At 42.7% G+C, this 126,641-nt stretch overlaps 4 protein-coding genes across 7 annotated transcripts in view; 1 reads left to right on the top strand and 3 right to left on the bottom strand.

The window, feature by feature from the left end:
- Positions 1-6,199: 6,199 nt before the first annotated feature.
- TAX1BP3 (Tax1 binding protein 3) lies at positions 6,200-50,469 on the bottom strand. 2 transcript variants are annotated; one of them, XM_085869225.1, is made up of 4 exons: positions 50,175-50,469; positions 48,172-48,291; positions 44,169-44,246; positions 6,200-11,213 (listed from the first exon to the last, which is right to left on the bottom strand). In XM_085869225.1, the coding sequence occupies exons 1-4, from the start codon at positions 50,214-50,216 to the stop codon at positions 11,076-11,078; spliced, it is 378 nt and encodes a 125-aa protein (XP_085725351.1). In that variant the 5' UTR covers positions 50,217-50,469; the 3' UTR covers positions 6,200-11,075. The 2 variants fall into 2 exon arrangements, with proteins under 2 accessions (XP_085725351.1, XP_085725350.1); XM_085869224.1 differs by lacking the exon at positions 50,175-50,469 and adding an exon at positions 50,087-50,171.
- A 242-nt stretch (positions 50,470-50,711) lies between these two features.
- Positions 50,712-70,606, top strand: SARAF (store-operated calcium entry associated regulatory factor). 2 transcript variants are annotated; one of them, XM_085869223.1, is made up of 6 exons: positions 50,712-50,983; positions 53,210-53,391; positions 53,521-53,977; positions 54,122-54,260; positions 54,355-54,491; positions 70,092-70,606. In XM_085869223.1, exons 1-6 carry the CDS (start codon positions 50,755-50,757, stop codon positions 70,115-70,117), a joined length of 1,170 nt encoding a protein of 389 aa, XP_085725349.1. In that variant the 5' UTR covers positions 50,712-50,754; the 3' UTR covers positions 70,118-70,606. The 2 variants fall into 2 exon arrangements, with proteins under 2 accessions (XP_085725349.1, XP_085725348.1); XM_085869222.1 differs by having other exon boundaries at positions 50,713-50,983; positions 54,349-54,491.
- A 12,881-nt stretch (positions 70,607-83,487) lies between these two features.
- LOC147031963 (uncharacterized) overlaps positions 83,488-126,641 on the bottom strand; it is a 230,344-nt gene continuing 187,190 nt past the window's right edge. The window contains exons 14-21 of the mRNA XM_085850276.1: positions 126,241-126,641; positions 115,890-115,966; positions 107,329-107,754; positions 105,823-106,150; positions 105,605-105,709; positions 96,891-97,016; positions 87,817-87,909; positions 83,488-86,928 (exon numbers count right to left, since the gene is read on the bottom strand). The exon at positions 126,241-126,641 is cut by the window's right edge and continues 2,322 nt beyond it. Coding sequence (XP_085706402.1) covers positions 86,441-86,928; positions 87,817-87,909; positions 96,891-97,016; positions 105,605-105,709; positions 105,823-106,150; positions 107,329-107,754; positions 115,890-115,966; positions 126,241-126,641 — 2,044 coding nt within the window. The 3' untranslated portion in view covers positions 83,488-86,440. The remainder of the gene's footprint in view (positions 86,929-87,816; positions 87,910-96,890; positions 97,017-105,604; positions 105,710-105,822; positions 106,151-107,328; positions 107,755-115,889; positions 115,967-126,240) is intronic.
- On the bottom strand, positions 117,540-126,377 carry LOC147031966 (uncharacterized). 2 transcript variants are annotated; one of them, XM_085869219.1, is made up of 3 exons: positions 125,229-126,377; positions 122,145-123,581; positions 117,540-118,787 (listed from the first exon to the last, which is right to left on the bottom strand). In XM_085869219.1, the coding sequence occupies exons 2-3, from the start codon at positions 122,875-122,877 to the stop codon at positions 117,850-117,852; spliced, it is 1,671 nt and encodes a 556-aa protein (XP_085725345.1). In that variant the 5' UTR covers positions 122,878-123,581; positions 125,229-126,377; the 3' UTR covers positions 117,540-117,849. The 2 variants fall into 2 exon arrangements, with proteins under 2 accessions (XP_085725345.1, XP_085725346.1); XM_085869220.1 differs by having other exon boundaries at positions 122,145-122,888.

Here is a 126,641-nt window from a genome sequence, read left to right as displayed (position 1 = left end):
GCACCGCTTGCGCACGCCCTCCTCAGCGCGTTCTGACCCCACGCAATGTCGACGGCACAAGACCTTCAGATCGATGGTGGGTTTCAGCTGGTTTCTCACAAGGTCCAGTACACAAGTCCAGGCCTGGCCTGTTCACCAGACCAGGCCAAATTGAGGTGTTGGGCTCCAGCAGGCAGATCGGCAAATGTGTCGAGCCGTGCCGTGAGTCGGGACAGAGGCTCCGTGGTTAGACGCAGGTTGAACCTGTCAATGACCTCCTCATAAAGTCGATTGCAGACTCCCACAGCAGTCAGTTCCTCTCGACGCAGATTGCAGCCTCCCACTCGTCGTTTCTATACAGCAGAATCCTCACTCAACCTCAGGTTCAGTTACTCCCTCGGCAGATTCGACCCTCAGGTTCAGTTCCTCCTAATGCCGATCGCACACTCGACCTCAGGCAGATCCTCTCCCAGCCGATGGCCGACAGACCTCATTCAGTCCCTACTTTGCCTTTCTTTCGGCTCGCTCTTTACGAAAAACCGATCGCAAAAACCCTCATGCAGTTTTTCCTACTGCCAATGGCAGACTCAACCTCAGCGCTCTCGTCGCAGAGCCACACTGCCTTTCCTTCGTTCGCTCGCCTCGAAGCCCACTGGCTCCTCCCTCAAGTTTCACTTCTTTCTCCAGGCCACACCCTCTCAGCCGACTGGGCGGGGCTTCGTCCGGAGAGGGGAAGGAAGAAAAGAAGCTCTCGGTACACCACCACCGCACAAACAATAAACAGCCTCTTACATCTCCCGACACACATGTAACGTCCATTTACCGAACAATCGTGGCAAAACATGCATTTAATGGGGGATTTGGGGTAATCCTATATTTAATAACATACTGAGTGCCATTTCCGCAACTATATATATATATATATATATATATATATATATATATATATATATATATATATATATATATCATGTCTCTGCTAGCTGAGTCAGAGGTCAATATACGTCTGGGTCGGGCCTGGGGAGTCATGGATTAACTGGATCATGGGGTGTGGCACTGCCGATACCTGTGCAGGAGAAGAAAAGTCCATGTCTTCAGGTCCTTGGTGCTTCCAGTCTTGCTCTATGGATGTGAGACTTGGATTCTGACCAGGGATCTGAGACAGAGACTTGATTCCTTTGGTTCCAGGTCTCTTCGGAGAATCCTTGGCTGTCGCTAGTCAGACTTTGTGTCCAACAAGTCGTTGCTGAGAGAGACTCAAATGAGATTTGTTACCTGCATAGTCCGTGAGCGTCAGCTGCAGCTGTATGGACATGTGGCTCGTTTTCCTGATGCTGATCCTGCTCACCAGATTCTCTCAGCGAGGGAGTCTCGTGAGTGGAGGAGGCCAATGTGCTGACCACGTGCCTCATGGTTGCAGCAGGTTGATCGGCATCTCAAGGAGATGGTGATGGGCCAGGCATCTGCCTGGGGGATGGCCAGACGGAGGCCCCTGGAGTACCGGCAGAAAATGGATGCAGCTACGCACTGCTCTGGCGCATGCTCCCATACCTGACGTGATTTCTGCCCAGGCTTCACACAAAAGGTTTAGCAATTCTGTCCATGATGATGGATTCCTGGACTTTTTCCACACAGTTCGATCCAATATGGCCGAGGTGTTCAATGGGATTCATGTTAGGAGACTGACTTGTCCATGGAAGTCACTTGATCCTATTTCTGTCCTGCCATCCTTGGGTCTTTTTTGCAGTGTGGAATGGAGCTCCATCTTCCATGAACAGTGTTGTTTTTGACCATCGAACCCAGCGTTTCTCAACCTTTTTACCCTTGTGGAACCCTTGAAATAGTTTTCATGTCTCAGTGAACCCCTGCATAAAAAATTATTATATACCATTATTAATATCTCGCTCTTTTATATTTTTATCGTAGTTCATGTGGTAAATATAATATATTTTTTCGGATACCTGGTTTAAGGAAAAAATGCCCCCCTTTTTGTCAAATTTATTGGCAATGAAAAAAAAAAACATACTGCTCGTTTATGAGACCTCACACCGAGGTTTCAATTCACACAAAAAAAAAAAAAAAAACACACCTCATGTAACTTGATCAACAAAACTTAAACAAATAAAGCTGAAGCATTAAAAGTAAACAGAAGAACTAAGAGAGAGAGAGAGAGAGAGAGAGAGAGAGAGAGAGAGAGAGAGAGAGAGAGAGAGAGAGAGAGAGAGAGAGAGAGAGAGAGAGACAGACAGACAGACAGACAGACAGACAGACAGACATCACGTGAGGAAGCACAGAGAAGATAGATGGACACCGTGCATGCGTCCCGTACTTCAGTCACTCAATGATACACGAATCCGCCGCGTACAGGACGTCCACTAACCAGTGAGGGCGGTTTCACACTGGCGCCATATAGACATCGTTAAATACATTCCCTATGGTTGTTATAATTATAAATAATATGAGGTTGAAGCCTCTATTATAATAACCAAGGAGTTTTCAACAATATGCCGTACGTGTATAGTAAAATTACGAATATTAAATCAAACAAAAACTACTCAAAAATACATTAGCATATTTATTACTGTTTCTCGCGGAACCCCTTGCGGAACCCTGGTTGAGAAACACTGATCTAACCAGTGGAGAAGACAGAGACGTCCATCCTCAAGGATAGAAGTGTGTATCATAGATTTGATGTTGCGAACACACTCCATAAGCTCTGACTGACCAGTGCTCCAGATTGCCCCCACACCATCACTGAAAAACCGCCATGTTTGACAGTTGGCTGCAATCGGTTCAAAGAAAACTCTTGACTGGGAAGTCTCCAGACCCATACGTGTCCACTGTCTGTAATTTTTTCAGATGAGTCCCAATTTGCTTAAATTTCTGTTTGCTAAAACTCTAAGGGTCTGGTGGCCATCTCTTCAGCCCACTTTTCTCCTTTGAATGATGGCTGGTCTAAGAGGAAGTTTTCTCCGAGCAACTCTCCCAGAGTAGCCCAGTTGATGAAGGAACCGCACGGCAGTTCTTGAGCCAACTTGGACCTCCTCTGTAACATCTGCTGCCTTGCAACGGGGAGTTTTCTCAATGGACCGCTTGACAGCTCGAAGACACCTTTCTGAAGGTCCAGGTTGACCAGAACGGGAAGCTGTGGATTCCTTGCCTTCGCTGGTGAATTGGACAATCACCCGATTGACCAAAGAAAGCGGAATGCCATGGTTGTGAGCTATCTGACGCTCGCTGACTCCACCTTCCGATTGGCCAACAATTCGTCCTCTTTGAAAATCGTAAAGGTCGTGTGTTCCCTGGGTTCGAGGCATAGTTAATTGTCATTCACAACCCAGGAATTCGTTTCTGCAAAGAAATAGTTGAATATTAGTACAAATCACTGAGTAAAACTGAATAGTTGAATATTTGTACAAATGACTGAGTAAAACTTGCTTCATACAGATGAAATGAATAATTTTATGCTGTCTATTTACTTCTGCCATGTTTCTGTGGAGTGGTGGGCTTGGGATCCTATGGTCCCGAGTTCAAATCCCACTTGGCTGTTGAATTAATACCAGGTGGGGTTGACTCAGCCTGTCATCCTTCCGAGGAAAGCAAAATGAGTGCCTGTGTCGGAGTGGCGACCCATCCAGGATAGTGCCCAATAGCCAAGGAGACTGCTTCGGCAGCATCAATGCTCTGCACAGAGTATGGTCCCAATGGATGGACGAATGGTCGATGATTGACAATGAAAAGCAGGTGATGTTTCTCAGTAATCGTAGATCCAGAAATGCAAGACATAACTTTCCACAGAAATTGCTGAGAATTTCAGATGTATGTGCTGCAGACTGATGATTTTTGTGGATTCAAGGAAGAGGACTTCAGCCCAAAAAGATCAGTCAAAACCAGGTTGTTGGTGTTAGCTTTGTAAATTACCTACTAGCCTTTAATTGATGTTTAGTGATATTGTTCATAAATGTCTAATTTTGCTTTTATATACCCATTTCCCTTTTTGCCATCTCGTTTTAATTTCCCTCACTGTTTTACTCCTTTTAGTCATTTTCCATGGAATTTCAGGCCATATCTATTTGTATTATTTTCACTGTTTACCTTGTGCTGTTGCTCATTTTGAAGTCACATAAATTGGGGGAATAGGGCTGAATCTCTGCTGATTTGCCTTGTACAAGAATAAAGATTCAAATCTTACATCGGAGTTGTCTTATTATGAAATATATTCTTCCAATGAATAGTTTGAATGGATGTATTGGTTTGCATTTCTGCTGAGGCACTGAATGATGGTGAAGCTCAGGTTTTCTCTGAGAGAGTGAGACAGCCTAATCCATTTTATCTTGATGCTGATGTATTTCTAGACAAACTAAATAATAGGGGTTACGAGTCGACATTGTCGACTCCCCATACTGAATGAACTGTTATATGGCCCTTTTCAGGCTTCAAACAGCACTTGAATGTCAATGGTAAATCACACACTGCACCACTTTCATGGAACAGAAGGTCGCTATAGTTGTAAGGTCCCAGGTTAGTTGACACTTTATCAAATATTTCTGCAATGTATGTGTTGATGCAATGGGCCAATTTTCCCCAATCAACATACAGAAATCTAGCTAAGTAACAGACCAAACTCGTTTAATATATCTGCTTCAGGACTGTTTCTGATGAAGTTTAAGATACATCTATACTAATAAAAGTGTGTGTGTGTGTGTGTGTGTGTGTGTGTGTGTGTGTGTGTGTGTGTGTGTGTGTGTGTGTGTGTGTGTGTGTGTGTGTGTGTGTGTGTGTGTGTGTGTGTGTGTGTGTGTGTGTGTGTGTGTGTCCGTGTCCTCCATAACTCCGAAACTATAAAATCTTGCAGCCTGAAACTTTGCATGCACACTATGAAAACTTCAAGGAAGTGCAAGAGTGAAAATTGGGTGTTTGGGTTCATTAAAACACCCCTTTTGAAGATAATGTTAAATAATTTACAACTCTTCTTCATCAATAAAAACGAAAAGCATGGTCCGTGAAGACTATATGCCAAATCACATCCTGTTTGAACGTTAATTCCCCAAGACCTTTAAGACCCCTTAAGGACAAAAGAGCCCGAGGACCCCAAGGTCCCAAAAGACCCTGAAGACTTTAACACCCTTCAGACAGATTAGACAGCTTAGAACCTTGACCATTTAGACTACTTGGACCTTATTAAATCACAAATGAAATTTCAAATAAATATAATATCACCAATATAACAAATCAATTTGTAGAAAAGAAATGTTTGGATTATGATTAATGTAAATCATGCCAACACAGCAAATCTGTACTGTCAATCTCTGCAACAACGTTTGGAAAGGTGAGCTTAGCGAGCCGATCCACACCAGTACATAAAAAAACAAGAGCTCAAGTGAGCACAATATATGCCCGGACAAGAAGGTATATGCAGAATTGTGCTACTACATGGAAAACAGCATCCTGGTTGCCATGGCAACCACTTTAGATGACAAACGTATGTCGCGACACACCGTCTCCACAGTCTGTACCTATGTATCAAATATGAAACGTGAAAGTTGAAAACTTTGGGAGTTCGAGTGCGGACAGGGACGGACGGACGGACGACTGGTATCACATAATATGCCCCGATATATATATCGGGCGTATAAAAATACACCATGAACCCCACCATTCAAACAACATGGATTCACTGCTGGGATCATGAAAGACGACAAACCGAGAAACAAGCTACACTTTAGGATTTTCAAAATCAGTGATGTACCGCTGCACAACTTCAAATGGTCTTTGAAAGAATCTCAAGCTGCATGGCAAACAGGCTTATTATCAATCGCAGTTTACTTCATCAACAATCATATTTGTTACAAAGATTCCCCCCTGCTCCCCCCCCCACCCCCACCAAAAAAAGGCTGAATTCTCATACAGTCTGAATTCAAATACTTGAGTTAACAACAACAACAAATACAATGTTTAAATTGACTTTCCATGTGAATGACGTGTTGACACAAGGCACACACATTATTGAGAAATTAAAAGGGCCTTGTTCTTGGCAAAGAATCTTTACATCAAGTTTGTCATCCTGCAAACAAGTCGCCATCATTATGGATCCTAAGTTGTCAAGGTTTCGCCTTCAAGTTGTGGAGAAATAAAACAGCACGACTCTTGCTGACAGCTGTGTACACATTGAGAAGACTAAGGAATCTGCAAACTTATTGTCACGAGTTTTTTGTGTGTGTGTGTGTGTGTGTGCGTGCGTGTCACAAAATTATTGCCAAAGCAGTACCTTTGTCCAATATACTCTACACGCTCAGTGAAATTAAGGCATGGATAGGGCTCAATTACGTGGTGTCAATAAATAAAGTGAATTTTAATGTCACTAATAGTGCAGGTGTTATACAATTGTATTATGTGCGACATCGCAGGGGCAAGTGCACGTCATTTGTTGATTGATGGACTGATAGCAAGGACAGTAGGGTGTACCAAAAAAATTAAAGTTTTAAAATCACATCTAAAAGTTTCTCTTCACTAAAATATCCTCATACACAAAATTCTGGCTCATTTGGAAAAGATTTACAGGTCCCCCAAAGTATTTGACGATGTGCACATAACATACTGTTGTAGCGGCAAACTTGATTTTACAAAAATAGGACCACTGGACCTGTTGCTCATCTGGACCTTGGTCTAATGTTGTAACCCAAATTTAGTAGAATTACAAGTCTGAAGACGACAATGGTTCACGAGCGGTATTTGACGATGTAGATTGTTTCAGAAGTCAAGGATGAGACAATGTGATAATTTTTGACCAAGTTATAAAAATGATCATGATGTGGTACGAGTGACAGGTTATGAGCTGCAAAATGTCAAAAACCCGGTTTCGTTCAACAACTTTCAAAACTTGACCTTTGCATAACCTTTAAAGGTCACAAAACAATGTTGTGAACATTAAAATAAGGAAACAGGAAACGTGCTATGGCTTATTGGAGTTAGTTCGTCGAAGAAGGTCAAAAACCCGGTTTGATTCCCACAACCTTGAAAATTTGACCTTTGTGAACTTTAAAGGTCAAAGGTCAAGGATTATGACCTTTGGTGCTAAACTTCCTCTGGAACATTCCAGGAACAACATAACGTCATATAGGCTATATGGCATTTCACTCATCGGATATATCCATACTTTGATGAAATCAGCGTAAAAACAAACTTGAAGGGGGTGCCACGGGCAAGGTGTTTAAGATAGAGCAAAATGGTTTCAAGACTTGAGGTGGGGAATGACCTCAAGATGATGCATAAAAAATATTGTCATCCTAGCTCTCAAAGTTTGGGCGGTCGTATGATTTTTATGTCAAAATTCGCAATTTTCTCAGTTCGTGACCTTGACCTTGGGACGAAAATGAAAAACCGAGCTCCGTGGGGCTATGCAGGTGCCATTGGGCTAACCAAATACCAAAACCCCTGCCAGATTCGACAAACCCCCTCGGAGAAGATGTAACTTGAAATCGGCTACCCCCTAAAAACACATGTTTTTGGGCGTGGCTCCACCCATTCTCAGGAAAACACAACTCAATCATGATATAAACCTCCCACCCAAATTTTATCAGGATCGGATCAAAACCCACGGAGCTATGCTCGGGACAGACAGACCCACACCCATAACGAATATAATGGTCACTTACTGAGTCACTTACTGACTCGTGAACCAATAACTGGTGGGTCTGTTGAGGAAGATTTTTGAAGGAATTTGCCATTTTCCAAAAAAATTATGAAGTCCACCATTTTGACAATTCTGGACATGTGATGGGCATGACCTCTGCAATTTAACATCATGACCCTGTCCTAATGTTGAAACTCAAATTCGGTAGCATTCTGACGGGTGTCAAAATGGCCGACTCAATCAATTTTTGTGAAAAATTGCATACATTCCTTCAAAAAGCTTCTCCTGACTCACCAGTTATAATCCTACCAAATTTGGGTTACAACATTAGGACACGGTCCTAATTTTAAATTGCGGAGACCATGCTGATCACGGTACTGGATGTGTGTCAAAATGGCACATACAAATTTCTTCCAAAATCTTCTTCTCTTGCCCCACCTGTCAGAATGCTAACAAATTTGGGTTGCAACTTTATGGTCGGGTAGGAATGTTAAATTGCGGAGGTCATACTGATCACATGACGAAGTGTGTCAAAATGGCAGACTGTAAAATTTTTGGAAAATCACTAATTCCTTCAGAAATCTTCCTCTCCAGACCCACCAGTCAGAATTCTTCCAAATTTGGGTTACAACATTAGGCTGGGGCCCAAATAAACTACAGGTTCAGTGTTTCTATTTTTTAAAATCATTTGAAATGAATTGGCATGACCGATATCGAACAGCTTATCAAGCATTTCAGTATATTTTGCTTGGTTTAACTTGTCCTTCTGCTCATTTATTTTATCATGTTTCATCAAACGGACATACTGTCAGACATTTTAAATCTTATTCACAATGTGGTGCTTGTGTCGTATTGGCAGTATTGATTTGATCCAAAATAGCACAAGGTGATCATAAACACGATTTTCCCTTTCAGTATTTGTGAATTTTTGTGGTTGACAAAACAAAATTCCTCATCAGATCTCGACCAGATGACAGTCGGACATCTGACATCGTTTCACTTGGATGACCAATTAAATATACGAGCAGAGTACCCACCCTTCAGGCTATCTTGTTCCAAGCATGCAACACGTTCTTCTGATGCATACCATTATTTGGGTGGTGTATAAGCAACTGACAGCTCTGTACAGGAAAAAACAAATAACCCAGATTACGTGCATGAAGCAAAAACACACTGACAGCTTATAATTCAAAATACCTCACTGTACTGGAAAACGTGGGGAGAGGAATACTGTACTGTAAATGGTGGAGATTGTAATACCCTCTCCCACCTGGAGGCGGTGCTACACGATACACATTTACATAGAGAATTTGCATCTCTCCCCCCCCCCCAAAGACCACTGGCAAAGATGAAAATGTTGATCTCTGCAGCAAGTATGGATGTAATTGGACCAAAACTGTAGGAGGAGTTGTGCAACAAACAATCACACAGATACCGGTAAATGTCATCCTGAAAAGAAATAAAACCATGAGCCAAACAAAAATGCAAGATGATGAAAGCCAAACATTAGTCAAGAAGAATAAGAAAATAACTTACTATACAAAATAGGTGTGTAAGGTAATATATGATTCTTACTTAAGTCAGTTAACCTAGTAAAAGTAGAACATATAGTCATAGTGTAAGGGACTACTAACATTTAAAAAGACTTGGTGCCATATGTCGAAATGTCAATATACATTTTATATAAAACCAAGTTTGCTGTGACAAACTTATGTGCAAATTGTGCATATCTTCAAAGACCTTGGGGGGCCTCTAACTCTTTTCTCAATGGGCTAATTTCTGGCATGCAAAGGAATTTTAGTATGGAGAAACTTTTTAGATGGTGAAATTTTGGTTTAAAAACTTTCATTTTTGGACACCCTGGAGGGCAGGTGTGCATACAAATGCTTCCATTCACTTTCCATATCAGGAATATTTTTGTGTGCTGTGGGCCATGAGTAGATGACAACTACCATCATGGATATCTCATGGTGCAGTACACGTTGTAATCCACACAAGACTGGGTTTCTGCAATGTGAGCTCTCAGAGGGTGATGTAAATGCTTACTGACTTGGTTGCGAATATGGAAGAGTCTTCTTCAGCAATACGAAGCAGAGAGCGATGCATTTTTGGCCAGTGGCATCATCACAGGCAAAATATTTGATCATTTTTAAGTCAAAAGTAAATGGGCATCCATGCAATGGAAAATCCCATCATCACAAATACCAAAAAAACGTTTGTCATGGACAAGTGTCAGGAAAGTGATGATGACAATATATTAGGACTAAAAGGGTGTTCTTGGTACCCACTTCAATGTGTACCATGAAGCCTAGCAAATACAGGAATACTCTGCAGTTCTGCAGACAAATTTTAAGTCAGTAATACACACAAAGCATCAAGGGGCAATTCATCACCTGTGTCATTCTGCTACATGACAATGCATGCCCACACAATGATAGGCAGTGCAGTGAGTGCATTGAGCAACTGGGTTTTGAATTGTTACCCCACCAACTTTCTGGACCGGTTCTTGCACCGTTGTATTTTCATCAGTTTGGCCCAATGAAGAAAGCTCCCTGAGGTTAGAACTTCAGTGATGATGACAAGATCCAAGTGACAGTGCAGGAATGGAGTAGGGACCAAATACCGTCATGTTATTACAATGGCATCCATAACCTCCCGAAGCGGTGACAAAATTGTGCGACGATGTTGATGAAGCCAGAATCGCCATCGCCAGAAGACGATGTTGAAAAAGGAAAGTGTCCCAACCGATGAAGCATAATTGGGAGATAATTAATTCTCACATTAAATTTACTGAGACTTATCGTGTTGCATAAGCAAAAGGAATTGAATAATTGACCTCACCACACCCTCACTTGTATAATAAATGAAACACCAACTTGATGAACTCTTCCACTTGATTTTACTTATTCATTCTAATGCTTAATTGTAAATGTGCACCACAGACTGCCTTTCAACAAAACCCAATAAGTCACGCCATTCACACACAACTTCACATGAATCTGTCAATCACTCTGCCACACCATCAAGGATGTATTCACGTTCACAGGTCCAGTGGTGTGCGCCATGCATGTGTGCACGCAAATGCTTCCATTCACTTTCCATATTAGAAAATTGTTGTGTGCTGCGGGCTATCGAACATCTTGTGTTATATTCAGACTTGTGGAACCGCATCCTTATTTCGGTGTGGCTTACCTAGAAAGCTTCATTTAAAAAAATTTTTAAAAAAATCAAACTTGAAAAGCACACGAACAAACACAAGTCATTCAAAGAAATGGTTAAAAAAATTAATAACCTAATACTTTGTTTGATGAGAAAACACTGTGAGCAAGATTGATAGATGAAAACTGCAAAAAATAAATCTCAAAGGAAAAGGATGGACAAAGCAAACAAACAACAAGCATTACATTATAAAAGTATTACTAAAAATTCCAGCCCTTTTCAAAGACCCGACGGTGACCGCAAATCAATGCATTTGACCACGAAAGATAGCCTGCTGCAAAGAATTGCGGGTGACGAGTAGTCGTACAACATCTTCATTCTTCCTGGTGAGTTTTCTTCGTGCCTGGTCATGCGTCACCATAGTCATATCCCAGCCATTCACCTAAATTCAAGAGTCAGGGGTTGGGATATGGAGGAAGAAGGTAGCATTTGAATTGGTAGCACTTGAATTCTGCCTCATAATGAAAACAAGTGGTTTTGTTTTGTTTGTTTTTCCAAAAAGTAGGACACCATGGACACCAAGACGAAAAACACTTACTGTCTCCCTCCGGGAACCATAATAACAACTTGTAGGACAGTTATCCAATCCAATGTAACATACGAGGTCCGTCTGAAAAGTAACGGGACTGAGCCTGCTGTATGCTCCACTTACACAACTTGAATGAACGGGTTGCGTCACAGTCTTTCGCAACATTCCAGCAATATATATGATTGGTGATGGTTGACTGCGCTCATTGTGTGATTTTTTACAGGTCGTGCTTTACACGTTGTCTAGTCTGAGTCATCGCGCTATGAGTCGTGAGCAGAGAGCCAATCTGAAGTTTCTTGCCAAGCTTGGCAAAACACCTTCCGAATCCTTCACAATGCTGCAGCAAGTCTACGGAGAAGAAACGATGTCACGTACACGTGCATTTGAATGGCACAAGAGGTTCAAAGAGGGACGGGTGGAGGTTGAAGACAATCCACGGTGTGGAAGACCTTCAATGAGCAGAATGACTGACAACATCGAGCGTGTGAAGCAGATGGTGCGCTCAGATCGTCGACTCCTCACGTTGCGGATGATTGCTGAGGAACTTGCCATCAATAAGGACACTGTCTGGAGCATCATCAATGAAAATTTCGAAATGCGCAAGGTGTGCGCAAAGATGGTCCCCAAGCTGTTGTCCGAGGACCAGAAACAGCAAAGAGTCACTATCAAGAAATTATCGAGCACCTCGAGGACGATCCAGACCTGCTTGGGAGAGTCATTACTGGCGATGAATCGTGGATATTCGAATACGATCCCGAGACCAAACGGCAGAGTCGTCAGTGGAAAAGTCCGGCATCACCAAGACCAAAGAAAGCAAGGATGTCGAAGTCGAAGGTCAAGGTGATGCTCATCGCATTTTTTGACATCAAGGGCATCGTCCACTTCGAGTTTCTTCCACAGGGTCAAACAGTGAATCAATACTTGTATAAGGAGATCCTCCAGCCTCATGAGATCAGTCCAGGACAAGAGGAGAGATCTGTGGGAAAACAACGCCTGGGTGCTCCACCATGACAACGCCCCTGCTCACAGTGCTCTGAGCATCCGACAGTTTCTGTCAGAGAGGAACGTGCCAACTCTGGAGCAACCCCCGCATTCGCCAGACTTGGCCTCTTGTGGATTTTTCCCATTCCCCAAGCTCAAGGGAACCCAATTTCCTGATGTGAAGGCCATCAAAAGGGCCGTGACGACGGAGCTCTGGAGGATTCCAGAAGAAGCCTTCCAGGGGTGCATCGAAGCGTGGAAGAAGAGGATGGACAAGTGTGTGAGACTGGAGAGAAACTATTTTGAAGGGGACAAGCTGCGATTTCAATATATTTTTTGGAATAAAATTTCTGTGAAGTCAGTCCCGTTACTTTTTAGACGGACTGCGCTCATTGTGTGATTACTCTGTCGCAGAACGGTGGTTCTGCCAAAGCAGTTTATTAGCCTTGGGTCGTGCTGGTTGGTTTGCCATTCCTCTCCCAGCAGTAGTTCAGGCAGGAATTTGTAATTTGCTCATGTTGTCAATGATAGCTCGCCTACTCTTCATGAAGGACACCATGAAATCTTTAACATCCACCAACTAATGCCGGCATACAGGATGCCAGTTTAACATCCATCCCAAGGACGGCACACACATTGATGCATAACCCTGCCAGTCGATGATTAATGGGGTTTCTAAGGCAGTCATTCTAATGAATGGGGGAAAAGGGAAAAACTCTCTGAATCAAGCCCCAAAAAGCCCAAAATAGGAGACTGATTTCTTCCCCCTCCCATACAAATGAATGGGGAAACCTTTCTGACTCAAAGCCCAAAAGCCCAAAATAGGAGACTGATCTCTGCCCAATTGAGCAAATGTTAAACTGAGACTTACTGATTAAAGCACTTCTTTCCTTTCATATTTTTCATTCCATTCAAAGAGTGATCCAATGAATATTTGCCCATGTTCTACTTTCGGTAATAAATTAATTTTCCTTTTACATTCATCACCATCGAGTATATTCACAAAGATTATTTTGGAACTTGGTTCTTGGTTTAAATGTATTTGTTGAGCAGAAATTAAATGATAAACTTCTCTTAATGCTCTTTAAAATTAAACTCAAACATGAATACATTTCGCACATTCTGTCAGCTGTCTGAGTGCAGCTGAAAACAGGAAGCTTGGGAAAAATTTCCAGAATTACTGAGCTGTTGAAAAACAGGAAATAGAACAATGAGGCAACTCCAGGCAAAGATCCAACTAACTTCCTCCAACATGGTTTATAAGCCAGGCATTTCTTTTCTGTTTTGCAGTTTTTCATTTTTCTCATCTTGACCCAATCATAAATGACTGAGACATGAACTATCTTTCATCTGACTAAGAAGATAACCCATCACAATATTGGTAAGTGTGTGTGTGTGTGTGTGTGTGTGTGTGTGTGTGTGTGTGTGTGTGTGTGTGTGTGTGTGTGTGTGTGTGTGTGTGTGTGTGTGTGTGTTGTAAAGTCTGGCTTGCTCTTGGAATGATGGTGAAGCAATTGATTATTAATTAAATCATAATACTGTTACGGATCTGGCAGCCTTTTGCACACAAACAGACAGCAGTCCCTCAGCTTAGTTATTTCGATAAGTATGTGTTTATAGTTAGAATCCATTCCCAATGTCTAATGGGAATTTCGTGTGTGCGCTGTGAGTTATTTTATAGTCAGGTTTTATACATTGACAACAACAATGGCACCGCCCCTCACTCAACCCGGTCTCCATTGCACACATGTTGTTGGCTGAAGGCGTGGCCTCCATCGCCTCAGATCGAGGCTCCGCTCCGAGGAAGGGCATGGGACGTTTCCTCGAGCCAATGAGCGAAGGGTGAGCATCGCACGCGTGCCCAGCCAATGGGAGGCCAGCGTGATGAAAACTACTACAGAGCCTCTTCGGGGGGGGCGGGCCTCTGAGATTCCTCAACACCCCCCCCCCCCGAGATGCCTCGTCCAATCAGGAGGCTGACCACCTCAGGGGCGGCCCCGCCCAGCCAGCTGGGATGTTCCCCGGTAATTTGACGACAAGGATACTTAGGTATATTGAAATTTGGCTATTGACCCTACCCCACGCCATCAGAAAATTGGCGATCACGGTCCTTTAAGTGGCCCGCCGACTCCGGAGTTATCCAGGGTGACGACCTTTTAATTCAGGGTGTTCGGTGGGAGAGGGCTCGACTGCTCCACCTAGTGGTCGTTTATCACCATCGAACCCCGGCCCACAACAATACGACTAATAATTATTGTTTTTTAGCAGCGTCTCGCGTAGCGAACGCTGCTCAAAGAACGCTCGGCGTTGTTGTTGTTCTTCTTCTTGTGAAGACAAAACCTTTATATTAGGACTCGGCTCTTTAACAAGGACAAATGTGTCCAAGAGCAGCATCCTAAAAGTTTTGTCGGCTTACAAAAAAAAAACAAAAAAACTTCCGATATTTCCTCACGTGCCTTGATTAAGCCAATAGCGAGACCCGTCATAGTGTATTTACGTATTTATGAAATGTAGTGTATTTACGAAATAAATAATGTATTTATGAATTTACAATACATTAAATGGAATAACCTTTAAATAGTAACGTGAACTTTTCGAAAGTTTAAAGCAAATGTCCAAATATATTTAAAAGTTCATGAGAGACGCTCTCAAAAGGCACCCTCAATGCGAGGATGTGTACAAGTGCTTAGTATTTTAGGAAATCAGGATCGTGTATATAAAGGAGCAGAGTCCGAATATAAAGGTTTTGTCTTCACAAGAAGAAGAAGAAGAACAACAACAACAACAACAACAACAACAACAACAATGCCGAGCGTTCTTCGAGCAGCGTTCGCTACGTGAGACGCTGCTAATAACACGATCTGGATCTCCTTAAATACTAAGCACCTGTACACATCCTCGCATTGAGGGTGCCTTTTGAGAGCATCTATCATGAACTTTTAAATATATTCGGACATTTGCTTTAAAGTTTCGAAAAGTTCACGTTACTATTTAAAGATTATTCCATTTAATGTATTGTAAATTCGTAAATACATTATTTATTTCGTAAATACACTATATTTCGTAAATACGTAAATACACTATGACTGGTCTCGCTATTGGCTTAATGAAGGCACTTGACGAAATATCGGAAGTTGTTGTTGTTTTTTTTTAGCCGACAAAACCTTTAAGACGCTGCTCTTGGACACATTTGTCCTTGTTTTCTAACAGGTTGTCCCCAATAAGAACATCATTGATAACTGATATTGAAAATGAGTTATCTGAATTACACGATGAGTGGATAAAAATGATCGACTTTTTGAAGACATTTATTTGTTTCGGAAAGATTTGAATGGTATTTTTCTTGGATGGCAAGAAATTCTCTCACGTCCTTTGATCTTGAATGACCCGATTCCAAGGTGAGGAATTATTACTGTGTGTGTGTGTGTGTGTGTGTGTGTGTGTGTGTGTGTGTGTGTGTGTGTGTGTGTGTGTGTGTGTGTGTGTGTGTGTGTGTGTGTGTGTGTGTGTGTGTGTGCGCGTGTGCATGTGCGTGTGCGTTTCTGTCTCTGTCTCTATCTATCTCTCTGTTTTTCTCTGTCTCTATCTGTATGTCTTTGTCTGTCTGTTTGTCTCTGTCTCTCTCTCTCCCTCTGTCTCCATGTCTCTGTCTATATCTCTCTTGAGTGTTGACTCATTATTATTATTATTTTTTTCTTCAGTTTAAACACCTGTCCGGATGAACCAAACACACAACTTAATCTTCTGGAGGAATCTGACATGACACTTAAGACATCTGAAGCAGATTGCTGGGAAAGATCATCCATTCTTGCAACTGAATATTTACCCAAAGAAGAATGTTTAATATTTTCAATCTTGATGAATTATATTTGCTTTGCTTTCAATTATTTAATTCTTAATTATAAAAAAAGAATAAAGGAAGTGCAAAGGAGGGGGGTGGTGGGTCAAAGGTGGGGGCGCACAGGAGGAGAGGGGATGAGGGTGGTGGGTGGGATTTATGTGGGTGGGCTTGTGTGGGTGGGTGGAGCTTGTGTGCATGGGGTTTGTGTGGGTGGAGCAATTTTTTTAAAATTAAATTAAAATGTGTGTGTGTGTGAGAAACAAATTAACTAATCACCAATTCTGTGAATATGATGGATGTGGATGGCGTTTGTGTGGGTGGGGCTTGTGTGGGTGGGGCTTTTCGTGGATGGGGTTTGCGTGGGCGGAGTCAAAAGGGGCAGAGTTTAAAAGGGGGTGGAGTCAAAAAAAATTGAATTTATCTTTGTCTTTTGCAATTCCTGTGAATAAAATGAACCTAAAATCTCTTCCCCTTCTAAGTCATATTGCTGATAGGTCCAAGGAACTGTATCTAATACATGAACGATTTAAAAAAGTTCATTTGTCTATCGCTTAATATAACCTTTTTCAAAATGAGATTTCCACCTGTATATTATTGGGTAGTCGATCGAGTCGAAAAAAAGAAATTTCGAAAAAAAATTTATGTTGATTAAAAAAAAAATTTTTGATCTACCCTTATTTGTTGGTCGTGGTGTCGGTCTGTCCGTGTGTGTGTTTGTCGGGGGTTTTTAACCCCCTTGCAGTTGTTCGATTTTGATGAAATCTGGGTGGTAGGACCAGTTTATGACCTCGTTGTGCCGTGTAGGTACTGGTTGCTAACGCCCCTTTGGTTGCCTAGCAACGGGGACTTTGAAATATTTTTGAAATCATAAAAAAATTATTTTTTCGAAAATCAAAAATCGGGCCACGACCGATTGTGGGCAGTACATTCAGCCATATTGTCAAAAATTTCCAGCCGGATCCTATGAAAACTGTCATAGAAGATAGACTTTGAATGAACCCTGGTCGAAAACAATAAAAAAACGAAGTTCGTTATATCTCAGAGACTACGAGTCAGATATACATGAAACTGGTATGGTAGGTTCATGGTATGTCCTAGTTATGTGTGAGAAAGAACCATTGCTATGGACCCCTCAGTTGCCTAGCAACGGCCGAAAAACCTCTAAATGTGGGGGTATTTTAACGAAAAAACAATCTGCAGCATTAACCCTTGAAGCTAGAATCATGAATTTTCTTGTGCTTAATCCTCAGGTCATTCCCCATCGAAAGGGCCCATCGCGTCAGGTTCTATTGGGTAGTCGACTACCCATGTCCACCTACCGGCTTGTTACTATATCACCAACTTTGAACTTAGGCTTTCTGACATTAATCTCTTTATCATATTCTAATTTTGAAAATGTTTCTGATGGTTTGGTATTCGTTGAGGTGTGAATCGTATCATTATACTTATCTTCAATATCCTGAATTAAAGATACCCATTTTTGAGAACCAAGTTGAGTGAATTTTTAATATAGTCTCTCTTTTAAAGTGCGATTGAAGCGCTCAATAACAACTGCTTTTCCTTCATTAAAGGTACTGTATAATGTAATGCTGTTATTTTAAAGAAAATTCATAAATGTCTTGTTGTAGAACTCTGTACCCTCATCAGTCTACATTTTTTTTCAGTTTTCTCTTGCTTTTATTGAATATCTGTTGGAAGGCTAACATAAGAGTATTACCTGTTTTGTTTTTCAAAGGGATGACCCACACATATCTACTCCTCAATTCAATAACGGTTAAAGCATACTTGTACCCCTTATCATTACTGAGTTCAATCAAATCAGCGGACCAGATATAATCAACTTCCTTGGAATAAACCTTCCTTCTATGAAACTTTATGATTATTGGTTCATGTAATTAATCAGCTAATTGCTCTTCAATCTTAATGACATCATTAGAGCCTATAAGTTTTTTGAATTTCCAAGCCCAAGTTTCAATTTAGCACTGATCATCTTCTTCACGATGAACCTATCAACTTTTTCTCTCAAGGTTGGATTTTGTATCAGAGACAAATTATACAACATTTCTCTATCGCTTCATGCTTTTCTTCCAACATTGTGGTATTCCCATAATCAATATCATGCCTCATGCACACTTCATCAACCCTATTGATGGGTTTTCTCCATGGTTTAGGATTGTCTGCCTCATCTAATCTTTTATCCAAGTTTGTTCCTGGACCACAGAAAGAATACCCTGGTAGATGTAATTCCCCTGGTATTCCAGTAGTTGTAAATTCACTTCCTGATAAAAACTTTTGTATATCTCCTCCATGTTTGTGTTTGGAGATAAATTGACTCTTTTTTGAGCCACACACCGAACATGTACCTTTTTGTATAACCCTATTATTTTTACTTTTAAAATATGAGATTTTTTAGTATTTGTTTGCTTTTTACATTTGAGACAATAACTCATTTATTTATGAGAAAAATTCCAACAGAGTACGAAAACCTTTTTCGTTTCCAACATGCACATTTGAATCTTAATTTTTAAAATATAAAGAATCCTCAAAAATGTCTTCACTCTCTCCTCCATTTATTTAAGAAAAAAAAATTAGAAAACTTTAATTAAAGGCAATCATACCAACACCATCAATAATAGAATCTTTTCCTTCTTTCTCTTCTTCATCTCCACTTTCTCATTTATATCTTCTCCCTGAAACCGATGTTAATAGTCTTGACGCAAATATTTCTTTGAGACTCGTCAATTCTTTGTTTTCCTCCTTGGTGTGGTGAGATTTATTTATTCTCTCTCTTTCCTCCCTCTCCCTATCCTTCTCTCTCTTCTCCCTTGCCTCCTTCTCTCTCTTCTCCCTCGCCTCCTTCTCTCTTGCCTCCTTCTCTCTCTTCTCCCTCTTCTCCTTTTCCTCCTTCTCTCTCTCTTCTCCCTCTTCTCCTTCTCCTCCTCCTCTCTCTTCTCCCTCGCCTCCTTCTCTCTCTTCTCCCTCTCCTCCTTCTCTCTCTTCTCCTTTTCCTCCTTTTACTCCTTTTACTCCTTCTCTCTTCTCCTTCTTCTCTCTCTTCTCCCTCTCCCCTTCTCCTCCTTCGTCTCAGTTTCTTAAACTCCTTCCTCGTCCCTTGCTATCCTTGAATCACTTACACCCCATAGAATATCATACATATATTCATCAGGTTGTCGTGTTATTCCTGTATCCAAAATAAATTTTTTTACAACAGGAAACCAATAAAATTTCTTCTGAATTTCTAAAAGAGCCTTGCGTTTTCTTAACTTTATAATTTTTTTTTCATTATTTAACATTTTAATTAAATCCAAAGTTGTTGGTTTATTAACATCAGTATAAAGCCAATCTTTTATTGAAAATACCTCATTCATATGTATTAGAACATATTTATTAAAATACCGAATATCCTTTTCTTGAATGCTTGGACACAGAAATGATAATTTTCCTGAAGCCTTCTTGCTGTCATTTATGTGTTAGAAATATATGACATTAATATAATGACAGGAAATACCCCCCCATCTTCCCATAGTTAAATCATTTAGTATTTACTTACTTATTATATATAATCCTAGCCTGGTGTTGGCTTAGTGGTTAGGGTGGTGGCTTGGGATCCCAGGGTCCTGAGTTCAAGCCCCGTTCGCTGCTGAATTAACACCAGGGGGTTGACTCAGCCTGTCATCCTTGCAAGGTCGGAGAAATGAGTACCAGTGTACTGGTCCCGGTGTATGCCCCAGTTTGAATAGGTGTACCATATCCCTGTGTGTCGTAAGAGGCGACCAGGGTTGGCGTCAGGAAGGGCATCCGGCCATAAAACATTGCCTCAAGAAAAAGCCAACCCCTGCACAGCAGGGAAAAATGGCTGTAAAAACGGTCATTTTAATTTTTTTATTATATATATAATCCTGTTCTTTGTGTTTTCATGATATAAACTATGGTAAACCATTATTAACTTTACCCTTATTAAATTCTTTGATTTGTTGTTTGCTAATCGTGCTTCCACAAAACTCATTCTCGGCACCAAGTGGATAATATTCTTCCTTACGAGACTGATTTAATTGTTCCAGGTCTTCTAGGTCAATTTTAAATGACCAATTATACCCTAAATCATTCATATCATATCCCCATTGTTCTATTCTCATACAAATGATACACCCTTCTTTATAAAATTTTATTTTAATTGGAACTGTGAATTCTGTATGACCTGGAGATAAAATCAACACTGCTGTATCTTTGGAATACACAGCCGTTTTATTTAAGGATATATATATATATATATATATATATATATATATATATATATATATATATATATATATATATATATATATATATATTGTGATAAATCACTTAATCTGGTGAGCCTGGTGTTGGCTCAGTGGTGAGGGTGGTGGCTTGGGATTCTAGGGTCCTGAGTTTAAGCCCCGTTGGCCGCTGAATTAATACACCAGGGGGTTGACTCAGCCTGTCATCCTTCCGAGGTCGGCAAAATGAGTACCAGTTCCAGTGAGTGTACTGGTAGAGGGGCACTGCATCAGCAACACAGTCGCGCTTCAAGAAATGATAGCTACCTTGGCAGCTAAGCTGCCATACGACCACACACACACACATAAGCTCACCAAGTCATTTGCGTCAGTTGGGCTTGGATAATTTATTTATTTATAAGCATTTTTCATATTAATATTTTTTGCTATACTATATTTCTGTCGTTCAGCCTATGCCTTTGTGTAATAATTTGATAAATTAATATCCAGTTCTTGGGATACCATCTTAACCAACATGTCATTTATATTAGATTAAAAATAGTCATTAAAAAATTTATTTTTGTTGAGTTGAAAAAACACATACAGACATAATTGACCACAACACTTGGAATTTAATTATTGGACTCGAAATGTTTGATAAACACCATTCTGTAAGAATTTTATTACTTCAACAGGTGGTGGAAGACCAAAACTATAAAAATAATATTTGTCTTGACTATTAAAAATACAAAAATACAAACCCAAATAATTACCGTTCCCATTATTATCTTCTAAGTTCATAATAATATTATTTGTATGTTTAGACACGTTTGTTAATTAATCTCTCATACAAATAACCACATTATGAATTTTTAATTTCTTACAATATTTGATAAGTTCTAAATCTGATGTTGTATTCTTTCCAAATTCTTTAAACCACTCATCAATGCTCATTTATTTATTAGAAAGATATAATCCATTACTCCTTTCAGTTAATTTTACACCTGCTTGTGCGATAGAAGAAAGCATATCTCCAACTAACAATCTCGCTTTATCAGGCAGACTTTCAAGTTTTTCAGCAAAATCTACAATAACACCACTTCCACTAATTTGTTTCTCCAACTCTTTGTTATGTCTTTCCAATTCTTTTTGAGCCCAGAGTTGAGCCTTCCTTTTGTTGGCAGTTTTCACCGCTGCTGAAAGACCACCCGTCAATGCTCCAGCTGCACTTAAACCAGCAAATAAAGGAATTATAAATGGGAGAAATTCTCCACTCGTCTTTCTTATTGAATATTTCCTCAACATTGGTTTTGTCATTTTCATTTTAAGCGAGCCAGTATCGTTCAAGCTTTTCACCTGTTCTCTTGTGAGCAAAACATAAATTCTTACTGCTCCTTTTCTCTGAATTGTATTCACGTTAATCGTACAAGGCTTTTGATTTTGAATACAAGATTATAGTTTATGAAGATTGATTTGATTAACATATACCCCAGTTGGCACTTTCCTACTCATTTATTTATCAAAAAAAATTATGTGAGACAAATCATAACACCATTATCTGTATTAATCTGTAATTCTGTTTCTTCCAAAAGCAAACAATATGTATCAACTTCTTCACTCTCTCCTCTTTCAATGTATAGGGAAGTATGCACTTGATTCGACTTTATAGTTTCCTTTTGAGCACTCAGGTCAATCGCATAGATTGCATCCAGACTTTTAAATGCTGTCATCTCCAAAATGGGTTCTTTATTTCCATTGCTTTCACACACCTTTTGGTAAGACTTGTATGCTTCAGCATAATCATTTTTTTCCCAATTAATTTCCAATCTATCTCGTGGATAAAATGTTCCATCTCGAGAAACGCGAAGTCGTTTCACCTTCGCATTACCACAAAATGCAATATACTTATCAGTAGCAGTATCACCATCTGGTTTTTTTAAATGAGCCACAGATATCGTGGCTTTCCTTCCAGAACACCCAAATTCCACGTGTAAGTGGTTTGGTTCAGTTTAACGTGTTGGCATCTTCTTTTAAGGTATGATACATTGAGTGGCTTCTTTGAGTTAAGTCTTCTATTCAACATCTCTTCTGGTTTAAGATTCAGAGTATATTCACTAATATACCAACGAATTTCATCAATAACAAATTTATTCTGATCAGCAAAAGCATTAGCCACACCAAAAAGCAATCTATTTTCATTATCATTCCTTTGCAGTTGAAATCTAATTTTAAGACCATACAGAACTTTATCATGATCACAAAATCCAAATATACCTTTAAGAGGAACTGCCACTGTAAAACTATTACCTGCTTTTGCATCATCATTATACATTCTTTTCCTTTGACTATATCCAGGGTCTGTGTTTGTTTCCATTGACATATCGGGAATAAAACCGTCGACAGCCCCCTTCCCCATTCTATCAGCAAATGAATATAGTGTAAATTTCATCATTTCAGATGTTGCAGAGACATAATCAACCGCTTCAACTTCTTGTGTTCCAATGTACAAACGAACACTATCAAACATTTTCCAGAAGAAATAATTTACGAGTGTAGCGTTTGTGTTAGTCGCAGCCTTAGTGAATGTAAATTTACACAACAAGAAACTTTCGGCTTGATTCAAATAAGTTTGTTGATTATTTATTTCAAAACTTTTGTTCCATTTGCATTCCAGTCTGTTCCAGTTATTGCATTGACCTTGAAGTAGTCTTCCTTTTTAGTAGAGTTTGAGATGACAATGGTATCATCCAAATCATAGATAGTATCATTGCTTCCATACTTGTATTTATTTAGGAAAAAAGATGTTAAACCTTTTGAAACCCTGACCCAACAAGTATTTGAATTATTTTCTGTCCTTCTTGGGGAGACAACTGAGTTTTGCCTTTCTTAATTTCTTTTATTGCTTGTAATTTATGAGATTCCTTTTGGGCATCTTTTATACTCTTTACCGCACCCGCTACATTTCACACAGCAGAAGCAGTTGAACCAATTAGGTCTTTATGTTTAAGAATAGTTGAACCTATACCCATTAGAGTATCAATTATCCCATCTCCTTTTTTTCAAAATTGATGTCAAACACCTCTTTTTCCCTTAGGTTTATAGTATCCTCAACCAAGATACATACATTCACCCTTGTAGTATGGGGAAAGGAACATCCCACATCCCATCCCCTGTAATTATTTTATATTTTCCCAACTCGTGTTTCCTCACAATAACTATCGTATTTGTTTATTGGAAAACTTCACGAAGGTAGATTCTGATGGATATAATTTCTCCATTCAAAGAAACGATGCCATCATATTGGTCGGTTATCCTAAAATTTACTCTGTATATGGTTTTTCCTGACACAGGTAGAGAAACCAAATTTTTGGGTTCCAGATTTAATTTATAACCAATTAGGGTTGAGTATGCGCTGAATGAAAATATTGTATTTGTTCTTATTCCATCATTATAAGCGCCATTAATCAAATCACAGTGAATAAATACCGAATTTATGCCTGAGGATATTTGAATGACATTATCACTGGAAAACGTCCCATTAGTTTCAATCGTTTTTGAGGAGAAACCCAATAACTCTCTAAATGAATTATCAATTGTGAAATCAACCTTGTAGTTATTTTTAAGTTTAATCATTGATTTTGAAGTATGTTTTTGAATATCTATAACAATATTTTTTGGTTCATCGCCCTGTTTTTTCATAAGACGAGCAATTTCTCAAATCTCCTCTTCTTCTTCTTCATTGGGCTGCTCCCGTTAGGGGTCGCCACAGCGGATCATCCGTATGATCCGCATTGTGATTTGGCACAGGTTTTATGCCGGATGCCCTTCCTGACGCAACCCTGGTCGCCTCTTACGACACAGGGATATGGTACACCTATTTTAACCGGGGTATACACCGGCCCAGTATACTGGTACTCACTTTGCCGACCTCGGAAGGATGACAGGCTGAGTCACCAGGGGGTTGACATATGGCAGTGTTTTTCAGCGGCTCTTAACGTATACACAACTTACCCATACCGTATTCGATGTGTGCCAGTGTTTAAGACACATTTTTCATCGGTCGGCATACGCTGGCTAAATCGTCAAGGTGTGACTGCATGGTTGACACTTCCAATTCTCAGGTGGTTATGATTTAAATCGGCGTGCAGCAGGGTTTTTAACAGGCTACGCCACGAGTTCGTCGGCGATACGTGCAGCGTGCTATGCCTAAGTTAAACTATCGTTGAGCATAGGTTGTGAACGCCGCCAACAGGCAAAGCATTCGTTGGTACAAGTTATCTATAAGACAACGAAACGTTCTGTGCCCGTTACTAATATGTTATGCATACGACCAACACGTTATGAATACGACCAAAACTTTTTTTTAAAAACATCAAAATTTCAGCGTACGCCAACGTTTTACATACATTTTTATACGTTGCCATTGCTGGCTAAATCGTCAAGGTGTGACATCGCCTTTAGGAAAGGTGTGTTATCACCCTAACACTTTACATTCATTTCTCTAATCAATCTTGTAAAGTAATTCATTTTTGGTGTAAATGTAAAAGAATTATATTCCTTTTTATATTTTTGTTATCATTAATTAGAAGATAATCACAGAGTATACATTGTTTATAGGCTTTTGACTCTGTTTACGCCCTCTCTATCACATGCAGGACAATTCTCAAATTTGTCATATGGAGAATCAGGGAATTCAAGAGGCTCAAAATCTAGTAAACTATTCATATTTATAAAGTAAAACTTTACTTAAACTAAAATTAATCTTCGGTATCATCTTCGGTACTTTCACAATCATCTATAAAACTACTTTCATAACTATCGTTTGAACACAAACTCTCGGTATCATAACTGTCTTCTGTTCCAACAGCGATACTATCATCACTCTCATAATCTTCAAAATCTTCAGTTGAATAATGACTCGTATTTAATTCGTAGAAAAAAACATTACCATCTATATACTTTTTTTCATCAACAGATTCAACTACTACATTTTTTATATTAAAAGGTAATTTTAAAATGATCCTGAACTACGATTGAACGAAATGTCATTTCACCTGATGTATTAACATCCTGTATTTCATCAGGATTTACATCTTTAGAGTTGTTGAAAAAAATACAAATTTCTCCTTGCAAAATACAGATGGTCTTATCTTTTCTTTCTAAAGCTTCATCCATAAGGTTTTTCTTTTTTGATACTTTTTCTTGTTTCGTTGCTTTTTCTAGTTTTGAATATATTGCCAGAAGGAGAGGAGAAACTTTTGTTAGAGTTACTTTAATTGATGTTCTTCCAGATTTACTAAAAGGCCTTCCACTGAAGGAAATTGAAGAACTCGTATTATTCACCATAATTGTTTTTATCCAATCGTTGTTATATTTATCTTTATTCAATTTTACATCCTCGACATATTTCTCAGTATCTTTTACAAATGAAGAGTTTGATTGAAACTTGTCTTTTGTGTCTTGATATATTGTATTTATTAAGTGAAAAAAGTTGGAGGATAAAATGGTTTTAAGCACAGATTCACCTATATATTAAACGAAATTTTCATGAAGAAAACTTTATTTTAAGCAAAGTTTTATTGTATAAATATGGTGAATACAACGTACTGCGATGTTTGTAATCATGACTATAGATGTTATAAAAAAAAAAACACCTTCAAACCAACAAACACACATTCAATCTTTTCAGACAAATATCTCCACTTGAACAAGAAACAAAACATTGTGATAGATGTGATAATGATATTCTTTTAAAAAATTATAATAAACACCTTCAATCACACAAACACAAGAACAATGAAGAAAGGGAAGGTGCCACTAAATTCTCCATTGAAAACACTGTTGGGGCATTTAAAGGGCATATAAAAATAAGATTGTTTCGCTTTCAAGACCCTGTACCATCTACAATCATGGAAGCTGTTGATATGGTTAAACAAAGTATTGAAACTATAATTAAAAACACATTAAGTGAAATGAAAACTTTTAAGTTTTATATGGGAGTAAAATTGAATATGGTAAGAGAAGGTGATGAAACTACTCCCTATATGAGGACAAACCCTCACTTTATCTCATCATTTCAAGATTTTGTAAGATGTGATGTTTACGATGAACTCCAGAGACAAGAACAAGATGTTGATAACACTGTAGTAGGTAGTGGATTTACTGTTAGAAAAATAATCTTTTTAGATATACACATCTTAAAATCAGATCCTCTTCAAGCTTCTTCTTATATTGATTTACCAAAAGAGATAAAACTTAAGAAAGTGGCTGTTATTCAAAACAAAGATAAGAAATATTTTCTATGGTCTATTCTTGCTCACTTACATCCTCCACAATGGAATCCTGAAAGGGATTCTCGTATTTCTTATAAAAAAAAAACATTCTAAGAAATACGAGAATACATTAAATGTTAAAGATTTAAAGTTTCCAATGCCATTGAGAGATATTCCTAAATTTGAGAAAATGAATAATCTATCTGTTAATGTATATGGATTAACGGATACAAACAAAGTTCAGATATTAAAAATTTCAAACAACTACAAAAATGATGAAACACATTGACCATCTCTACTTCACTTCAAAGGAAAAAAAAATCACATTATGCTTTCATCAAAAATTTATCAAGATTAACCAAATCACAACTATACAAGAGAAAATGTAAAACGTATCCTTGTAAGAGATGTCTCAACTCCTTTCACACAAAAGAACGATTAAATCAACATTCACAATATTGTAGTAATCATAAATCAACTGTAATCAATTTACCAAAAGCAGGTTCAAACATATCATTCAAAGGTTTTAACAAATCTATAAAACATCAGTTTGTGATTTACCGGTATGCTGATTTTGAAAGTATCCTTGAAAAGATAGATACTCTTTCTCCAAATCCAAATAAATCATATACAAATAAATATCAAAAACATACTCCTTGTGGTTTCTGTTATTATATCAAAACATCTGTTGGTGATGAATACAACAAGTTAGAACTTTATAGAGGACAAGATGCCTCAGAGGAGTTTGTAAGACAATTGGAAAAAGATTGTATAAGACTAAGAGAAATAATGGTGAAAACCTATAAACCAATGTCACGAGCGATACCCGTGCACATGCATGGGATAGCAGTACAACTTAGCTGGTAGCAGACGACAGACCATACACGGGGAATGACAAAAATACGCATTGTGCAAAATGCAAGTGGTACTATGGAACGCCAAGACATCCCAAACATTGTCGGCATGTCCACTAAGTGCCACAGCAATTTCATAGGGATCGTGTGACGGCGAGCCGAGTTTTTAGTGTGCAAGCTTGGTATTATAAACCAACGAGCAATACCCGTGCACATGCACGGGATAGCAGTACAACATAGCTGGTAGCAGATGACAGACCGTACACGGGGAATGACAAAAATACGCATTGTGCAAAATGCAAGTGGTACTATGGAACGCCAAGACTTCCCAAACATTGGCGCAATGTCCGCTAAGTGCCACAGCAATTTCATAGGGATCGTGTGACGGCGAGCCGAGTTTTTAGTGTGCAAGCTTGGTATTATAATAGAGATGTCATTAACAAAGGAAGAGAAAAAGGAATTTAGAAAGAACAGTATCTGTCATATTTGTGAGGAGAAAATTGAGGGAGAGGCCAAGGTTAGGGATCACTGTCATCTTACTGGTAAATATAGAGGTCCAGCTCATTCCCGTTGTAATCTTAATTACAAGTCTCCAAACTTTATTCCTGTCTTTCTTCACAACAACGCTCACTATGACACACATCTATTTATAAATGAACTTTCAAAGACATCTGGAAATATTTCTGCCATTCCTAACAAAGATCAAAAATACATCCCCCATAACCCATATCAGATTTCTTGACACATATAAGTTTATGGCAAGTCCATTATCTAGCTTAGCATCAAATATTAACAAGCTCAAATGAGCTAAGATCCTCTTCCTCTTAATGATGACGTCATAAAAACGAATATGACGTCATGGTGATGCATCAGGTTTGCGATAAATTATCTGTGCTAATGCCTGGCTTGATTCCCGCAAACAAAATTCAAACAGCTTGCCGAGTTTCGGAGATAATGGTATAGGCGATTTCCATGAGCGGCGATATTATGATGTCAACTTTTTTCAAGGAAGAATTTCCAAAATCGGAGATGGTTACTGCCTGCGCTTGGGCTTTCTGCATATACATGGCAAGTTTCACAAATATCCGATGAAAACTCTGGGTTGTGAAACAAAAAAAGTCAAAAATAGGAATGACGTCATAAAAATTGATGTGACGTCATAGTGATGTATCATATGTACGGTAATTCATCTCTGCTAATGCCCTGTTCGATTCCCGCAAACATATTTCAAAAAGCTTGCCTAGTTTCAGAGATAATTTTTTTGTGCGATTACCATTAGTGGAGATATTTTGACGTCATAACTTTTTTTCTAGGAGGAATTTTCAAAATCGGAGATGGTTACTGTCTGCGCAGGGTATTTTTACATATACAGTCATGCGCCACTTAACGACGTTCCGGGCAACGACGGATCGCATATACGACGGATCTGCCAGATCTGAAAAAAAAAAATGAAAAAAAAAATGTAGCTGAAAAATTCCTATCGCCGAGTGATGCAGCCGACGTAGCGCTGCCAGTCGTATAAAAATAGCACATACAATTATGAACACTGTACAGTACATAATACCTCATAATGATAATAAAACGACAGTGTGGCCCTGTTATAATGCGATCGTTGAGGTCCATAAAATGTCATGGCGAAAAAAGCAGGGTCGTGCTAAATCGGGATTCAAGGAAATCGGCTTTCAAACTGAACCAATGTTTCCACGTTTACCTTCTCGCAAGTAAATTACCTTTGAATTGAAGAATTCCGCGAATAAATCGTTGTTGTTAGTCGAAATTAAAACACCGATTTGTTTTAGTGAAGCTTTTTATGTTGTTCAAAAAAAAAATCGCACTGTTCCGAAAATATATATCACAATTGACAAGTGCTCGTTTCTTCCTTTGTAAATTATAACATCGATGCAATGATTACGTATTTATAAAATCCAAACGCTATTTATTCATCTTTCTATAATCAATGCGAGAGGAGATTGTAAGCTTCTGCTAACAACACCGATGGCCGTCATGAACAGCACAAAGGTAAAACTAACGTGTCTTCCGTCTCTCTTGGATGTGTGTTACAATTGCCGACAGTATTCAGTACAGTAACATGCTGCACAGGTTTGTATCCGAGGAGCAATAGGCTACACCATATAGCCGAGGTGTCTAGTTTTGTGAAAGTACAATGTTTGAAAAAAAAAAAAAAAGATGTTCGCACGACGACGATGTCGCTTCACGACGCGTTTCTCAGAACGTAACCCCGTCATTAATTGGCGCATGACTGTATATGCTAAGTTTCGATGAAAACTGTAGGCTGTGAAACAAAAAAGTCCACAAGAAGAAGATGAAGAACAACAACGGAAGTAAGACTTAGAGATCCTCCATAAGGATCTAAAAACTTACCGAATCTTAAATCACATTTCTCAAATCAAGAAGAGATTGATCTCTCATCACAAAAGGGAATATATCCGTACGAGTATATGGATTCATTTGAGAAGTTTAAAGAAATACAACTTCCTTCAAGGGAAAGTTTCTATGGCAAGTTGAATAAAACTCATATTTCCGAGAGAGATTATACACAAGCTAAAAAAGGTTTGGGAGATGTTTAATATAAAGAATCTTGGAGAATATCATGATTTGTATCTTAAAACTGATGTATTGTTTTTGGCTGATGTGTTTGAAACTTTTAGAACAGTCTGTCATAATAAAAATTCTAATGGATTAGACCCCGTTCGCTATTACACAGCCCGGGTTTGGCTTGGAGTACTATGTTAAAAATGACAAAACTAAATTTGGAATTAATCAGTGATAAAGATATGCTTTTAATGATAGAGAATGCTAAAAGAGGAGGAATATCTCAAGTATGTTCCAAGAGATATGCTAAAGCAAATAACAAATATCTTCCTGTTATAATAAGAATGAGGACAACTCTTACCTGATGTGTTATGATGCTAACAATTTGTATGTGTGGGCTATGTCTCAATCTTTACCTTATGGAAAACTTAATTGGGTTAAAGAAAAACATTATGAAAAAGTTTTACAAGACATTGTTGTCTCCTCTCAAAAAGAATTGGATGAAACTGAAGTTGGATATTATTTTGAGGTTGATTTGAAATATCCAGAAGAACTCCATAACAAACAAGGACCTACACTATGCTCCTGATAAAGAAAGTCCAAGAAAAGAATGGTTAAGTGATTACCAACAGTCATTTAATATAAAAGGTAAATCTACAGAAAAACTACTGACTACATTAAATGATAATAGTGGGGCAGATAACAGCAATTTTTGAGAGGAATCATGCAAATGATGATACAAGCATCAAATTTGGCACATTTGTTCTCCAGGGGATTCTAATCAAATCTGCCTGATTGGCCATTTGAAAATCCAAATTTTGAAAAATTTGAAAGAAAAAAAAAACTTCAAAAAAGTCAAGATCACGAATCAATGTGGGATGCTGGCTGAGATTGGTGAATGTTTCAGAAACATCATGAAAGACGTTCCAAGTCTGCCATGCAGTTTTCTTCCCTTTACCGCGGAAGGCAGACATGACATCACATCCAGTGAACGCATGGAAGTATGGGATCCCTCTAGCTTTCTCAGGCCCTATTGCAGAAACTACCTCATGGACTGGAATCCATCACGCATTGGCTCCTTGGCCAAAGGCAATCCACATGTTCTCAAGATGTAGTTCCTGTAAGGATGGCAGTACCGATATTGCTATGACTAGTACGTCTGTATCATTAGCCTTAATGATAATGGACTTGCTACCATCTGCCGTTGCATCCCTGGCTTGTATAAATATTCGAGTGTCAGCTTCTTCATGACAACATGGAGACACAGCATCCAGTGACTTCCTTGTGTTGCTAATGGCATCTTCTCCTTTTGTGACAATGACTGTGCTCATCATCTGTGCTTCACACATCTTTTCTGCAAGGAAGTGAAACAGCTCAGTCTTGTTGCTGTCATCTCGAAGAAAGCTTCTCCAGTTACTTGGGGTCTTACTGGTTCCTGTCATTCTTCTTCTGATTCCTTTCCCCCTTTTCGACCTTGCCTGGGACTTCAGACTTGACTTCTTGTACACATCAAACACTACGTCCACCCTCTCGTACCTGGCACCATAGGATTCCACCTTTGGGATGATGTCTACTTTAGCAGTCATCAAATATCTTTGAAGTGCGTGGAGGTAGGGCATTTATAAGTGCTGAGCCATCAATGATGACTGCATCTCCCCTTGGTTCTCTGTCTGGGATGTTCACTTGCGCTTCAAGAATTTCAGCCAGCTGTGACTTCAAATTTTTTTGAAGTTTTTTTTTTTCTTCAAATTTTTCAAAATTTGGATTTTCAAATGGCCAATCGGGCAGATTTTGATCAGAAAGCCCTGCGGAACAGAAATGCCAAATTTGATGCTTGTATCATAATTTGCAAGATTTTTCTACTATCAACTACACTATAAAGAAAGTTGTTTTGCATCAAAGGAACTTGAGACAATATTTATCTGCTGGGTTGAGTGAGAAAAATTCATCGAATTTTGAAATGTAAACAGTCATTGGTGAAAGAAGTATATTGATTTTAATACAAAAATGAGAACAAAAGCAAAAACAGATTTTGAGAAGGACTTTTATAAATTAATGAATAATGCTGTATTTGGAAAGACGATGGAAAATGTTCGGAATCGACAAAACACAAGACTTGCTACATCTTGGAAACAGGCTTCAAAGTTAATTAATAGACCAAGTTTTGAGCGTACGGAGGTGTTTTCAGAGAACTTTTGTGCTATTCATTTGAAAAAAAGAGAGTATTGAAATGGATAAACCTATTTATATAGGAACATCAATTCTTGACTTGTCAAAGTCGTTAATGAATGACTATTACTATAATAATTTAAAATCAAAGTACAAGGATAATGTGTCATTGTTATATACTAGTGCAGGACTGTAGGTGCGTGCCCGTAGGTGCAGCTTCGTTCCTTCGCTCTCGTAAACGACGACTGGATTGGGGCATTGTTTCAATTAGTTCGGACCAACCGTATCATAAATGTCCATAACTTGGGAAACACCTGGAAAACAGCTGAAACGGATGAAGAAGAATATCAAACGTTGAAAAGGCACATACTCAGGTCCCCAGTGTCAATTGTGACGTCATATCAAACGAAGAAGAAGAAGAAGAATTGTGACGTCCATCGTGCAAAAAAAGAGGATTTGTGATGTCATAGCACCGTGTCCTGTCATTGGCTGGCAAATAAATGGCCGTAACTTGGGAACCACTTGTCCGATTAATATCAAACCTTGAAAAGGCACATACTCAGGTCCTCAGCGTCAATTGTGACGTCATATCAAATGAAGAAGAATTGTGACGCCTCCTCTCTCGCCCCCCCCTCTCTCCCCCTCTCTTGAATTGTGACGCCCCCCTCTCTCGCCCCCCCTTCTCTGTAAATGTATTCAGAAATGTCGACCAAGTACAACAATGAATTCAAACCTTGGGAAAAAACAACTTTCAAACCCTTGGGAAACAGCTGTTTCCCTTGGGAAAATTCAAACCTTGGGATTAATTAAGAATTTGAAAAATTAATTCTAACCTTGGGAAAAAACAGCTTTCAAACCTTGGGAAATACGTGAAACAGCTGAAACGGATGAAGAAGAAAGACATCAAACATTGAAAAGGCACATACTCAGGTCCCCAGCGTCAATTGTGATGTCATATCAAACGAAGAAGAAGAATTGTGACGTCAATCGTGCAAAAAAAAAACCAATTGTGACGTCATTCGTGATGTCATAACACCGTGTCCTGTCATTGGTTGGCAGATAAATGGCCGTAACTTGGGAAGTGCTTGTCTGATTAACATCAATCCATGAAAAGGCACATCCGTGGGGCCCCAGCAATATTCCTGGCAAGTTTCAATTAGATCGGACCAGTGGTTGTCGAGAAACGGCGGTAGCAGACAGACACACACACAGAGATTGCTGGAATTATAGATAGATGGATACAGATAGTTTTATCTTCGAAATCAAGACAAGTGATGTATATGAGGATATGATTGATTATGTATGTATGTATGTATGTATGTATGTATGTATGTATGTATGTATGTATGTATGTATGTATGTATGTATGTATGTATGTATGTATGTATGTATGTATGTATGTATGTATGTATGTATGTATGTATGTATATATATATATATATATATATATATATATATATATATATATATATATATATCTTCTTCTTCTTTCGGCTGCTCCCGTTAGGGGTCGCCACAGCGGATCATCCGTATGATCCGCATCGTGATTTGGCACATGTTTTACGCCGGATGCCCTTCCTGACGCAACCCTGGTCGCCTCTTACGACACAGGGATATGGTACACCAATTTTAACCAGGGTATACACCGGCCCAGTATACTGGTGCTCATTTCGCCGACCTCGGAGGGATGACAGGCTGAGTCAACCCCCTGGTGTATTAATTCAGTGGCCCAACGGGGCTTGAACTCAGGACCATGGGCAAGATATGGTCCACGTGCACCCCCCCCCCCCCACAACCCTTCGACCCCATGTTTTTATGAAGCCTTAGGGTCCCCTGAGCATGAATTCAACTGGTAACAGTGAATAAACTGGGACTCACTATCCATTTTCCAACCATATCTGACGGTACCCCCAAAATGACAACTATTCCTCAGTTTCGCACATAAAAAAGCCCCTGACTGATAAGATCTCTGCAGTTTCCCAATAAGTATTAATATTAACAAATTATATATCAAATGAAAGATTATCTCATGCAGATTTTCAAAATAGAGTCATCTGTCAAATTTAATAGCGTTATGTTTGTCCCAAGAAGTGATGAAGAGGAGTACCTCGCTTTTCCTTTTGACAACTCAGATATCTGAAATAATAACGTATATTCATGCTCATTTTACCTGACACAAACAAATAAATATTTCTATGATATCACAAATTTTACTACGTTTCCATTGATACCAAAATTGTCCCACACCAACTAAAGATGTACCAGGTATTACGTCTTAAACATAAGTACATCACTGTTGCAACACCCAACATGTAGTCACCAGTAAGACGCAAGACTGAGAAAATATTCCTTACTTCACATAAAGAATATAAATTATAAGTTTATTTCAGAAAAACAATTGAAACTTATTATGTTATGTCCACAAAATATCATTGTGCATGGATTACGCATAATATTCATTATCGCTATCGTCATCACTCTCCAATGCCTGCTCTATATTATCAAATGCATCCATATCTGAATCCTCATCTGAGTCAGTGTCGTCAGGTCTGACTTCAGCAATGTCAGCCAGTTGCCGTGGGAGGACATCTCCTTCATACTGTTACGAATTCGCGCCCGCCGGCATGCGAACGGCCACGTAACTCGAATCGCTGCACGTCGCCCACCGGACGGACAATTCAGTCGTGACCCTCCGGGAACTATCGCCCGGAGCCAGTCACGGGTGGGCCTTTCGAGCTCACCACAATCGTGCCAATCGGCCACCCGCGTAGGATAGGGTTGTTCACCAAACTCGACCTACCTAAGTACCCACTCAGAGGTAAACCGGGCGATCGTACCTCGCCGCAGGTCGACTCCGGACACGAGCCGCTTGGGTGGCCTGTTCCGTACTATCGGGATAACCGAGCGGTGTTATCGTCGACCTCGATGGTTCAGATTATTTACTAGGCGTTTTGCACCCACTACGAACCCTTTACGTGAAGCAGGATGGAGATTCAATTCGAGAAAAGACGAAGCGAAACGGGAAAACAGTTCACACAATGCACATTTATTTCCCGGCACACGGAAAGCACGTATATACAGCCATAGTCAAAATGCACGTAAAGCAACCGAAACAATAAAAGCAACAACGACGCAGAGTTAATACCGACTACGCGCACACACGGCAACACTTACACAGTTCTACTTCACAGACGGCGCCAACACACATTTACACAAAAGCAAAGGAAAGAAGCCACCCTCATAGACAAGGAGGCAGACAGGCCTGTAGGCCAAATGTGCGTGGGACCTAGAGGAGCGGCCAGGTCCGTGAGACCGGGGGGGGGGGGGTCCTACCCGCATCCTCGTGATGCGTTGGCGGGCGAGTCGCAAATGTGGCCGCGCAGCTGTGCCCCGACTCCGTGCTCCTTGGCGGGTTTCGTTGGCACCACTTGTGGTGGAGGGGGTGGGAATGGGGCCCCTTTTGCACTATCTCAGCATGGGGGAAAGGGAGATTGTTGATGCCCTGGGGGAGTGGAGTGGCTGGCTGGCTTGGGTCCCGCGACGAGACGAGCGATCCCCCACACCGTAACATCGTCGCCGACCGCCGTCCTTCTCGCCTCGGACCCGAGCCCCCTTGTCTGCAGTTCCACCGCGTGCACTCGCCTCAACTTCACCATTGAAAAGGCTACATTACCCTGTTGCTTGCACTGTATGACCTTATTCTTGGTTGTCTTCATCTTAGATACCTTGTTCATGTCACTCAGAGTTTTGAGGTTCAGTCTCTTCACAGGCTAAAATAAATCTTTACTATTCTTCAGTCGAGCTTCAATAAATTCATCCCGTGCTTTTTCACCAATAGCTTCACTGCTTCAGCCTTTAGAACATCGTCTGAAACAACATCAGATGCAGCACTTCCTGATGAGAGTATCAACAATTGATCATATGTCTCTATATTGAAAGGATTAAGAAAACTTCCGATGGCATCTTTGGCCCTTTTCACCAACTTCTCTCCTTTTGTGACCTCTGTCGGGACATGTATCACGATGCTTTGTTCCCTCTCCACTGTCCAACATGTGAGCCATTCCAAGTGTAGCATCAACATGAAGAGACCTTGCATGTGTTGTCCTAACGACCTAACCCATCTCTGCTAGGCCTGGTAGTTGGTGAGTAATCCAGATGTACCTGCTGCACTGGTTCCAGCACCACCATGTGACTTAGCGTGCCTCATGAAGGTCTCCTCCATGGTTTTATCCACTGCACAACGATTGCCAGGGATAAAAGAGCATGCGACACTGATAGCTCCTCTCTTGATCAGTGATACTGCCCCTGGGTGTGAGTTGTCTATTATTAGCTATGAACACACAGAAATATGTCAGATACCTTGCATAGTTCTGTCCACCGAAACTGAAGAGAGACGTCATGCGAATGATGGATGCAGCATGTAAAAGAAAGTTGTTTGTCTTTACGGCTTCAAGGTGTGATAGAATTAAACAGACATGGTCCATGTATGACAACCATAGCTGGGCAGTCTTCCCCAAACGTCCATTTGCAACTCCTTTTTGAATTCTACATACTGCTCTATGAATTGGACAATGGAATTGTCCATCAAGACAGCATTCAAAGTATCTTGGCTGCAGGAATATACTTGGGCACGTAGCTTATCTGATGATTCATCAGAGAAAGATGAGAACAGATCAACAGTGCTTTTATCTTTGAGGTACTCCTCTATGAGCAATCTTTCAAGACATTCCAACATAATCTTGTGACAATGTAGGGCTCTGTCGTAGTGCCTCCCCGACATCACACCACCCAAAGATCCTCCACTGATTAGTCCTGCTTCTAGGAGACCATCTGCTCACCCAGACCCAGCCATCTTTTTGGCAATCATCTTCATATAAGCACATACGAGGTGGAATGTACCAATTCGAATTATGTGGCTCTCATACTTGTCTGGTGAGTTCCACACTAATGGGTAGGCCTTCATGCAAACTCCCAAGTCAAATGCAGTAATGACATAAGGCTGTCCAACTTCTCTGGTGGCCTCTTCAGCAGCACGCAAGCATTCTTGTACAGTTTTGTACTCTGTTATGGGATGGTCAATGACTGGAATGTGGATATGGCTAACTTACCACCTTGTAAGTGAGCTCTTACCCAGCACATTCGGAGAGTAAACCACCAAGTACGGATTTGGAAGACCGCGCAAATTCCACAACCACAGATTCCGAAGGCCAGTCAGGGACATGGTTGGGAGGAAAAGGATGGTAACCTTGATCCTCTGTGGTATGAAGGAGATGTCCTCCCACGGCAACTGCTGACATTGCTGAAGTCACACCTGACAACACTGACTCTGATGAGGATTCAGATATGGATGCATTTGATGATATAGAGCAGGCATTGGAGAGTGATGACGACAGCGATAATGAATATTATGCATAATCCATGCACAATGACATTTTGTGGACATGACATAATAAGCTTCAATTGTTTTTCTTAAATAAACTTATAATTTATATTCTATATGTGAAGTAAGGAATATTTTCTGAGTCTTACGTCTTGCTGGTGGACTACATGTTGGGTGTTGCAACAGTGATGTACTTATGTTTAAGACGCAATACCTGGTACATCTTTAGTTGGTGTGGGACAATTTTGGTATCAATGGAAAGGTAGTAAAATTTGTGATATCATAGAAATATTTATTTGTTTGTGTCAGGTAAAATGAGCATGAATATCCGTTATTATTTCAGATATCTGAGTTGAATCTGAGTTGTCAAAAGGAAAAGTGAGGTACTCCTCTTCATCACTTCTTGGGACAAACATAACGCTATTATATTTGACAGATGACTCTATTTTGAAAATCTGCATGTGATAATCTTTCATTTGATATATAATTTGTTAATATTAATGCTTATTGGGCAACTGCAGAGATCTTATCAGTCAGGGGATTTTTTTATGTGCGAAACTGAGGAAAAGTTGACATTTTGAGGGTACCGTCAGAAATGGTTAGAAAAATGGATAGTGAGTCCCAGTTTATTCACTGTTTTTTTTTTTTTTTTTTTTTTGTATACCTTGGTCGAGGCTCGTATGAGAGCTAACACACAACTCACAGCAAGGAGGCATGAGACAAGAGGGGCGGGAGTGGAAGGGACAAAACAGTGGGGAACAGACACATTAGGTGAACTGTGGAAGGGAGAGGGATGGGGATGGGACGTGGAACATGGCGAAGAGAAGATGGACATTTCAGGGACTTTCAGGAAGGAAAGTAGGAGAAATGAAGGAAGTGGGCTTGGGTGGATTATCGGGGGTAGAAAAGATCGAGGATTTGGATGGGGGAAGATAAGAGGTGGTGGTGAACAGCTGTTTTGAAAGCCTGGAGGGAAGAATGGGAAAGAACAGAGTGAGGAAGTTTATTCCAAAGGCGGGAAAAAAGAGGAATGAAAGAGTGAAGATGAGCAGTGATTCGTGATTTTGGTAGTTTTACCAGAAGGGGGTTGTTGGCGGACCTTGAGCGCCCTGTGGAAATGTGGTGGGGACAAATCGCTGAGAGAGCAGGGGGGGCAAGGCTGGAGAGGAGTCGGTAGAAGACAGAAAGACCACCGACCAACCTGCGGTGATTGAGTGAGAGGCCCAAAGACTCAGCTTCATTGCGGGAGATGCCGATGATCTTAAATGCCCTGGTTTCGACAGCGTGAAGCCGAGAAAGGTGGGAGGCAGGAGCACCAGCCCAGAGGGGAGAGCAGTACTCCATCAGGCTACGGACAAAAGCTTTGTAAGTGGTCAGGAGCTCAAGAGGGCCGAGGAAGGACTTAGCACGACGGAGGATTCCCAGTCGGCGACTGGCTTTTGAGGCGAGGTTGGAAATGTGACTTTCCCAGGAAAGGTCATGGCAGATAGTGAGACCGAGAAGCTTGAAAGAAAAGGCTTCTTCCAGAGGATTGTTGAGAAAGTGGATGGGGGGGTTTTGTAAACGGTCCTTTCGAAGAGACATAGTGAGAGTGTGAGATTTGTCTGGATTGAAAGACATGTTCCACGTGTTGGACCAGTTTGTGATTTTATCCAGATCTGCAGTGAGCGAAGAAGCTGCTGCTTGCCGGTCTGAGGGATGACAGATGGTACGGCAGAGGGTGGAGTCGTCGGCAAAGAGAAATAGAGGATTTTCCAGAGAGTCCGAGAGATCATTGATGAAAACCAGAAAAAGAACAGGGCCCAGAACGCTACCTTGAGGAACTCCAGCCTGCACAGGAAGAGGGGATGAAAGAACTCCATTTAGGGCCACACGTTGACTGCGACAGGAGAGGAAGTCTGCGAGCCATGAGTGGAGATGGCCTTGAATACCATGGGAAGAGAGTTTGGTGAGTAGGGCAGGGTGCCAGACTGTGTCAAAAAGCACGTGATATGTCCAGGGATACGGCTCGGATTTCCTGTCTGGCATTGAGGACCTCCATCCATTGATGGGAGAGCAGAAGCAGCATATCCAGGGTAGAGTGACCTGGTCTGAAACCAAATTGATGATTGGAAATCAAGCCATTGGAGAAGAGGAAGGATTTCATATCTGAGGCGATGATGGATTCCATCACCTTGCTGATGATTGGGAGAAGGCTGATTGGTCTGTAGTTATAGGGATCTGTTTTTGCACCTTTTTATGCAGGGCAGTGATGTTAGCAGATTTCCAAGCAGATGGCAGATGACCCTGGGCAAATGAGAGGGTGAATAGAACAGAGAGAGGGTGAGCAAGAGCAGAAGAGCAGGCTTTGAGGACACGTGGGCTGATGCCGTCTGGACCGGTTGCAGAATCTGACTCGAGGTTTGAAAGCAAGCTCTCCACCTTGTCAGGAGAAAAGGATACAGAGTCCAGGGACAGTTGGGTGCGACTGGGTAAAGTGGGTAGAGATAGTGATGGGTTTAGGACACAAGATTTAGCTGCAAACACCGAGTTTAGACATTCAGCTTTATCACGTGTGGAATCAGCAGTGCGGCCATTTGAGGTAAGGGAGGGGATTGGAGGGGGAACATACATCGGAAACAGATTTGATTAAACGCCACCAGGATTTTGAGGAGGGAGAGAGGTTTGAGAGTTCAGACTTGAGATGAGAAAGATGTTGTTTTCTGGCTCTCCTGAGGGTAGATACACACTTGTTCCGAGCTTTGTGGAAAGAACTGAGATTGCCCTCAGTTGGGTTTGCTTTCCATGAGGCAAAGGCAAGTTGTTTCAGGACAACTGCCTCGCCACAAGCTTCAGTAAACCAAGGGCGGGAGGAAGGGTAAGACAACTGAACACGAGAGGGGATAAATCTGTGCATGAGGGAGAGCAAGTTTCTTTGAAAGAATTCACAGGATGAGTTGATGTTTGAGAAAGTAGTGATAGGAGACCAGTCTGTAAGTTTGATGGCTGCTCGGAGACCCTGCCAGTCGGCTTGAGTGAAATGCCAGACTCGACGGCGGTGAGGTGGTTCTCTGATAACAGCCAGAGAGATGTCCACTTTAACAAGGACGTGGTCAGAAGAACCAATTGGAGCGAAGGAAGAGCAGCAGATATTGTCAGGGAAATTTGTCAAAATCAGATCCAGAAGAGATGGAGTACCATTGGTTGAGATCCGGGTCGGGAAGTTGACCGATTGAGTCAGTCCCAATGAGTCGCAGAAAGCTTTTGCTGAGGTGCCATGGCAGGTGAGAGAGGTACCCACACCTAGCCAACTGGTGTTGGTTACTGTTACCAGTTGAATTCAGCCAACATGCCAACCAGTTGAATTCAGCCAACATACCAGCCAACTGTTACCAGTTGAATTCATGCTCAGGGGACCCTAAGGCTTCAGAAAAATATGGGGTCGAAGGGTTGTGGGGGGGGGGGTGCACGTGGACCATATCTGGCCCATGGCCTAATAGAACCAAGCAATAACCAAACCAAAGAGTGGAGATGTAATCAGCCTTGGTATTTAAATGGGAAACAAAGGATGTGAGAAATATTAAATAAGTCTGATTGAAGAAATAATCAGGGTAAAAGTAGATAAAACAAATAAGCGGATAAATTTAATTACAAACAAGTCTGAAGACGATAATGGTCCACGAGCGGTATTTGATGATGTAGATTGATTCAGAAGTCAAGGATGAGACAATGTGATCATTTTTGATCAAGTTATAAAAATGATCAACATGATGTGGTACGGGTGATAGGTGATTCGCTGCAAAATGTCAAAAACCCAGTTTCGTTCAACAACTTTCAAAATTTGACCTTTGCATAACCTTTAAAGGTCACAAAACAATGTTGTGGACATTAAAATAAGGAAACAGGATACGTGCTATAGCTTATTGGAGTTAGTTCATCAAAGAAGGTCGAAAACCCGGTTTGATGCCCACAACTTTGAAAATTTGACCTTTGTGGCCTTTAAAGGTCAAAGGTCAAGGATTATGACCTTTGGTGCAAAACTTCCTCTGGAACATTCCAGGAACAATATAACGTCATATCGGCTATATGGCATTTCGCACTCCTCGGATTATTCCATACTTTGATGAAATCAGCGTAAAAACAAACTTGAAAGGGGCGCCACGGGCAAGGTGTTCGAGAAAGAGCAAAATGATTTCAAGACTTTGGGTGGGGAATGACCTCAATATTATGCATAAAAAATATTGTCATCCTAGCTCTCAAAGTTTAGGCAGTCGTATGATTTTTATGTCAAAATTCGCAATTTTCTAAGTTTTTGACCTTGTGACCTTGACCTTGGGACAAAAATGAAAAATCGGACAACGACAAGTTTTAGGTAATTCATTTTGCTATTCAAATACTGAAGAACCCATTCCATTCAGTCAATTCCCTCGGAGAAGATAGATTTTAAATCCGACTACCCCCTAAAAATGGCTATTTTTGGGGCGTGGCTCCACCCACAATGGGCGTAGCACACCCTCATCCAGGAAAACACAACTAGACATTGATATAGAACACATAACCAAGTTTCATCAAGATCGAAATTATGCTCTGGACAGACAGACACACAGACATAACGAATATAGTGGTCACTCTGGCTGGTGCTCATGAACCAATAAGTTGGAGGTTATAAAGAAAAAAAATATCCTTGAATGGACTGACAACTTTGATGGTTATCAATTGAACAATGGAAAAACAATTTACTACAATCTCAAAATGATATGTGGCTCAGGAGGTGATCAAACAAGAGCATTGAGAGAAGTTTATCATTTTATTTCTGCTCATCAAAGACACATAAACCAAACCAAGAACCAAGTTCCAAAGTAATCTTTGTGAATATACTCGATGGTGATGAATGTAAAAGGAAAATTAATTTATTACGGAAAGATGAACATGGGCAAATATTCATTGGATCACTCTTTGAAAGGAATGAAATATATGAAAGAAAAGAAGTGCTTCAATCAGTAAGTCTCAGTTTAACATTTGCTCAATGGGGCAGAGATCAGTCTCCTATTTTGGGCTTTTGGGCTTTGGGTCAGAAAGGTTTCCCCATTCATTTGTATGGGAGGGGGAAGAAATCAGTCTCCTATTTTGGGCTTTTTGGGGCTTGATTCAGAGAGTTTTTCCTTTTTCCTCCATTCATTTGAATGGCTGCCTTAGAAACCCCATTTATCCACTACTCCTGCCTGTGAAACACCAGGATGACCGTTTTTAGCTGGGTCCAGATTCAAACAGAGGCTAAGGGGTAAGTGTGCGTACGTCGAGGCCAACTTGTCAGCCCTTGGACAGTTATACACTACAGAAACTTCCAATGGCATGAGTGGTCTTATGATTACACTGAAATAGATCGATTACAAAATGGTTTTAAAAGGCGTGTGACAAATACAGGAGAAAATAAAATGCAACAAAAAAAAAAACGTTGAAGTAGAAATTTGCGACTTGTTTGGGGTTCCAGCAAAATCTCACTCACTCTTCACGAAAGACAACATGGGATCCTTAAGGTCCACCGGCCAATGCCAGCAGTTGTGACATTCAGCTTAACATTCATTCAAGGGATAGCACACTGGAAAGCACCAATCTGAGAGTTTATGGTCATGTCAGGAATCACACCTGGACTTGGCAGTTCAATGACACGTGCGCTACCTCTGCACCACATCCAGTCAGAACACGTATCTATGAACGCACGTGCACGCATACGCACGCACACACGCACACACGCACAAAGGAAGGCATGACTTGCGTTCGTTCCTGTGCTCCCAGTCTCACCTCAATGGCCATCACATAAAGCTAAATTTTGCACTTTTCTTCCCCGTCCAACTTACGATGACAACGCAACAGTCACATGATTTTGAGGCGAAACAGTGGTGTCGACCCAGCGAGAATGAAAGAAAAACTGCTCCACTATGAGGTTGGCTAATGTCACATTGTACCCTGCGGTATGGTAGAGGGCTCCATTGTTCTAATGGGCAAGGAATTCTTTGTTTCAAGAGGGTTGGTAGGATGGCCTAGGATGCGGGGTAGATGGCACACTCACAACTAAGCCATCCAGCCTGGGTTTGAATTCTGACCCAGCTATAATCTGTCATCTACAGGCAGGATGATTCGTCAATGTGTGCGCCGTCCTTCCGATGGACAATAAAATGGCATCCTGTCTGCTGGCATTAGTTGGTGGACATTAAAGATCCCTTTGTGTCCTTCGTGAAGAGGAGGTGAGCTATCACCAGCACCATGGCCGAATTACAAATTCCTGTCGTAACCTACAGGTGGCACTGCATCAGCGGCACGGCCGCACCCTCAGCCAATAATGCTACCCCGCAGCCTTGTGCTGCACATGAAAGAAGAAGACTTGTTTCAAGTAAAACGGTGTTTGTTGCTGGGGATGTGTAAGGAAGAGTTTTCTCAACTCAAAAAAATACCGTGAAATATTCAGCATCTCATAAAACACTTACCAACTTTAACAAATGCTCAAACAATAACACTTTTCAAACAGAATACTTATACATACCTGCATTATCTTGTCTCCTACCCGAAGACCCGCTCGATCTGCTGGTCCATTGAGCGCAACCTTCGTGACAAACACCCCCTGTGGGTCAATAAAAATGTAAAAGTCAAAATTGCAGTAAAGTTAATACAAGTGATTTGTTCATAACCCATCCACTTTCACCATTCTACACAATCTCTCTCAACCCACAACTTTCATGACATGACTGTGGACCACCACTTTACTTCCAAATTTTCAACCAAATCCAGTCTTTTTCCTCAACCCTACAAAGCAATGATGCCCAATCAAGAGATGTCCTGGGGTGGAGTGGCATTTGGTAATGACCTCCAAAGTTTTAATTATTTTCAGAAACTGAGACTATTTTCAATTACACAAACTTGAGGAACAAAAACAAACAAGCAAACAAACAAACAAACAAAAACACAGATCATGAAGGCTTATCAAGTTAAAGATGTGCGATTCAAAATTCCATATTCAGTTCAATAGAAACTGAAGTGAAAAATTATAAAATTTCTCCACTACATTCTGGTGCATGCATAATGCAATTCATTCCCCCCCCCCCCCTTTCCCCAAATGTGCTCATATTGGAAGATAAGTGAGGACTCCTCAATTTAACATCGTAAATCAAACAGACAATTCCCCAAAAAGGCATTACTCAATAATACGAGACTTTCAAAATGACATAATCCTCCCCAGATTGCTCAGCGCTCATGTGCAAAAACCCCGAGTAACGAAGTAAATTTGGGTAGCCTGAACGTCTTTCATGTCTCCTGCCCAAGATGTTTTAAAAATATATATTTAAAGAAGCTGAAAGTACATGTAAAGGCCCAGTCACACCTTGACGTTTTAGCCAGCTTATGCCGATTTTTGGAAAATTTGTCTAAAACGCTGGTACACGTCGAATACGTTATGGGTAAGTTTTGATAACATTGAGAGCACGCTGAAAAACACTGCCATACGTCGTTGTACGCTGGCTTTAACCGTTGTACTTTTCGGTTGTCCTCAAATTTTCCATGCTTGGAATTTTGAGACTTATGCCAGCGTATGACTCACACGTTCCGCATAACGCTGGCCATAAGTTGTAGGCACGTCACGCGATCGTTGACACACGTCGACACACGTTACTTGTAAGGTGCTCGTAAGTCGAAACACATCAAGGTAATGTTTAGCGTACCCAAAACTTATGTCTAACCTATGAGTAATGTGTTGTACTCACGTTACGCAATCGGTGACACACATCGACACACGTTACTTGTAAGGTGCTCATAAGTCGAAACACATCAAGGTAATGGTAAGCATCAGTGTTCCAGACTCCCTGGTTTTTTTTTTTTCTTCCTTCCTTCGGTATGATGGTGATTTTGACACTTCGATTTCTTGTGCGGTTATAATATAATATAATATAATTAATAGGCTACCGCTCAACGATTTAAATCATAACCACACTTTACACGGAACACCGTCATACCGAAGAAAAAAAAAAACCCAGGGAGTCTGGAACACTGACGCTAACCATTACCTTGACGCGTTTCGACTTATGAGTACCTTTCAAGTAACGTGTGTCGATGTGTGTCAACGATCGCATATCGTGCGTACAACTTATTCCCATCGCATGCGGAGCGTGTGTCATATGGCAAGTACGTCGTAAAATTTTCAACATGTTTAAAATTACAAGACGTACTCCACTTAATACAACGTATGATAGCGTACTTTAGCGTTCTATTCACGTATACCAAACTTACCCATACCGTATTGGACGTGCGCCAGCGTTTTAAACGCATTTTTCAGAGGTCGGCATACGCTGGCAAGATCGCCAAGGTGTGACTGCGATGTTGACACTTCCATTTCTGTGGTGGTTATGATTTGAATCGTTGTGCGGCAGCCTTTTCATAACTTACGCCACGTCATCGTCGGCGATGCGTGCAGCGCGCTATGCATAAGTTAGACTATCGTTGGACATAGGTTGTGTAGGCCAACAACAGGTTCAGCATTCGTTGGTATAAGTTATCTATAACACAACGAAACGTTCTGTGTCTGTTACTAATACGTTATGCATAAGACCAAGTCGTTATGAATACGTCCGAATCTTTAAAAAAAAAAAACATCAAAAGTTCAACGTAAGCCAGCGTTTTACATACATTTTAATACATTGCCATTGCTGGCTAAAACGTCAAGGTGTGACTGGGCCTTAAGCGTACCTGTGAGAAAGGGGTGCACCTTTGCACAAAGAAACAGTTGAATAACTTCCTGATCAACTCATACAAAAAGTTGATATCTTACAGTACGTATTGCAAAAATTCCCGACAATGTGGGCCTGTGAAAGGCTGAAGGCTCGTAGACGGGCGGTGTTCCACCCAAACCTTTATGCTTCTTAACACAGATAGTAAGGTCATATCTGGGGCTTGTCAATGGACGATTTTTGCATCGATTGGTGAAAGGAGAAGGGTGTGTGTGTGTGAGTGAGTGAGACAGAGAGACAGAGAGACATATATAACCACTGCCACCACTTGCTAATTGTATTAACAGGAAATGGTACGAACTCTACAACTCTCATCCACAGATATTTCTCATGGTCCTACATTTTGAGTCCGATTTGCATTTAGGAACAGAACAATTATGGAAAGCGATTTTGAAATTGCCACTCTTTCTTCTGAATGGTAAAAAGTATGTTTGAAAGACGATTTTAATTCCAGAATTTGTGCTAACATCAGCAAGTTAAAAGTGCCCTGCGAGCCAAACCAAGTCAATGTAAACCCACATACACGGCACACATGCAAAAGGCATCATTTATCATTCATACGTCATTTTGAAAGCCGTGTATTCACAAATGATTTGTCTTCCACCGCTCCAACCACCAAGGATATTCGATTAATCCTTGAGGTAATATGAGTTTCTTTATAAGAAACTGGGCCTGATGGTCTCCACCTACACAAGAGGCAGCCATCAGGCCAATCAGGCATGTGCAATGGTTGCCAACCTATGGTTGTTTGTCTGTTCTCTATCATTTTTAAATGCTGAACATTAAGCAAAGAAGCAGTATGTACCATTTTAAAGTCTTTGGTACGACTCAGCCGGAGTTTGAACCACTGACCTCCCAGACTCGGAGTGGAAGCTCCAACCATGACACCACCAAAATAAATTCCCAAATGGAATTGCACAATGACTTGACACCTTCTCATTCATGACCATAGAACACAGCAAGGGGAAACCACAAGGGTTCATGCAGAACCCACGATGCTGGGCACTTTATCATCATGTGATGAGACATAAGCTTCTGCCAATGACGTCATAATTCATCCACACAGTGAAGTGGAGGTATTTATTGTACCCACACTACCTACAGGAAGTACAAGATGGGCTCCACTGTATATCCATACATGGCACGTTATCATATATGGAAAATAAAAAACATCGCATTTTGTTTCCTCCAATGATTCCCCGTCCACTGTGACCACAATACAACACCAACCAACTCTCCAAATGCTATGGGTGTGCGATCGGTAAACTTCAAATCAGGCTAACAGAAACAAACTCAATGCTGCAAGTAGTGAATTTCAAGTCCTCCATTTGAATAAAACATAAAATTGCTCAGAAAAGAAAACTTTAACCGTGAAGTTGCAAAGCTCGACGCAGAAGAATGGTATTTACAACGTTGTGTAAATAAGATAAATACCACATACTTGGTGCTTAACGAGCAGGGTGTTGCATCATAAAGCGTATCATTCCTTGGATGGATGCCAAGTTGGGGACCCATTCTTTTAGCACTAGTTTGGTGGAAGTTAAACATCCTATGTTTTTTTTTTTATGAAGGGTAGGAGAGTTATTGCCAGCACCCTCACAAGTTTGAGATTCCTGCCCAAATCACCTTCAGTCAAAAGTCAGCTCTGCTCAGGGGGGGGGGGGGAGGGGGGTCAGGAAGCCTTGGACCAAAAGGTTTCTCTAGTAAACAAAGATGTGAATAATTGGAGCTATTAAAGTAGTCGTCATAGTAGATGCATTTCCACCACACCTTGTCATTCTTGTCTTCAGAGTAGGGGTTTTGGCTGGGGTCCTGATCAATGCCTCCACCAATGCTGAATCCTAATATCACATCATCTCCTCGTCTCCACTTGCAAATCTCAATGCGCTCCTAAATAAAGCAAAACAACCAGGAAAATAACTCATCAAGTGACAATTAAAATAATTCAGCTTTAAATGGAAAACATTGGCAAATATTCCAACTACCCATTCTCTCCTGACCAACCAAGCATTAGCCCAAGCCCCTTAAAGATAAGGAAAGCTGTTTGCAGCATTCAACAAATTGATTTTTCGTTTTTGTCTTGTGTATAGCTAAGATGGGTTGTGTCAGAAGCCTTTGAGGGTTGTATTGGTGGTTGGACGCCTCTGAGGGCTGGGGTCGGATGCCTCTTAGGGATAGGGTACGACGCCTCTTAGGGATGGGGTCCGACGCCTCTTAGGGATGGGGTCCGACGCCTCTTAGGGATGGGGTCCGACGCCTCTTAGGGATGGGGTCCGACGCCTCTTAGGGATGGGGTCCGACGCCTCTTAGGGATGGGGTCCGACGCCTCTTAGGGATGGGGTCCGACGCCTCTTAGGGATGGGGTCCGACGCCTCTTAGGGATGGGGTCCGACGCCTCTTAGGGATGGGGTCCGACGCCTCTTAGGGATGGGGTCCGACGCCTCTTAGGGATGGGGTCCGACGCCTCTTAGGGATGGGGTCCGACGCCTCTTAGGGATGGGGTCCGACGCCTCTTAGGGATGGGGTCCGACGCCTCTTAGGGATGGGGTCCGACGCCTCTTAGGGATGGGGTCCGACGCCTCTTAGGGATGGGGTCCGACGCCTCTTAGGGATGGGGTCCGACGCCTCTTAGGGATGGGGTCCGACGCCTCTTAGGGATGGGGTCCGACGCCTCTTAGGGATGGGGTCCGACGCCTCTTAGGGATGGGGTCCGACGCCTCTTAGGGATGGGGTCCGACGCCTCTTAGGGATGGGGTCCGACGCCTCTTAGGGATGGGGTCCGACGCCTCTTAGGGATGGGGTCCGACGCCTCTTAGGGATGGGGTCCGACGCCTCTTAGGGATGGGGTCCGACGCCTCTTAGGGATGGGGTCCGACGCCTCTTAGGGATGGGGTCCGACGCCTCTTAGGGATGGGGTCCGACGCCTCTTAGGGATGGGGTCCGACGCCTCTTAGGGATGGGGTCCGACGCCTCTTAGGGATGGGGTCCGACGCCTCTTAGGGATGGGGTCCGACGCCTCTTAGGGATGGGGGCCGGAAGCCTCTTAGGGATGGGGGCCGGAAGCCTCTTAGGGATGGGGGCCGGAAGCCTCTGAGGGATGGGGCCGGACGCCTCTGAGGGCCGGCGCTGGACGCCTCTGAGGGCTGGGGCTGGACGCCTCTGAGGGCTGGGGCCGGTCGCCTCTGAGGGCTGGGGCCGGTCGCCTCTGAGGGCCGGCGCTGGACGCCTCTGAGGGCTGGGGCCGGACGCCTCTGAGGGCTGGGGCCGGACGCCTCTGAGAATTGGGGCTGGACGCCTCTGAGGGCACAACACTGATCTTGGCTTCATGCGGAACCATTGTCCATCCTTAAAAAACAATGTCGGATTTAGCTCGAGCTTCCACCACGAACCTGAAGAAAAACAAAGTCTTTTCCCCATGTTTGTACAATGAATTTAAAAACGTCGATCTTCATCCCGTGAGGGTTGTAAAGATAACAACACAGCACGAACAGGGTGTGGCAGAACAAGTAAATCACGATACTCGAGAGAAACTTCATTCCTCCAGAAGTTAACAAAGCACACATCGGTTACTTTATACAGGGACATCACATTGGCGGGACCGGGACCGTCTCTCTCTCTCTGAGTTCATATTTATAAAACTGAGAGGAAAGTGAATTCACCAGGAGTAAAAACAAGCTCAACGAACCACACGGAACACGCAACACACGGCAAGTCTGACAGAACAGAGTCCGACGAGGATCCGTGGAACGGAGTCCATGTATTTACAAACCCACCACGACGGCAGTGACCGGCTGTCCAGGGATCCACAATGCCATGTTCGGAGCACGCACATTAACGCATGACGTCACGTACGACGTGCTCGGCCTTCCCGATCTCCTTCATGAACAGTGAACACCCTGAAAGTTTCCGTGTTTGTGCTTGTGCTTCGTGAACATTCAAATCATTATTCCCTTCACGGGGCTCTCACGGATTATGAGCCGCCTCTGCTGTTAAATCCGCCATTTAGGACTTCACGTTTAACTGGTGGAGGTGGTGATTGATATCGTTGCCACAGGATCGTCGTGTTGTTGTTGTTGTTGTTTTGTTTTTTTTTGTCCGAATGTGTTTGCAATCCGACTGCTGAAGGCGGTGTATAACCGTGACTAAAGTAATTGGTTAATATTTTTCTCTGAGCCTCGATGAATAAATCATGTCGAGAAATCTATATATTGATGATGTACAAATTTAACTCTCTGTTATTGACCAATCAAAATGCAGGCGTTCACTTTCCTCATCGACCATGACGTTTTCACTTGCGGCCAATGGGCTCACAGTTCAGATCGGTACGACGCGTCATGTTTCCGGGTGCGCGTGATGACGTCACGAATATCACCGATTCAGCCAATGCGCTGCCGCGACGTGTTACACCGTCGTTGCGTCGTCGGTGCGGTTCTTCCTCTTCGCGTCGAAGAGTGTGGTGGCTTGTTCCTTGTTATTGGGTTCAGTTCGCGCCTTCTTTGTTTTCCGGATTTCCAAACGATGACTTTGAGCCGTTTGTTGCTGCTGTTCGGTAGTTTTGTTTGTGCGTTATGTGTTGGCCCAGGTGAGTTTGGGGTTCATCTCGGGAGAGCGATTCCCACGGTTTTCCGTTGACAGGAATTATTTATTATGTAATCGGGTTCGTACGTGACACCATAATATGTCACGTGACGAGTTTGAGGTTTGTGGTGGACAATTGTTTGTACGTTTTGATTTCCCACTGGCTCACTTCGTCCGATGAACCAGGTTTCAGGCTGGGTGGTGGATCGGGATTGTTTTATGAGGTAAAAGCAAGTGTGGAACTCGTCTCAGGTTACATGTTTGGTGAAGAAGAATCTATCTATTTATTATGTACACGTGGTGAGGGACAGGGAACAGGGGCTGATGCTGATCCGAGGAATTGACCGTTTTTTTTTTTTTCCTGTATACACAGTCGAGCTCGTGCAGCGAACGGATCGGGACGTAACAGCTAAAAACAAGACAGAAAACACGCATGTATTGGGGGGTGGGGGGGGTAACGAAGGTAGAAAAGATCATGGTTTTGGATTGGGGATGATCTGAGATTATGATGAACAGCTGTCTTGACCTTGAGGGAAGAATGAGGTCAAAGAGGATGTGAAGATTGATTCCACAGGTAGGGAAAAGGGAGGAAGAAATGAGTGGAGGTGTGTTGCCTGGTGTTGGCTCAGTGGTTAGGGTGGTGGCTTGGGATCCTAGGATCCTGAGTTCAAGCCCTGTCGGCCGCTGAATTAATACACCAGGGAGTTTACTCAGCCTGTCATCCTTCTGAGGTCGGCGAAATGAGTACCAGTTCCAGTGTGCGTACTGGTAGAGGGGCACTGCAGCAGCGACACAGTCGCGCTTCAAGAAATGAGAGCTACCGCAGCAGCTAAGCTGCCATACGACCACCACCACCAGTGGAGGTGTGCAGTGAACTTCAATTTAGGTAGTTTCACCAAGAGGGGATGATGGTGGACCGTGTGAGCCCTGCAGAAATCTTGAGGGAAAAGCGAGGGGGGTGGAAGTGGGCAGAGCGTGCAAGACCAGAAAGGAGGCAGGAGAAGACATGGAGACCATCGACCTGTCCACGATGGCAAAGTGATCGACTCGGCTTCATCGTGAGAGATTCTAATAATCTTCAAAGCCTCGATTTCCACAGCATCAAGCTGAGCAAGATGTGAAGCAAGGCAGCCAGCCCCGAGTGGAGAAGTACGTACTCCATCAACCTGTGGATGAAGGCTTTGTAGATGGACAGTTCAGGTGTGGCAAGGAAGGACTTTGTACGATGGAGAATGCCCAATCAGCGGCTGGCTTTGGAGGCTAACTTCGATATGTGGTTTGCCCAAGATAAAGATAAAGACGTTTTCTACATTATCAAACCTTGTTTCAACGCATCCATCACGCTCACTACGATATGAAGGATGTAAATCGAAACAAAAAAGATTAAAAAAAAAACTGAGTTTAGTTTGCGAAAACACACACACACACACACCTCAAAAAGTTGTGGGTGGATTCGGAATAAATTTCGTGGACAGGTTGGGTGTGGGACAGGATGAAATGATAAGATTTTAATGAAGATCCGGATACTATAATTTTTCACCAATGAGATGAAACGGAAGACCAAGCAGGAACCCGAAGAAGTAAAGAGCAAAGATTGAGTCATCAGGAGGAACCTGGGTAGGATTCAGGTTTCAGCCGTGACTCCCCAACCCTCAAACCCATCCAGGCGCAACCAAGTGAGCCTTACAGAAAAAATTTCTGCAAGAATTCACTTCTTGGAGAGAGATAACGAAAGAGAGGAATAGAAAGTAAAAGATGAAAATGAGGAAAAAGCAAGAATTAGAATGAACAAAGAATTATGGAAAAAAAAATTACAAAGAAGTATGAAAGGAACAAGGAACAAAGATGTCGGGAAGAAGCCGGACAGATAGATTTCAGTAGTTACTCCCCAGGCTCAAATGTAGCAGCGTGTACAAGCGACCAGAGAGATAGGACCAAAAAATGATATATAACATATCTCAAAAAATTATGGACTGATTCGGTCGAGGCTTGGAGGATGAGTTGGGTCGGTGACAAAAACAAGCCGATTGGATTTTGGAGGTCCGGGTCCAGTTCCGGCCCATCATTGGGATACAAAATGTAAACTGTTCAGCCTGGCGGGGTGTGGGGGGGGGATGCCCTCTACTACTGAGTGCCATTCCAGCTTTGATGTATATGGTTTTTATTTGCTGTGTTGTATTCTTTTTCTACCTTCACTTTTCCTCATCTTATCTCCTTTCTTGGCATGCAGACCGTGTACTGCTGTCTGATGTGCAGGCACTTACTTTGCGCCGAGGTGCATTCACTTCAGCACGACGCTCTGCTCCTATTCCTCATCTGCGCTGCATTGGCGGCTCAGCTGGCTGCCCTGCTGCAAGTGAACCCGATGTGGTCCAGTGCATGAATAGAGGATCAGATGGCCACGACATACAGGTAATGCCAAATACATATTTTTTGAAAGTTTGTTTTCTTTCTTGTATGAATACTCAAACAAAATTGTGTAAATAACAGTTCTTTAACCCCCCCCCCCTTCACTACTCCACCCCACAACCTGCACCCCAGTGGGAATGCAAGGCGAGCATGGAGTCAATGTACCGCTTTGGAAATATTGAGGTTTCTTGTGAAGGGTATGATTACCCTGATGATCCATATATTCTTCAAGGATCCTGTGGCCTCGAGTACACCCTGGAATTGACCGGAAAGCAGTCCTGGTATGGGTCACGTGACGGTGGCGGTGAATATGGTTGGCGCAACCCGTCTCCTTCTGGAGGCTTGGGCCAAGGGATGTCTGATGGAATGTCATCACTAGCTATTTTGCTGTTACTTGCTGGTGTTGCCTTCGTCATTTACAAGATGTTATTGGCCCCTGGAAATAGCAATGGTGGAGATTCTGTGCCAGGAATGGGACCTGGAATTGGGCCTGGAATAAGACCTGGAATGGGGCAAGGCTATGGAACTGGTCCAGCTCATCCACCTCCACCTCCCTCCTATGGCTTTAAAGAAGAGTACATGCGACAAGGTATGAATGGACATTTTATTTGATTGATAACGATTATGGATTACAACCCTTTATTTGTTTACGAGTCCTGTTAAAACTTGTTTTAATAATATTCATTTTGAATGGCTTCTTTTTTTTCTCAATCGCTGTTTTTCTTTAATTCAGAGCCACCACCATCTTATGAGCAATCAAACAGAAATTCCTCTAGACACAGACAGGCCTCATCCGGGTCTGGGTTCTGGACAGGGCTCGGAACAGGGCTTGGAACAGGAGGGCTCATGGGTTATCTGCTGGGTAACCGTGGGTAAGATATTGATGGAAGTGTCACTTTTTTCTTTTCTTGCATTGCAAAGATTTGAATTACATAAATTTATCTATATTTTCCTCACTAGTTCCAGCAGAAACAACTGGTTTGGTTCAAGCTACGGTGGAGGTTCAAGCTATGGTGGAGGTTCAAGCTACGGTGGAGGTTATAGCTCCCGGACCATGCATCCGACCTTCAGCTCTACCCCACCAGCTCCTCGGACTGCTTCTGGTACGATTTCCTTCTCCCCCCCTCCTGATCTTCTGGCATTGAAAATGCAATCACAACCTTCATTGATCGATTGGCACTTTAATCCATTTTCCTAAAAAAGAAACTTTATTGAAGTAGTTTTAATTAAAATTAAAAATACAGTTCTTTATTACTAAGCCATATGTACGTATGCATCTGTCAGATTTTAATTTTGTCGTCTTTAGTTTGTTGAAAATTGTTTTTTTTGAGTTAAAGTGCTTTTCACATCATAGATACGATGTATAGTTTATGGAGGTTATGCAATTTTATTTAGAGACTCTATTTCAAATGATTTCCACGTGATGTATTTGCATGGCTTGTTATACGGATCTGGTATATGAGGAAGTATAACTAGATATCTGTGATGGCCAAGGTTCAGCCCCCCACGACGATCTAATGAAGGCCTCCCCCCCCCCCCCCCGCAGACCGCCATATGACCTTGACCTTCAATATTTAGTTAATGTAAAATTGTAAATGAAGAAAATGTGTTGCCATCCACAATCTATCTATAAAACTATCATGAAAATCAGAGTAAAATTATTCAAGTTATCAAAAGTTTGTTAATTTGGTCACAATCCGAAAAAAGCAGGTCAAGGACACGAATCGGATTTCAGATGCACAACTTCATTGTTAAACATTCACAAACTAGAAGGGCACTTGCAAGAGCACATGTCACGTAATACCTGATCCGCAAGATCATATCGGGCCCATTACATTTTTGAAATATCATGCCATCTCGTCATTTTTGAGCCCCATTTCTCAATGGTGAAGAATCACTTAAAAATTTAATCATTCTCATATCCGGATTCGGATCTTCACCAAAATTGAGTCGATTCTTCCTTGTCACACACCCAACGTGTCCCCCAAGTTTCAGATATCATGAGATAGATATTATATATATATATATATATATATATATATATATATATATATATATATATATATATATATATATCAGACAACCTGTGAACTCGTTGGGTTCCCATTGTGACAGCGGTTGATTTTTAAAAAAAAAAAATCATTCCAAAAAAAAAAAAAGATAGCTCCAGTGAACTATACCACTGAGGTTGTTTGCATTGATCAAATACTCCCGAAGAGTTCTTGACTAAATCGGAAATTGATTTTTAAAATAATTTTTTCGTTGCCCGATTTGAACGAAACTTGATACTGCACACCGCAGGAGAATGGTGGATAAGGTGGCCCTAAAATTTTTACACTATCATGTACCGTTTTGGCTGTATTTTGGGAACATGCATACATGCACATACAAGATGAGAGTTTTCGTAATATATAAATAGATATGAGTTTAGCCCTATCTCAATGGTGATGAATCACAAATTATAGCATCTGGATCTTCACCATAATCGAATCAATTCGTCCTTGTCATGTACCCAACCTGTCCACAACTTTTGAGATATCCTGCACACAGACAGACAGACAGACAAAGGGGTGAAAACATAACCACCTTCACCTTCAGTGGCAGAGGTAAAAATACTTGAGGAAAAAGTTGAAATATTATTGTTTTGGGAAAAAGTTCAGGTGAAAGCAGCTCTGTTTCTTCTGCCGTGGCAGTTCTTACGATTATGAATGGCATTGCTTAAGGTCCCTCGGCCCACGAATGGGTTAACAGGAGCAAGCAATCGTTTTGTATTTTCAAGATCACATCAATCAAACCCATGGCATAGAGATAGGCGATCTATCTCCTGGGTGAATGCACCTCGGCGCAAAGTAAGTGCCTGCACATCAGACAGCAGTACACGGTCTGCATGCCAAGAAAGGAGATAAGATGAGGAAAAGTGAAGGTAGAAAATCTATCAACCCAGAGATCCCTCACATCTAAAATCTTGTGCTCTTGCCTTCATGGAGCTGGGACTGTGCAGTCTTCGATAATGTGTTTGTGTGTGGGATGGCTTGGTAAGGCCAACAACTTGTCTGTGAGGTAAGAACAAGCCTTTTGCTTTGGCTTGATTTCAGGAGTTGCCAATTCTGATGCTGAGAGCTTTCAATTCCACGGAATCCAGGAGACAATGTGATGCTAAGGAGCCAGTCCATAGGGGGAGCAGTACTCCACTGAGCTGCAGACAATGGCATTAGACCATCATTCTGATATATATTGTTGTGGTTACCAAATTCGCAAACCACCATTCAGGTCCCTTAGGTGAGGTATCTCGGTAAGTGTATGTGTAGTTAGGCCCAAACCCGTTGTCTAGTGGGAATACATGTCATTTATGCGTGCTGCGACTCTTCAGGATAGCCGTTTTTCTTTTACTATCTTTAATTTGGACCAACCGCCATTGTTACCACCACCAACCACCACATCAACCACCCACCGCGGCGCCGCTTCATGTCACACCTCGCAACCGTCGCATCGTCACCGTTCTTGCGCCGCTTGTGGGTACCGGTGTTGGACTCGTGCAGGGCGCGCACCGAACAGCGTGTACAAAACCACGGATTTTCCACTTCAAAAACGGATCAAAAACGACACACGCCCACTTTTGTTCCGTCCAATCGGTGAGCGAGGGGCGATTTGGCCCCGCCCCCAGGGCGTTGGAGGGCGATCGATATATGCAAATTTATGGATCAAAAAGCATTCACGCCCACTTTTTCTCGGGCCAATGGGGAGCGAGGTGAAAGGTCGAAGGGAGGGGGTCAAAGATGAGAGAGCGAAGCCACGGGGCTGATATAAGCGACCGCGTTCGTCAGTCAAGGAACAGAGAGTTAAGACTTCGCGGGCGGTGGAGTTGGCAAGAAGGAGCTGGTCGTCGTCGTGTGCGTTGGAGTCGGAGCGGAGGGGACGGAGCTGTGGAGAGGCGGCGAGGGCAGACGAGGGGGTGCTCGCGTCGTGCAGGGAGCTGCACCCCAGGGAGGCCGACAGCGCGACCTGGCCGAGGTGGAGACGCTCGTCGCGGGACACGAGGCAGAGTAGGAATCCTCTATACCCCGAGCATCAGCAACCCCCTCCTGTTTCCCCCCGCGCTGAGATAGGGGGTGGGAAGGGGGCCCCCTTGGTCGCACTATCAGACACTGTCCGCGCGGCCCGCGGAGTTGAGGCACCATCGCCGCTCCGCGTCTCATCACCAGACGGGTAGGCCCGACCCGGTCCCGGCCTCAGGCCCGCCTCATCCTTGAGGGTTCTCTATTCTTTTCCTTGGTTTTGGGTATGTGTTGTCGGCGCCGTCTGTGAAGTAAAATTGTATAAGTGTTGCCGTGTGCTCGTGTAATCGGTATTAGATCTGCATTGTCGCATTTGCTTTTTGTGTAAATTGCATTGTGTTTTTCTTTTCTGTGTGCTTTTGGTGGAATTGAATATGTGTGCTTTCCGTTCGTCGCGAATAAATGTGCTTTGTGTTGAACTGTTTCCCGCTTCGCTTCGTCATTTCTTTCATTGAATCCTCATCTTGCTTCACGTAAAGGGTTGGTAGTGGGCTGAATACGCCCGATAATTAATCGAACCGTCGAGGTCGACAATAACACCGCTCGGTTATCCCGATAGTACGGAACAGGTCGCTTAAGTGGCCCGTGTCCGAAGTCGACCTGCGGCGAGGTGCGATCGCCCGGTCTACCCTCCGCGTGGGTACTTAGGTAGGTCGAATTTGGCGAGCAACCCTATCCCACGCGGGGGCTGATTGGCTCGATCGCGGTGAGACCGAAAGGTCCACCCGTGACTGGTTCCCGGCGTTAGTCCGAGAGGGTCACGACTGGATTGTCCGTCCGGTGGGCGACGTGCCGCGATTCGAGTTACGTGGCCGTCAGCACGCCGGCGGGCGCGAATCAGTAACACTGGTGTCAGGTCGTGCGATACAAATCCATCGCCCTCCTCGCGGCACTGGTATCAGAGAACAGGAAAACGGGCTCTCCTGTCTCCAGCTAAATTCACGGGAATCGGTCCAGGGGTGAGAGAAGCGACCCCCGATTCCCTCCAAATTACGAGCGAGCGAAATTAACCCTTCACGAGAAGCAAGATGGCGTCTCAAGGCGAGCGGGAGCCGGGGTATTAGAAATGTATATGTGTAGTAATGTAGAGTCCATGGTCCAGGATGGAATCCCCATGCAGGAAATGTTGATTGTGCAGGAACACGGACTCGCCCAACTGAACCCAGAGCCCGAAATGGGTGCGGCAGCGGCCGTGGTGTATGACACCTCCCCCCCCCCCTCTCCACCAAAACCCTTCCCCAACCCCTGCCGAAACGGCTCACTCAAGCGCACCCGACATGGCCCAGCTATGCGCCATGCTGGCGGCAATGACAAACGAAATGAAAGGAATGAACGAAAAGATGGATGCGAATACACAACAAATGAACGAAAAGATGGATACAAACACAAATGGAATGAAAAACGAAATGAACAAACAAATGAACGGAATGGAAGCAAACATGAAGGAAGAAATGAAAAAGCTCCGGGGTGAGACGCAGAACATGGGCCGATGCCTGCAGGCGGGCATGAAGGCCGTGACCAGGGAGCTGGGAATGGCGACTCCACGTGTGGGAGCAAACGAGCTGGAAGGGGGTGCAACGGCTGACAGGCCCGCGGTGGAGGCGGGTAAGGAAAAAGTAATTCGGGAGACAAGAGACGAGGTGAAAGTAATTGCGAGGGAGAGAAAAGAACAATTAATACGGAGAGCAAGGATGAGGTACGCGGAGATCGTGAAAGAGCAAGGAGTGAAAAACAGGGAAGGACGGGAGCGACTTAAAGAGAAAGCAAGGTTGACCTACATAAAGATAAGGGAAAGACGCCAGAAAGAAGCGGAGACGAAGAGACAGGAGGGGACAACAGAAACTTATAAATGTATAGAGACACGGGAGACAAAAAAAATAGAGAGACTGCATGATAATGACAAGGTAAGTGACGCACACACACACACGGAGGTAGTGGAGGATAATGGGGGTGAGCTCGCGGAGCGTGTAGGGACCCAGTGCGAGCACCTGGATGGCCTCCTCCAGGAACGAGGGGAGGGAGTATGCCCCCTTGAGGCGAGTCACGACCAGGTGAGTTCGGTCGTGCTTTGCAAGGTTGAGGGGAGGGGTGCTGTGGACGGGTGCACGGAGAGCTTGGGGGGTATAGAGGCCCCGGAGACCCTTGTGGGGACACGAATCCCCAGTGTGGTTGTCCCTGTGTGTGTGGTGTAAGGTGTGAGTGCGTCCCAGTGTGTGGAAGCGACCCCGTGTGTGAGTGGTGTGGTGGCGATGGTGCCGGAGTACGTGCTTCCCAGCACGCCGTGTGTGGATGAGGCACGGAGTGTGAGTGAGGCACCGCGGGTTAGTGCCCCCGCGTGTGTGGGTGAGGCACCGTGTGTGGAAGAGACCGCGTGTGTGAGTGTCGCCGTGTGTATGAGTGAGGTACCGCGGGTGAGTGCCCCCGCGTGTGTGAGTGAGGCACGGAGTGTGGATGAGGCACCGCGGGTGAGTGCCCCCGCGTGTGTAAGTAGTAGGGTTTGTGTGAGTAGTGAGGCACGCGTGGGTGAACGGCCGTGTGCAAGGGAGACCGTGTGTGTGAGAGAGCGGTATGTGAGGGAGATGTCGGTGGGCATGCGGGAGCACGCAGCCGCGTCTCCCGGTGTGAATGTAATGGTGTGGAGTGTGAGCGTCGTAACACGCAGGTGTGCGTGGGTTGAATGGCGACGACGGCGACAGAGGAACGAAAGCCGAGTAGCGGCTGTAGTTGTTTCGGGGACCGTGCCGGGTTCACCCAGCAGTGAGCACGCGGTCCGTGCTGTCCAACGCACGAGACCGCCACGTGCTCGCTTGCGAGAGTGAAGTCCCCGTCCGGAAACGCACGCGGTGGATTTGCCGATCCCGCGGATGGACAAAGTTTCGGCAGGATAACGGATTTGGACCGGATGGGTTCTCCACGCGATCGTGTGTGTTAAGCTCCAACGGGCAAAGCACATGTGTTCGCGTGGGGAACCCCTCGAGACGTGGGGCTTGTGTTTTTTTTTTTATGCGCATGGTGACGTCATGGCTGCACGTGGGGTTGGAATCCGGCAGGAGGGGTATCTCTGCCGGATGGAACCGTCCAAAGAGGGACGAGGAACACGTGCAGCTGCATGACGTCACGGGCAGGTGCAAAGTGCGCGAGTTGCCGCGCTGGTGATGCGCATGAAAAAAAAAAAAAAAAATAAGCAAACCTCACTTTCGGGTGCACAGGACTCCTGGGCAGGGGGTGGAAGACTCCCTTACCCTGGGCACAGGATGGAAACTAGTTAGGGGGAAGGGTTAGCTTAGTTAGACCGACTTCATGGGGCAGGGGTAAGTCCTCATGGAGTCCGTGGAATGGATTAGTTAGAGGGATTTAGTGAGCTTTAGGTTGGGAAATAAAATAATTAATGGGATTATTTGAGGACATGGACAGACTTGTGAATGTGTAGAGGGGACGTAGCTTAGCTACGTAGTGTTAAAAGGAACGTGCTATAGTTTAAGGGACGACGTGGGAGCACGAGTTAGTTAGGGGATGTAGTTAGGAGGATGGCAGAGTTCAGCGGTGTGTGTGTTGAAGAGTTGGTGAGTTGTGAGGTGAGTACTTGATGAGTGAGTGAGGCCAGCGGGTCTGTGTGAGTGGAGCGAATGGGGAATGCATGGTGCGATGAGTGATTGGGGGGGAGGAGTGACTCCCGCCCAAGGGACCCCGGGGTCAGTGTAGAGTGAGTTAGGGGGTTAGTCAAATTGAAAAATGGAGGTCGTTTTGCTGTTGGTGGGAAAGTAGGCTCGAGACCCATTTGGAGGGGTGCAGGAGCCCTGTTGACGGGCTTGGGAGCGTGGCTGCGAAAGGTGAGTATCGCTGAGTGGGTACCCCGGGCACCAGGCTAGTCGGCCGTGGTAGGCCAAGGGCCCATGGGGGGCCGGGATAGCGTAGTGGGCACGGGTGCGCCTGCTTGGTGCGGGGGCCCGGGGCGCCATTAGCCGCGTGGGCAGTGTTGTGGGCACGGGTGACCCTCGGAAAGGGGCCCGGGAGGCCGGCCTGCCACGTGTGCGTTTCAGGGGAGGTGCCATGGGGGGCATTCCCCGGTGTTAGGGAGCTGGTAGGCTCGGAGGCAGTGTAGTGCCCGGGGGTGCCATAGCGGGAGAATCGGCAGAGGGTCGTGCCTGCCAAAGGGAGCCACATGTCCCAGCCAGGAGACCGTGTGAGGGCACGGAGAGAAAATTGGGGGGCGAGGCCCGAAATTGTGAGGACACCAACACAGGCGACGGGAATCTGGGTTGTTAGAACCAATAGTTTAAGCGAGAGGCGCTTGTTGAAAGCCCCGGGGTAGTTTAACAGTTAAATGGTTAGGGTAGATTAGGAGATGTACCCCTCCGCACCATCCATCCCCTCGCTCTCGTTGTGGGCCGCTGGACCCACTTTGGTTATAGATCGCCGAACTCTGGGGAGGCCATTCTGAGGCTTGAGTTGGGCCTCGGCACAGGACGTTAGCTCTCCCTTATTCCCCTCCGGGAAGGGAACGTAGGGGTTGGGAGTAGGCTAGGTGACAGGATAGGTTAGCCGAACAAAGACGATAAAGGGGGTTAGGGGACGATTTATAGAGGGGAAGTAAACATAAAAATAAAAAAACAAGTTGGGGCTAAATTGGGGTTTGACAAATTAAGGGAGTGGGTATGTACAGTGACAGGCAAAGGCGATAGGTGGGAGGGAGACAGGTAGGTAGGTCCGAGCCCACCTTCCAAGTGGCCAGCACCACTGCACTCCCTCCACCAACCTCCACTGAACAGCAAAAGCTGGCCAGCTTCATCTGCTGGCTGTGTTGCTGCAAGGCCTGTGCCGGCCCACTTCATCTGCCGGCTGGCTGTTTTTCTTCAAGGCCTGTGCCGGCCAACTTCATCGGCAGCTGTTGTTTTGCTGCGAGGCCTGTGCCGGCTGGATCGTCTGCAGCTGCTGTGCTGCAAGGCCTGTGCCGGCCAGTTCATCTGCTGGCTGTTTTTCTTCAAGGCCTGTGCCGGCCAACTTAATCTGCAGCTGTGGTACTTCAAGGCCTGTGCCGGCCAGTTCATCTGCGGGCTGTGTTTGCCTGCAGCGGCCTTATTCTGTGGGCTGTGTTTGCCTGCTGCCTTTGCCATGCCATGCCCACTGCCCATGTTCACCAGCCCCGTTCAATTTTTGCTTTGCCCCACCCCCCTGTTCATTGCCATGTGCGCCAGGATCAAGGCAACAGTTTGCAAGCTGCAAGAACTGCCCTGCTGGCAGCAACAACACGGGCCTGCAGTGGCGGCCCGTGCACCGTGTTTGTGTCCATCCATCCATTCGTTGTGTTCATTGCGTGTGCCACTTGAGCTGGCACGGAGACTGCGTTGTGCAGCCCATGCACCGTTGTGGTTCACTGCGTTCAGTTCAAAAGGGAAGGCCTTGGACTGCGTGTGAGCAGCCAGCCACGTGCCCTGTCACCTGCATTGTTTTGAGCCAGAGACTGCATGCGAGCAGCCTGGCTCCCTGCTAACTGTTTTCTTTTGCAGAGTTCAGTGATCCTGGGCCATGGTTTAGTGTAAAATTTGTAAGTTAAGGTTAAGATGTACTGTAAATATGAGTGCGCCCCCGGCATGTCTGTCTTAGCGCCGGCAATTTTATTTAAGTCGTCCGTGTGAGTGAGTTTGTTTAGATAGTTACGCAGCCCTTAGGTTATTTATTTTGGGGACACGAATTCCATGAATGTCGCACTCAGGGATCCGGAGGTAAAATGTACTAGGGGAAAACTACACATGATGTCACACGAAAATTTGACGACTCGGGACGAGTCTGTAAAAAGGGGAGGGGGTAGTGTTGTGGTTACCAAATTCGCAAACCACCATTCAGGTCCCTTAGGTGAGGTATCTCGGTAAGTGTATGTGTAGTTAGGCCCAAACCCGTTGTCTAGTGAGAATACATGTCATTTATGCGTGCTGCGACTCTTCAGGATAGCCGTTTTTCTTTTACTATCTTTAATTTGGACCAACCGCCATTGTTACCACCACCAACCACCACATCAACCACCCACCGCGGCGCCGCTTCACGTCACACCTCGCAACCGTCGCATCGTCACCGTTCTTGCGCCGCTTGTGGGTACCGGTGTTGGACTCGTGCAGGGCGCGCGCCGAACAGCGTGTACAAAACCACGGATTTTCCACTTCAAAAACGGATCAAAAACGACACACGCCCACTTTTGTTCCGCCCAATCGGTGAGCGAGGGGCGATTTGGCCCCGCCCCCAGGGCGTTGGAGGGCGATCGATATATGCAAATTTATGGATCAAAAAGCATTCACGCCCACTTTTTCTCGGGCCAATGGGGAGCGAGGTGAAAGGTCGAAGGGAGGGGGTCAAAGATGAGAGAGCGAAGCCACGGGGCTGATATAAGCGACCGCGTTCGTCAGTCAAGGAACAGAGAGTTAAGACTTCGCGGGCGGTGGAGTTGGCAAGAAGGAGCTGGTCGTCGTCGTGTGCGTTGGAGTCGGAGCGGAGGGGACGGAGCTGTGGAGAGGCGGCGAGGGCAGACGAGGGGGTGCTCGCGTCGTGCAGGGAGCTGCACCCCAGGGAGGCCGACAGCGCGACCTGGCCGAGGTGGAGACGCTCGTCGCGGGACACGAGGCAGAGTAGGAATCCTCTATACCCCGAGCATCAGCAACCCCCTCCTGTTTCCCCCCGCGCTGAGATAGTGCGACCAAGGGGGCCCCTTTCCCACCCCCTACCAGACACTGTCCGCGAGGCCCGCGGAGTTGAGGCACCATCGCCGCTCCGCGTCTCATCACCAGACGGGTAGGCCCGACCCGGTCTCGGCCTCAGGCCCGCCTCATCCTTGAGGGTTCTCTATTCTTTTCCTTGGTTTTGGGTATGTGTTGTCGGCGCCGTCTGTGAAGTAAAATTGTATAAGTGTTGCCGTGTGCTCGTGTAATCGGTATTAGATCTGCATTGTCGCATTTGCTTTTTGTGTAAATTGCATTGTGTTTTTCTTTTCTGTGTGCTTTTGGTGGAATTGAATATGTGTGCTTTCCGTTCGTCGCGAATAAATGTGCTTTGTGTTGAACTGTTTCCCGCTTCGCTTCGTCATTTCTTTCATTGAATCCTCATCTTGCTTCACGTAAAGGGTTGGTAGTGGGCTGAATACGCCCGATAATTAATCGAACCGTCGAGGTCGACGATAACACCGCTCGGTTATCCCGATAGTACGGAACGGGTCGCTTAAGTGGCCCGTGTCCGAAGTCGACCTGCGGCGAGGTGCGATCGCCCGGTCTACCCTCCGCGTGGGTACTTAGGTAGGTCGAATTTGGCGAGCAACCCTATCCCACGCGGGGGCTGATTGGCTCGATCGCGGTGAGACCGAAAGGTCCACCCGTGACTGGTTCCCGGCGTTGGTCCGAGAGGGTCACGACTGGATTGTCCGTCCGGTGGGCGACGTGCCGCGATTCGAGTTACGTGGCCGTCAGCACGCCGGCGGGCGCGAATCCGTAACAATATATATATATATATGTTTATATATATATATATATATATATATATATATATATATATATATATATATATATATATATATATATATATATATATATTGTTGCGAACGGCCACGTAACTCGAATCGCGGCACGTCGCCCACCGGACGGACAATTCTGTCGTGACCCTCTCAGACTAACGCCGGGAGCTAGTCACGGGTGGGCCTTTCGGCCTCACCACGATCGTGCCAATCGGCCCCCCGCGTGGGATAGGATTGTTTGCCAAACTCGACCTACCTAAGTACCCACGCGGAGGGTAGACCGGGCGATCGCACCTCGCCGCAGGTCGACTCCGGACACGGGCCACTTAAGCGACCCGTTCCGTACTATCAGGATAACCGAGCGGTGTTATCGTTGGCCTCGACGGTTCCGATTAATTACCGGGCGTATTAAACCTACTACCAACCCTTTACATGAAGCAAGATGGAGATTCAATTAAAGAAAAGACGAAGCGAAACGGGAAAACAGTTCAACATGATGCACATTTATTCCGCGGCACACGGAAAGTACACATATACAATTAAACAGAATGCACATAAAGCAATTGCAACAAAAGAAACACAACAATGCAGAGATACTACCGACTACGCGAGCACATGTAAACACTAAAACAGTTTTACTTTACAGATGGCGCCAACAACACATTTACTCAAAAGTAAAAGAAAAGGCCACCCTCAAAGACAAGGGGGCAGACGGGGCCTGTGGGCCAATATTTGCGCGGGACCTGAAAGAGCGGTCAGGTCCGCGAGACCAGGTGGATCCTACCCGCGTCTTTGTGATGAGCCGCAAATGTGGCGGCGCAGCGGTGCCCCGACTTCGTGCTCCTTCGCGGGTTTCGTTGGCACTGCTTGGAGTGGGGTGGGAACAGGGCCCCCTTTTCGCACTATCTCAGCGCGGGGGAAAAAAAGGGGGGGAATTGTTGATGCTCTGGGGAAAGAGTATAGCTGGCTTGCTTGGGTCCCGCGATGAGCGATTCCACCGCGACCTCGTCGCCGACCGCAGTCTTCCTTGCCTCGGACCCGAGCTCTTCGGTCTCTTCTCCAATTCTCCTCAGCCGACTGCAGCAAACCACCTGTACGCCCTCGCCTCCCGACTCCACTCCGCGCTCCAACCCGACTCTGCCCAAAAACACTCTCCGCTCTTCTGAGGCCGACTCTGCCGAGACCGACTCGACCCAAACCGACTCTGCCGCTGCCACACTCTGCTCTCCAAAACTGACCCTACTCTCCGATTCGCCTTGCGCTCGGCGCTTTATAGGCCGGCAGGAGAACCCATATGCAAATTTCTGGATCAGAACGAGCTCGGGGGTGGAGCCACGCTCGCCCATTGGATGGAGAAAAAGGGGTGTGAACCTCCCCTGATCCTAGAATTTGCATATCTCGATTCTACACCGACGCGCCTAGAGGCGGGGCCAAACCGCCCCGCGCTTGCTGATTGGATGGATCAGAAGCGGGCGTGTAGCATTCCTGATCCGAATTCTCCTCGGAAAGGCCGCATTTTGCACTCGCGGCTCGGCGCGCGTCCCGTACGAGCCCAGGACAGCCTGACGCTCAGTGCTCCCAGGTGGTGCGGGAATGGCGGTCGAAGGAGGAGAGGTGAAGGTGGTGGAGGGTTTATGGTGGTGGTTTATAACCATGGTGCCGTTTGGAATGGCGGTGATGCGATGTTTGCGGGAGCGAGTTGTAAAGGTAAAGGTCGTGGCCGTTGGCGTTGTTGTTGTGAAGCGGCGTTGTGGTTGGTGGTTGTTGTGTGATGCGGTTGAGACGTGGTTGGTTCAAAATAAAGATAGAACAGAAAAAACGGCTATCTCAAAGGGTCGCAGCCCGAATGAATCACATTTATTCCCTCTAAACAACGGGTTTGGGGCTAACTACACATGTACTTAGAGATATCTCACCTCCGGGACCTGAATGGTGGTTTGCGAATTTCCTCAACACTATATATATATATATATATATATATATATATATATATATATATATATATATATATATATATATATATATATATGTGTATATATATATATATATATATATATATATATATATATATATATATATATATATATATATATATATATATATGTATATATGTGTTTGTATATATATAGGGGGCTGCAAAAATAGGTATACTGTAATGAATAAAAGTACAGTCCTTACTGTATACCTACTTTTGCAGCCCCCTGTATATATATACACATACATACATACATACATACATACATACATACATACATACATACATACACACACACACACAGGGTGTCGCAAAAAAATACAACTTTTCATCTGCAAAGAGGATGGTCATAACATATATTAAAAAAAAAAAAAAGATATATGGCTGGATAGAAAGCTGAAAGGTTGAAGTTCATTGCACCAATGTCAAAATTGCCACAAAAATTTAAATTTTGGTATAGAATCATCGTTTTCTTTTAGACCACATGTTCGACGTAGGCTCCGCGTTGTCTGATCACTGCCTGCAAACGTGTTGTCATGTTCTCCATCACTTTGGGAAACGTTTCCTGAGGAATGTTCTGGATTTCTCAGTGGATGTTTTCCTTCAGCTGATCAAGAGTCTGAGGCCTAGGGCTTCCATATATCCTGTCCTTGAGATACCCCCACAAGAATAAGTCTGGAGGAGTAAGGTCAGGGGAATACGGTGGCCACTCAACGTCTTCGTAGAGGGAGATAAAACGGCCCTCAAAATGTTGGTTGATAAAACGCCTTGTTTCCCTGGCTGTATGGGGCGGTGCCCCATCCTGCTGAAACCACTGGGTTCTCATCTGGATCAGGTTGTTTCTCCTACGGGCCTGTACGTAGCTCAAGCAGATAGAATTCCTGAATCATTTCGCGATAGTTCCTCTGGTTTACCGTGAAAATGCATCCCTGGTCATCCTCAAAGAAGTATGGACCAATTATCCCATACCAACCTACCGCCACCCACATGGTGACTGAGAACAGATCGAGGCACCAGTTCAGTTGATGCATTACCAGGATTTTCAGTTCCCCAGTACCGAAGGTTTTGCTTGTTTACCTCCCCCGACACGTGAGCATGGCATTCGTCCGTCATGTGAAGTTTTTTGAGGAAGTCTGCATCTTCCTCCAACTTTCCTGAGAACCAATTTGCAAAGTCTAGTCGTTTGCGTTTCTGTTGATGAGTAAGCACCGTTTCCGTTTGAATTTTGTATGGAAAGGCATGAATGTCTTGGCGAAGGATCCTCTGAACGGTGCTCTTATGAATGTTTGTCTCGGCAGAAAGTCGTCGAATTGATTTTTTTTGGACTATGAACGACTGCCTGTCTCACTACGACCTGTCCTCTTCCGACCACTGTGACCCTTGTGAAGGTCACAGATGGTTCCCACATTGGTAAACTTTGCGATGGTGCAATTTATTGTCTGAAAGTTTGGTGCATGGCGCAAGTGGATACCAAAATGTCTCGAGTAAAGACGTTGCACCTGTATGACACTTTTTTCGTCTTGCGCCAAAGTTCAACAATTTTCATCCGTTGTTGTACGGTCAGTCTTGGCATTTTTCTGGCCCTTGCTTTTGTATCAAAATAAACTTCAGGGTCTCTGCAACAAGAAATGAAGCATTAGTGACAAAATTAGTTTTTTAGGATCAAACGAAGCATTTTAAAAGTTGTGTATTTTTTTGGGACACTATATATATATATATATATATATATATATATATATATATATATATATATATATATATATATATATATATATATATACCTGTTTGGTTGGTTTTAGAGGCCATTTTGGTACATGGTAATTTCAGAAGAGAGCATAGCTGATGGTAGGGCCTAAAAGTTCCAAGTGGCTTCCAGTGGCTGACATGTTATTACTCATTATGTGAGTACACAATCCGAGGAAGCTTGAATACACGAACAAAAAATGAATTTGCATCATTGGTTCACGAGTCAGTAAGTGACCACTATATTCGTTATGGGTGTGTGTGTCTGTCTGTCTGTCTGTCTGTCTGTCTGTCCCGAGCATAGCTCCGTGGGTTTTGATAAGATCCTGATAAAAATTTGGGTGGGAGGTTTATATCATGATCTAGTTGTGTTTTCCTGAGAATTGGTGTGCTGCGCCCATTATGGGCGGAACCACGCCCAAAAAACAGCCGATTTCAAGTTACATCTTCTCTGAGGGGGTTTGTCAAATCTGACAGGGTTTCGGTAATTGTTTAGCCCAATGGCACCTGCATAGCCCCACGGAGCTCAATTTTTCATTTTCGTCCCAAGGTCAAGGTCACGAACTTGGAAAATGTCAAAAAAAAATCAATAAATTGGGCATCGAGCTCCGAGGGTTTTCAACTGTTTCGAATGAAAGTTGGTATGCAAGTGGTGCTCTTCGAGTACGACAATTTTCATCATTTACGGTTTTCCCGATTCCCGCCAGTTTGCCCGTGACGTCCCCTCGAAGGTCAAAAAATTAAAAAGGCGAACCATGTACATTGCTCATGAACCATCACTGTCTCCAGACTTGTGTATATATATTTTAATTTTTTTTTTTTTTTTGAAGCTAACGATAAATTGGTCGAACTTTTAATAGTCGTCCACAACCATACTCGACCATATTGTGGAACGTCGGTGAGGCCCTCACTTTTTCACCTGTTATTCACTTTTAAATTCATTTTCTCTGCAGTCACTTGAACGATTGACCCAAAACTTTCAAGATAGGAGCACCTACCCATGGAAATTTTTTTTTAAAGTTATATCATTACTTGATGGAAAATGTGGCTGGGGTTCCAAAAAGTCTTTTCTGCAGGCATGGGTTGCAGTTTTTCACATAGCATGAATAGACAGACTTGCTTCACTCAGTCTCAGCCTAATTATATCGGGGGTTTTTTTTTTTTTCTTATTTTGCGAGATGAATGACTTTTTAAATTTGGGAAACGTCATAATAAAGTACATTCGTCTTCGTCCATCTGAAGGTGTCACCTGAAACCTGTTGTCAATTGAGAGGAGAACATAAGTGGTCTGGTCATTTAACTTGAGTATTTAAAACTTGTTGAAAGTTTACTTGGTGTTTGATATTTATTTATCTTTGCTCTGTTGTGACATGCACTTTTTTTTTTCTGTGTGATTCCCACCGTCCTCACCCAAACTTTTCTCCATCGCTTTCTCCAGGATTTGGTGGAACGAAGCGGCGTTAATGGCAAGTTTCGACATCTTACTACAGTTAATGTAAAGTTAAAACGATCTTTTTGTCGACATGCAGAACTATTGCAGCATCTTGCTTTTTGAGGTGTGGTTGAAGTTAATCGACTTGAAATGGAATAACTGCCTCCGTAATAATCACATGCAGGTTAATTTAATTTGGGAACTCTTGTTTTGGTTGCATAACCTTTGGTAGGATTTGAATTTAATCAAATATCTGCCTTGTGTAATTGATCTATTTCCCTATTTTGATGTTTCATGTGGACATTATTTTTTCTCCCTTATAGATATGAATGTTGTGTGTGTGTGTTTGTAATTTATGTTTTAGTTGCTGTAAAGTTGCTTTTGCTATGGTAATAATTCAATGTTTTCTTGTGTAAATTGATATTATAAAGTCATTACTTTGGACTAATTTTAACATGTACTTTATAAAGCTTAAAATAAAACAGCTCTTGGATCATGGGTCACACCCATCTGACATCTCAGATGTACTTGTATAATTGCTTTTGTTACCAAAAGGTTTTCTTGCTTTTCCAGCAAATATATATTAACAACTTGTCGACATACATTATTGTAATAGGCCTTTAGTTTTGGTGGACCACAGTGTTAGGTTTAGGCTGAATTCAAAGTGTGGGGCATAAATGGTCATGACCCAAACTCTTACCTTAACCAACGGTTTTGCTTTTCCAGCAAAGTCAAAGATGATTGCATCACATACTAAAAACTAATAGAAATGAGGGTTCGTGATAAAACACAATTCTTAATCGACAAATACTGCACACGAACACTCACCAGCATTGGGCTTCAACAAAAGACCAGGTATAATATGCACTTATGCTCTACAACTACTACACTCTGGTCAACGAACAAAGGAGCTGGGTTTTCTCGGTGAAACAAAACAGACACCTGGCAAGGAGTAAATCAATTATTTGGTGAGGAATAAACTGCAGGGCTAATGGGCACTGGCACCACCGGTCAGACTGCAGGTGAGAGGTATACTCAAATGCACAGGTGAGATCTTTGTTTTGGGGTGAGGACTCTCTTTGATCCTCATGTCTCATTCCTCCAAGTTCCCCGAGTCCCTTACATCTGGCACATTTTATGGACTTACTTCAGCTCAAACTGGCATTCTTTCTCCCCTCGGTTATTCGTCACCATGGACAGTAATTAGTCCAGCCCATGCGTCACGGCTCAAGCAAGCCTCCTTGGGCATGGCGTCACTGCTGAAAGATTCAAATTAGCTCATAACAGGAATCAAAGGAAAACAGTTCTGTGGGACACTGCGGCTTGTCTAATTTATCTGTTACATTTGGATCGCGTATGTTCATTCACAAAAGTACTTGTACAGATATGGCAGTATGTACATCAATCACAACCACCCCAGGGGAGTTACCACCAATGAGAGATAAAACGACCGTTTTAACAGCCATTTTTCCCTGCTGTGCAGGGGTTGGCTTTTTCTTGAGGCAATGTTTTATGGCCGGATGCCCTTCCTGACGCCAACCCTGGTCGCCTCTTACGACACACAGGGATATGGCCTCGGAAGGATGACATGCTGAGTCAACACCCTGGTGTTAATTCAGCAGCCAATGGGGCTTGAACTCAGGACCCTCGGATCCCAAGCCGCCACCCTAACCACTAAGCCAACACCAGGCTATAAGGGAGTTACCCATTGGACTCCTTCATAAAAATGCTTTGGTGTGTGTGTATATATATATATATATATATATATATATATATATATATATATATATATATATATGTATTTTTATGTATATATATATATATACATATACATATATATATATATACATATACATATATATATATATACATATATATATATATACATATACATATATATATATATATATATATATATATATATGTATATATATATGTATATATATATATATATATATATACATACAGACATGTATATTGTTGTGGGCCAGGGGTTGTTGGTGAGGACGACCGCAAGATGGAGCAGTCGGGCCGTCTCCCACCGAACACCGGAATGGAAGGTCGTCACCCCAGATAACTCTGGAGTCGACGGGTCGCTTAAAGGACCGTGGTCACCAATATTTTGATGGCGTGAGGTAGGGTCCACTTGTCTAATTCCAATTTACCCAAGTACCCACGCCATCGAACTACCGGGGAAGCCACACCCTCGGCCGACTTTGTCCGAACCGAGTCGCTGTTACCGACTCGGATCCGGCGTAACCGAGCGGAAGTTACCAAAGCCGTGCCGGACCAAATGAACAATTTACGGCACAACCGGCCTTCCTAGTTCTCAAGCCCGAACCATACTGAGCCAATGAAAGAAACAACAGGCAACGAGCTGGTACATTTAACAGGGGTTTATTTACAGTATTCAGGAAGGGAGACAGAGCAGAGTTATCACGAATATGCAGGCAATGTACAATGAGCAAAAGCACTTAACAATTTCTACTTGTAGGACGGCACCACCACACACACACACACACACACACACACACACACACACACACACACACACACACACACACACACACACACACACACACACACACACACACACACACACACACACACACACACACACACACACACACACACACACCAAAATAAAATGGATCCCACCGGGTCTTTATTTCGACCCTCGCAGCCAAGGGGATAGACAGGCTGGAGGTCAGAGTTTGGCCAGGTACCTGGGCTGCCTCGTGCGGTTACATTGACTCCAACCCACCACAGTGGGACTCGAACCCATGACCCGGAATCCAACGAGCCCACGATCCTGGCTGCCACGAACAACGATCGAGCACCACGGTCCTGGCTGCCATGGCCACCACCACCACGAGGAACTCCGGAAAAGACCGCAGACGACTGCGGACCAAAAGACCAAAGGGCAAAGAGCAAAAAGCCCAGACGACCACCACTGACGCACACCACGAGCGATGGCGACCCCTTTCTCCTCCGACAATTCCAACCCAACTCCAGCGAACACTAAGGGGAGCTCAGCGATTCTTATCCCTCCCCAGACAGGGTGGGGTGACCGGTCCTCCGAGGTAATCTTTGCCCTGATTGGACAGGGTTTCGTGGGGTGATATGCTGGCCATCCGTGATTGGACAGGGGGGAACCCCCTCCTTTCCTGGGTGGAGTCGGTGTTCTGAGGTGAGGAAACCTCTTCCTTCGAATAGCAAAACCTAGTGAGTCACTTTTTGGTCAAAGTTGAGATTGTCATTTTTGGAGTTACTAGGTTCTGTCACATGTTTATACTAAAACAAAATCTGTAAAAGTGGATCCTAGATGCTTGAATGTCAATGGTAAAACCTCGCATGTCAGTCGGATTAGGCCTTTGATAAAACATTTTCCTTTGTTTTCTCTAAATGAACAAAAGATGACTTACTACGTTTTGCCATTGGACGACAGATCTCCGCCCACGTCCGTGGTCAAACGCACGTGGGCAATGGCTTCAATGGTGCGAAGAAGTGCAGGATTGATTTGTTGGCGTTGGGTATTGCAAAAATCTAACTAGAAACTCGCAGCACACCGATACTTAACCCATTAAACATAGGGGAGGGTTCTAACTATAGGGTAATTCCAGCGTAACGGACGTAACATTGAGACAAAAATTGCATCACTAATGTTGAAATTTTGAAAAGGTTGGCCATATTACAGAGTTTCTTTATTACATATCGTAATTAATCTCTATGGCTTTCTGATATTGGTACAAACCCCACTGTGTAGTCTACTACTAAAGCAAAAATCAACATTTAAGAGGCGTAACGGACGTAACATCGAAATGGACACAACTAAAACTGGCCATAGCACAATTCTTAAATCCTGCGAAATAACGAATTTGTAGTATACCTTTCATTCACGGTAAGCGAACTAAGCATGAGTAACATACTTTCTATATTCCAACGATACGATCTGTCTGTTGTTTGTTAAAATATTTTGAAAAGTTCACTGTAACGGACGTAACATTTTCGACAAAATGATAAGACAGAATGACTTACCATTGAGGCAGTTCTTTCAAGATGGCCGCCAAATCACGTGACATCATCCACGGAGTAAATATCACAAATTATGAAAATTCAGACCGAACGAAACACGTCCAACAGAAATCCTTTTGAAAAATACATTTTCAAATTTTATGCTTCATGTCCATTATTACGTGGAATTACCCTATACACATCCACTTAACGAAATAACTAAACTTTGGGACTGCTGACTGTCTGTGTGCAAGAGGCTTCCAAATCCGTAACAATATATATATATATATATATATATATATATATATATATATATATATATATATATATATATATATATATATATATATACCCGTGCACATACATGGGATAGCAGTACAACATAGCTGGTAGCAGATGACAGACCGTACACGGGGAATGACAAGAATACGCATTGTGCAAAATGCAAGTGGTACTATTGAATGCCAAGACTTCCCAAACATTGTCGGCATGTCCGCTAAGTGCCACAGCAATTTCATAGGGATCGTGTGACGGCGAGCCGAGTTTTTAGTGTGCAAGCTTGGTATTAATAATGGAGATATATAATATTGGTGCACAACTGCTGCTTTGATGTTTTTTGATAAGTATTCAACAAGTGAGTGGGCATTTTATGGAAATGATAGTTATAGTACAACACTTGGTCATCATGAGCAAAGAAGTATAATCGGACTATGGGGAGTTGGCAAAAGCAGTCCATTAAATTGCTTTTAAAATGAGCTTGAAGACCCATTCCAAGACCCATTCCAGGAAAGAGAATCCTTTTGATTTTTTAAGGGGCAACTGTCATACACCCAACAGTATTGCATACATTTATCCTCGATGTGAGCCATTTAATACAAAACTGTAAATAAACATCTCAAACTTGCACAACAGTTGCGTCTTTTCAACTCTTGCTTTGCATTTCGGAGTAAAAGCACGAGCTGCCATTTTTGTCTGAATCTCGCTGTTACTCCACCCCAAGAGCGTGCGTCAAATTAGATTAGCCGTGACCGCCTAAAGTTTTGCCGAAATACAACTAAACTGGAGATTTTTGAAAGTGCAAACAAAGCGGTATGTATTCTACAGCATTCAAATGTACCATTCAATTAAAATAAAATAAAAGTTTTAATGGCTGGAGAAGAAAAACAAAACAAACCATTGAATCCGAAGTTTACCGCCATTGCTGCACCATCTTTTACACCACCTTATTTAACATGTTAAATTAGTTATTTGTGCCTTTTTGTGTCCTTTATGATGCCCTGAAAAACTAAGTTTTTAAAAAAAAAAAAAATTGGATCACCAGACAGGCAGAGAGACAAGCAAGTCAAATTCAGAGCCAAAGTACTGCTTCACTGCAGGTCCATGTTCTGATTGCACTGCAGTATTTGAAATCAAGTAGTTGTTTGATAATTTCCTGACATCTGTCAGACAAACGGACAGAGTGAACTAATTGCTTAACCAATTGCTTTGTGCTACATACATGGGGGTATGATGAAGAACATCCTGTGTAAAGTATTGTCGTGTGCTCGGGGTCGTGACCATTAACAAGGCGCACTCAGCTGACAATGCCCAAGGTGGTGGCAACCACACTCTGAGCTGGAGAACCGGTTTTGGGCCGGATTAGAAGCAGTTGTGGTAAACGGGCCGTTTAACCAAATACGAGGGGAACAGGACTTGTACCACAATGTTGGTGATAGAAAATCAACTCCTTACAAATTACACTTTATCCAAATGACCCAGATTATCTTAACCCTATCATAAACTAAGCAAATACACAGAAATAACAGTTCACCAAATGTGTCGTATCAATTGCCTGATTCTCAAAGCCAAGGCAGTCATAGTCTGTGAGTCTCATGAAATGTATTATACACATCTTGCAATCGATTGACGGTCAGGTGTGCAGTAGAGGCGGTTGCAACCACTCTATAATAATGGCAATTGTGAGCAGAGGACAAAGCAGCAGCAGAACTAGATGTTATCAGTTTTGTGTAACACAGTGATCCTAAGAAACAGTGCTTTATGTAGTGTCTCCATGCAAAGCATACCTGTTTAGAATGATATCAGCCTCTCTGTGAAGATCACCACCACCACCTTGCGACTGGGGATCTCCAGTACGATTATTGGCCTGACAGATCACCAGCTTGGATAAAACACAATGCCCCAACCAAGGACGTTCCAAATAGCCGAGGTCGACTCCACCGAGTCTGGAAATCAGATCAACGCCGTGCTACTGATGTCATTGTTTCAAAGGGAGAACCCACCTGAGAACACTTGACTTCAATGAGATACAATCCGTGCAAAGTGGCTTCACCAATGTCTGTTTCCTCTATCCATACATGTCTCATCGCTGTGTTCTGGTTTGCACATTTTACAGCTGCATGCCTCATTTCTCAAGGGCCAATCGTACAACTCTCCAAGTCAAGTTCAAGGCTGTAATTTGGTGGAGCATGAAAACCTTGCCCTGCTAATTAACCATGCCATTGTTCAACAAAAACTACTTCTGCCCCATGGCGACTTGCTTACCATCGCTTTTTTTTCTTTTCTTTTTTTTTCTCTTCCCATTTTTACTTGCAAAATTTTTCAAGTATATTGTTTGGTCATGCGTGTTATTACCTTCGCATTCTGCGAAAGGTTATGTTTTGGTCGCTGTGTATTTATTTATTTGTGAATATGTGTGTTTGTTTGTTATTCGCATAACTCAAAGTATAAAACCGAATTGCATGAAATTTGGTGGGATGATTCATGAGTATCCAAGGACGATTTGTTTAGATTTTGGGAGCGATCGGGTCAAAGGTCAAGGTCAAGGTCATGAAAAGGTCAAAAACACTTGAGCATAACTTCCTTCCTAATACAGCTATCGACATGCAACCAACGCCATATTGTTCCATGACGAGATACCTTTCGGATATGTAGTGTCGGATTTGACGTAACGTCATCGGAAGTGCGTCTAAATGACGTCACAAGATGACGTAAATTTTCAATCTCATCAGTTTTGATCATACCGTTTTGTAGGACTTACCTTAAGGACATCACACACCAAATTTGACTTCGATCGGACTGACTGTTATGACGTCATTGACGTTTGAACATGACGTTTTTCAATTGTGGCTAAAATGTCCTGATATTTTACATTCAAATATCTATATAATTTATAAAAGCAAAGTCTCCCAAATCCAGGCATTAGGATCAGTACCAAAATATCTGTTTATTGATGTACAGGTTTTGCCAATTAACTCTGTAGTCAAGGTCACACTCAAGGTCAAAATATACTTGTGGGCATAGCTTCAGATCTAATAGAGCTATTGACATGAAACCAACGTTAAAACGTTCAGTGAACTACGAGCTTTCAGAATGGTAGTCCCCGATCGGACGTGACGTCCCCGGAAGTGCGTCAAAATGACGTGAAAAGATGACGTCATTTTTCAACTTTTTAATTTTTCCGTGTTTATCATTCCATTTTGTTGGACTGCCTTCAAGGAGGTTACACACCAAATTTGACGTCAATCGGACTGACTGTTGTGACGTCATGGACGTTTTAAAATGACGTTTTTCAAATGTGCCCGGAAAAAAGTTGTGGCGGCGAAGGTATGCGCTCTCCCGAGTGCCTGTTCTAGTTCTGTCTGTATTTGTATATAAATCACCTGCAGGTCACATTTTAAAACCAATCTTCATGAAACTTCACCAAATGGTAGAGTTGGTCAATAGGCAAGAAGCCAATTGATTTTGATGTCAAAAGGGCAAAATAGGCAAAAGGTCAAGAACTCCGGTCTTCAAAAATCCTCAATTGTTTTTAAGGTCAAATTTGTTTTCAGGATTTCCCAAGTATCATGCTCTGCCTAGCATCTTTGTTTATTTCATGTTTTTTTTTTAATTTGTTTTGTACTTATTTTTAAGAACACAGCAGAGAGGTCATTTATATTTACAACAAGAAGGGAATACTTCAATATCACGTGGCTGGGGGCAGTAAAAGTCAAGGTTAAGAATGATGAAACAATTTTGCAGTTATAAAATTTAAATGTAGACACGGTGAATTAGCATACATGATGGGAAGAGTTGTGATGTTGGACAAATTTCTATTTATAGCCCTCAGATCAAAGGGACGTAGGCGGCCGTAAGTGTGACAGAAGGCACAGGACAGAATAGCCAATTATATAACAGCGCGATGTCGCCGCACTATAAAAAAAAACAATGAAGAACGAGAGTTACAATGCTGCGCGTCAACAACTAACGGAACAGGAAGATTATCACTTCATGCACAGAAAATCAACTTCTGGCGTCACACAGAAAACGATTCAACACAAAAAAAAACGTCGCTCTTCCGCATTAACCCCGCCCACAATTCACCCGGCAATCTCCGCCCACATCACACCCAACAATAAGTTTGACAGAAGACACAGGACAGAATAGCCAATTATATAACAGCGCGATGTCACCGCGCTGTAATTAGTAAAACTGGGCCCAAGATTCTGCATGGGGTGCTAACCTACATCTGGCACTGCAGATGAAGGGAATCCAATGAGAGCTGCATAACGTATGTGAGAATGGAAATTGTCGGTAAACCATGACTGAAGATGGCTTTGGATGCCACAAGCAGAAAGCTTGAAGAGTAGGGACCATGGTGTTGATGTTGACACATGCAGCCCTAACCTCTTCTTAAAAGTAAGGGTCTCCACTCCTTATCAAGAGAAAAGTAGCAGCAAATTCAAAGTGCCTTGGATGGAATCAAAACTGTTGTTCAGAGATCAAGCAAATAAAGGAAAGAGCCTTAATCTTGGCTGCAATAACAAGTTCAATGACTTCATTTATAAAAGGGAGGCAAGTTTGGTGGTTTGTGGTTGAGAGGATCTGTTTTTGCACTCTTCTTGTCGATGGGAGTGATGTCAGCTGACTTTTCAGCAGATGGATAAGTGAGAGTATCAGAAACATTGGGGAATGGAGCAGAGATGGTTTGGGGAACTCGCTTTGGAGGAAAAGACCGTTCAAAACATTCCTCTTGCCTCGAGAAGAGTCTGTAGTGGAGCATGCACCAAAGACAGACAACTAGAAGGGCACTCGGTAGAGCGCATACCTCCGCCACGTAATGCCTCATCTACGAGAACATATCTGGCCCAATACATTTTTGAGATATCTTGCTATATATCGATTTTGGCCCCACCACTCAATGGTGAGGTATCACTTGGAAAATTAAATAATCCTCGTATCTTCACCAAAATCGAATCAACTCGTCATGGTCACACACCCAAACCTGTCCACCAAGTTTCATCCGAATCCGTCCACAACTTTTTGAGACATCGTGATTATATATATATATATATATATATATATATATATATATATATATATATATATAAATAAATATATATATATATATATATTATACATATACATATATATTATTTCCGAGTTTGTGGTTTCGTGTCGCGCTATCTTCGACTTTGTTCTGCGCTCGAGTAACGTGATATTCGGCTTACATTATCTCAAAGACCATATGAGGTGCATGGTACAAAAAAAGTAAATAAAATGGTTCTGAAACAGTGAAATCGTATTCCACTTACTGCATTAAAGTAAAATTACTCCTGATACTCTGCATCAGTTCCTTTCTCAAACACACCCACCCCAACATGTCACACAGAGCGTGGGTTATGCTAGTATATATATATATATATATATATATATATATATATATATATATATATATATATATATATATATATATATATAGTTTTTGGCCCTATTTTTATTTGGGGGGGATACCCCCAGAGGGACTGCCTATCCATAGCGTTGCCAGATCTTCTGTGTTAATGTTCTTGGAGGTTTCGCGAGGTGCTCCACAGGGAACCAAAGCAAATCTGGAAAAAAGCAGACGTTTTGAAAAAAAGTTATGTTTGCATGGACCTCGAACCGATGTACCACCTGACACGTGCACAGACGAGTAGGCAAAATGGCGGATTTTCTGCAATGTTTATTTCACTGGCGATTGAACTTTGAGTTGTCGCCAAGGTTGTTCTGTATTGTCATTTAATGTCATCAATTAATTTTATTTCATCAACTGCTGTGTGTGTGCTGAAGACCAGCTTTAATGTTAAAGGGATCTTTTATGGTATGCAGCGACAGCGTGACCAACCGTTCCAAATAAACCATAGAAATGGAGTGCTTAAGCCACTTGCCGATCGCCCACTGTCGATAGCGGTACCACACTACGTCATTCTGAGCAAATCGTTTTCCCGACTGCGAATGCTTTTGCCACGCCCTGTCACCCTGAGCGAGTGGTTCATGCTCAGTCACCCTGAGCGAGTGGTTCGCGCCAGGGGATGATGGCTTTGATTTGCTTTCACTTTGCAACCTTTCATCGAGCCCCATCCTGAGCCAAGCAGAGACCAGTTGTTTGTATCATTTGGCAGGCTACTGCATCTGAAAAGTGAAGAAAAGAGGATGCCAGGAGTGTCTGCGAGTTGTCGGATAACATCGGAGTGTAGCCGTCATGCTCTGATGGAATACAAACAAGGAAGGCTGTCTTACCCATTGCTCAGACATAGGAATGAAACTTCATCACTGGAAAGCATTACTTTAGAGGTTACTTTACGAAGGCCAGCTGAAAGGGAAGAACTTATTCGTGAAACTCATTGAGCAAGATGATCACCTCACTCACAATGTTCTTATTCCATCCTACCATGATATGAAGGACAAACTTCTCTGAAATTCTACACCGTGAGGCATTCCCAACATCTTTGCGCAGAGGCAAATATGCATTCCCAACATCTTTGCGCAGAGGCAAAGATGCATTCCCAACATCTTTGCGCAGAAGCAACAAGAAATTCGAAAGTGAAAATAACAGGACTCAAAATCTGGAAGCAAACTCGGCAGCAAGAGTGCAGCCATGCGTGTCATCATGAAAAACTCAAATGATCTGTTTTTACTGCTGACTTTTGTGTTAATGTCGGTGGCTCGGATTCAGGACCACCATCCTATAAACGTTGTCAGCGCTCAAATGCTAGATATTCAGCTTCATAAGCGGTATCTGACCAACTGACCGGTCATAATCATGTGATGTCACACATCTCATCTCCACTGTCCTGCAAACGTGTACGACTAATGACGATGTCAGTTTGGAATTCCGGTTTTCATTCTCTGTGTTTTGTCACAAGTGCATGTATTTTTTCTTTCGTTCATGAATACTCTTGATTTAAATCCAATAAAATTCCGTCATTTTCTTGATTCTGTTTCGTACAAATCCCCTGAGGTACTCAACACGAAGATATTGTTCCATATTTTCTGATCCCGACCTCCAAGCAAACATAACCTGATTGCCATTGGGATTGCAAATTTTCCTCTCTCTCTCTTACGCTGTCCAAACTGGCCGTTCGATGTGCTGAATTACATCCGGAGTACTCTGAATTTATTCAGAGCCGAAAGCCAGCCGGTGTGCACTGAATTAAATCGGTGAATACAGGAAAAGTACTGAAATTATCATCTTCGGATAGAATTCAAAGGGCTAAAAAATATCTCTACTCATATCACCAAGTTTCACACTCGTAAATTGCATACATCTGCAGCGATAAACACATTAGTATGATATGAGTGTGCATGGGCTCCCATCTCTCTCGTACTGCATGCTCAATGGGCTGCGGCTCATTGGGGAGCAACATGGCGCCCATTGTTCAGTTGTTCAGACTCTCCAAAGTCCCCGCATCCTAGGGCAGAAATCCAGGGTTAAATAAAAAAAAATTAATCATTACATAACTCATGCATTCCCCAATGTTGAATGTATATACAGTTTCATTAACAAAACGTTTTAAAATGTGCCCATAATTGCATTTTGGTACTTGACCTTTTGACCCCACCTGAGAGCCCCCAGGGGCCGGGCCCAAAAAAATGATACTGCTCACACACCTTCATGCCAGGTGGTCATAACGAAGTTTGGTGAATTTCTGCCCAACCGTTTTGGAGGGGATAACAAGATGGACAGACACGACAGACAGAAATTTATACATGCATCTTCACAGAACGAGCTGTTGATTCCATTACAATCTTGATGAGCATCTTATGATCTGTTTACTTGCTGAAATCAACTTTGCTGATGCCAAAAGTTGATGTGATACTTCTCCACATGCCGATTATAACAGTAACAGGTGATTTGATGTGTTGTACTTTTTTGATAAAATGGTTGTTGAAATTTCTTCATTTATACACTGTTGTACAACAATCAATGTGGGCATACAACAGTCAATATGGCTTGGGTATCATTTATTTGCCTCGACAGACATGTCTCAGCTCATCTGGAATGAGTCTTTCGGCTTGGCTGAATTAAGAGACTAAGCGTCTTCAAGACCACATTTTGAGGTTCCTTTGAGTTGTTTAAACTAGGTTTGACTGTGTATAATATGCAGCACCAGCAAGCGCAACCTGTTGCCACCCCAGGGAAGGTGGGAGGATGGAATGGAGAGGGGGGGGTTGGCTCTCAGTGCTGCCTGGCTTGGTGAACTTTTCCCACCAGTGTTTTTGGCCATGAAGGAGTAACAAACATGCACACAAATAAAAAAAAATTTAAAAAACCAATGTCACCCCCAGGGTGACCAGTGTCTTGCCAAAATGTGAACATGAGTGACTTATTTATTCGATTAAAGTTACTTAAAAAATAAGGGTTTCGTCGACCTTGATGCTTGACCTTTTTGTGACCTTGACCTTTATATTTTCGTACGGTTAATGGTATCTCTCCAGGACCGTTGTACATAAAAATATCAAGATTTGTTATCAATATCATAAAAATATCAATATCAAGAAAAATAGAGATTTTGATGAGAATTGAGGAAAAAATTTTTTTCATGAAAAATCCGTTTTTTTCGTCATGATGTCATCAAATGACGTCATAACGTCAAACTTTTGACAGATCTGGAAAGCACTTATCAAGTGCTTTCATATGAGGTATTACTCGATATGGTATCTAAGATTTCAAAATTTGACCTTGGGGTCAAAAACTTTCGACCTCCAGCGCTAACCATGAAGGTCAAGGCCGATCGCCACCAAAAATTAATCAGCTGAGCGCCAGACCATGAACTATATTCCCATGAAGTATGAAGACGATCTGATCAAAATTACTCAAAAAATAAGGGTTTCATCGACTCCCCTGATTTGCGACAAAGTGACCTTGAAAATTTTATGTGCTGAAAGGGACCTCTATAGGCCTCTGATATGCGAAGTTACAAAAATTTCCAATGATAACTGTGCTCTGTAGAGTGATCGATACATGATTACAGACAAAAAAAAAACAAAAAAAAAACATACAAGCTGACTAACATATCTTGCAAAAACTTCGTTTTGGCAAGATAATAAAAAAATTAAAAAAAATTAAAAAAAATCACAAACCAAAAAATGATTTACAAGATTTCAATGTTTTTAATGCACAACATGTGCCAGAACCCCAACATAGCTTTTTGCCCCCATGTGGGAAGTGGGGGATTTTTTTTTTTGTACCCAAGACCGAACACCCTAACCCTGGGTACCTCTATCACATTTGTAAAATTTGGTGGAGATTGGCACAATCGGTTTTTTTTTCTATGATTTCCAGGCACACACACACAATACATGCAGAGCATTTCCTTTTCCTTTTTTGGGGGGGGGGGGGACACAGAGGGGTGGTGGGGGTAATTTACGTGTTTGGCAAAATGAGTACCAGTTTACTGGTGAAAGGGGCACTGCATCAGTGACACAGCCACGCTTACATAAATGAAACAACAACCATGTATTAAAACTTCATGTACCAGCCTTTTCCTTAAATTTACTCTTGATGACTCGGTCTTCTGACAAACATCCTGCATCTTATCCATCAATAAAACCAACATCAGAAAATCCCACATTCATGTCGGTCTGGTTATTTCCTCCAAAAAAGTAAAACCCCAGAAAAGTGTGAAGTTACAATGATGAAAAGCTACAATAATGATTTCAACTGGAAGGCAATAACTTACAAAATCCATGACACAACTGACCAAACCTGAAATGGACCAGTCAAATCAATACAATTGCAAAATCATGAGAAATGCACGCACGGACGCACGCATTGTGCAAATGCCCCAACATCAAGCATCACATTTGCAGCACTTACAATACCTGCGCACATCTCCTGAAAGCATCCTCGGTTTGGGGCATTTAAGCAAGGTGAAGCTTTCTCGACAGCAATTCCTAAAGTCAGTGGTGACAAGATGATGAGCTGGATTCTTAAGTTTTGTCATCGTCAAAGAATGTAAGCACCAAAACAAAAAGAAAAATGAACATTTTGATCACTTAACCAAAATTATTATTTTTATTTATTTTACAATTAATAGTGTCCTCGATTTGGAGCGAAAAAGGAACAAATGCTATATTTGACATGTTTGCACAATGAGCCAAGCACAATTTCATGTTGCATTAAGGGATCAACAGCTGTGTTACCCTTGCGTTTAAAATAACGAACCAGCAATATCACAAATAAAACCAGGAAAACCGATAGTCTATGCCATCATCATATTTTGAAGCTGAATAAAATGCTTAATAGTAAAAAATAATCTTTGCACGCATTATTCAATTTCACATTACCAGGAAAGGCTGCCATTTTGTTAAATTAACAATTCATTGCAGAAAACGCATCATTACTGTGTGCACAGAGGCAATATCATGCAATCTCTCAGAGTTCATGTCAGCGAACATATCAAGTCAGTTCTCCACTCAAAGGACAAAGTCACAGGGATTTGGTATGTGGGAGTCTTCTGAACAAGTCCACTCTCGATAACTTGAATATCAACTCTCGATAACTTGAATACCATCGACCATAATGTGATAATTCAAATAGGGTCCTGCGTCAATCAATATTGCCAATTTGAACACCGACGATTTTGAATCAGACCTTTGTTATCAAATTGGGGCTATTACTCTCACTGCATATCACAAAAAATTAAAATTTGCACGAAAGCAAAAAAAGTGAGTCAACTCGGAGCTTTCAGTGACTCATGGCAACGATGGACATATAAAACTGAATTTGGTAAAAAAAAAAAATTAAAGATTTGCTTACGAGCAAAATATGCCAGCGGACTCCATAGGGATAGAGATAAAGCCGCTATCGAGGATGGTGAATGGATAGACATCACACATATCCACAGCCTGACAGGTATGCATACTCACCTCTAGGCTGTCTAGCCTGGATTCAAATCCTGACTGAGCTATAAAATGTCAACCCGATGATTCATCAGTGTTTGTGCCGTCGCTTAAATGAGAGTCCTGTCTTCCATCATTCGTTGGTGGGTGTTAAGATCCCATGTTGTCCTTCATGAAGAGTTTGTTGAAATTAATCAACAAATTGTTTGAGACTAACCCTACTTAACAATCGAAAAAAACATCCCCAAGAACTAACCCTGCTTATCAGCAGCACAGCTGCACCCCCAGAAAATGATCCAGCCAAGCAGCCACAGGCTGCATATGAATAATAATAATAATAATAATAATAATAATAATAATAATAATAAAGTCAAAAATATTGCCAGCGCCCTGTCCAAATCACAAATTCCTGCCATAACCAGAGGGCATTGTATTAGCGCCACTGCCATGCCCAAAGCCAATGATGCTACCCCAAAGCTTTGTTCATACGAACAAAGAAGAAGAATCTCATCCACAATCCAGCCCTTGACCAACTGACTTCCCGTCCATTGACCAAGATTCATCAAATAGTTTTCTGCTCTTTCAGGACATCACATTATTGTAGACTCCAGCTATATTGAATCTGCTGAAAGAAATACAGCTGCCTCTTACTAACCGGAAAATTGCCCAAAATGTCACGTTCTCCCTCTTGTCATGGCAAGCAAGAACTGCTGAGAAGAATCCGAAACGCCACTCATAGGTTGAGTTCTGCACACAAGAACAAGCTTGATCGACTCACCAGCATCTCAGATGAACATTCATCGTTTACCTCACCTACCTTTCATTGCTGCAGGCTACAAAATCTATCAAAAAAAAAAAAAGACTGCAGCAACTGACATTCCTTGCTCCAACAGCATACAATATTGGCTAAACAATAATGACTCGTACCATGAGGCGCAAGAGCGGGATAAACCCGCAAACACCAAAACCTCCGAGTTTTATAACATCCAAACTCCCACACCTTCATTGCGTTGTCAATTCTGTGTAAAACTCCACTTAACATCACATGAACCATTTCAAAATAGAGCACAAATAGTTTTAACGAAAAGGCCTGCCATTATCTACTTAATTAAATATTGGGTTATTCACAAAAAAAAAAAAAGTAGTCGAAAAAGCAGTAATGCCCACATCACATCAGAATTTACAATCAGAGGCAAGGTTCATCTCATATGAGTCTTCTGGTGGCCCAACAAGTGATGTTTAAGCCGGAACGCGATTCCACAACGCTCACATACGAAGGGCTTTTCTCCGGTATGCGTGCGCATGTGTACAGATAGATTGTATGCTTTAGCAAATGCTTTACCACACTGTCCACATCGGTACGGACGAAGTTGGACCGTCTTAGGCCATGCAGTTGCCCTCCTTTTGCCGGACCAGGAATGCTCTGCCAGTCTTTGCGGTGCTCGTGCCTGAGAGTTGGAATCTATTGCAGTTCCTGGCAAGAGACATTCCTTGTCCAACGTTGTGCAAGGAATATTCGAGAAACTGTGCGATTCATCAGAGGCACGACTGAAAGGACAGTGAGTGCTAGAACTGGAAGAAGGCCAAGCATGGCGGTGAGGAGCACCGTGGACAGGACCTTGGACTCGTGTTTTTACTGCATTGAACATACTTCCATCCTTTTCTTGATTGTCTTCGAGACTGAGAGCTGAAAAGGCAAGAGAATACAGTGTCTCAGTTTGCTCTGACAATAAATTTTTTAATTGTTTTTTTTTTTTTAAGTACAACAAACAAAATAAAAACGAGAAAGCATCTTCTTGTTCTTCCATATGCTAAACATGACAAAAACAGCTAAAACAAATTAACAATTTTAGGCGACCGTGACCTTTTGACATCAAAAGCAATAGGCTTCAGTGACCCAATATGCAAACCCTGTTCAAATTTCAAGTCAATGGGATGAAAATTGACGATGTTATGCGACGTCGACCTTTCACCTTTTGATCAAGTTATTAATTTGGATTCTCCATATTCTCATAACAAAGCTTTGTTGAAAATTTGATGACAAAAGCTCAAATGGTAAACACGTTATGATCCGGACAGACATGCAGAAGTGATTGCAAAACCCCATCTCCCGCTATGCGGGGGACAGGTTAACGAAAGCAAAGTTGATGGCCACCATCACAAATCCCATGCTTCCCACCTTAATAAAAGTTCAAAGATGGCAAAAGGAAAATTTTTTAAATCGTTAAATATTTCATGCGTTGATTGCATCTACAAAGTTTCATTAAAAATATTTTACAATGCAACGGTAATTGCATTTTTTGGCATTTCACCTTTTAAACCCATCCCAGGGGGCGGGACCAAATTATACTGTTCTTGCACCTTCTTGCCAAGTGATGATCATAACTAGCATGTTTGGTAAATTTCTGCCCAACCATTTGAGAAGATAGCATGACGGATGGACAGATGGAGCCAATTACAATATCCCCCCATTTTTTTTTAAAGAAGCGTAGATTCAAAAATTGATAATAAATACTCTCATATATGTTGAAAATATCATCAAGTGATGTTACAAAATAGCTTTCAGTAATCACACCATGTGGTGGGTTTGACAATGCCTCCCAGTCTTCCTGTTCTGGATGGTCATTTCCTGGTTCCCGATCTCTTTTTGGCAATGTACCTGAAACAGCTGCATCGGCATCAGGGGAAAGGAATAAACAAAATCAGCAATTCACATAAATTCAAGTCATAAGAAGACAAACAGAAGAATATTAATAAATACTTATAGTGCAAAGGTGGGTTTAGATCACTCATGAATAAAAAATAAAAATAAAAATAAAAAAAACTCAGCATTTGGCATATTTACGATGAGAAAAACCATACTGCTAGAATGCCTTGGATAAATATATAATATAAATAAAAAGGATAGAAATGAAAAATATGGATTGTCACGAACTGCTTACAAGTAAGTGACTGAGGCAGTGTTTGCAGAGTTTACAAGGATTTGAGAACAAGTTTGAACAAGGACCAGCAGAGGTATGTAAATGTGTTATCGCGTTTATTTTCCCTTGGGCAGTGAAGGGCCTGAAACAGAAAATATATTTTCGTACCAATTACATGTATGGGGTAATCCCCCAGAATTAAAGATGGGTTAATTCCCCCAAAGTTGTGATGGGACAACTTGTGACACAAAAGCAAGGTTCATTTCATACGAGTTTTCTGGTGCCACAACAAATGATGTTTAGGCTGAAACGGAATCCCGACCGGGAGCGGTGCTATACAATACACATTTACAGAGAGAATTGAAGTCCTCTCCCACCACGAACCCCAGGACTATGAATTTATTTATTTTAAACACCCACAACCTTCCCGTGCATGCCCTGAAGACAACCACCAGTTTTCACGTCATTCTGTCCAGGGGTTCAGTAGTGTATAGAGTTCAAACAAACATGCTCAGACTGCATGAAGCCGGCAAATTGCAGGAACATGCAGAGCTCTGAATTCAACACGGCAACTTGTTTTTTTTGATACAATAAGCAAGATTTCATTTTTTGGGGTGTATAGGGTAAGTAGAAAATGTAGTGAAGAAGAGGTAGGGAAAGACAATGGGGAAATAAGTTAAAGTAGTGAAGTCTGGCAAGCAAAACCACTGCCATGTTTAACAGTACAGTAAGCCCTCGCTTAACGTTGCGTTAAGTTCTTGAAAAGTGCGACTTCAACTGAAACGACCTTAAAGGGGAACCCAAAGATTATTTTTTTTCTTGAAACCATCGAGTTAATCATGGTCTGATTTGATGGGAAAGAAAAAAATTTCACTCTTTTTGGCCAATCACAAAGTGTTGAAAAAGCCCGAGACGCCTAGAGTCAATTTTCGATTTTGATAGTGAAGTCACACTATGAACTCACCTTGATCTGAATGGTGGTTTTTCATAGAGAAACAGTGCAGGTCGAGCTCAGATTCTGATACCGATTCCACAGTCATTAGCAACACTAATGGTTCTCAGAATGTTTAAAGTGATCATTGGGATTTTGAATAAACGATTGGAGATAATATTGATTATGGAAACGCTTTCGGGGGAGTTGTGGAGCCGAATCATCGAGTCTCGTGCGAGCGGTTCAGAGGAAGAAGGCAGAAGTGTTCATGAAGATGAAAACGCTGATCACATTATCACTTCAGTTCGGGAGGGTTTGATTTTCCGTTCAATGAAAGGGTTGGTTTTAATATTTTCCGTTCAATGAAAGGGTTGGTTGGTTGGTTCAATAGATCAGATTATATATTGCTCGAGCAGAAATACCCATCATCGCCCGACAGCACGGGCATTGCCCAGGCACACTTGGACATCGTGGACAAAATGGGTGATGAATGCTTTGTATCACTGTTGCAAGCTGACCAGGTGTCTTGTACGTTTCAGAATAGCCCAGTTTCATACTTTTCCTGGATGTCGTTTGTGTCCATGCCATGTCCCACCGTCATGTCCATGAGGTTTCGACGTCCCTCCTCGGTGGATGGGGATTGTGGAGGGGGGGGAGGGTGGGATGGTGGTGGGCATTGTGGGGGTGATAACTGTAGGGGGATGGTGGAGGGGTGGGGAGTACCCTGAAAGTTTTAGCATCCTTGGTCAAATCTTCTTGGAGTTGTCGATGATGATACATACATACTGTCTCTCCACTACAAACAGAGGGTGGTTCATTTGACTTGTAGTAATTGGTGTTGATAATAGATCATTGTTTTCAGCTGCTGTTGGGGTAACTGCCAGGCAATGGCAACAGGTGTTCGATTCATCACTTACATCGTCCGTGTACATATGCTGGTAGCTAGGTAGAGATGGTGATACAGTTTCGAGCGATGGCCGTTTCTTCCCCTTCATCACATCCTCTCACAATCCTGGTGGATAACCCCAAGATCTAGCCATCTCCATTGTTTGATAACAGTTCTCTGTCAAATATTCTGAGCACAAGAGCAAACATTTTATAGGCCTGATCCACACTTAGGTATTTCAGACAAACCCCGTCCAATTTTTGGCAAACTTAGGGTCTTTCGGCCATTGGTGTGGCATGATCCCATCTCGGTTTGTATGACTACAACCACCAAGGGACGCATCGACTTGGCACATTTGTAGAAATTTGAAAATTATTCGCCGTTTGAGTTAAATCTTACTGGGATGTAACCCGTAAAGAATACCGAAGTGGAGCTCCTCCATGGTGAGACGTTACGGCTAATCGTGCAGAAGAAGTAGATTTTGTCTTTTAATTGCAAAACTACCTACTTCATAAATTGCAAATCGGAATCTGTCTTATGGGGCATCAAGGAATCGATTAGCATTTGGGTTCCCCTTTAATTTAATCCAATTTTACCTTAAGAATTAATGTAAATGGTGGGGGAAGGGTTGGGAGGGGGTTAGGTTTCAGGGAAAACTTTTATCATCAGACAAAAGACATTATTTACATATAGAATACAAGTTTTAAATAAATTAAACAAACAATTGAATACCATCTCCAGTTGCTTTTTTTCTCATTATCTCAAGTTGCTTCAGATCTTCGTTGGTTAGCATTTCGTGTGATTGCAGAAGTTGTGCAACTTCAGCTTCTTCCATTTCATCGAAACCCACTTTATTGGCCGAACCGAGGATAGCTTTCTTCATAGTGGGGACAACATCTTTAAATCCTTTCAAGTTATGACACATTCTGGCTACAACTTCCTCCACATACTATTCATGCACACCTGAGTAACTTCAGGCCAGGACCCACTGATTTTGTCAATGCACTTGAGAACGTTTCCATCAGTTTAACATATAAACATGTGGAAGCCAGTAAGGTGGATCACAACTTGTCAAACACTTGAGATCGAAGAGGGTGACGAAACCACCGATGTTACCGATGAACAGCTTGGTGTGTACAAGGCCGATACTGTACGTACTCTGGGTGGGCTGATACACTAGTATTTATGATATGGTTTATACTGTAGCATTATTAAAACGAGGAAAACCATGACTTTGCTACTAAATGAGGTTTGAAGGCGTTTTGATGCAGACGAGCTTGTGGTGGTTATCTACTGTACACGACGTTATAACAGCACGGTAAACGACTTTAAACAAGTGTACTCTAATAAATCAGCGATGTAATAACGGAACAATGTTAACTGGGACGATGTTAAGCAAGGACTTACTGTAGTATATAAATTATCCTGAGGAGGAGGAGGAGGAGGAGAGGGGTTGGGGAGAGACAAGCTGCACATGTGCTGCAGTGTCCAGCATCGAGCATCCTGCAAGAATGCTGTTGTCTGCCTGAGTACTTACATTGGTTCACATTGTATAATTGCCATGATAATGGAAGAACTGAAAGCTAATGACTCAAATCACTGGTTCCACGAATCGCCAGGTGTATGGACAAACAGCAAACTGTATCGAGTGGTTAAAACCTAATTTTTTTTTCCATTGAATGTGGGATTGCGGTTTTCTCAGTGTTGGACTTTGTGGTGGATCAGAGAAGATTACAGTTAGTCGTCAATTTAAGTCGAGTCTATTTGCAACATTTTGATAAAGCTCCGTTAACACATTATATGACAATAGTCGATTTAAGTCGCGTCCGTCCGATATAATGTCGTTTGAATTTTTTAAGCATGGTGTTCTCCTGTTCTTCCGATACCCAGGGTACTTATCTTCGTGAATAAACAGTATAAACAAATGATTGTGTCCTTTGTTCTGTCTCCCCATTAATTTGATAAATATGCACATGAAGTCATTTGGCCTCCGAGTGATTTGAGTTGCCTCGATCGCAAACAAATGTAGTTATTAATCATCTGTTAAAGGACAGATTTGGTTTAGGACTAACAGGGTCCACGTGGAAAGCACTCCACATCTGGCATGGTGACCGCTTGAACTTCCATTTGGGTGCTGGGTGTGAAGGAGTACCAGCATGTCCTTCGCCGTCTCATACGTTCCACTGAAGTACAATAGCACTTCCCTCTCCCTCCCTGCAATCCCTCCACTCTGAACCCGCACCATTAAATTGCCTATTTGTGCACATACAATATTTCAATCGTGTTCTGTATTTATTAGTCTAATTTTTGTCTCCAATATGGACTGAAGTGAAGGTTAAGTTAAATTTAGGTGACCAAAAATAAAAATAAAAAAAACATTTCCTTGGCAACTCATCTCCCCACGATTACACCATGTATAAAAGAAAATCGTATCCAAATAACATCGTTTCGTACAACGTCGCAGTTTTTATAAACGGAACAACGACGCAAGTCGGTGACTTGCTGCATTCTCTTAACACTTATAAATCTTTACTGTTTGCGTGTTCCTTGTTCACAATCTATCCTATATTATCGTACTCTTCAAAGAAATTCAGTGTGCAGCAATACACTTGGAAAATGCAGATCACTTTAAAAAGAAAAATTTTAAATGACCAACCTTCTCAGAACAAATGCGCTTTTCGGGAAATTCTAATCCTTTAGTATCGTAACTATTTGCTACATTTGTGTCATATTACAACAAAACAGATTATAACAGTACACTATATTGGTGTGAAATTACATAAACAGACATAGCAATGCATTGAACAAAACAAATTCCACAAACAAAAAAATAAAAATAAAATTTTTAGTGGGAAAACACCTGACGCCACACAGTCTTGACATAAATATAATAATAATATAAATATAACTAGAGGAAAAATATAACAGACCAAGAACATGGGCGGGGGTCTACGAGCAACAAGTGTGATTGGTCATGATGATGTAAAATGTCGTAATATTTTGTCCAAGTACTGATAAACGTAAGGGTTTGTTTTGAAATTGCCAAAAAGGAGATTGGTGTTCTACTGTGTTCAAATATATAATTCAATTGAAATAAAATAAAGATTTTAAAGGTTGTGGAAAAAAAAAATGTTAAAGAAGTTTACCGCCGTTGATGGAGTGTGGTACTGCCGTCAACTGCACCACCTTATTTAAAATGTTACGTTACATTAGCTCTTCATGCCTGTTATCTATGTCCTTGACAACATCCTAACAAACAGTAAGATTCCTGTTTGGAATGATTTTCAATTTTGTTTGATGACCAGACATACAGCTGCGCATTACCTCACTCCTCTGCGCATTTGCAATCAGGGGCGAATTCAGAGCCAAAATACTAATAAACTAGAATGGGCACTCATAGAGCGCATACCTTCGCCGCCACTACTTTTTTTTGTTTTTGGTATGAGTGTGGGGAACTGGTTTCATATGAATGGTCTTATGACACAAACCACATATCTATAATGTCATGACCCCCCCCGACTTTCGGGGGCTACGGACTAAACAACAATCAACTAACGTCGTTTTGGCGAGTCTTCACTCGCAAGCTTGGTGAATACAACGTTTCAACAAGAGAAGGTAATCTCGTTTGATGCTGGTTTCATGCAAATCGAATAAGAATTGACTGAGTTATGCCGAAAACCGCATATTTTTCAAGGGCGTGACCCCCCCCCCCGACATTTTACCCCAATCGGTGACATGTGTTATGACGTCATTGTGTCACAAGATTGGGCATTAAATTCTGAACATTTTGGTGCTGGGTTCATGTAAAGCGGACAAGAATTGACCGCGTTATGACAAAAACCGCATATTTTTCAAGGTCATGACCCCCCTGACCTTTGACCCCTAACCGGTAACAAGAGTATGGGCGTCATTGTGTCATATTGCATATCACAAGATGAGGCGTTGAATTCTGAACATTTTGGCGTTAGTTGCATGCATATTGAATAAAAATTGACCGTGTTATCGTAAAAAGACGATTTTGACCTTTTCGTGACCTTGACCCTTGACCCGAACGATCCCAAAATCTAATTGAATGTTTCCTGGCTAATAACCAATCATCCCACGAAATTTCATGCAATTTGGTTTAATACTTTTTGAGTTATACGAATCACAAGATTACAAATAAATAAATAAATAAATAAATAAATACACACCGACCAAAACATAACCTTTCGCAGAATGCGAAGGTAACTAAAGGTTTGTTTTCTGATTAATTTCTCCAATTTATGTTCCGATTAAAACATGACATTCAATTGAAATCAAGTTGTTGCTCGATCATAAACTAATGTTTACAGACAGGACGGACAGACAGACAGAAGTGAACCAATCGCTTAATCCCGCTTTTCGCTTTGAGTGCGTGCGGTAACAACTTGGATCCTTTAATTCACTGTTCTTCTTTGCACAGCCCAGGAGCCAGCGGCGGCCCCTGGTGGCCTAAAGTTCGGCTGCTGACGTGTGGCCGATAATACACAAATGTGAAAACACTCCATCCTAATCCACCATAAATGCTATCAAATTGACCCATTGGTTTCAAATGACTGCTCCAAAGCAAAGCATAAAAGTAACAGAACTACATCAGGAGATGGCAGTATACAAAGAAGTAAGCTTGCAGCCCAGTTAACCACAACGAAGAGGAGTACGTGGGAGGCGCAGCCATTACAGAGTTCTGTGAGTGGTGTGGTGGCTCTCACACTGATGTCTTATTGACAAAAGTGGCTCCCCTCTAAAAAATAGTGAAGACCACTGCTTTAATTGAACAATCACTCTTATTCCATTCCCCTTTTATGTTGAACAAGACTATATAATGATAAACTCTCGTGGTAATAAGCTCGTTCTTTCCTAAAATACATGTTACATAGCGTATTTTCAGAACCCAACTACCCAAGGCACAAATTACCAAAATGTGCATGAGGTTTGACCAATTTTGCAGTGAACATCACCTTCTTTTGGCAAAATTCACCTGGTCAGATGAAGCCGAGAGTAGCTAATGACATGTTTACGGACAATCTCAAACAAAAATAATATGCAAAAGAAAATAAAAAATCTCTTAATCCTTCAATTTGTCTTGTTCATAATGTTTACACTCAGTGAGCTTTCAAATACAGTGTCTATAGAAAGTCTACACCCCCTTTCAAAATCTTCACCATTTGTTGACTTATAGCCTGGAATTAAATTGGATTAAATCAGACTTTTTCCACCTTTATTTACACATCGTATCCCACAACTTGCAAGTAAAAAAAAAAAAAAAATTCTACAAATTTCAGAAAATTTATTAAAAATACAAAATGAGAATGTCTTGGTTGGATTAGTGTCCACTCCCCTTACAATAGAGATTTTTAATTAGCTCAGGTGCTACCAATCACCTTCAAAATCACACACCACGTTAATTGGCCTCCACCTGTGTTAAATTGTAGTGATTCTGATTATTTCAGAATAAAATCAGCTGTTACTGTAGGTTTCCTCTGCTAGGTAGTGCATTTTACAGTAAAGTTTCCTCTGCTGGGTAGTGCATTTCACAGCAGACTCAACCATAAGCACCAAGTAGCTTTCAAAAGACCTCCATGATAAAGTTTTGGAAAGGCACAGATCAGGAGATGGGAATAAAAAGTATTTCAAAGCCTTAAATATCCCTTGGAGCACAGTCAAGACAATCATTAAGAAGTGGAATACGTATTTTACCACCAAGACCCTGCCTTTATCAGACTACCCCTCCAAAGTGGATGACCAAGCAAGGAGAAGACTGTTCAGAGAAGCCAGCAATAGATCAATGGCAACTTTGAAAGAGCTACAGGCATTTATGGCAAAGATTGGTCACTGTGTGCACGTGACAACATTATCCCAAAAAAAACTCCACAAGTCTGGCATGTACGGAAGGGTGGCAAGAAGGAAGCCATTACTCAAAAAAGCCTACCTTGAGTCCCATTTGAGGTCTGAAAAAAAAACATTCCGGAGATTCTGAAGCCATGTGACAAAACGTTTTGTGGTCTGACGAAACCAAGATGGAACTTTTTGGCCTAAATGCAAAACATTACATTTGGCACAAACCCAACACAGCACATCACCCAAAGAGCACCATCCCTACTGTGAAGCATGGTGATAGCAGCATCATGTTATAGGGATGTTTCTCATCAGCAGGGACTGGGGTACTTGTCAGGATAGAAAGGAAAATGGATGGAGCAAAATCCCAGAGGAAAACCTGCTGCCCTCTGCAAGAAAACTGAAATTGGGACAGAAGTTCATCTCTCACCATGACAACGACCTGAAGCACACAGCCAAAGCTACGCTGGAGTGGTAAAGGAACAAAAAGATAATCGTCCTTGAGTGGCCCAGTTAGAGCCCCGACATAAATACAATCAAAAATCTGTGGCATGACTTGAAGATTACTGTCCATCAATTCTCCACATGGAACTTGACTGAGCTTGAACAGTTTTATGCAGAAGAATGGGAAAATATTTCCAAATGAAGGTGTGCAAAGTTGGTAGAGACCTATCCCAACACTCGCAACTGTAATTGCTGTCAAATGCGCTTCCAGCAAGTATGAACTCAGGGTGTGGACACTTATCCAAACAAGATATTCTAGTTTATATTTTTAATAAATGTTTTAATAAATTGGAATTTGTGGGATATGATGTGTAAATAAAGGTGGAAAAAGTCTGATTTAATGCAACTTAAATCCAGGCTATAAGGAAAAAAAAGGTGAAAATTTTGAAAGGGGATGTAGACTTTGTATGAGCATTGTACATTCCACAAATAAAATACGATTCAAGCAATTCGATCCGACAGGGAAACATACTCGTCACACGTGTCAATTTAGTTGAATTTGAATTGGTGAGTATAGCCTGAAACATTTCATTCCATGAAGCTCAAAGCACCTTCAAAGCGTTCTTGCTCAATCTTGATGACTGTTAACAGCTCACATGCCCTGTTGTCAGTCGTCTCCACAGTGGACGAAAGTTGCTCACGCGTCTCACCAACCATTTGTGTGACTTCCAAATGCTCTACACAAAGAAAAATGGTGCTGCACTTAGAATAATGAGCCTCGGCATACCATGTATTGATACACAACCTATTTAATGGAAGTACAATTCCAATACAGTTTTGTGATAGGTTGGTATGGTAGCTTAATGGTGAGGACACAAGGATGGCATCTGACTGAATGGAGCAGAATTAAGGAAAATTCATTCCATGCATTTGGAAACCATGTTCATCCTTGAAGAAAACGTCCCTATCAACTTTAAGTTAAACATGCTGCTTGCTACCCAGTAGAAAAAAACATAGTAAGTACATTAATGACAGTTAACTGTAATGTTAATAAAATAATCATCGTTCTACTGTGGTGTACATTTTTTGTAATCAACGGGGCGTCCTCGACCTAAGAACGAGTTGCGTTCTGAACAATCATTCTCAAGTAGGATGTTTGTAAGTCGGAACTCAATTTCCCATGGACTCTGTGTTGTAAATGGTAGTTCGGTTCTACAACCAAGCCATGAAAGCCTATTTAACACATAATTAAGCTGAAATATTGTAAACTTGTAATAAATGAAAGTAAATAACACTTCAAGCAATTTTTACATATCAGTAATAACACCACTCCTTTGTTTTGTTATTATTGACTTAATGGGTACAGATCCCTTTATGTGTTGTAAAATCTTAATCTTGCCCTTTATAATTCTTACGATCATCGAATGATTAAGGTGTGAACAAACGACCAATTTGAAAGGGAGTTTCACCTTTATCAGATTGTTTTATAAGGTCCAGTTTCATCTGCAATGTTAAATGTTCTGCGTTTCTTTGTTGCAGGAACATCACTGCAATGTTTAACAGCCATGAATGTGGTTATTTGTCACAGTAAAATGATACGTAGCACTATGGATGCAGCTGCGAATACAGTGCAGCACACGGGATACTGTAGATTACGCGACACTCGGACACTTTACATCTCGCGGAAGAGAGAGAGTCACACTCCGCCCAAGATCAGTTCGTACATACGAGCGAATGTTCATGTCTCGGACAATAAAAAATAAAAATGATATTAATAAAATACCTTATGGGGGTTGGTTCACAATTCTGGGCGTTTGTAAGTCGGGGACTCCCTGTACTGTAATAAACACTTGACTGAAGGCAGAATACATTAACGATAGCATCACACTACAATATATATTATGGACTGTGGGTTTGTTTATGGTTTGACTTGTATGCATATTGTTGAAATGAGACACATTATCATTTGAATAATTGCAAACTAATTAAAGGTACTTAGCATTGATTTACCAAAGGGAGATCATGTTTAACAAATTTATTTGCGTTTCTGATTGAGTGAATGAGGGGAATGCAGTGGATGTCGTGTATCTTAACTTTCAAAAGGCATTTGATAAGGTACCACATAGGAGTTTGCTAGCTAAGGTGAGGGCTTGTAGAGTGGCTGGTCAGGTAGCCAACTGAATTGGAAACTGGCTTGGTGATGGGAAGCAAAGGTATGGCTGTGAGTGGGAGGATGGAAGTAGTGGTGTACCTAAGGAGTCTGGACTGGGACCATTATTATTCATAATCTACAGCAACGATTTAGATAGTGGGGTGAAGAGTCAGTTTTCAAGTTTTCAAGTTTTCAAGTTGCAGATGACATGAATCTTGGAAGTGAGGTAGATAACAGACAGGGTGGTGATCAGATTGAGGAAAGTCTAGATCCTTTCATAGATTGGGCAAAAGATTGGAAGATGCACATCAACATATAAATGAAAGGTGCTGGGATGGGAAAGAATAATGAAAATAGAGATTACGTGATGCAAGGGGCAGTCATTGAGCGTGTCAGACAGAAGGATCTGGGGGCTGTTTTTGATACAAGGGGGTTAAGTAGACAGCACAGTGCTAGGCAGGTATAGGTTAAGTTAACAGGGTTTTTGGTTGCATTGGTAGGTGGGATAAATTATGGATTAAAATAGCAATGGTTAACACTGTATTGGAATTTAATAAGGCCTCGTCTAGAATATGGTGTACAGTTTTGGTCACCACATCTGAGGAAGGACATAGTTGTCATCGAGAGGGTACAGCATAGGACTACGAGATCGATTCCAGAGCTAGCCAAACTCAGCTATGAGGAATGTTTGAAGGAGACAGGACTTTATACATTGGAAAGGAGACGATTGCGAGAGGATCTGATGGAGATGTTTGAGATAATAAAGGGTGTGGACAGGTTAAGTGAAGTGGAATTTTTCAGCAGAATGGACAGGTATGTTCGGACCAGGGGCCATAGGTTGAAAGTAAAGATGAGAGTTAGGACAGTTTTAAGGAAGGGGTCTTTCAGTCAGAGAGTGGTTATATAATACATGGAATAGTCTCTATGGAAAAGTAGTCGCAGTGGAGGGTGTGAATATTGTTACGGTTGTGGAAATTCACAGAACACCAGTCAGGTTCCCCTGAGGTCAGGTATTTCGGTAAGTGTGTGTTCCAGGTTAGATTTCCCCACCGATGTATAAAAAGAGAACTATTTGTGTGCCGGGCTGTGCATCTTTGAGTGAGCCGTTATTCTCTCTCTATCTTTTATTTTAACAACAATAACAACAACAACGACAAACCACGTCCGCGTGAAGCCGGCAATTTCCATCACGTCCGCGTGAAGATGGTAATTTCAACCACGTCCGCGTGAAGCCGGTGATTTCAAGCACGTCCGCGTGCAAGCATGACTTGCAAAACGGATCAAAAAGGCCTTACCCTCTGAAGAAGCTGGCCAATCGGAAGTGAGAGGGGCGGATCCAGCCTTGGTGAAGGTTCAAAGGTGAAAAGGGGGAGGGCGCTGATTTCGGGTGGTGAAGCCCACAGCGGCCCTCCCCTTGGGGCTATAAAAAGCCGCGTTCGCTCGCCGACAAAGCGGTTGAGCGGTGGCGAGTGGTAGAGCGGAGTTTGTGGTGTTGGCTGGGTTGGAGACTGGCAGGAGTTGAGCCATTGGAGTTCGGAGTGGAAGGGTTGCCAGCAGGAAGCCAGGGTCGAGACCCGTTCGCTCCTCCAGCGCGTTGTCGGCTAGGCCAGGCCGCGGTGAAGGCCAGACGACCGAGGAGAACCGTACCAGTTGCTCATCAAGCCGCCCAAGCGACTGGAGCGTTCGCGATGCACCGGGCCAAGCGGAGACACCAGGGGTCGCCGATAGAGGGGACCCATCGAGTCACCACAAGGGTGGCCAGGTAGCCGGCCCGGTCTCTCAGAGTCTATTCCGGTCATCCCAGCCCCGAGTACATTAAAGGCTCACGAGCCGATTCTCCTTTCTTGGGTTTTTGGATGAACGTCTGTGGCGCCTTGTCTTGTAGTAAGTAACAAACTGTTAAGTGCCTGTACATTACGTAATAGAACTCGGCTGTAGGCTTTTGCTCGTGTCCTGTCCCCTATCCCCATTCATTCATTGCTTGCATGCCTGTGCTTAAAATAAATGTCCCCCATTGTTGAATGTCACCTGCTCGTTGCGTCCCTTTCCTCACATTGATTGCCATGGAGCGTTTGGGGAATCAACTGGCTAATTAAAGCAGATAAACAAAATAATCTGGTCCGACGGGATCTGGCGAATTAAAACCGCTCGGCATTCGCATACGGAACGAGCCGCGTGAGCGGCTCGTTTTCATGCAGGCCCCGTCGAGGTACAAACTCTCGGTAGTTTCTGTCCGCGCGAATAATTAGATAGATCGATAATTCGGCGATTAGACCCTGTAGTGCGTGGACAGAGCACTGCCAAGTTTGTGGTGTGTTAAAAACACCCGTAGCTGGGTTTCGGCGTCGATCCGGAAGCTACGACTAGATTGTCGCGTTCGGTGGACGCGCGGCCGGGATTGGGCTAAAAAGGTCGTGCGCATGCCGAACCGGTGGAAATCTATAACAATATGTTGAAAAAGGATTCAGATAGGTACCTAGATACATTGGAGATAAAGTGCACCAAATCAAAACTGATTCAGAACAGTTTCGTCCATCAAGTTAAACAAAATTATTTTAACGCTTATACAGGGTACTTCACAAATATTTGGTACAATGGAAAAGTGAGTTTAATCCAGAAAAGTGAGTTTGTTTGGTTGGTTGGTGAATCAAGTGAACTGCAAAAGAGAAGGTTAAATTTGGAACTTTTCTTTGCATACTACGTATAATGTTGCATTGCCTGTACATTTTGCTGAATTTGATTCACATAAATCACCCCCATACTACAACCATAATGACATAAATAAACAAATAATATAAAACCCTGTCTGAGGATACAAGACCCAGAAAGAGACAAACATGCTTGTGCAGTAATCACACCCCATTAACATGGATACAAAATCTAGGCTCATGGAAGAGCGAGGTAACAGGGACTCTACTGGAGTGGCACTTGGGAGAGCGCATACCTCCACCAGGATGAACAGTTTAGGTTTGTATCCATCTGATAGGCCAGATCCTAATCCGGACCTTAACCAAAATCTAATCAATTCACCCTTGTCACACGTCCAACATGCCCACCAAGTTTCGTTAGAATTAGTCCAAAACATTTTGAAATATCATGCATGCTGCAGTGTATACAGTATATTGTTTTTGGCCCTATCTCTCAATGGTGAAGAATCACTTGAAAAAAATTAACTAGAACTGCACTCGTCGACGTCACGACGTCGACTGATATTCCTCCGCCCACACATTATACACACTTGTACCAAGTTTGATTTAAATCCATTCAGCTGTTCTCAAGTATCATATTTTTAGCTGATATGACCTCTGACATCAAATTCTAATCAGTTCATCTTTGCATCACAATACATTTCTCAAGTTTGGTCAAAATCCCATCACTGGTTCACAAGTTAGCGTGGTAACGAATTTTTTTTTAACCTTATGGAACCTCTGACCTTTGACCTCTTGGCCCCATAATTTAATCTGTTTATCTTTACATCATTATACACACTTGTACCAACATAAACTTAGATCCCTTCAGCTGTTCTTAAGTTATCGCTGTAACGAAAACCTATCACGGCTGTCCAGACAGACAGACAGACAGACAGACAGAGACAGGAGAGACAACCTAAAACGTTGGTGATGTCAGTGGAGGCATTAAAAAAAAAAATAGGACCATGCGTCCTGAGGCTCACCTGGATCAGGACAAACAGTCACTCAAACTTCCCGCAGACCCCCTGAGACCCTGATTTTATTTTCTTTTTGCCATGAACACACTTTGGTACATCACGGGTGATGAAGGTTGTGGTCAAGTTTCATCGAAATTGTGCGTGTCGTTTTGGAGAAGAGTGGAAACACCTATTTTTGGGGGGGGGGGTCAACCCCTCCCCCCTTCCCCCCCTCTCCATAGACCCGCTTAATGAGTGCAGATTTTGATGCAGTCAATAAACCTCCGTGAGGCATCACATATGAAGCTCGTGGCCAAGTTTAATCAAAATCATGTTTTGGTTTAAGCGATAATTACTGAAGTGTTTACAGACTGACTGACTGACGAACCAACTAATTCACTCACCTATGGACACTGCTCGATCGCTCGATCCCCATTGATTGAGTAAAGTCCACGTGAGCTAAAAATTATCGTATGCGGCTCCAGCTCATCACCAAAATCTAATCAATTTGTCCTTGTCACATACCCAACCTGTCCACCAAGTTTCGTCCCAATACGTCCACAACCTTTTGAAATATCCTTCTCACAGATAGATAAACGGACAGAGACAAACAGACAGACAGGGGTGAATGAATAACCTCCTTCCACCTTGGTCATGAAACCGGCCCCCAGGTGAATGAACATCCATGACATGTAGGAGTTCCCCAATCAATTAAATCGTTAGTATAGTATATGTGCCCAGACAGGCCCCCACCCATTTTCAAAGCTTACGGAAACGGCGTATATCCGTTGTGTCGGCTCATCTATAGGTATTCTTCCTCCTCATCTATACCCCTCCCGTTCTTCCTTTAAATAGTCTTTTATTCATGCTTTATATACGGTGGTTGGAGATCCTGAGCACGGGAAGATAACTCCACCGCTGACATTAAGGAGAGTTAAGACGGTAGTAAAGCAGGGGTCTTTTACTCAGAGTAGTTCATGCATGGAATGGTCTCCCTGGAAAGGTAGTGGCAGCAGAAGCAGTCGATAAGTTTAAATTTGAATTAGATAAGTACTTGGAAGTTACGGAGATGGAGGAGTAGAGGGATGTTGGCAGGACTTTTAGGTAACTTGAGCATGTGTATGGAGTGCTGTTGGTGGGGGGTCTTGTCAAGGGGTGGAAATACAAAAAATAAAAAACATTTTGCATTTTCTTATTTTGATCTGATGTTGATAAATTGGTGTGGTATTGATGGGCTGAATGGCCTCCACCTGTTTAATTATCTCTGCCACCGAAGGTGAAGGAGGTTGTGTTTTCACCCCTGTCTTTCTGTTTGGCTGTGTGCAGGATATCTCAAAAAGTTGTTGACGGATGCAGATGAAACTTGGTGGACAGGTTGGGTGTATGACAAGGAAGAATTAATTCAATTTTGGTGAAGATCCGAATCCAGATCTGGATACGAGAATTATTTAAATTTTTTAAGTGATTCTTCACCAAAAACGCTATAGTACTGTAGAGCATGATATTTTAAAAATGTATTGGGCCCGATATGTTCTCGTGGATAAGATGAGCCTGGTGTGGTTTAGTGGTTAAGGCGGTGGCTTAGGATCCTTGGGGTCCTGAGTTCGAGCCCTGCTGGCTGCTGAGTTAGCATCAGGGGGGTTGACTCAGCCTGTCATCCTTCTGGAGGTCGGAAAAATGAGCACCAGTACACTGGTAATTATCCCTGCAGGGTCAAAGGCGACTGAAGGGTTGGTGTCAGGAAGGGCATCCAGCCATAAAAACATTGCCACAAGAAAGGGTACCATGATTGGAGCCCGCAAAAAGCTGACCCCCTGCTCAGGGATAAAGGCTTTCAAATGGTGTGATGATGTTCTCGTGGATCAGGCATGACATGGCGGAGGTGTGTGTTCTACCGAGTGCCCTTCTCGTTTCCTTGTGTGTTCCTTGCCATTTCATGCACCACACAATACAATTTGGTTCTCTTTTTACCAAAATTACCATTTAACATTCTTCAAGTATATGTTGGGTACAACCCACTATTCGTAAATTCCCTTTCTTTTATTAACCCCCTCATACAGCATTACACACAACCACATTCTGAAACACAGCACCACAGACAACCACAATTCACATGACGAAGGAGAGAACAACGATCCTGTTCTCAAATGTGTTGGGCGGGAAAACGCGGTTAAGAAGTAGCGTTGACTCGGGGAAAGACTTCAACTCGGGGATGATTGACAGCAAAAGGAGGTCTTTGCTGGCGAGCACACCAATGAGGACACACTGTCATATGTCAAAGGGTAAGCCATGACCTTTGCTCCCAGGAACTACACTTCCCATAAACTCTGATCCCAAAGTATCCGCCCCGTTCAAGCTGCTTAAAAGGTGGAACGCCAGACCGAGATAACCTGCCTGCCTGTTCATGCTGAAGAACGAGAGACCACCGTTGAAATTTGCACTGAAGCCAGGACGAGCTGCGCCTGACGGCGCTGAGAGAACAGTGTGACAGTTGATCAAGCACAATGCAGAGGCACGAGAATGAACGAGCCGGGAGGTCTCGAACGCGGGAAGATAGCTCCACCACTGACATACTGATTTTGTGCCTTTTCTTGATCGTTTGCTGTGCCTGTGAAGATGTACCTTTTCATGACTGATTATTGTGCTTGTAAATAAATGTCGGCTTATTTGGTTAATCGGTTTGTTTCCATATTGCCCGCTTCGTCTCATTTTCTTTATTGGCTCGATTTAACATGCAAGATTGATAGAAGGGAAGTTCTTCCTCATTGATTGGCTCCGCAATTAGCCAGTTTGTTCTCACAATTCCACTTGCCTGTACGTAAAAAAAAAACAGACAGGTACATCTTGAGGGTACGGACCTCAATTGGCATCACCAAACCACCGGCAAAGGTAGCGCGTTTTAAAGCGAGGATCCTGCCAGGTTTGGCGGTATCAATCGACATCCGTAGTTGCTTCACAACCCAATGGGCTGCAGACTTATCCGCAGCGCGGCGGCCTGCAGGGCCAGAGGTCGGGAAGAGTCTGAGAAGTCCCACTCGTCGCGAACCCCAAACCCCGGTTCCGTCACAATATAAAAGAAACACCGGTTACGTTTGCAGCATCATGATGACAAGTAAGGAGGTTGAGTCCGATTTGGTGGGAGCTAAAGCAGACAACACAATGTGACTCTTTTTATTTAATACAGTGTAAACTTATCAGTGATTGCCATACCAATTTTTTTTTTTCTTGGAATGCTCTTGGGAGTCTTCCAAAATAAGAAATAAAAGAAATCTTGCACAAGATTAAAAATAACTGTGCACAAATATTTAAGGGAAGGAGGAGAGTTGGTTGTTCTAATTTTATGGTTGTTCTATTGGAATGTCAACACATACACAAAGACCATGAATTCACATTATGAATATTATACGATTTAAGCTTTAAAAAAAAAAAAAAACCTCCAAAAGGAAAATAAATAAAGTTGATGAACCCAATTTCTTTTTTTGCCTTTACAATGGACACATTTCTGTTTTTGTAAATAAAGATCTTACCTTCCCACTTTTCCTCCTCCTCAAAATCATAAGCCAATCTCTCATCATCCTGATATGGCATGGCCAGAAGAGGCAAACCTTCTCCATCACCGTTTGCATCAATCTCTGAAAATGTGAAAGAAAACAACTAAAGTCAAAACTTGGTTTAAACAAAACTAGATACTTTACACGACCAAATGACAAACTTTCCCACTGTTACAAATGACCAACTCTCTCACCTGCTTCTGCTGCAGCAGCCCCTCTCCTCTCACCTACGATACCAGGCCCAAGTGCCGGTTCCAATGCACCGAGTTTGCATGCAGACTCTTGCAGCTCTTGAGCTAGAGTTCCAAGCGTGGCCACCACCGCCATCAACAGAGCACGCACTACACCCCGCAAGCATCCCTCCGCACCCGTTCCAACTTCAGCACCCGCTGTCTCCCAGCCTGCTCGGCCCAAATCGTCCTCACGCTGCCTGACTGGCAGCCGGCGTACAATACGCCGTAGAACAGCATACAGGGCAAAGGGCAGCCGTGACTTTGCCACACTTAGAAGTTCAGCCATAACCTGAAAAACAACTGTTTTAAGTTTAAATAAACAACATATTTCATTCACTTTCTATAGTTTTGAGTGATACATTAGTAAAACTCAATAATTTTATCTTGCGTCACAATGGTAGTGCACCATTAAAGTCCTCACAAGACCAAACGATGCGGTTAAAGCATACGTACACAAGTACACACACACACGCATGCACACCCCGCTCGGTGTTATTTCAATGGCCCAACAGGGGCTGAAACTCAGGACCCGAAGATCTTAAGCCAGCCACCTTTAACATTAAGCCAACACCAGGCTTACCAAGACCACTGACCATCATTGATTAATCTATAACCTCATACTTTTTTTGAACACATATTTTACTTTTTTAAATAATGAAACCCCTGTACTCATGGCACAATCGGGGTGAGGAAGATAAGTAGGTAGGAGGTCAGTTAGGAGGTGGGGGAGAGGGAGGGGAGGGTGAGAGGGCATCATGAGTTATGTGGGTGGGTCATGGGACCTGACCCATGGTCCCCTGGTTGGGGTGGGGAAATCAGGTGGGGTTGGGGAAGTTGTTACCTCCACCACTGAAGGTGAAGGAAGTTGCGTTTTCACCCCCGTCTGTTTGTTTGCACGACATCTCAATAAGTTGTGGATGGATTCGGCCGAAACTTGGTGGACAGGTTGGGTGTGTGGCAAGGACGAATCGATTCGAGTTTGGTGAAGATCCGGATACGACAATTATTTAATTTACGAGATATAGGCCTCAAAAACGATACAGTACTGCACATGATGATATGTAAAAATGTATTGGGCCCGATATGTTGTAGTGGATCAGGCATTACGTGGTGGAGGTATGCACTCCGAGTGGCCTTCCAGTTAGTTACGTAACCTGTGGTGACGTGGACAGCGGACACACCATTTAAATTTAAAATCCATCTCCGTCTTCGTCTTCAAATAAATTGCAGACACCTTGAAGGAGCATTTCATCACAAGTTAACGCTACGTCATAATATTCTCAACGATGTTTACATAAAATATGTACACGTGAAGCCTCTTATTATCTTCATCCATCCAATCAGCACAACCCCGGGCTCCCATACCCCCCAGAAACACGGGTACAGTATTATCAATCCCGACCATCGTTTTATCGTGAGTACACTGTACACGAGTTCGAGTAAAATCCCGCAAGTCCAGGGCCTTACTTGAGGATCATCGGCACACGCGAGCAGCTCGTCGTATCCGCTGATCCCGAGTTCCTGACCCATGGTCCTGGTAAAGCTGGCCTTCATGCCCTGGGCACTCAACCACGCACAAAAGTCCGTCCGGGGCCCGGGAAGCGATTCTTCGTACACCGTCGATCCCACCGTAGAAGCCATTTCCGGGACTGTTATTACTTCTTTCGGACAATTTCCTTCGATTCGCCGTCGATAAGGACGAGGGGGACGGGAGAGCGGCGACACTGAACAATCGATAAGAGACAAAGAGGATGGAAAGTGGAGAACTCCGCAATGAGGGAGAGGCCGCAAGAGTTGGAACACAAGTATCGCAACGATCAAGAGAAAGAAAAACGATTGACGGAGAAGGACGGACAAAGCCGAGCGGCAAATCCAATTCACACTTTTGCCGAGTTATTCCTGAATTTAAAAAAAAATATTAATTTAAACATATTATTAATTACAAATTCCAATATTAACTCTGTTTTCCGAGCAGTATCATTAAAGAAATATCGGGTTTACTTTCCATCGCCAAGAGAGGGGGGGCGTTCAAATAATTAACTGAGTGCACTACCGTGGATAACATTACCATGGCCGACGCACATTGAACTATATACTTAAATCACTTTCCTGCTGACACGCTGCACTCCCCTCATTTCAAAAATGAAACAGACTAAAAAAAGAAAACCACAAAGCTATTCGGTGTGCTCTCATCAGGTGAAATTCGCACAAAGTGATTCAGGTAAGGAAGAAGAACCGTTTAATAGACACCGAGCAACAAAGTCAATTCCGATTGGACGTTCTCTACCGATACGTCATCATCTCCAGATGGTCTAGGTGGGAGGAGCCTGTTCAGTGTTCAGCTCTCCGATTGGAGGTTGCAGAGTCTGAGGCGGAGCCACTAATGCTGTTGCAGAATCCTCTTCGTCGACATCTGTGATCGTGTGACGAGTTCGTGTTCCTCTTCTTCTTTTCACAAATAAGCAAAGCAAGTGGCCAAACTCCTTTTGCCGACATAACATGGGGTCCATGGAATAGATAAGTGTCGCTTATCGACTTCTAGTATTCGGAGATGCGTTATACTCCGTCCTCTACCCAATATCTTGAATGAATCCACATTATGCTGTTCAACACAATTTACATTCTCAATCAAATGCTGTCCAACAGCAGATACACACGATGTTGGGATTGATTCAGGGACCTTCCTGCAAGACTCTGACTGACAGAATCAAACAGCACATCCCTTTGTCCATCAGGAAAAACGTTATTGGTACGTGAATACAGCCGGTATGTGCATTTGAACTTTTGTCATCAAATTTTCAACAAAGCTCTGTTATGAGAATATGCAGAAGACAAATTCATAATTTTGTTTAAATAATTTTCATTATTATTAGCTCACCTGGACTTTAATCAGGTGAGCTTATGCGATCGAGCAGTGTGCATAGGTGAGTGAGTCGGTGAGTCAGTCTGTAAACACCAGTCATTATCGCTTGAACCAAACAATTGATTTTGATGAAACTTGGACACAAGCTTCATATCTAATGCTTAATGAAGGTATATTGACCGCATCAAAATCTGCATCATAAAGGGGGTATACAGGGGTTTTTTGACACCCTCCCCCCCCCCCCCCCAAATAGGTATGTTCTATTCTCCAAAACTACAAACACGATTCTGATGAAACTTGACCACAACCTTCATCACCCGTGATGTGACAAAGTTTGGTCACGGCATTAAAAAAAAATTCACGGTCTAAGGGGGTCTGCGGGCAGTTTGAGTGACTGCTGCTTCTGATCCAAGTGAGCTTCAGGACATGCTGTCCTATTTTTATTACTTTCATTATTATTATTATTATTATTATTATTATTATTATTACAGTATTATATTCGTGGAGACCATTTTTTGGCCTTTTTTTGCTCTATTATTTTTAAAATTTGTTTTCTCAGAAACCACTTGTCTGACAAAAAAAAATTCAGGGAAGGAGCAACCCCCCATGGAAAATATTTTAATGATAATTGTGACATCATAGCTCATGTGGTATGGTAGCCATCTTGTATTAAATGCAAAAAATTAACACATTATATCTCTGAAACTGCTGTACAGAAAAATTTGAAACTTGGCACATCTCATTCTATTCCCAATGGGGAATAAAGGATTGTAAGGACGATGCCATCATTGAAGTGGTCGACCAGCCATAAATGTTTTTATCGAAATCCTTGACCTTTTGAAATCAAATTTTCAACAAAGCTTTATTATGAGAATATGGAGAAGTCAAGTTAATTATTTGGTCAAAAGGTACCGTTTCAGACAGTGTTTCTCAACCTTTTTTTTGTCCCACGCCCCACTTTGATTTTCAAAAAAATCGTACGCCCACCATGATTGGAGACACTACAGTATATACTACATATGTATTCAAAAGGCTTTATTAAAACTTTATTGCAAATTTTATTCAATTGTTACTCACTTCAATGGGAGCCCTGCCCTTGAAGCTGGCTGCAGATTTGTTTGATTCGAGGAACCAATTTTGACAGTTTCAGCCTTAAATCACCACGTTTTGTGATTTCCAGTCGATTTCTCTTAGCTTGCAGCAAATCGGTAACACCACTAAATCCACATTCAACTAAATAAGATGATGGAAAATTTATCAATACTTCCCTTGCCAAAGTAGTCGAGTTTGGGTATTTCTTTTCGCTCTCCTCAGACAGCCACATCATTGTTCCTTTGATCTTGAAAAGAGTTTTGAATCCTCATGCCCCACCAAAATATTGCCACGCCCCACCTTGAGAAACACTGGTTTAGCATATGGAAGAAGAAGTCCGAATACAAAGTGAACGGGCTTGGCATTTTCAGATGCTTTGTAGGCTATTCTTGCAATGGGGTCGCAGTGAATTTTGTCCTTTAAGACTGGAGTCATGACTTTTGGCAGAAGGGAAGTTTGTTTGAGGTGAAAAACGATCAGGTGGATTACTGAGTTGTTTCACAAGCAATTCATATCCATGTGTAAACCATAGATTTTCTTAATTCTGACAAGTTCACTATCAACTTAAACTTAGACCATAAAGAAGACACCATAAAATACTTTATCTGCCACTTGTCCTCCACCTGATCCACAACCATCTCTTCTTCAACTTGTTTCAGATACACTAGGCGTGCATACTTGTGGCTTCACTGACAAGTTTAATAAAAACAGCATGCTGTACTTCACCAACATATTTCACGTCCAATCTGTGAGTGTCAAAGAGAATGTAAAATGAAGTAAAACACATGAAAAAGGATTGTTTACAACAAGTAATTGTTGTTGTCGTGGCTGTGGTTGTTGTTTACAGTGTGTTTCTTCCGTGTACTTTTAAATTTTTTTCTATTGCTTGGAGAAGTATTGGTTCACGAGCGCCAGCCAGAGTGACCGCTATATTTGTTATGTCTGTGTGTTGGGTGGTCGCGAGACTACCGTTATTCTCAGGTTTTCTGCCTGTCTGTATCTCTGTCTGTTTGTTTGTATGTAATGGACAGCTCTGGAGGCCAGAGGAGTCAACCGATTTTGATGAAACTTGACTGGTAGGTTCATACCAGGATATACTTGTATGCTTTTGAGCACCGTTGCTATAGACGCCACCGTTGCCTCACAACGGGACTTTGAAATTTTTGAAAAAATCCGAAAAATATTTTTATTTTTATTTTTTCGAAAATCAAAAAGCGGCTTCGTGTGCACGCGTTAAGTAATAGTCACAAGATAGAAACAAGCTGGTAGGCGACGAGGGATTCGCTAGGATCGAAGTGCTGGATACGATGCTTTTCATTCTGACAGATCCACTGACGAAGATTCATTACCAAGACATATTGGTTCACATACAATTGTTCCTCTGCCTGGCAAGATTTTTCCTATTGCATATTTTGCCAACTGGCACTCCTCATAAAAAATGACGGTAAATAAACACCCTATTTTTGAAGGACTACCATTTGAAAAATAATCGGTTTTCTGGTTTGTGCTGCGGAGCCTCGCGTTGTAGACACACACACACACACACACACACACACACACACACACACACACACACACACACACACACACACACACACGCGCGCGCACACACACACGCATGCACACACACACACACACGGAAAACCCGATAAACTTCTCTCAATGCTCTTGTTTGACCACACCTCCTGAGCCACACAATATTTTTCATAAGCCACGCCCACTTTCCTACGCCACTCCCACTTTAAATAATAAATAATTGGAGGTGGTGTGTGGGTCGTGGAATCGTTTTCGATGAATAAATAAATAATTGAAGGTGGTGTGTGGATCGTGGAATCGTTTACGGAAAATAAATAAATAATTGGAGGAGGAGTGTGGGTCGTGGAATTGTTTACGGTAAATAAATAGATAATTAAAGGTGGTGTGTGGGTCGTGGAATCATTTACGGTAAATAAATAAATAAATAAGGTGGTGTGTGGGTGGGGAATTGTTTACGGGAAATAAATAAATAATTGGAGGTGGTGTGTCGGGAGGAGAATCCGAAATGGTAAATAAATAAATAATTGGAGGTGGTGTGTGGGTGGTGGAATCATTTTCGGTAAATAAATAAATAATTAAAGGTGGTGTGTGGATCGTGAAATCGTTTTCAGTAAATAAATAAATAATTGGAGGTGGTGTGTGGGTGGGGAATCGTTTTCGGTAAATAAATAAATAATTGGAGGTGGTGTGTGGGTCGTGGAATCGTTTTCGGTAAATAAATAAATTATCGGTTTGCTGGTTTGTGCTGTGGAGCCTCGCGTTGCAGACACACACACACACACACACACACACACACACACACACACACACACACACAAACCCGATAAACTTCTCTCAATGCTCTTGTTTGACCACACCTCCTGAGCCACACAATATTTTTCATAAGCCACGCCCACTTTCCTACACCACTCCCACTTTTCATCAACCACGTCCACTTTCCCTAAGCTCCACCCACTTTCCTAAGCCCCTCATAAAAAATGACGGTGAATAGACACACCCGATTTTTGAAGGACTACCATTTGAAAAATAAAACCTCAATCAAAAATCGGCTCAAGTAAATTTTCTAAATATCTCGAAGTATTTAATTCCGAAGTCTCGATTCTCTACATTCAAAACCGAAGGACAAGTATTGAAAATACTGTACGCGGTTTTTCGGCCGCTGCACAGCAACGGGTGGTTGCTAGGCAACGAAATTCAAACGAGCACATCCCCAACAAATACTGCACATGTTGGTAAAGTTTCATCGAAATCGGTTTGCTGGTTCGTGCTGTGGAGCCTCGCGTTGCAGACACACACACACAGAAAGACAGACGGAAAACCCGACAATAAGGGATATCTCGCATATATAGCGAATCCAATAAAACCCAATCGTGTTTATACACCGCACAGCGTTTAAAAACAACCGGAAGCAAAAGGGTCAAAGCCACGACACGGATTCCAAATCGTCAGGGGTATTGTGTTGTTGTTGTTGTTGTTGTTGTTGTTTCCTATTCTCTCATGTGCACGCGTTAAGTATGAAGCTCACTGCGTTCGCTATCAATCACAACCCTGGGCTCCCATACCCCCCAGAAACACGGGTACAGTATTATCAATCACAACCATGGGCTCTCATACCCCCCAGAAACACAGATACAGTATTATCAATCACAACCTTGGGCTCCCATACCCCCCAGAAACACAGGTACAGTATTATCAATCACAACCCTGGGCTCCCATACCCCCCAGAAACACGGGTACAGTATTATCAATCACAACCTTGGGCTCCCATACCCCCATTTTATGCGCACTATAATCAACCTCTTTGTCAAAAGTTTTCAGCCCAATCCGTCAAAAACTGTATGACTAGTATGCAATTATATAGCGACCACCCATGTCGCCTACCGGCTAGTCTGTTTGTTTGTATGTAATGGACAGCTCTGGAGACCAGTGGAATCAATCGATTTTGATGAAACGTGACTGGTAGGTTCATACCAGGATCAAGTTGTATGCTTTTGAGCACCGTTGCTATGGACGCCACCGTTACCTAGCAACGGGACTTTGAAATTTTTGAAAAAATCTAGAAAAAAATATTTGAAAACCAAAATCGGCTTCCGTGCTTTTATGATCACTATAATCAACCTCTTTGTCAAAAATTTTCAGCCCGATCCGTCAAAAACTGTATGACTAGTATGCAATTATATTACTATATGCTTTCACCCCAACGTTCACATTGGGATTCCCTTACGTAGGGTTAGGGAATCGAACACAAATGAAGAATGGACAGTTGCTCGTCATGTTCCTATATGGAACAACGAACGGCAAAAATGCCATCTGATGTTTTCTCTTATCAACATATTTCAAATTCGCCTTAGTCTAGCGACCACCCATGTTGCCTACCGGCTTGTCTGTCTGTGTGTCGGTCTGTGTATCTGTCTTTCCAGAGCATAACTCCGTGGACTTTGTTCCGATCTTGATGAAACTTGGTTATGTGTTCGATATCAATGTCTAGTTGTGTTTTCCTGGATGAGGGCGTGCTCCGCCCATTGTGGGCGGAGCCACGCCCAAAAAGTAGCCATTTTTAGGGGGTAGTCGGATTACAAATCTATCTTCTCCTAGGGAATTGACTGAATGGAATGGGTTCTTCGGTATTTGAATAGCAAAATGAATTATCTTAAACTTGTCGTCCGATTTTTCATTTTCGTCCCAAGGTCAAGGTCACAAGGTCAAAACCTGAGAAAATTGCGAATTTTGACATAAAAATCATACGACCGCCCAAACTTTGAGAGCTACGATGACAATATTTTTTATGCATAATCTTGAGGTCATTCCCCACCTAAAGTCTTCAAACCATTTTGCTCTCTCTCGAACACCTTGCCCGTGGCGCCCCCTTCAAGTTTGTTTTTACGCTGATTTCATCAAAGTATGGATAATCCGAGGAATGCGAAATGCCATATAGCCTATATGACGTTATATTGTTCCTGGAATGTTCCAGAGGAAGTTTTGCACCAAAAGTCATAATCCTTGACCTTTGACCTTTAAAGGCCACAAAGGTCAAATTTTCAAAGTTGTGGGAATCTAACCGGGTTTTCGACCTTCTTCGACGAACTAACTCCAATAAGCTGTTTCCTTATTTTAATGTCCACAACATTTTTGTGACCGTTAAAGGTTATGCAAAGGTCAAATTTTGAAAGTTGTTGAAAGAAACCGGGTTTTCGACATTTTGCAGCTAATAACCTGTCACCCGTACCACATCATGTTGATCATTTTTATAACTTGGTCAAAAATTATCACATTGTCTCATCCTTGACTTCTGAAACAATCTACTTTGTCAAATACCGCTCGTGAACCATTGTCGTCTTCAGACTTGTTACTATATAATTTTGTGTGCTCCTCCCACGTCCTTCGAAAGGATTACTGCTGTTGTAGAAAAATGTTACTGTTGGAATTGCAACATTAAGCTCCCTTTCCCACATCATCTTCTTCAATCCGAAAAAGAGGGGCTTTTAAAATAGGCATCTTTATGATTAAGCAGACAACAAATTTTGTTCCAAGTTGTAAATTGATTATTAGCCTTCCAACAGTACCATTTTTTTTATTCCACAACAGAAACCATGACATTGAAGCTCAATGTCTCACTTCTTCGTCCTCAATCTCATAAACACGGGCTTTTTAGACAGGTATCTTTATGATTAAACAGACATGAATTTTTGGTCAAACTAAATCGATTATCAGCTTCCAATTTTTATTATTCTATGACAGCAGGAACCTTTTAGAATGAAGTGTCTCTCTCACACACACACACACACACACACACACACACACACACACACACACACACACACACACACACACACACACACACACACACACTGGGAATCATCACAGATATTATGTACCACTTCCCACACACAACAAAACAAGGAGGCCCAGAGGTAGAATAGAAGGGATGTAAAGAGGATGCTATGGAACAATAGACCACCTACTCGTAAACAAGGCAATACTTGAAAACTGTAAAATGAGAAGAACAAAATTGTCCACTGCATGGATAGACTACAAAGAAGCTTTTGAGCATGTTCCACATTCATGGATGATAAAATGCATGCAACTGCACAAAATCAATCTCAAGATAATCAAACTGACTGAGAAAGCAATGGAGCTTTGGAATACCACATTGCTATCACAGCACTCGGAATGAAAGATTGAAATACCAGGGGTGAAATACACCCTCACATCCAAAGAGACAGGAAAAGTAACAACTATTTACAAGGATGATTCAAAACTCTTTGCACCAAATGACTGAAATTAGTGAAACGGTACTCCGACCACATTCAAATGGAATTTGGCCAAGATAAGTGTACCAAGTGCACATTCATACAAGGTAGATGAACAAAAATGGACAACATAAAAATTGACACAAATATAACTACAGGAGCTAGACAATGAAGCATCATACAAATACTTAGGCGTAGAAGAGGGCCAACAAATATGACACAAACAAATGCGGAAAACAATTATAAAAGAATAACTGCGTAGAAGGAGGCTCATCCTGAAAACATACCTCTCCCCAAGGAACAAAACCAAAGCCATAAACCATCTCACAGTGCCAGTATTCCAGTAGAGCTGTGGAAAAATAAACTGGTCACAAGCGGAAAGCAATAAATTAGATATCAACACAAAGAAACTCCTCACCATCCACAAAAATCAATGCATCTCGGGAAGGTACCAACCGAGACAAGAAGAAGGTAACAGCTTGATGGAGTTCAACCAAGTGCACAGAATGACAACTGTAGGATTGGCGGAGTATGTGAAAAGTTTGACAGACTACTGAATCCAATTTGTACGCAAACACAAAGACAGCGTTAGAAAAGGTATCCCTAAATGATCTCGGAAAGAATTTCCAAAGACAGGTGCAAATGGAAGATGTCACACATGAAATCAAAACAGCAAGGAATACAGACAGCCCCAACAACTGCAAAACATAAAAAAGAAAAATATAAAGCGAAATAGCAACAGATATACTCAGACAACTGGGAAAAAGATAAAAGAGCAGGAAGGTACAGATAAAAAGAGTTTGACAGACTAGGCATACACAAACAAGGCTCATTGGAATGGCTAAGAGGTCAGCTCAACTGTGACAGAGAACGAATCATAACAAATGCCAAAAACCAAGCTAAGAACACTATATGAATGGCTTGAAGAAGATGGCAGGACTCAGTCAATCTAAGAGGTGTAGGTTCTGAAAGGTAGAAACAGAAAATATGTTACCTACTATCCCTAACGGGATGTAAAAAACTCATGTCAGAGCAGCTGTACACACTGAGGCACAACAAAGTGTTTAGAGTAATCCAATGACACATCTGCAAACGTCTCAACAGCCCAGCTCCAGAAAACTCATGGAAACATGAACGAAAAGCGACAATTGAAAACAAGGAAGTAATGCTCACGTGTGACGTGATAATCCCATCAATTGTGAACATAGAAAACAAAGCATTCCTATTTGATTTGTCAATACCCAGCAATTTTGGTCTAAACAATGCAGAAATAAAGAAAATGGCCAAATACCAAGACCTCAAAAATAAAGTGAAAGGTTTTGGAAGCTGAATAGCACAGAAACTGTACCAGTGATAATTGGAGCAACGGGAATGATGAAGAAGAAGCCTAAGGATATCTTAAAAACCATTCCTGGGAATATTACTCCAAACGAACTGCGGTTGGAAGCTGTCCAGGACGCCGTGACGATTCTGAAAAGAGCTCTCGGAACAAAACTTTGAGAACAAGAAAACTTCACAACTTGGTCCATGAATCATGATCCCTGGTTTCAACCAAAGATACCGTATGATTTTTAACATCCATCAGTTAATGCTCGTAGAGGAAACCCAAGCTTAACGTCCATCCGATTCGTAGGTTCGTAGGCAGGTGCACCCTGCCTACAAACATCACTCCGACAGTTGATAATTATCCGGTCGAGAATTGAACCCAGATTAGACAACTCCAAGAAAAGTGCACCACCTCTGGACCATCAATCAGACTCTTATTTAGTGGAAGTGAGTAGGTGTATAAAGGATTTAGATGGAGTTTGGAGGGAAGGAGGGCAGGAAATAGAGAGGAAACAATAATAAAGATGCTGATTTCCCCCATATTCAGGTGTTTGGACAAATACAGACACTTCCGGCCACTTTGAAATTAATCTTTCATTTTGACCAATCCACAAAGCGATGTGAAGAATAATTTTTCTTATCAAGTGCTGTGAAGGATGATGATTGATTAACCATGTGCAGACTTTTAAATGGAACCATTCCAACACTTGAGCCTTGTACCAGATTGAAAGGGAATAAATAATAACAGTGTATGGATAAAATGTAGATTTCATTTTGTACAATAGCACATTAGTAAGAGTGTACAGGAGAGGAAATGTCAGTGTGTCCACAACGGTTGATTTTTTTTTCTTTTTTTGCACTTTTAAGTGAAATAAGTTAGAACAATGAAAATATAACAGGAAAAAAAACAAAAATTTACTTTTAAAAAGTGTATATCTCAACAATTTCTTCATCTCCATTAATTTCTACCATAACTCCTTTATCTCCACTGTCCAGCGCTGTGAATTTCAGTAGAATGGTGCACTCCCCAGTACTACCGGAGCTGGCCTCTGGAAGTTTCGTTGACAATTTAGAGCCAGGTGGCAAGGACTGGTAATTATTGGGTTGGCTCTTGTTTGGTGATGTGCTGTCGTGATGGTTGCTCATTTTTGTCCGGAAGATATTGTCTTTCAGCTGAAGCGGGGAACACTTTGAACATCCAGATTTCTGCTCTTCACCCTGGTCTTGATTTGATTGTGAAATGTTGTCTTTATTCAAGATACTTTTGTTCTCTTGTCCCCTGAAAGGTGAACGATCTCGACCTTTCTTTTTCCCTTCTTCGGCGGCTCGTGGGCTTCGATGGCCGTGCCAGGCTCTTGGAACAGCTGGTTGGAGGAAATGTGTGCTGTACGTGGACATCTGGCTTGACAAGTGATCACATTCACCTTGGAGGATGTTTGACCAAGAATGGCATGGTTGAGGTTGTGAATCAAAGAGCTGGGGATGCGAGACCTGGCTCTGTAACATGAAGTACTGATGCTGTTGTCGTTGGGCCTGCATGAAGTTCTTTAGCCATAGTTGCTGAGCTGAAAAGATCTGTGACTGGGATGGAATCTGATGATGGTGGAGTTGAGTTCTTCCTCTACAAAAAGGAACTTGCTGCAATGATGGTTGATATTGCGGAGTTTGAATGAACTCAGATCTTCGAAATGTGTTATAAATCAAGGGCAGAACAGAGCCGCCTTGGCAAGCATCCGGGTTCCTTTGAGTGTGGAGTATGGTGGAGTAGTCTGTGGTGAAGCTTGATGTGGAAGCAACAGCAATGGGTTGATACACTAAAGGTACCTCACTTGTATCACAAGTATGGAAGTAGGATGGAGCTGATAAATGAGCACATGTGAAAAAGGGAAATGTGACATCGATTTGAAGAAACAAAGTTATATCGGTCATGTTCATGCAGCTATCTCCATGGTCATTCACAGTCGTCTCTATTACTCATGGTATATATGAAGTGGAGTAAAAAGGCTCTTTTTACCACTCCAAACTAGCAGGATAGTGTAAAGGTACACACGCTCACCTAAAACCTGTCTCATCTGGGTTTGAATCTCGACCCAGCCAAAAACTGTCATCCCAGTGTTTCACACGCATAGTAATTCATCAAGGTGTGCGTCATCCCTCGGATGGACGTTAAACTGGACGTCCCGTCTACCGACATTAGCTGGTGGACGTTAAAGATCCCACTGTGTCTTTCGTGAAGAGTAGGCGAGCTATGACTGGCTTCCTGAACAAATTACAAATTCTTGCCTTGACTTTCTGTGTCGTAGTGGCAACCCATCCAGGATTGTAACCCGAGCAAATGAAACTGACTTGGCAGCCCTACCAGCGTGAGGAGGATCATCCTCCTCCTCTCCTCCAAAAAGAAAGAAAGATTGGTTTTGTGCTCGTGAAACAAAGCATCGATATTTATACTCTTCTCTTAAAACATGTACTCCTCACAAAAATTAAGCAACAAAGGTTTCGAGATTTGTATTGTTTGTGTCCTGCATGGTTGAAGATGATCAGCACATTGATCTGTACACTTCATTAAACAAGTGAAAGTTAAGTTGTTATAAGAAAAACAACATGCCTGTCTGAAATTAACCTGTTAATTATCAAAGATGTCAATGTACAAATGATCACAAACAATATTACATCGGCGTAAATAATGTGTGATCAACATTGACCCCAATACAAGCCTGTACATGTCTTTACACGGACCAAAGTAAATGATCCTGCTCTCAATATTGAGATGTTGTAATCTGCACCACCAGGGCCCCTTTCAGTTGAGAAAGACACCGTGGGTGGACTTGCTTAGCACAAAGCATCGCCATTGGACCTTCGGAGCACATTCGATCAGATTTAAGTCTGGAAATCGTGCAGGCAAGTCAACGGGAGTGATGGATGTTGCGGTTCACTGGAGGAGACTATAGGTTTGTTGTGCGTCCGTCTGTCGCACTTGTGGTTTTTCAGACTTCTTCCCCATACCCTTTAACATATTCAACTGAAACTTCGTACGCGACTTTATTATGATAAGTTACAGAACAAGTTTGAGTTTCAGGGCGTTTCTTCAATTTTTCACAAAGTTATGCCCTTTTTGGACTTTGAAAAATCACATCGGTTGGGGACATGTGTTGCAAAGCAATTCTCGCTCTTGTTGTAGTTTCCTTAATATAATTTATGCATCAGGTCAAGTTTGGTGGTAATTGGTCCAGTAGTTTGGGCGTGATTGGTGTTTCACACGCACACAGATAGACAGACGCACAGAAAATGACTTTTATTTAAAATATTATTATTTAACTGGGTTTCTTTCCTCAATAACCAAGGTTTGCATCGACAAAAAACAAATAATTTAAGAACTTTCTGAACTGTGAACATTTGGTTTATTTTGCAGGTTAAAAGTTGCTTTTGTGAGGAGTATGTGCAGTTAAGAACTAGTGTCATGGTTCTGGCCCACCTTTCTGGAACTGGCTGGCTAGGCCTGACATTCAACTGAACTGCAACTACGAAAACTACTACAACTACTACTACTACTCTTGCTTTGATGGCTGTAATTATTCCCACTTTCTTGTAGGGTTAGTCAGGAGACGTTTTTGGCCCAAATCTTCCACGAACCAGCTTGCCAGGTCTGACATCCGACTGGAGGTAGCAGGAATTTTTAATTTAGCCAGGGTGCCAGCAATAATGTTTCCTCTTCATAAACAAGACGATAGGATCTTCAATGTCTTAGACTGGTTCTCTGGCAGGATGGCCAAGAGTAACACACACACACACATGCTTCAAAGCTGTCTAGTCTGGGTTTCAATCTCGACCCAGCTATAAACTGTCATCCCAGTGTACTGTTTCAAAGGCAGAGTGACTCATCAATGTGTGTGCCATCCCTCGAGTGGACGTTAAACAGGCTGTCAGCATTAGGTGGTGGATGTTAAAGATCCTACAGTGTCCTTCGCGAAGAGTAGGAGAGCTATAGCCAGCACCGTGCCAAAATTCCAAATTCCAAATTCCTGCCCTAACCTTAAATGAAGGTCAAACCTGGCCATCCGGTTTGTGAAGGACTTTGGCCAAGCTTCCCCTGGCTAATCCCACGAGAACATGGAAATAGTTGTAGCCATTAAAGAAGAAGAAATGAGACAGGCATGTGAGACAAAACAAGATGAAACAGGCACGTCAATGGCATAACAAGCAAGTCAAGTAAGTTTGAAAACTATTGGTGTTGCAGTATTATTAACTTAGTAAAAAAAATTCTTTGCCAAGTATGTTGATCTGTTCCGTTTGTTTGTTTGTATGCTCACCTACAGCTCAAACTACTCAGCCGATCGTTCTGAAACTTTTAGAGATTGCAGGTACCGTCCCTGCGACAGTCTATCAACTGGCAATGTGAGGTCAACACAGGCCAAAAGGTCAACGTACGCCAAATTTTTTTGATTGTCAATTTTCATCTGATTGACTTGAAATTTGAACACGATTTTCACATCAACTCACTGAACTCAACCACCAGTTATTTTTGAGGTCAACATAGGCCAGACGGTCAACAGAGGCCAAAGGTCAACTTTGGAGCAATTTCTAAAATCCTCAATTTTCATCATTTTGATTTGAAAGTTGAAGACGATTTGCATATCAGGTCAATTAATTCAATGAATAAGTATTTTTGAGGTCAAAATAGGTCAAAAGGTCGACATAGGCCAGATTTCCAAAATTGTCAATTTTCATCCGATTGACTTGAAATATGAATGGGATTTTCATATCAGCTCACTGTATTCAACCACCAATTGTTATTGAGGTCAACATTGGCCAAAAGGTCAACAACTTTGGTGAAATTTCTGAAATCCTCAATTTTCATCTGATTCACTTGAACTTTGAACAGGATTTTGCATATCAGGTCACTGAATTCAACCACCAATTACTTTTGTGGTCAAAAGATCAACATGGGCCAAAAGCTATATTTATCATATCTCAAAAAAGTTGTGGACTAGTGATGACAAAACTAGGTGAGAGGGTTTGGGAAGTGACAAGAACAAGCCGATTCGATTTTTGTTCAGATCAAACATAACGTAAACTGCTCAGCCTGGCACAAGTATGCGTTCTACCGAATGCCATTCGACTTTGTTCTTTTTTGCCAAGCATTGCTCCCCGAGTGGTTTTTCATTGTGTTTTTTTGTTGGGTGTGTCATAAATATTATTAGCAATGAATGAGACCTTACCAAGATTTATCTGCTGGTGTTTCAATTCCATCCTGCAGGATTCTTCATAATATGGGTCTTTCTTTTCCATCCTGCAGGATTCTTCATAATATGAGTCTTTCTTTTCTATCCTGCAGGATTCTTCATAATATGGGTCTTTCGTTTCCATCCTGCAGGATTCTTCATAATACGGGTCTTTCTTTTCCATCCTGCAGGATTCTTCATAATATGGGTCTTTCGTTTCCATCCTGCAGGGTTCTTCATAATATGGGTCTTTCGTTTCCATCCTGCAGGGTTCTTCATAATATGGGTCTTTCGTTTCCATCCTGCAGGGTTCTTCATAATACGGGTCTTTCTTTTCCATCCTGCAGGATTCTTCATAATATGGGACTTTCTTTTCCATCCTGCAGGATTCTTCATAATATGGATCTTTCTTTTCCATCCTGCAGGATTCTTCATAATATGGGTCTTTCTTTTCCATCCTGCAGGATTCTTCATAATATGGGTCTTTCTTTTCCATCCTGCCAGATTCTTCATAATATGGGTCTTTCTTTTCCATCCTGCAGGATTCTTCATAATATGGGTCTTTCGTTTCCATCCTGCAAGATTCCTCATAATATGGGTCTTTCGTTTCCATCCTGCAAGATTCCTCATAATATGGGTCTTTCTTCTTCATCCTGTAGGATTCTTCATAACATGGGTTTTTCTTCTCCACCCTGCAGGAGTCTTCATAATAAGGGTGTTTCTTTTCCATCCTGCAAGATTCTTCATAATATGCAGAGGGGGAGAGGGTGATGGACGTGTGGTGTGAGGGGTTGTGGGTGGTTGGGTTTTTTTAGGTTGGGACAGGGATGGGGATGGAGAGGAGGACAAATTAATTTTGTGCTCATGGCTCAGTCAGTGAACAATATTGTTACGGATTTGGAAACCTTGTGCACACAGACAGTCAGCAGCACCCGCAGTTTAGTTATTTCGAGAAGTATGTGTTTATAGTTAGAATCCATCCCCTATGTCGAATGGGAATTTCATGTGTGCACTGTGAGTTATTTTATAGTCAGGTTTTATACATCTTCTACAACAACAACAACAACAACAACAATGGCACCGTCCCTCACTCAACCCGGTCGCCATTGCCCACGTGTTTTTGGCTGAAGGCGTGGGCGGAGCCTCCATCGCCTCAGATCGACGCTCCGCCCTGAGGAAGGGCATGGAACGTTTCCTCCAGCCAATGAGCGAAGGGCGAGCATTTCACGCGCGCCCCAGCCAATGGAAAGCCAGCGTGCCGAAAGCTACTACGAGGGGGTGGGGGGGGGCGGGCCTCCGGGACGCCTCGACACACCCCGAGACGCCTCATCGAATCAGGAGGCTGACCACCTCAGGGGCGGCCCCGCCCAGCCAGATGGGATGTTCGCCCCTCGTCCAATCCGGAGGTGAGTCCCTCAGAGCGGTTCCCTCGACCTGTGGGGGAGGGGAAGGATAAGAGTGTAGCGAGCCGTCAAGAAGAAGGAGAAAGAGAAGAAGCCTTGTCTTGCCTGCTGGCGTTCTCGTCTACCCGTGGGTGCTCGTCTCGTCTGGTCCGTTCCCGTGCTGGCTGGCGTCCGTTGCGTCGTTCCTGGTCCCTGGTGCTTGGTGCTGCGTCGTTGGTGGCGGGTTCGAGTCCCGCCACTAGACAAGCTCGACCAGACTGCACGAGGCGGATAGGTGCAAGAATAGGCCCATGCCCTCTGCTCGCCTTTCCCTCCCGAGCTGAAGGGCCAAAATAGAGGCCGTGGCCACCATTTCTCTGGGTGTGTGTGTGTGTGTGTGTGTGTGTGTGTGTGTGTGTGTATGTGTGTGTGTGTGTGTGTTTGTGTGTGTGTGTGTGTGTGTGTGTGTGTGTGTGTGTGTGTGTGTGTGTGTGTGTGTGTGTGTGTGTGTGTGTGTGTGTGTGTGTGTGACGCCAGTCTGTTAAGTGGAACTGTTAAGTGCTTTTCGCTCACTGTACATGCCCTGCATTTCATTTATTCGGATAACTCTGCTCTTTGTGTGCTCCCCTCTCCGATTATTGTTTATAAATAATCCCCCATGTTAAATGTTCCAGTTCGTTGTTCGTGTTTTCTTTCATTGGCCTAGCATGGTTCGGGCTTGAGAAATAGTAAGGCCGTTGGTGCCATAAGTTGTCATTGGGACCGGTGCGGCTCTGGTAACTCCCCTCGGTTACGCCGGATCTGAGTCGGTACCTGCAACTCGGTTCGGACAGAGTCGGCCGTGGGTGTGATTTCCCCGGTAATTTGACAACGTGGGTACCAAGGTATATTGAAATTTGGCTATTGACCCTACTCCACGCTGTCAGAGAATTGGCAATCACGGTCCTTTAAGTGGCCCGTCGACTCCGGAGTTATCCGGGGTGACGACCTTTAAATTCCGGGTGTTCGGTGGGAGATGGCCCAACTGCTCCACCTCGTGGTCGTTTATGGCCACCGTACCTCGGCCTACAACAATATATACTGTACCACATGGACAGGAGAAAATCGTGCTTCAGGGTTCGAGGGAGGAATGATTTTTCACCATTATCTTCCCCCTGAGTAGGTATGCAGGTACCCTGGGTAGGACAGGTATCCCGAATAGGACAGGTATTCCGAGTAGGTATGCAAAGTTTGTTGGAGATCAGCCAAGCCGGTTTCGAATATATAAGCGAACAAACAATTAATAACAGACAAACAAACACGCTGTATTGTAATATGACCCCACCCCCCCTCCACCCTCTTGACTTCCGAGAGACTGAGACAATCCGTTTTTTCCAGGTCACACTTCTGTGTTCATTGAATGTTCAATTGTCCCCCCCCCCTCCTCTACCTTTCTGTGACACTCGAACACACCCAGTCACCCAGGCCTTGTCCTCTGTCGTTTTGCTCTTCCATTCCAAGCGGGAATTCCATATTTTGTGCAATGCAAAGTAAAAATGGATGTACGAAATGCGAATACGAGAAAAGACACGAAACTTTAATGCGTCAGTGTGTCACAATGGCACAAACAAACGTGCTCTCCCTCAGAAGACCAATCATCGGGGCAACTCCATGCATCGCAATCTACAACTCCCCTCTCGTTGTGCAAATTAATCCTCACCTGCAATTCCTTTTGTGCCTAAAAGTATTTCTTCCACTTTGTCTCTCGAATTTTCTCGTCAGGATTCCGGTGAAAAGGTCTCCATGACAACGTGAGAACGTTATAACCGTTTAGCGTGTGACGTATGACGTATGACGTGTGACGTATGACGTGTGACCATGTGACCTACTCTTGATTGCGTATGCTTTTGCACCCGCGGTGTGTTTTTTCTGGATTTTGACACACACACACACACACACACACACACACACACACACACACACACACACACACACACACACACACACACGCGCGCGCGCGCGCGCTCCCAGGTGTTTAATCTGTTCTACAACACTGTACAGTACTGTATATGAATGTGACTGGTGTGAGGTGGTCTTAATTTGTTGTTGTTGTTTTTGGTTACACTGTCATTTATCCAATTGATAGTTTCTGGTGACGTCACTACGTCCGGGCAGTTCGCTGGTTGAGGTCGACCTCCATTTCGGGGAAGACGAGAAGCAAACAAAAGACTACAAAAATGATCCTTGGTGTATTGTTGTTAAATGCACGGAGATGACTTCTAAAACTGTTGAAAACTATTTTTTCGCTCGACGAAATAAGTCCTGTCCTCAGATATAATTGCTGGAAAGCCGACATACCGGATGTGGAATGACGTCACGATGAAACCCTCAAAATGGCGGCCATTCTGCACACGTGAATCGATTTCGAGCAGACCACATTTGCAGACTGAGATAATCCCACTGATAATAACGAAGTAAAAACAAAACACGAAAAAATGCGCCACTTTCCAAATGACGTATGAATGGTGACGAGGCTTTTCCACATGCGCTGTTCCATTTAAGTGACACGGTTCGAACTGCCGATGCTCGGGCGAAGCATGTAATTCCAAGTCTTTGTGACGTCATTCTCAGCATTTCGACGAAAGAGTGGCAATTTCAAAATGGTTAACTGCAATGTCCCCAGAACTCAGTATCACTCCTTGAAGTCCATCAACACGGTTTATTGTAACAACAGAGGTGCAGGCAATAATCGGAGCAGGCCTCAACGTTCCTGGCCTCCCCGTTCCTGGCCTCCACGTTCCTGGCATCCCCGTTCCTGGCCTCCCTGTTCCTGGCCTCCCCGTTCCAGGCCTCCCCGATCTTGGCCTCCCCGTTCCAGGCCTCCCCGTTCCAGGCCTCCCCGTTCCAGGCCTCCCCGTTCCTGGCCTCCCCGTTCCTGGCCTCCCCGTTCCTGGCCTCCCCGTTCCAGGCCTCCCCGATCTTGGCCTCCCCGTTCCAGGCCTTCCCGTTCCAGGCCTTCCCGTTCCTGGCCTCCCCGTTCCTGGCCTCCCCGTTCCTGGCCTCCCCGTTCCTGGCCTCCCCGTTCCTGGCCTCCCCGTTCCAGGCCTCCCTGTTCCTGGCCTCCCTGTTCCAG

Source organism: Eptatretus burgeri, chromosome 2, assembly GCF_056783735.1.
Source record: "Eptatretus burgeri isolate ZD-2024b chromosome 2, Ebu_testis_v1, whole genome shotgun sequence".
NCBI lineage: Eukaryota > Metazoa > Chordata > Myxini > Myxiniformes > Myxinidae > Eptatretus > Eptatretus burgeri.
The sequence above is the reverse complement of the archived record's forward strand: the minus strand, read 5'-3'. Positions and strand labels throughout refer to the sequence as shown.

What these genes read in the sequence shown, in the direction of transcription:
- TAX1BP3 (XM_085869224.1), bottom strand. Translation starts at nt 50,158, where the DNA reads ATGGACTCCGTTCCACGGATCCTCGTCGGACTCTGTTCTGTCAGACTT. An exon ending in TGTGTTGCGTGTTCCGTGTG is followed by an intron (nt 48,292 to 50,086) that starts GTTCGTTGAGCT and finishes TGCTTTATTTAG; the next exon opens with GAGCGCATTGAGATTTGCAA. An exon ending in TAGGAGACAAGATAATGCAG is followed by an intron (nt 11,214 to 44,168) that starts GTATGTATAAGT and finishes TCTTGAATTTAG; the next exon opens with GTGAATGGCTGGGATATGAC.
- SARAF (XM_085869222.1), top strand. Translation starts at nt 50,755, where the DNA reads ATGACGTCACGAATATCACCGATTCAGCCAATGCGCTGCCGCGACGTG. An exon ending in AGAAGAGTACATGCGACAAG is followed by an intron (nt 53,978 to 54,121) that starts GTATGAATGGAC and finishes TCTTTAATTCAG; the next exon opens with AGCCACCACCATCTTATGAG. An exon ending in AGCTCCTCGGACTGCTTCTG is followed by an intron (nt 54,492 to 70,091) that starts GTACGATTTCCT and finishes CGCTTTCTCCAG; the next exon opens with GATTTGGTGGAACGAAGCGG.
- LOC147031966 (XM_085869219.1), bottom strand. Translation starts at nt 122,877, where the DNA reads ATGGAAAAGAAACACCCTTATTATGAAGACTCCTGCAGGGTGGAGAAG. An exon ending in ACACCAGCAGATAAATCTTG is followed by an intron (nt 118,788 to 122,144) that starts GTAAGGTCTCAT and finishes CTCATTTATCAG; the next exon opens with CTCCATCCTACTTCCATACT.